We start from the raw sequence: 121999 nt of genomic DNA, 5'->3' as shown, positions 1-121999 counted from the left end.
CCTGAGACCAAGTGCCACGAGAGGCTGCACTTGTGCTTTTGTTCTCTGTAGCATCAGTGCCTAAAATAGGGCACATGGGGGCTGGCATGGGGGCTCAATTAGCTTATCTTCTGCCTGCAAGTGCCAGCATCCCATATGGACACCGGTTCATGTCCTGGCTGCGCCACTTCCATTCCAGCTCCCTGACTGTGGCCTGGGAAGGCGGTGGAGAACGACCAAAAGCCTGAAAGAAGCTCCTGCACCTGACTTTGGATCAGCTCAGCTCTGGCTGTTGAAGCCATTTAGTGAGTAAACCATCAGATGGGAGATCTTTGTCTCTTCTCTCCATGAACCTGCCTTTCCAATGAAAATGAACTTCTTTATTTTCAAAAGAAAATGGCTCATTATTTTAGTAAAGCATCAAAAATGATTTGTTGGGCATGGCGGCGTGGCCTAACAGCTAAAGTCCTTGCCTTGAAAGCACCGGTATCCCAACGGCACCGCTTCCCATCCAACACCCTGCTTGTGGCCTGGGAAAGCAGTTAAGGCCGCCCAAAGCTTTGGGACCCTGCACCCATGTGGGAGACCTAGAAGTTCCTGGCTCTTGGCTTCCGATCAGAGCAGCATTGGCTGTTGCGGTAACTTGGGGAGTGAATCATCAGACGGAAAATCTTCCTCTCTGTCTCTCTACTCTGTATATACGACTTTGCAATAAATATAAATAAATCTTTTAAAAAAATGTTGTGTAAGTATCGCATCACTATCCCTTCTGCATGGAACAGTTTTTTTTAATTAAAAATTTTTTTAAAGATTTATTTATTTTTTATTAAAAAGTCGGATATACAGAGAGGAGGAGAGACAGAGAGGAAGATCTTCCATCCGATGATTCACTCCCCAAGTGAGCGCAATGGCTGGTGCTGTGCCGATCCGAAGCCAGGAGCCAGAAACCTCTTCCAGTTCTCCCAAGCAGGTGCAAGGTCCCACAGCTTTGGGCTATCCTTGACTGCTTCCCCAGGCCACAAGCAGGGAGCTGGATGAGAAGTGGAGCTGCCGGGATTAGAACCGGCCCATATGGGATCCCGGGGCGTTCAAGGTGAGGACTTTAGCCACTAGGCCACCATGCCTGGCCCAGGAATAGTTTGTTGTTGTTGTTGTTGTTTTTGTGTTTTTGAAAGATTTATTTATTGGGCCTGGCGCAGTAACCTAGCAGCTTAAGTCCTCACCTTGCCCATCTGAAGCCAGGGGCTTTTTCCAAGGTCTCTCGCGCAGGTGCAAGGTCCCAAGGGGCTTTGGGCTGTCCTCGACCGCCTTCCCAGGCCACAAGCAGGGAGCTAGATGGGAAGTGGAGCAGCTGGGACATGAACCGGAACTCATTTGGATCCTGGTGCATGCAAGGTGAGGCTTTAGTCACTGAACCATCATGCCAGGCCCAAGGGGCATCTTTGAAAACCAAACTTGCTCCATAGGTAAAAGTTTTTTAGTGTAACATTCTGTGTTAATATCAGTGATGGTTATATAAAGTATCACCTACTTCTTCCTCTTAGAAGGTAATCTGAGGTGGAAAAGCTGGTGGGGGAATGTGGAGGGCTCCCTGCTGGACCACCACTCGCACTGGAAAACACGAGTTGGGAAGGGGCCAGACCAGATCGGGAAGGGCTACAACACCTGTGGGACTCATATGAGCTAGATCAGGGAAAGACCTTTCTGGGCTGACTGTTCCTACTGGTGCAAGCATAAATTAGAGTGGGTGAGGGTTGGTTAGACTTTGCCACAGCATCAGCTGGCAGATGTTGGCACTGGGGGCTAATTCTGTCAAGTTAAACTGCAGAACCACCTGGAGAGTACATGATCCTGGAGTGGGAGTGAGCCCATTAGGGAAATAGTTGGCACTTCCCTCTTGGGTTACCACTCCCACTGGAGAGCATGAAAACCAGGACTGGGGCAGGCATGGCTAGACAGAATGGCACCCACCAGCATGTGTGTGGGTTGGATGGTAGGGTTGGTTGGGTTGAACTAGGCTTCAGTGCCCATTGACATGTATGAGAACTGAATGGGATGTGGGACAGACTGGACCAGTCGGCTGTACATACTGGCAAGCACAGGAACTAGGGCAGGGGGTGGACTGGTGGGTCGCTCCAACTAGGCTGCAGCTCCCACTGGTTTGCGTGAGGGCTGAGTGTGTGGTGGGCAGGATCGGGCAGGACTGCGACACCCATTGGTTCATGTAGAAGACAGAGCTGGAAACAGAACTGACCCAGCAGTTGCAACCACCAACATATGCATAAGCTGATTGGAGTGATGGAGTGTGCCAGGCCCTGTGGCATGCACACACAAGAATCAGGTCTGGATCACCTCAGACGAAGTTTCTTTGGGGATCCCTCCAACTAAACTGCTGATCTTAGAACCCCAACCAAGAAGAGAGGTGCAGGTTCCATGTTCTAACCATGGAGTGCATGTGTCAAAGCTGAGCCTCCTCAGTGGCTCAGACGGAGCAGTGGACAGTATATCCAGGAGCAAACAGAGGATATGACAGTCCATCAGAACCTGCTGAGGACTCCTGGTCCCTGGTTTGGTTCTGTATGGCAACAATGACTAGTTTAAGGACGTGGAATTCAGGATTGAGTCCAGAGTTTGCACAGAAATTAGGACTGCCAATCAGGGTCCCCACACCCCCATCACAGTGTCTGGCTCCTGTCCCTGTCCTGCTTGCGATGCAGCTGCCTGAGATGATGGCCCAAGCCCGGGGGCCCATGTGGCAGCCCTGGCTCTGGCCTGGCCCAGCCCCAATGCTGGACTTTCAGGGAGCGAAGCAGCAGACTGGAGAGCTTTGGATGTATCTCTCCTTATCCCTCTCTGCCTTCCAAATACCAGAATTTAAAGTTACCATATAAAAACTTACAGTCTCACATAAATGACCCATTTGGAGTAGAATAAGGACAATACTTTTTCTTCTAACTCATCAGGTGTCATACTTTTAACCCAAGAAATGTGGTAGGAATGATTACCAATTAAGACAAAAGTACGTCAGAATAACTGACACACACACACTGAATGGTTTCTGCTAGCCTTTATTTGAGAAAATTTACACAAAAGTCCCCAATCCAACTCTTATGTAAGTCATCTGTATAAATCCCACATGCTTCTCTCCATTAAACAAACAGAAAAACGGCTTTATGTCAGGGGCTCATGACAATGGTGTAACAAAGGTCACTTGAACTAACATTCTCACATATGTTCCGCCGAGTGGGGGAAGAAAGAGGGTAACACCTCTGTTTTTGAAACTGATTTGCTCCTGTATTTGCCTTTTACCAAAAGCAAATACTTCTTAGTTTTAAGGTAACATCAAGGCATAATATCATTTTGCTTCTCAACAAAAAAAGACGAATGTCTGAGTTGGTAGCTTTGGCAAGAGTCAAAGGGAGAGGGGAAAAAGCTTATGTTTGGAGCCACACTTGGGAACAAAAACTGCAACAAAATAAACTACTCTCTTCTCCTTTCTTGGGCATTGTGTGAAGACAGAAAGCCAGAGCTAACAGCAGCCTTGGCTGCACCATCCAAGGGGAAAGGCACCCACTGGAACTGAGCGAGGGTCTGGGTAAGCTGCTGCAGCAGAACGGCGTTTCACATTTAAAAGCTGAAGGATGGATATTACTCATAAATGTGTTTATTTTCTCTGCTGGGATTCAAGTTTTGTCCTTTACGACATGTAATAAGACAGACTTTTGCAACACTGGCTGGCCCTGTGGTAAGGAATTGACTGGCAAATTCCCTGAAGCAGTACTTATGCATTCCCTACAGCAGATGGCGATGTTGTGCAAGCTACAGCACGAACCACTTTCATGTCGCAGAAAAGGAACATGCGAAGTAAAACGGAGTAAAAGCAAACAAAAAACATTTCTAGGTTTGTATTACCTGAAACATTACCACAATAAAAAGAGCTTTTCACCAACTCACCCCTTATCTACCTTTATACCTGGTCAACACAATGCTGTTTTCTGGTCATTTCAACTTTCTGCATCTTCGCTGCGAACTGTAAGGTCTATCTAAATCCTTTCATTCCTATCACTTGTCATTAGACAAGGTCTGTAACAGTAAGCGATGTTAAAGAGATTATAGGACGGGCATTTGGCATGGTGGGTAGGTTGCCCCTCGAAGCCTGCATCCCATGATCAGTATCGGGGTGCCTGGTTGAGGTCCTGGCTATTCTAGGACCCATCCAGCTTCCTGCTGGATGCATCATGGGAGGCAGGAGGTGCCGGCTCAAGACATTGGGTTCCTCTCACCCCAGTGGGAGTCCTGCCAAGCCTTGGCTGTGGCGGGCATTTGGGGAGTAAACTGTGAATGGAAGATCTCTCTCCATCTGTCTCTGCTTCTTCACTTTTCAAATACAATCAAAGTAAACAAAAGTTTAAAATGAAAAATGACAATATAGGAAGAATAGCCTACCTAGCTTCCTGGGAGCCACGGGGAAGGTTTCCTGTGGTGTTTTTCATCACTGAGTATGAACATGCTCGTTTGGGTCGCATTTTCTGTGCTTTACACCGCTGTTGGCCTCTGGGCAGCTCGTTCTCCCACACTGACTCTTGGCTTTGTCGTTATAACAATACTCTTCAAGTTCGTACTCTCTTCATGATCTTCCTAAATGTCTATTCCATACCTCATGTCTCAATTCTGGAGAGAGAACCCTTAAGGACAGGCATTAGGAAGTGACTGATCATGCAGGAATTGAGAAGGTTTTTCCATGGCAGAAGTCAGATGAAAAACCGAAGGAACCACGTATCTGACGCAGAGCTTGTGTCCAGGACACCCAAGGGACCCTCAAAGCTCAATGACTAAGAATGTAAGCAGGACATGGACCAAAGACAGAAACGGGTATTTCAACAAAGATCTACAGAAGGCCAACAAGCTCATGACAGGATGTTCAATGTCATCGGCCATGAAGAAAACCCAGGCCAGAACCCCAATAAAGTGTTCTTCACACGAGTCCGTCCAAACGTCTGAAATAAAATTTTAAAAAAGGAAGAATAGACTTATAAACATGTGCTGCTCATACAGCCTAGCCTTTTGGGAATTTACTCCGGACGAATGGACGCATGTGGCAGCCTGCACATCAGTGTCCACAGAAGCCCCAGTAACACAGGCCGAAACCTAAGAACAAACTGATGATCCACCCACACGAGGGAATGCTACTCGGCAAGAAAGGGAACACATCACTGACCCATGTAACAACTGAGATGGGGCTTGTGGAGAATGTTCTGGGTCAAAACTAAAATGTCTAAAAGGACACATTCCACATGATTCCACTTGTCTTCAATAAAATTAGAGATGGAGAACAGATTGGCGTGGCTAGAGGTTGCGTAAGGAAGGGCGGTGGCCGTGGCTGTAAGGGGCAGCACGAGGGCACCACGTGATGGAGCTGTCTGCATCCTGCAGTGCTGCTCACATGAACTGACATATGTGATAAAACTGCCTGGAGCTAGGCACACATACACGAAAGGAGTTCAAGCAGGTGAACACAAATATTTTAATTGTCTAAAATGCAATCTCCTTTCAGAGTTATCTGCAGTTCAAAGCTCATTTTGATGAGGTGTAACATTCATGACCCTTTGGAGCGACATAAATTTATGACAGGATATCAGAGAGAAGCCACGTAACCATTTCAGCTGAGGGCCACAAGAAAGGGAAGGGCGTTTTTGCAAGGAAATTAAAGGGGATAATGAGAATGAAATAGCTTCCTTCCATATAGTCATAAAAATCTTAGTGAAACAACTCGAGTGGGAGGGAGCCCAGGCTGGTGAGCGAGTGGGAGAGGGAAGGAAATGGTTCAAACAGATCCCACGGCGAAACCCAGTACGAATGCTGGCTTAGGCATTATCCAAGTAACCCCTATGTTTTGTCTTAGGTGACTAATAATAGTCCTATTGTTGCAAAATGAGTCCAAATCCTACCAAGTTGAAAAGAAGTCCCTCACTGATTTGTAGGCTGTAGGGGGTAACTCCAATGTGCCTTAGTGGTGCTGTTGGTAGGATGCCCAAGGCCAGGCACGTCCCAGCGATGTTCTGCTGGCTGAGGTACGAGGGGGGAGGAGGCTGCACCTCATTATTCAATCAACTTCTTGGCCTTGAAGAAGCGGCGCAGGTAGAAGACCTGCCAGGTGGCCAGTCCGATGAGGCAGAACATTGAGAAGATGCTGAAGTATAAGACCCGGGTGTTTGTGGATTCTAAAACACAAAAAGGATTTTAAATGTAAGGAGGGGTGTGTCTCCCCAGCTGCCTAAACAATAGCCTAACAGTAGAACTTCAGAGAATCAAAGTTCAGGAGTGGGCACTTCGGTGCTTGCGATGCCTACATCCCAGGTCAGAGTGCCTGGTTTGAGTCCCACTTCTCCACTTCTGCTCCAGCTTCCTGCTCATGCGTGTGCACCCTGGGAGTCAGCAGGTGATGGCCCAAGTTCTGGCACAGACCTGGCTCCTCCGGGCATTTGGGGAACGAGCTAGTAGACAGGTCTCTTTCCATCTGTGCGTTTCTCTGCCTTTCAAACAAAATGAAAATAAAGTACTAAAAACTCTAAAAAATATATATATTTAAAAATAAGTTAGGGGATAGCACTGTGGTGTAGCAAGTTAGGTGGCCACTTGTGATACTGCCATCCATGATCACAGTGCCGGCTTGAGTCCCAGAGGCTCTGCTTCTGATCCAGCTCCCTGCCAATGTGCCTGGGAGGGCAGTGGATAGCAGTCCAAGTGCTGGAGCTACCACCTGACATGGGAGACTCCAGTGGAGCTCGGAGCTCTGGGCTCCTGGCTTCAGGCTCATGTACCTCTAGCAGCAATAACATCAAAACAAACACTTCTCCTGCCACATTCCCCACTTGTGTTAAGATGCCAAAAAGGTACACTGGAACTTCAAGTCTGGGGAGTGCACGTCCTGTGTGGGTCACTGAGCACTGGGCGCTGCTCCGTCTCACCGTTGGTGTCCCGCATCTCCTCCTCTCGCTTCTTCATGTAGGCAAAGTCGTTCACGATGGACTCGGAAAGGTCTTCGAGACGACGCAGCTCCACCTCGAGCGGCTTGAGCTTCTCAACCTTTGCGATCTAGAAAAGAAAGGAATTAGGAACTCAATCCCGGGAACAACTGCTCTCGCAAGAGCTCAGGCTGCACAGGAGCTTTGTGAAAGACTGCACCAGAGGCTGTGCGGGCAGGTGTAGGGGGACTTTCTGATGTTGTCATTGTCACACATTCGCATTTTTGTACATCAGTGAAATTTTTATATTAAAAGGTTGGGCCAAAAAAATTCACCAAATTTAACTTCTCTCATGTCAGTAATACTGACATATTTTAAAATCTGGCTGTCTTCGTTTCCATACAAACTCTTCATATATTTCCATCTAAGCTTTTTAAATTTTAATTTCCATTAAAACATCTTTAGAAGTATTATAGTAGGTTGGGTTCGGCAGCGTGGCCTAGTGGCTAAGGTCCTCGCCTTGATCCCATATGGCTGCTGGTTCTAATCCCGGCAGCTCCACTTCCTCTCTGTCTATCCTCCTCTCAGTATATCTGACTTTGTAATAAAAATAAAATAAATAAAAAAAATAAAGTGGAAAAGTAAGAGTATAATAAAGCCTCTTGATGTAAAAAAAAAAAAAGAAGTATTATAGTAGGTTAGCAAGCAAGACATACTATTTTGCTAAGATTTTTGACTTTCATAAAGCCTCTATCTTGTCTGCCCCTTCATGTCAAAGAAATAAATAGTATTAGTAATGTGTGAGCCTTATCAGAGCAAAGCCTGGCTGCAGAAAAAAAATGACTGAGTCCTGAACAATACACAGAAATGAGAATGTGTATATTCCAGCAGAAAATGTAGTAACTCGAAACACAAAATTAGAGAATTCTGGTTTATTCAGACAAATCATAGAACTTTCAGGGTTTTATTTAAGTTTACAGCAAGGATGAATCCTTCATTTGCTCAAAAAAAATCACACCTAAAATTCTGCAGTTACCTCTGCTTCTTTGAGTTCTGTAACTGCATTGGCATTGTGGCCAACACAATGACCAAAGAGGACTCCGCCGTGGCTCCTGCGCTGAGCAATGAGGAGTGCAAGAAAGAAAGGAACCTTCCTCCTCTCTCATGTTAGGAGTTTATACGCCATGCCAGCAGGGATTTGATGTGCTATTTATTATCAATCTAAGATCATGATCTGCTTTAAAACGGGCTCAACCACCAGGGCTTCCCAAGTCTTGACATTCTTACATGCTACTGTTTTTTGCACCTAAGGGATTCTTTAATAATTCTATTTCTGCATATGCTTCCTGCATATCCTACGTTGTCTACAGAACTCCCCATTTTCTTTTTTTTTAATTGGAAAGTCAGATATACAGAGAGGAGAGACAGAGAGGAAGATCTTCTGTTTGCTGATTCACTCCCCAAGTGGCTGCAATAGCCAGAGCTGAGCTGATCCAAAGCGAGGAGCCAGGAGCTTCTTCTGAGTCTTCCAGGAATAAGGAACTCAGTCCAAGAAACTCAATCTGGGCCATCCTCGACTGCTTTCCCAGGCCACAAGCAGGGAGCTGGATGGGAAGCAGGGCCGCCAGGACACGAACCGGTGCCCATATGGGATCTGGGACATACAATGTGAGGACTTTAGCCACTAGGCTACCACGCCAGCCCCATTTTTCTTTTATTCAATTCACTATTCCTTTTCTTCCTCTCTGCTGAATGTTAACAGCAGCTAACAAGGCAGAACTGAGAAGTATATAGAGAGATTTTCATATTCTCTTTGCTTACCCTTTTTTTTTTTTTTACTAAATGTGTGAAAACAAAAGTTACTATAAAACCAGAGACTATTATTAAAATAGGGATATAAAAATTGAGTTGTGTGTTTCAAGTTCATGAAAATGTGATGGTAAGATCTGCATTTTCTTACATCTGTAAGATGTTGGCCATAGTGATTGATGTGACTAGCAGTTGCCAAACAGTTTATTTGGATGTAAGATTTAATCAGGGGCTGTTGCATTGAGCTGACTTTCCCAGCAAATGCCCAAGCGCCAGGCTTTGCCCGTAACAGACTCTGCATCTGCTGACCGATTTTACACGGAGCTACAGGGTAAAAGGATTCCTCAGGGAAAAGAAATACAGGGGACATCTAGCAAGCAGAACCGTGGTGTGGTCTGTTGAACAGCTTCCGGCCTGCTCGCCACTTCCCCTTTCTGAGCTTCCGGAGTGAGACAGAACACAGCCAATGGCAGCAGACTACCCAGAGACCAGCGGTTTGAGGCTCCGTACAGGGACATGTGCAAAAGGCACTGGGAAATGAAATGGTGACAGTGCCTCTGCCAGTTAGAAGTAATGTTTAAAAATGACCTGGAGGACACTGACTGCCCCCAGGTCCACCCTGGGTGGGCGGGGTCACGCAGCAACAGTCTAGAGGCCTAAACAAACACTCCAGAGGTGACAGAACCAAACTCAGCACTGACAGCGGCCTCAGGAGGTTACAGACTCCACACCTGCTCCCAATCCTTTCCCAGTAGCTTAAAAATTACACATGCAACATGTGACTATAACCTCTTGTTGAAATGTTACACCATTCAGGTAAAAACCCGAGGCCCAGGGGCCAGCACTGTGGCTCAGCAGGCTACACATGGGCATCATGTCCAGAAGAGACCGTGAGTGGGTGCTGGCGAGGGCCCGTTCCGGAGTGGGAGCCACTGCAACCAGATTCGAGCACCAGCTCAGGTCCCAGCTGCTTTGCTACTGCTTCAGCTCCTGCTAATGCACCCAGCAGAGCAGCGCAGGACGGCCCAAGAACTGGGCCCCTGCCACCTGGGGATCGGGGGAGACATGCATGCAGCTCCAGGCTCCTGGCTTTGGCCAAGTGGAAAGTGAAGTAGCTAATTGAAGACTCCTCTCTCTGTCTCAGCTGCCTGGATTAGAACCGGCACCCACATGGGATCCTGGCATGTGCAAGGTGAGGACTTTAGTGGCTAGGCTACTGTGCAGGGCCCTGTGAATGCTATTAACCTAAAGTTTGTCAGATGCGGAAAACTGGGTTTGGAAAGAAATTAATGGCTTGTCCAAGGCCTCAAAGCTTTATGAAACTAGGGCTGGAAACCAGTGCATCCGAGTTTATAGTTCATGCTGTGGACTTGGTAAATATGATGAAGGCAACCGGGTGACAACAAGATTCCTCTAAATTGAAGTGAACGAACTACACTGGGTCTTGAAGAACTAAGCAAGTTATCTGGTTTGTTTGAATAACAAAATAAATTACCTAGAATTTCCATTGCTCTCATTCTGTTGTTGGAAGGCATAGTAAGCTAGGCCTCTGCCTATGGCACCAGCATCCATATGGGTACCAGTTCAAGTCCTGGCTGTTCCACATCCTATCCAGTGCTTGCTTACGACCTGGGAAAGCAGCAGAGGACGGCTCAAGTTCTTGGGCCCCTGCACCCACATGGGAGACCCAGAAACTAATTGCTCCCAGATCGTGGCTTCGGATGGACCCAGTTCTGACCACTGTAGTCACTTGGGGGAGTAAGCCAGCAGATGGAGGATTTTTCTCTCTGTCTCTCCTCTTTGTAACTCTCTCAAATATAAATAATAATAATAATAAATCTTAAAAAATAAGAATCTTTCCACTTAAACACCTCACTGACTATTGCTCTGCTCTTCTAAACACCTGATTTAATGCCCAAACTATTAAAAGAGGCAGATTACACATAGTTCATGAAACCAGCTCAGAATTTGTCTAACTTCTCCTCGCCAACAGCTTTGTGCAGGAGTACCACAGTCTCTCCACTAGGGGGTGCTACACTTTCAGTAATGTTGCAGGCCGCCTTTAAACAAGCAATGTTTGAGCTACTAGGGACTTCATTTTACAATGAGCCTCTTCACAAAAGAAACAAAGACCCTATAAAGTTATTCAGGACTTTGGGTGGCAGATCAAGATTAGCAGCTTCCTACTGAGGGACAGCAAAGTATGTATTCAGCATCAAAACTAGAAGCTACAGACAGAAATTGGCACCTTGGAAAGCAGCAGCAGATGGTCCAACTGGTTGGACAGAAGTGGGAGACCCAGATGGAAGCCCCTAGCTTCCGCCTGGCCCAGCATGAACTACTACTGTGGCCATCTGAGGAGTGAACCAGCGGAAGATCTCTGTCTGTAACTTCGCCTTTCAAATAAATAGATTAAATCTTAAGAACAAACCCAGAAAGCGCAGTTGGAACCTATTGCACTGCAATCCTAGCTCACCACCAGGCCGCCCTTCAATGCCTCCCGTCCCCACAGCTCCACAGGCAGCATCTACACTAACCCCTTTCCTCCCTGAAGCACAGCTCCGAGTCACACCTCGTCACAGTCACAAAGTGCTTGGACAGCTGCCCTCCCGCTGCACACTAGTTCAGCCCCTGAACTCAGGGAAGTTAAAACTAGTTTGTATTGTTTTGAAAACCTGATGAACAGTAAACACGTATTAACATCCTATGTCTTCTTCAAAACAGTCAAATTTCTCACAGGAGGAGTATTCAAAAAGTTCACGGAAAGTCCATGGCTTTCAAATTTTTGGCACCAAAATAAGCCTACCTTCTAATTATATTTTTCTGTGAACTTGCTGAAATCCTCTTACATGTAGCCATACCATGGCAAGGTGTAAACTCTGTGTAAAAAAGCAACCTGCTTCTTGAAAGCCAGTAGTGAGTCCAGCCTCTGGAGAATCAAGACCCAAGTGGGAAGCTTCTCCGGCAAGGCCAAACCCAGGCGGGCCGGTCTGCTGCCTCTGTGCCCGCCCACACAGCCCTACAAACACCGAAGAATGGCACGACCAACCAGACGCAGAGTCAAGGGAAAGACACAGGCCCTCATCTGAGACAAACCCCACTTGCACCTTGCGGGGAGGTGTCTGAATCACACAGGCTCAAAAAGGTCAACTAGGTATGCAAATGAGCACACAGTTAGGTTGACCTGATTTACTCTGCCCTGGCCACAGAGCTCACCAACCACCAGCCAGGTGCTCTGCTGTGTCACTTCGCTCAGTTGGGGTTAAGGAAGGGACTCGGGGTCCTGCACACGGGAGCAGAGTTTGTCTCTCCTGACGGCATTCAGAGAAACAGATCTTCCAGAAAGTGTTTAGTTGTTGCTTCAACCAAGGCAACTTTGGTGTGTGTTGACAGCAAAATGACAGACTGAGAAGCTCCAGGCAAAAACAGGCTTGTACTCCTGCAAGAGGAGACAGGCAGAGGTCAAGAGTCGGGGAACTCCTCAGCCAGCTGCTCCTGTGGCACAGGGATGGCCCTCGTCCCCCTCGCTGTGCAACCAGCTGCACACAAACCAGCCCACCCATTCCCACTGTGGGGTTCTGCAGATGAGCCCCTCTGAAAGGCGAAAGAAGACAGGGTCCGAGGCGCTTCAGATGGAAAGGGGCTTTCTTGGGGTTTCCCTTCTTGGGTTAAGGAAGAGGTCAAGAAGGACCGAAAGGCCCTTTCCCAAGGCCAACACAGTCCAGGAATGGGAAGTATAAGGGCTCTAAAACGTTGCACCACAGTGGCGGCCGAGGCATGCGTCATTCAAATGTCAAGTTTTCAAAGGGAGCAAGCAAGTGACGCTGGATGTTTCAGAAGGCACCACGTGTCCTGTGATTGAACACAAACTCCTCGATGGTAGCTACCATGTTAAAAAAAAAAAAAAAAAGAGCTACAGCAGGCAGAACTCCATATCGTAGAAAAGCAAAGACTACTTGTCTCTGGAATGGCCTGTGGTGGGGAGTGGCAGCCAGCCCGGACAGAGAGTCACTCCTTCTGCCTCTAACCACAGCACTCTTCTTACTGTTTTGTATCTTACAACAGCCTTCAACATCCTTTATACTATTTCAGCATACTGAACACTCCTCTGACTTACAAAGGTCTAAGACATCTTGGGGCAGGCTTCTAGCTCGGTGGTTAGAATGGTGTTTGGGATGCCTACATCCCATATTGGAGTCCAGGGCTCAAGTCCCACCTCTGCTGCTCATCCCTGCTTCTTCCTGCTTCCCCCCCCCCATTATAAAGGCATTTTTTATAGAGAGAGAAAGGAGAGACGGGGAGAGGCAATCTTCCATCTGGAGGTTCACCCCCCCAAATGGCTACCATGGCTAGAGCTGAGCAGATCCAAGGCTGGAAGCCAAGAGCTTTTTCTGGGTCCCCTGCATGGGTGCCGGGTCCCAAGGCTTTTGGGCTGTCCTTGACTGCTTTCCCAGGCCACAAGCAGGGTGTTGGCTGCGAGATGGAGCAGCCAGGGCACGGACCAGAGCCTATATGGGATTCTACACAAGCTGGAGGATTAGCCTATTGAGCCACATAGCTGTCCCCATGTTCTGGCTTTTAGCTTCTGCGCACACTGGGAGGCAGTAGGTGACGGCTCAGACAACTGGGTCCTATCACTATCACCTCCGTAGTTCTGGACTGCTGCCCTTGGCCTGAGCTGCTGCCCTTGGCCTGGCCTGGCCGCTGCAGGCATTTAGGGAGTGAACCAGCAGATGGGTTCCTGTTTCTTCCTTTCTGCCTTTCAAATGGAAAAGAAACAGAAATTTGAAGAGACCCCCAACTCACTTTCTGATCCAATCGACAGACTCTCTTGCTTTATTTCTTTTAATGAATTAAACTACCAGAAAGACAGACACAAGCAACTGGTAGTTCCTACTAGAACTGCCTTTTGTTCATCATGGTATTATTTATGTTTATTGCTTCTAAATAACTCTATCCAGTTTCGTTCAACTGAATGCTTGCACCAGGGGAAAAGCAAAAAGGAAAGACCCAAAGAACCGTAACTGTTGGACTATTTCCTGTTGAGAATTAGCCAGTCATTTCCAACCTTCTTCCATTTTAGGTTACTTCCCTTCCAGAGTCCGCTTCTCCTATTAAACCACTCCTAGAAAATTCTCCTAAATCACCTAACCAACTTTCACTTGTTTAGTTTCTATTCTTCAAAGTCACATACAGGTCTGGTACCCACTTCTTCTCGCCCTGAGGTATGCTGGGTAACAACGTTATCTTTCTGTGGAGATGGAGGCTTGGGTCTGACATGGTTCTTGTGGTTTCTCAGCGATACCCTTCACTGGAGGAGCCAACACGATATGCTGCCCCAGGGTCACTGTGATGCGGCTGCTGGTTCTAACTGTACTCCCACTGCCCCTGCCTGCTGGGAAAGGCTGGCTGTCAGGCCCCCTCCAGGTCAGCTTCAACCTCATCCTCCCGACCTCTGAGTTCCTGCAGCGTCTTCCTCCCGCCAGCCTGCCCTCCTGTTTCAAGGTTTACTTTACCTTTAAGGGACTTCTGACTATATGTCTTCAAGACAGCAGTTGTTCAAGATTAAATTGCCTCGACCCTTTTCCCCCCTTGCCCCAGTAAAGGTCATTTGGCAGTCCCTGGAGAGCGCCTTGGCAATGACCAACCAGTCACCCTCTGTGACCTTGAACATCCCACCATGTACCTGAGGCTCCAGCTTATAAACATTCTAACGCCCCAGATCCGGCGCCTGCCTCGAGAGCTGGCAGCGCGTGCGGGTGTGTTTTATCACACCAATATTTCTAGGGGACAGTTGGCTCAGTCCTTTGGCTGACAGTGCAGCCAGAGTTATTGCTCAGGGCTGTTAATACAACTTTCTGGAGCAGGAAGCCCCTAGCCAGCTGTCACGTGCCTGCCGAGAAAACCGCCTGCGTCTGGGCAGAGCGTGGCCTGGCTGGGTCACGGACAACCCACGGGGCGGTGTGGCACTGCCTCCTCCAGGCCGGCCAGCCGAACGTACCTCTTCGTAATTTTTTGCCTCCACTCCGTGCTTCATGTCTAGGATCACAAGTTGGTCAGGTGTCCGCCCCGTTCCTGAGAAGGAAATCAAAGGATTCATTGTGCGGAATATTTTAAATTCCGGGAAATCACCCACCCACCCTCCTGCTCCCTAACCCCCACCCTCTCAAAGACAGAAACAGCCGTGACCCCGCCCCCTACTCAGCTGCAGAAAATTCCTGGCTCAGGCTAAGATCACAAACATTCCAGACAAAGCCTGGATCTGTGTGGGGCTGGAAAGCTGCGGGAACACGCTGCTGGCAAATGTTGCTAAGCCACTGCCACTGGGGCTCCCAGGGCAGGCGGAGAGGAGAGGAGGGGAGAGAACAGGACAAGAGAGGAGAGGAAGGGGCAGAAAGAAGGGGAGGGGAAACAGATCTAGGGTCTTGGGTCAGAGAGAAACTCCAGTTTAGGCAAAAAAAAATGCCCCTTTTCGCATCTGACAGTACTGATCTGCCAGGTTCCGAGGGGAAGGCCAGGTCGGGCTTGGGTAGCTGAGCACAGGCTGGGCTTGCATTTCCTTAATGTGAGCCTGAGCATGGACAGGAACAGGGCTTCTAGGGAACATTCCACTTGAATCCAAACAGCACTAACCCCCGTTTCAATAGGCAAACAGGACATTATTGGAGCTATTCCCACTAAACCTCTTAAAAATAGTTGTAATGACTCAAGAGGAAAACCTTTTTGAGCCTGAGTATAAGTCTTAGCGGTGCCTCATAGAAAAATGCTTACTTGGGACAGGAGGGCCTACAAACAGTTCTAAGCCCAAGTCATCAAGTAGGGGAAAGCAAAAGGCTCCAAGAGCCCCCGGAAAACGCCATTCCAACCTGCTGGAATCCTGCCTGTGAAGCCAGAAACCCACCCAGGGCAATAAAGATGATCTGGGTAACACTATGGGGTTCTTGAGACACTGTGGGCTGTGGAGGAGAGTAACACCCCATTGGCTGCCTGAGAGGCATGGGGCCTGCTGGCACGGACTAAGCCAATCCCGTAACTACTGACTGATAACGAAGCAAAGTAGTGCAACATTTTTAAGCCAAAATAACTGGTTCTGGGAATCCCAGTTACAGGGACTGGGAACAGATGAGCCGGGACAGGCTTCACTCAGGGAGAGCAACTGCAGGCAAAGGCTCAGATACTGAACCGAGGTCAGGAATGCTTACAGACAGACTAGAAAGATCCATTTGAAAGTCAGTGAAACAAGCCTTTAAAGATAAGATGAAGAACAAACTAAGAGACTTTGCAGATGTTTCTGAGCATGCAACCAGCAACGTCAAACGGAAACAGAACGTGGTGCCTAGTGCAGTAATTCCCAGGGAAGATGCAACTCGCTTGTCTGCTTTTCCTTTCTCATTTAAAAAGTTGTGAAATCCACCTGGCTCAACTCATCGAGAGACCCTTTTCCTGCCAGTCTTCCACTCCTGCCATTTGCCACGACACGCTATTGAGCACTATTCTTGCCTGAGCAAAACGGCCACGCCATAGACCTGCTGTCTGAGGCTGGGTTACGCAGTAAGCAGTCAGCCTAATCCCTTTGCCAACACCATGGTCCTCAAGGTTCTCCTTTGCAGAAAAAAGTCCCTCTGGGAATTTAGCTCTCTGCAACAGCCTGGTAAATAGAGAATCCTTTCTTAAAAAAAAAAAAAAAAAAAAAAAAAAGCCTAATTTTGTTAGAGTAGTTTTAGGAAAACCGAGAGGAAGATGCACAGCTCTACAATCAATCCTTTCCTCCGGATACGCAGGGCCCCATTATCATCATCATCTACCAGAACAGCGCGTTCACTACCAACGGTGGACCTACCCTGACAACTCAGCATCACTCAAAGCCCAAGGTCATGGTAGGGCTGCCTCCTGGGACAGATTTCAAATGCAGTGTTAGCAAGCACATGCAGTACACACATCTTTGACCACACCTTGAAAATCTCTTACAGTTACAATCAGATCACCATGTGAAAATAAACACAAATGAAAGCAGAAATCAAACACTGACTGCAGCAAGCGGTACTTCCAAGGTGGAGGCCATGCACAACCCAGGGAATCACTCTGGCTCACTTACCCTTGCTCTCAAAGCACACTTCAAACATGTCGTAGTCCTCGGTAGTAAAGGCGAACTTCCCCTTGGACGCATCCTCCTTGGAGTACAGAATGTGGCCCGCAGTATCTGTGATCTAGAGTGGAGAACAGGCAACAATCCATCCTCAGGAAGAGCTCTTTCAGACCTGGGGAGCGTGGGCGTTGGAGATGCCTGCACCCCACATCTACAGAGCTTGCTGAAGTTCTGGCACTCTGGCTTCCAATCCAGTTGCTTGCTTTGTGTCAGGGAAGGCAGTAAATAATGGCCCAAGTACCTGAGTTCCTACCATCACGTGGGAGACCAACGTGAAATTTCTAGCTCCTGGCTTCAGCCTGACCAGCCCTGGTTGCTTCTGGGGAGTGAATCAGTGAAAATATGATTCTCTTTTTCTCTTTCTCAATCTCACTCTGCCTTTCAAGTAAATCATTAAACAAACATGAGCCGAGAGACTGTGGCAGTGTAGATTAAATCTCTACCTGCCATGCTGCCATCCTATATGGGTTCTGGGTTGAGTCCCAGTCACTCCACTTCTGATCCAACTCCCTGTTAATGTGCGGAAATGATCCAAGTCCTTGAGTCCCTGGACCCATTGAGACTCAGAAGAAGCTTCAGACTAATGGCTTCAGATCAGCCCATTCCAACCATCTGCCCATTTGCAGGGGGAATCAGCAGATGGATGATCTTTCTCTCCCTCCTCTCTCTCTTTCTGTGACTACCTTATTTTTATTGGAAAGGCAAAGTTACAGAGATTTTTCTCTTTGTCTCTTCTTCTCTGTCTCTCTGTCTTTCATAAGGATTTGTTTTTATTTAAAAGGCAGAGTTAGAGAGAGGAGAGAGAAGAAGAGACAGAGACAAATATCTTCCATCCACTAGTTCACTACCCAAATGGCCACAATGGCTGCAGCTGAGCTGATCTGAAGCCAGGAGCTTCTTCTGGGTCTCCCACATGGGTCCAGGGCCCCAAGGACTTGAGCCATCCTCTGCTGCTTTCCCAGGCCATAATCAGAAGGCTGGATAGGAAATGGAACAGCCAGGACATGACTGGCACCCCTATGGATACTGGTGTATGAAGGTGAAGCATGAGCCAGTTGAGCCACAGTGCTGGCCCTTAAAAACAAACATCTATAAATAAACCAGCAAGCAACCTGGGGAGACAGAGACACACCTATACAAGACAGTGGATAGTCCTCAGCATGATGACTTTTCAGCCATCCCAAAGACATGAATTGTCACAGATGCATCTATTTAAACAATCTAACCATACCACAGACTGTAATCATAAGATGTTTATCACACCAAAAACTGGATCCAGCTAATAGTCCTAACTTCATAAACACAATTTATTGGCAAAAATTCAATGTATGCAGCGTAGACATATTCTATCCTCTACACGCACACAGCACAAAAACAGAAGAATCTTCAAGTAGGAAAATTCCAAAAAACACACTTCTTTAAAAAATGAATCTGACAGTGCAGGGAGGGAAGAACAGAATTCAGGTGTGTGATCGAGAACAGAAGAGAAGGAAGGAAGGTACACAGAAATCTGAGCAAGCTAGTCCCGTACACTGTCCATGGGGCGAGGGCAGGACTTTGGAGAAGAACCTAGAAGTTTCTCCCACAAGGTGCAGCATCCATTGGCTTCCACAAATGGTTATTCCTCTCTTGAAGGTTCTCCATATTTTATTGCTCCCTTCCTAGCAAGTGCAGAGAAGCCCAGCCATGGCACATCCCTGTATATAGCCAAGGAAAAGCCTGATCACCAAGCAGATTAGATCCAGGTTGCTTTCCTAGCTTACACGGACTGGCTCAACTCCGGTCATTATGAATTGGGGGGTGAATCAATGGATGGAAGATCTTCCTCTCTGTATATCTGACTTTCCAATAAAAAAAAAAAAATAGATCTTTAAAGAAACGTAAAAGGAAGTATGGGCTTTTAGAAACGTTTAAATGAAACCGCAGAAGACAGCAGAGTGAGCACCAAGGTTATAGCATGCAACAAAAGCATCGCAGATTTCCTGCACGGACGCATCAGGCCAAGAAGGAGGTCAGCCACCAGCCTAGGACAAGACACCCCATTAAACTGGGCTTACAAGATTTAGCACATGTTGGCCCAGCTGCTTTATTTCCTGGAAGAACAGATTAGCATTTTTTATTTTCTCCTAAGTTGTTAAAAGTGTCCTTCAAATTTTTTTTTTTTTTAATTTAAGGAGAGGAGTCTCCCTGGATCAAAAAGAGACTTAAATGTAGGTGATAAAAACTTTCATTAAAGCACTGACTTAAAAAAAAAAAAGGAGTACCTTGCAAAATGAGTGAAGCCTGTTATTTCTCTGAAAGACTCCACAAGAGTCCACACGTCAATTTATTCTCAGGGCAAAAACTGCTTCCATTGGCCATTTCCATTTGTCACTAAGAACCATTCGTTGTGAGGCTTGTCAGAGACTCCTTCTCCAACACAGCCTCACCACCTCCCAAGAGGCTGAAGGCCCTAGACCTCCCGCCGGGTCGCCTTTCAGCAGCGTGCCATCACCAGCCAGGGCTGCCTGTGACAAGGCGCACACGCCTCTCAGGGCACACACTTCTGTACCCTCCATGACCTTCCGCACACCTAACCTCTGGGAGCTACAGCAGGACGTTTATAACTGGATGTTTGGAAATTCAGGCAGACAATGTGACAACTCAGCTTTGCAGTTGGACTGACTCACATGGACTGTTCTTACAGATTTCAGGGTTTCTCTAAAACCGTCAGGTTTCCTATCTAGTTCATGTCATTCAGCAGTTATTTAGAAACCAATCTATTAGTCTTATGAAAACAAACAAACAAACAAACAAAAGCAATCAAGTTTCCTAACCTCAACATCATTACATAAAGCAGCAGGTAGCTAAAATTAGGGACAAGGAAACTGGGCCAAAGTCAATGACTAACCAGAACCAGCCAAGTCTAAAGGGCTGAAATGATGGTTTTTAATTTCCTTTAATTAAAATGTTCTGATTACAGATCACCTTAAAAGATGATCTTAATTGAGAGGGCTCATTTTTCCTTTGAAAATTCTACTGGAGATCCATCTTGGAAATATGCTAAACATTGTTTCTTTCACCAACTGTAACACCAAGCCAATAATGGAGTCTTTTCTTCCCTTTAGAAACTAAAAATATTTATCACAAATTTCTCTAATCAAACAAAGGTAATAACAAGATGTACAACTAGCCTCCATGACATCAAAGAATAGGAAGTAATAAAGATTTGTTTCTAGATAACACCTTCTGAAGAAAAGCAAACCTAAGTTCACAACTAAAAAAATACAGAAAAAGTGTTAATTGTACACGCAGAGTAGCTAGCTGGTTTTGAGAACATGTGAATGCGCGCACTGAAACTGTTAGATACACGAGAAGCGAAGTCAGCAGGGAATAGGCTTGTTTATAATTGGGTTTTCTTGGCAAGAAACAGGCTCTGGATCAGGTGCTGTTCCTAAAGCCTAGCCCATGCCTTTACCAAACCGTTCAAGAAAACACTCTAATTTACAGGGCACCTGCATGTTGCTTAGGCCAATAAAGCAAGTATAAATAAAACAGAATAGAGATCACCTGGAGCAAAAAGAAAACAGTATCAGGAACCTGAACCGGCCCGTTGTGATGGCTCAACAGGTTAATCCTCCCCTTCAAGTGCCAGGATCCCATATGGATACCTGTTTGTGTCCCAGCTGCTCCACTTTCCATCCAGCTCCCTGCTTATAGTCTGGGAAAGCTGTGGAGAATGGCCCAAAGTTTTGGTACCTGCACCCATGTGGGAGACCCAGAAAAAACTCCAGGCTTCAGATTGACTCAGCTCCAGCCGTTGCGTCCGTTTGGGGAGGGGGGCCAGTGGAAGATTTTTCTGTCTCTATTCTGCATAGATCTGCCTTTCCAATGGAAATAAATAAGTCTCTTAAAAAATAATGACAAAAAGAACCCGATTTAAGCAAATGATATCTGTACAATAAGTTTGGCTCAAAGTTTTCTGGGAATCAAGATGCAACGTCTAAAAGAGAAACAAGTTGGCTCACATATCATTTGTTTTCTGATGAAAGCTTACCAATTTATCTCAGGAACAATTTTCCGGGAACTACACACAAACAATTAATCAGGAATATATTTGTAAAAGGCTTTGACCAATATTAGATTCCTCATTTTCAACATTCTTGCTATAAAGATACACACACAGTTCAAGTACATTCATCCATAAGGCTGAATAACCTGAGGGGCCAGGATGAATGTCTCTGCTTCTCCCTGGCTCTTCAGCATCACCACTATTCTCCCCACGCTAACTCACTTTTGCTGCTCACAGGATTCCTACCTTGCTCTAAAGTTGCAAGAAGCATGGGACCACTCCTGCTACAACAGTTGTGCTTTAAAAAAAAAAAAAAAGGGTGGGGGCAGGGGGGGAATAATTGGATGGTGGTGATGGCAGAGTGGGGTACCAGGGAGATGCTGTGCCATAGCAAGTAAAGCCATTACCTACAGTGCTGGCACGCCATATGGATACAGGTTCGAGTCCTACTGCCCCACTTCTGATCCAGCTCCCTGCTAATGTGTCTGGGAAAGTAGTAGGGGATATAATCCAGGTTCTGGGGACCCTGCACCTACATGGGAGATCTTGAAGAAGCTCCTGGCTTCTGATCAGCTTAGCTCTGGCTGTTGTGGCCATTTAGGGAGTGAATCAGCAGATGGAAGACCTATCTTTCTTTGCTCTGTAAAGTCCGCCTTTCAAATAAAAATAAATAAACCTTCAAAAAAATATTTTAAAAGTTCCAAAGTATACACCATCCATGGATTCATACTGATATAAATGATGGAATGAAGAGGGAGAAGAGACAAATTTCCCTGTACAGTAGACTCAATGGTTGCACAGCCTAACTCAGCCCTTCTTCAGGGTGGACTCCACAAAGTGACTTCCTTCCACAGAATTCAGTGGATAGAGGGTGGGGAGCGGGGAGGGAGAGCAACTTTCCAATGGAGTAACCTAATAGTAACTCACCCAGATGCCCCGGGTTAAAATTATTCTCATTTATTTATTTGAGAGGGAAAGAGATCTTACATCTGCTGGTTCACTCACCAAATACCAGCAATGGGCAGGTCTGGGCTAGACTCAACAGACAGGAAGAAACTCCATCCCTGTCTCTACATGAATAGCAGGTGCCCCAAAGCACTCAAGTTATTTTCCACTACCTGCTTCTCAGCTGGATTGGAAGAGCAGCCAGGATTCAAACTGCAGCCTAAGTAGTAACTTAACCTGCTGTACCAGAATGCTGCCCCAGACCTCGGTCAATATTAACAGTGTCAAATCATGTCAATATGGGATGGTCCTCGTCCCCAAACCTTAACCCTAGTCATCATCGCTGTCTTCTTTATGTAATTTTAAAAATAATTTATTTGTCTTTATTAGGAAGGCAGATTTACAGAGAGAAGGAGAATCAAAAGATGTGCCATCTCAGGTGAATTAACATGGCTTATGGGGGAAGTGACAAGAATACTGGCACAGGACAGACAACTTTCATTTGCTGAGTCAACTCCAAACCCCACCATCCAAGAATACCTACCCTTTGATCCATTTCAAAATCAAAACAGGAGCTAGTATTGTGCTATAGTGGGTGACAGCGGAATCCCATCTGGGTGCTGGTTGAGTCTTGGCTGTTCCACTTCAATCCAGCTCCCTGCTAAGGCACCTGGAAAAGCAGTGGAAAATGGCCCAAATACTTGGACCCCTGCTACCCACATGGGAGACCTGAAAGAAGCTCCCGGCTCCTGTCTTTAGCACAGCCCAGCTCTAGCCACTGTGGCCATCTGGAGGGCGAGCCAGCAGATGGAAATTCTATCTTAATCCCCCTCTCTGTAATTCTGCCTTTCAATAAATAAATTAATTAATTAAAAAAATAAAAACAAAATAAAAATTTTTTAAAAGTAAAAACAACAACAACAACAACAAAAAAAAAATAAAATAAAATAAAAAATAAAAACAAAACAAAGAACCAAAAACAGAACTGGAGTTGTGTCTGGGTTAAACCACTGCCTGTGACAGTGGCATCCCATGAGCTCCACCTGTAATCCAGCTGCCTGCTAGATGTGCTTGGGAAAGTAGCAGCAGGTGGCTCTAGTGTCTGGGCCCCGCCATAAACATGGCAAGCTCCAACAGAGTTCTTGGTTCCTGGCTTTGGCAGGCGCCTGCCCCAGCCTTGCAGCCATTTAGTGAGTAGCAACAGAAGATGGAAGATAACTCTATCCTGTATCAGTTACCCCACCTTTTAAACAAATAAAGGCCACAGTGGCCCAAGCTGGGCTGGTCAAGTCCGGGCTGCTTCACTTCTGGTTCAGCTTCTTGCCTCTGTGCCCGGAGAAGGCAGCAGATGTTGGCCCCACTGTGGGAGGCCCAGATGGAGCTTCTGGCTCATGGCTGTGGAGATCACAAATCAGAGGGTGGAAAAACTGTCTCTTCCTCTCTCTGATATTCTGTTTTTCAAATAAATAAATACATCTTAAGGAAGGAGGGAAAGAAAGAAAAGGCAGTTCAATAGAGACCTATGAGAGAAAGGAAGAGAGGAAGGGAGGGAGGGAGAGAGAGAATGAGCCTTCCACCTACTGGCTCACTCCCCAAATGGCTGCAGCAGAACAATGTAGGTCTCTTATGTGGCCGACAGGAGCATAAGCACTTGTAATATCAGCTGCCGCCTCCTAGGATGCAGGAGCAGGGAATCAGACTAGAAGCAGAGTAGCTGGGACTCGAACCTGGTGCTCTAACACAGGGTACAGGTGTCCCTAGCAGCATATAAAAGCAGAAGGAACAGCTCATTACAAACACAGTTTTAGGAGCTGGCATTGTGTTACAGTGAGTTACGATGCTGCCTGAAATGCCAGCATTACATATGAGCACTGGTTCCAGTCCTGGCTACTCTACTTCCAATCCAGCACCCTGCTAACATGCCTGGGAAAACAGCCAAAGACAGCTAAGGCCTTGGGCCCTGTACCCACATGGGAAATGCAGAGGAGTTCCTGGCTCCTGGCTTTGGCCTGGCCCAGCTCCAACCATTGTAGCCATTTCAGGAGTGAATCAGCAGACATAAGATTTTCTCTTTAAAATAAATTAATCTTTTTAAAAGACTGTAGTTTTAGACCAGAGAAACAGTATCAGAAACATTTAAGAAGCTACTACAAGTTACCACCATGTCTAAAAAAGGGAAGGACCATGAACAACTCTCTAACCTAGAAAGCCTATATATTTTTTAAAGATTTATTTATTTTTGTTGGAAAGTCAGATACACAGAGAGGAGCAGAGACAAAGATCTCCTATCTGCTGGTTCACTCTCCCTAAGTGGCTGCAACGGCTGGAGCTAAGCCCATGGGAAGCCAGAAGCCAAGAGCTTCTTCCTGGTCTCCCACATGGGTGCAGGGTCCCAAGGCTTTGGGCCATCCTCTGCTGCTTTCCCAGGCCACAAGCTGTGAGCTGGAAGGGAAGCAGAGCAGCTGGGATACAAACCAGTGCCCGGACATGCAAGGCGAGGACTTTAGCCACTAGCCCACTGCTCCAGGCCCAAGAAGACCTATTTAATGTTCATAAAACGAATTTACCTTTCAAACAAGAGTAAGCTCCCAGCCAATCAACTGCATTCCCAAAACCAAAGGAGCAATCTAAGTTTCACGCAACACAAAGTCAGAAAGAGCACGAGCTACATCTGAAATTCTTTTAAATATCTAACACAATTTAGAGATAATAAAGCATAGTATGGAACCATTGATTAAGTTGAAATACAATCATTGAGGCTAGAAGGCTTTTGGTAGAAGTGTTGAAACCAGAAATGGAAAATTTCCAGGCACTGGTATCATAATGGATGGACATTCTCTTCCTGCTTCTATCAGCATTTGCTACATTAACTTAACACAAGCAATACGTCATGCCTGACTTGGAGCAGGGTGAGTGGGGGCGGAGAAAGAGTAAAGGGAGGGACATGAGAATGTATGACCAGTGACTGTCCCAACAATACTACTGAGGGGGGTGAAGCCAGATCAAATGTTTTTTTTCATACTGTTCCAAAGTTATTTACGGTAAAATCCTCCAGTGTGACCCTTTTAGACACAAACAAAGCCTTGTTCTTTCTTAACAACTAGTCCCTTGATTTCCCACACGTTATGCTGAAGAATGAGGTCGGGGGCACAGGATAAAGCAGATGACATCAACCTCCCTCAAGTCGGAGGCTTGTTTGGGAGCCCAGATTCTGGTCTGTGGCCAGTTGGCCGAGTTCACAGAGGGCTCCACTGTGCAAGGTGCCAGGCTGCGTAAGCACACAGGGGCCGCAGTGCACACCAACCGCCAGTCAGCAGTTCGCACAAGAAACAGCACAGAGGTCACCGCACCGCACCAGGCCATCCTTTCTAAATCTGTTCCGCTGTCCCAGAAACTAGATTCAGCCTTCAGAAGTCATCACGGAGGCAGGGTGCAGCCGTTTCAGACGCCATACTGCCCCCTTCTCTACCTCAGCTCCCAACAGGAAAGCCTATGGACACTGTGTTCTAAACAACGGAGACTGTGTAAATGAAGCAGCACAGCCTTTTCCAGCTATGGAGAAAGGTTAACTAAAAGCTAGTCAGCTTGTATATTATACAAAAGGAAGCTTCACTTTAATAACTCCTGAATGGTAATGTATCAATTAGCCTTCTGTAGCGAAACATCTAGTTAATGGCCTTGGTTTTTTTTCCTTCTTTTTTTAAGATCCATTTTATTTTCCATTGGAAAGGCAGATTTACAGAGAGGAGAGACAGATCTTCCATCTGCTGGTTCACTCCCTAAATGGCCACAATGACTGGAGCCGAGCCAATATGAAGCCAGGAGCCAGGAGCCTCTTCCTGGTCCCCCCACACCGGCCGGGTTCCAAAGACTTGGGCCATCCTCAACTGCTTTCCCAGGCTCCAGGTAGGGAATTGGATCTGAAGTAGAGTGGTTAGGAGGCAAACCAGTGCCCACATTGCAATGCCGACACTTGCAGAGGGGAAGATTAGTCAACTGAGCCATTGTGCCGACCGCCATGGACTTGCTTCTAACCCACTGGACAGTAAATATAGATTTGACAAGGCCTTACTTTTTCCCAGTGTATTAAAAAAAAAATCAGCTCAAGGAAAGGTCCACAGGGTAGTATATGTGTACACACGCAGGATAGAGACAGACAGGCGGACGTGTAAGCAGAGACACACACACACACGGACAGGTGCCCACAACAGCCTGGGGTGGGCCAGGTCAAAGCTGGGAGGCAGGGGTGCAGCCATCAAGTCGTGTCTCCCATGTGGGTGCCGGGGATCCAAGTACTAGGCTCTCACCTGCTGCCTCCCAGGGTCTAGAACTGGGAACCGAGCCAGGACTCAAACTCTGGCCTTTCCTCTCTGCAGGAAGGTCAAGATTAATTATTACCAGCAGGTTCTGTCTTTCCTTTCTGGTCAAGATGATGAGAACTCACTATTTAGGCAACAACCTGTGTCACCCTACACAAAAATCAACCAGCCTAAAATGTTCAAAATTAACGACCATTCTGAATAAATAGCACTGGATTCTAATAAGCAATTGTTGAATTAGGCTTTTTTTTAAATTTAGTCTTGGGGATGAGTATATATATATATATGTACATATATATATATATATATATATTAAGATTTTATTTTTATTGGAAAGTCAGATATACAGAGAGAACAGAGAAGATCTTCTGTTCTTCTGTCCATTGGTTTGCTCCCCAAGCAGCCGCAATGGCCACAGCTTAGCTGATCCGAAGCCAGGAGCCCGGAGCCTCCTCCAGTGTCCCATGTGGGTGCAGGGTCCAAAGACTTTGGGTTGTTCTCTGCTGCCTTCCCAGGCCACAAGTAGGGAGTTGGACGGGAAACAGGGCTGCTGAAAACAGAACCAGCGTCCATATGGGATCCGAGTGCATGCAAGGTGAGAACTTTAGCCACTAAGCTACCGCACCGGGCCCTGTATATGTATTTTAAGATTTATTTAATTTTATTGGAATACTAGATTTACAGAGAGAAGGAGAGGCAGAGAAAAATGATCTTCCATCCGCTGGTTCATTCCCTCAGTGGCCACAATGGCTGGAGCTGAGCTGATCTGAAGCCAGGAGCCCGGAGCTTCCAGGTCTCCCATGTGGTTGTAGGGTCCCAAGGCTTTGGGCTATCCTCTGCTGCTTTCCCAGACCACAAGCAGGGAGCTAGAAGGCAAGTGGAACAGCTGGGATATGAACTGCCTACAGGGACTCTCAGCGTGTGCAAGGTGAGGACTTTAGCCACTAAGCTACCACATGGGGCCTCTCTTTCTTTTTTTTAATTTGAAAGGCAGCGTTACAGAAAGAGAAGACACTCATAGATACAGACACAGAGAGAGGGATTTTCTGTCTACCGGAAGAGGTGCCCAGAGCTTGTTCCAGGTCTTGCACATGGGTGAGGGCTCCTACACTGCTTCCCTAGGTGCATCAGCAGGGAGCTGAATCAGGAGTAGAGCAGCCGTGACTTGAACTAGCGCCCAACTGAGATTAGGCTTAAGATTTTAAGCCTCTATGATATGATTGTTGTATGTTTTATTATGGTTGTGATATAATGGGAAAACTATATTCACAATGAATCAATATTTCCTACTTTAATTTTGTGCAGCAAAGTCTTTGCAGCTGATAACACACAGCCCAATTTAGTCTTGTTTTGTGAAATGAGTAGAAAAGGGATTGTGGGATACTCAAATGGAAGTCTCAATGAAATGCATCTGAAGCAAAAATCTGCCACAGAATCCCACACACATCAATCCTCTTCTCTTTCTGTCCAGAGATCTCCCCTGACGTCCACTCAAATACTCTTGACCCCATCCATCTCCAATATCTTCTACTGCTTGCCTTTTTCAATATAGTATTTATCACTACATGAAAAAAATTATTTTATCATTTTTTATTGGAGAGGCAGTAGAGCTTCCATCCAGTGGTCCGCCCCTCTAAAACCTGTAACAGTTGATCCTGGTTGAGGCTGAGCCGGAAGCGAGGCAGGGATCTGGAGCGAGAAGGCTAAGCTGGGAATTCAACACACTCTCTGAAGTGGGTCGCAGGGGTCAGGAGTTTTTTTTAACTTTTTTGTTTTGTTAACCTAGTGAACTCAAGATCTTTTTTTCTTTTTAAAGATTTATTTATTTTTATTGGAAAGGCAGATTTACAGAGAGGATATACACAGACAGAAAGATGTTCCATCTGCTGGTTCACTCCCCAAATGACCAAAGCTGAGCTGATCTGAAGCTATGAGCCAGGAACTTCTTCTGGGTCTCTTATGTGGGTGCAGGGTCCCAAGGCTTTGAGACATCCTCCACTGCTTTCTCATGCCACAAGTAGGGAGCTGGATCAAAGTGGAGCAGCCGGCACAAGAACCAGTGGCCATACAGGATGCCAGTCCTTGCAGGCAGAGGATTAGTCAGCTGAGGCATCACACTGGCCTAACCTCAAGGACTTTTCTTCATCTGCCCATCGACTGTCTCATTTCCATATTCACAGCCAGGAGTGGCACATACCAAATATCTAACAAATGCTCCTTGAATGAAAAAAGAATCACAAAATACTCAACAACTCCTCTCATTATAATATTCCATATTTGGTCACTTCAATGACAGAGAGGTTCCCTGACAGGTTACCAAAAGAGCAATTCTGTTTCCGCTCAGTATAGAGAAGAAATGAGAGAACTAAAATCCAAGAAACATAATAGGAAGCCACGTAGGACAAAGACCCCGCAGACTCTCTCAATGAGTCCTAGGGATGCTCTGAGGCCAGGCACTCCATCACACAGACCAGGGCCGGGGAGGAGGGCTAAGTGATTCCTCCAGCACCCCTCATCCTCTGAGCAGTGGAGGCACTAGGATAGGAAGCCCACCGACTCTAGATCCAGGCTGTAGAGACCACCAGACCGCAGAGCCTCTCAAAGAGACGAAGCAGTCAGCTCAGATGTCCAAAAATGGGTATGTGAACCCAAAGGCACCGAGATGCATGGCATAAAGGAGGTCAGAGTGAGCGCCATTCTACACACAGAAAATGCCAGGTTAAACAGGAGGCATTCCAAGGTCAGTGATGATCCAGGTATAAGGACACAGCGCTCAGAACAACTGTTTAAAGTGTTCTCCACGAAGGAAAAGCAATGGGTCAGGGTTCAGGCAGCAGTCCCATGTGCCCGGGATAAGCACAAGCAGTGCCACAATGAAACAGGTGGCCTTGGCTCAAAGAGCTTCCAGCTAGCACAGCAGCTGGGTCAACACAGACCCGTAACAAAAGGACTTGGTGCAGGCACAGCCACTGGACATTAAGAAGACATAACAACAGGCAGAAGACGAAGCAGGTCAATCCAGGGACTGCAGCCAGCCAGGAGATCTTTCTGGGGGATTCAGAGCAGCCACTGGATGCTGTGCCCAGCAGGCCATACGGTGTACTATGGAGGATTTCCCATTCCCCTCCTTCCTGTGCCCACAGCTGAGCTCCAAGGGCGTGTTCAGAGGAGACCCTGCTCTGGCAGCTTGCACTTCAGAAGCTGAAACAGTGCATGGACAGAGTTCCTGAGGCACAGTCTGAGACACGAGGGGTCAGGACAGGAGAAGTAGCATAATGAAAAAGGTTGCAGCTGTACTCAGGGGTTGGATTCAGCTCACAAATGTGCTCCAGCCCTGCATGTAAACTGCATTTTTGTGAAATGACACCCAGCTTGTGGTCTCTAAAAACCATTCCTACAGGGCTCGGCAGCGTGGCCTAGTGGCTAAGGTCCTCGCCTTGATCCCATATGGCCACTGGTTCTAATCCCGGCAGCTCCACTTCCTCTCTATCTCTCCTCCTTTCAGTATATCTGACTTTGTAATAAAAATAAAATAAATCTTTAAAAAAAAAAAAAAAACATTCCTACAAAGAGGGACTGGACTTGCTGTGGTTAAAGACTGAACACAGACAAGAGAGGTCAAGGACACCTTGAAATGACCAGAGCTTATAGAGCCAGTGTCCAAGGGGAAGGAGCTGGTGGCCACTGACTAAAACACAAGGATTCTAAAAACTGAAACCATTTTTAAATACATTTAGTATAACACTGTTAAAAACAAAAACTCTCACTGGATCAATTCCTTATTCTGAAGAGTACCAACTGGAAGGAAGGGATTATACATTTATGTGCTTATGTGAATTGTGAATTTCAGGGTCGTCAAAGGGTCTTTTTTTTTTAAAAAGATTTATTCATTTTATTACAGCCAGATATACACAGAGGAGGAGAGACAGAGAGGAAGATCTTCCGTCCGATGATTCACTCCCCAAGTGAGCCGCAACGGGCCAATGCGCGCCGATCCGATGCCGGGAACCTGGAACCTCTTCCAGGTCTCCCACGTGGGTGCAGGATCCCAATGCATTGGGCTGTCCTTGACTGCTTTCCCAGGCCACAAGCAGGGAGCTGGATGGGAAGTGGAGCTGCCGGGATTAGAACCGGCGCCCGTATGGGATCCCGGGGCTTTCAAGGCGAGGACTTTAGCCACTAGGCCACGCCGCCGGGCCCCATCAAAGGGTCTTAACTGATCAATTCCTTAACAAGAATTTCAATTAGTAAATAAGGTAAAAGAATGACAGAAGGAGAAAACCATCATTACAAAACCTCAATGAAAGAGTAAATACACAGGCTGGTCATCAGTGGATTCCTAAGTGAAAGATTAACAGGAAGCTGGTACCACCTGGGTAGCCAGAAAAATGCCACCACATCCCAATTCCCAGAATGACAACCATCCCATCAGCCACAGGACTGTGGAGATGTGACTGAATCAAGGTCAGATATGGGGGGGTTCAGCACGAGGGTCCTTTAGGAAAAGGGGTGGCAGGAGAGTCCAAGATAAAAACGCTGAAGCAAGGAAAAGGAGAGGAGTGAGAGCGAGGTGGGGGAAGGCAGCGAGTCAGAGCCAGGATACTTGGCCACTTGCGGGCTTTCACAGTGTAGGAAGCAGTCATGAGCCAAGCACCGAAAAACATACTGGCAGGAGTCCTGCCTGCCAGAACTGGGAAGAAACAGGTCGGCTGGTTTAAGCCACCATGTCTGTGGTAAGTGACACTAATACACCCACTGACGGGTGTGTTTGAAGTAAAGGGCACAAAAGGTCTGAGTTTCTGCCAGGATGCCACAACACCACCACGTAGGACCCTTGACACAAAGATTAACCTGAATGTGACCACGTTTTTATAACATATGATTTATAAAAATGATACGGCAATGAAGCATATAAGTCGCATCTAAGACACAGCACTTTTTAAAAGGATAATGGATTTCAAGAACTGTGGTAGCAAGTTCTATCAAGTCTCAACATATTACACCAAATCAGAGTGCCAGCTTCCAATCCAGCTTCCTGTTAAATGCCTGAGAAAGCAGTGGAAAATGGCCCGAGGACTTGTGTCCCTGCCACCCAGGAGGGAGCTCCTGGCTGCTGCTTCTGCTTGATCCAGTTTCAACTGTTGTGGTCATCTGGAGAGCAAACTAGCAGGTTAAAGATCTCTTCTTTCTGTCTCTCCACTTTTCAAATAATAATAAAGTAAATCTTAAACACACATACACAACTCTACACATAAAAAGGAGGAGGGGGAGACTGCTTAAAGAGGCTTGAGAGTTAGATGTAACTTTCTATTAAAAGATTTATTTTCATTGGAAAGGCAGATATACAGAGAGAGAGAGCAGAAACAAAGATCTTTCGTCTGCTGGTTCACTCCTCAGATGGCCACAATGGCAGGAACTGGGCTCTTATCAGAAACCAGCAGCCAAGAGCTTCTTATGGGTGCAGGGTCCCAAGGCTTTGGACCATCCTCCACTGCTTTGCCAACCCACAAGCAGGGAGCCGCATGGGAAGTAGAGCAGCGGGATAGGAACTGGCGCCCACAAAGCATGCTGGCACTTGGAGGTGGAGGATCAGTCAGCTGGGAGCCACTGTGCCAACTCTTAAAACCTAATTTTAAATATGTATTTTTAAGACCAGAGGGAAAATTGGAATATGAATTGGGAATTACATGGTATTAAAGAATTAGTGTTGGTTTTGAGGAATAATTAAGCTATACCATAACACTGTGGCTATACTCATATATATATTTTTAAGAGATTCATGCTAAAGTATGCTATAGTGAAATATGGCATCTGTGGTTTACTTAAAACAGTCCGGCAGGGCATGCAATGTGGTTATGCAGGTTATGGCCTAACCTGAGATGCCTGATTTCCAGTTACTGCGTTGCTGAACTAACACCCCATGAATGGACCTGGAAGGCGGCAGACAACAGCCTAAGTATCTGAGGCCCTGTCACCCACATGGGAGACTTGGCCAGAGTTCCTGGCCCAGGGAATGAATCAACACATGAAAGATCTCTCTTTCTCCTTTGTTCTGCCTTAAAATCAATCAATCAATCAATATTTTAAAAATTAGCTTAAAATGATAAAGGAAGAACAGCTAAGATGAAATAAGTTTGGCAAGAATCTGTAGCCTCGGATCCGGTGTAGTAGCCTAGTAGCTAAAGTCCTTACCTTGCACGTGCCAGGATCCCATATGGGCACCAGTTCTAATCCTGGCTGTCCTGCTTCCCAACCTGTTTCCTGCTTGTGGCCTGGGAAAGCAGTCGAGGACAGCCCAAAGCCTTGGGACCTTGTACCCGTGTGGGAGACCCAGAAGAGGCTCCAGGCTCCTGGTTTCGGATTGATGCAGCTTCGGCTGCAAAGAGCCAATCAGTGGATGGAAGATCTCCTTCTCTGTCTCTCTTCCTCTCTGCATATCTGATTTTCCAAAAATATAGATAAATCTTAAAAAAAAAAAAAGAATATATCAGCTAAATCTGGGTAATAGGGGTAGAGGGAGACTCACTTTACTCACACAGTATTCTCTGTAACAGTAAAAATAAACCCATACCCAAACTAATTTGAAGTGGCTGGTGACATTTAAACTTTCACATAAACAATACGGATTTCTGAAAAATCAGGTGTGGCAAGAGTGACCACAGCAGCAGAGGACAGCCCAAGACCTCGGGACCCTGCACCTATAAGGAAGACCTGGAGAGGCTCCTGGCTCCCAGCTTCGGATTGGCTCAGGTATGGCCATTGTGGCCATTTGGGGAGTGAAACAGAGGATGGAAGATCTGTGCCTCCTCTCTCTGTAAAATCTGCCTTTCAAATAAAAACAGAAACAAAAAAAGAAGCTCCAAGACAAGCTAGAAAATAAGTGGGTTTTAGAGCACTGTTCATGGTAGCTCTATGTAGAATACAAACTGGGAGGTAACAAGATACACAGCTTAAAGAACGATCCTTAGGAGCACTGCAGAGCATTCTGGGAAATTTTTTTTTTCTTAAAAGATTTATTTTATTTTTATTACAAAGTCAGATATACTGAGAGGAGGAGAGATAAGAGAGGAAGTGGAGCTGCCGGGATAAGAACCAGCAGCCATATGGGATCAAGGCGAGGACCTTAGCCACTAGGCCACGCCGCCGAGCCCCATTCTGGGAAATTTAAGCCATCACATGAGCAGCAGAGAACCAGATGGGTTTGTAAGTATAAAAACAGGAACAGGTGTTTCACACAGCAGTTAGGGGGCAAGTGTCCATCACAGAACCTGGGTTGGACACCCTTCTCTAGCTCCTGAGCCCCGCTTTCTGCTCGTGCAGACACTGGCGGGCGGCAGTGAGGGCTGGCTGATAATTAGGATTGGGTTGGTGTGGCTCCTGCCCATACAGGTACCTCTACCTCACCCTACCCCTCACTGAAGGGACTGGGACGGGGAGAGAGGTAAGTCACTACATGGGAACTCTTTGTCTAATAATAAATAAAAATAAGAAAAGAACAAATCAGGGGGCCCAGCGTGATGACTCAATTGGTTAATCTTCCCCTTGTAAGTGCCAGAACCCCAGATGGGTGCAGTTTGCATCCTGGCTGCTCCACTTTCCATCTAGCTTCTTGCTTGCAGTCTGAGAAAGTAGTGGAGGATGACCCAAACCCTTGGGATCCTGTAACTACCTGGGAGACCTAGAAGAAGCTCTTGGCTTCTGATTTTGGATATACTCAGCTCTAGCCGTTGTGGCTCATTGAGGAATGAGCCAGTTGATGGAAGATCTTTCTCCTGTCTCTCCTACTCTCTTTAAATCTGGCTTTTCAATAAAAATAAGTAAATCTTCAAAAAAAAAAATCAGAGATTGCAACCTTGCAGACCAAAGCAAAGTCTCTTCGTTGTTTAAACTGGTTCCAAAAATTACACAAAGATCCAGAACCATGAACCCCAAAACCTTCCATCAACCAGCGTTAAAATTATGACATCATGGCTTTCTCGTGTAGACAGAAGTCTGGTACCAAAGAGAACAGTAAAAGGATGGGTTCCAGTGCAGTCTTCCTAAGATAGTTCACACCTCCCAATACAGTGGAAATAAATGAGATCCCTACTGCTGTGTCCAACACCTTAAACATAAATGGCAGCCCTACCATATCTGAAGTTTTTTAAGAAAAAAAAATCTCAAAAACAGGCCACTGTGTGCTGCTTGTGAATGTGCACAACTACCTAAAACTCAAGAAAATCCTAACATCAATTATGCTGCTGATGAAAACATCAGGCAGGTCACTCGTAACTGCAAAATGGGACCAAATGGCACCATGGAAGTAGCTGTTATGGCTGAGACTTTGCTAAGTCCTAAGTCTGACTAAGTCGGAGACTACTCTGACCAAGATCTCAGCACTTTTCCGTCGACACCTCTAAAAACCCAACTTCATTCCATCTGACACGAGATGATCCCTCGGAACCTCAGTTTTCTCATTTGTAAAATGGGGCCAATAGCACTGACCTACTTCACGGGGTAGAATACGAACAAAAGTGACCACGTGTGTAAGTAGCACAGCCACGGACACAGCAGGTGCTCAATTCATCGCAGGAAGCTTGACTGCCTCCACTTATTCTCCTGCAAACCCTAACCTGGTCTCAGCTCGAGGTATCCTGGGACCAAACACAACCGGAGTCTCACTACAACCCAAACTCCAGGGGCCCTGGCTCAGGGGTCAGCACATCCTCCCAGGCCCTTCTAAGGGTTCCCGGACGCACCCCGCCCACGCCAACGCCGGGTGGGAGGGCAGTGTCCAGCGCGAGTCTTCCGCGCCAGGGGCCGACCCCCTCGGCCTCCGCCCGCCAGACGCCTTCCCTGGTCATCGCCCATGATCCTCCAGCCCCGGGCCGCACCTTGAGGTGGGTGCGCAGGCCGCCAGCGCCCCCAGACTGGTCGGTGATCTCATAGGCGCCCGTCACCAGCAGGTCCTTGTGGATCTCCTCGCGGAGACACTTGCGAGAGTTCACCGGCAGATGGAAGGAGATGGCGAGGACTGAGCTAGGGCCGAGCAGGAATAAAAACAGCAACGCCACCGGGCAGGGGCCACGCTGGGATCGTGGGCCAGACAAACCAGACATGGTGTCGGACACTCGTTCTCGATTCCGGGCCTCCGCAGCGCCGGAACCGGGAGGGCCCATGTGACTCACCTCTGACCTCCCCCGCCTCCGTGGCCGCCAGCGCCATTTTGAAGCCTGGCGATTTTGTTAGTTCAGTGATAACTGAGTCGGCCATGGCAAGTTTGGGCGGCCCTGGAAGTGATTCTCGTTTAACCTCCCGGAAGCTGTACCTCTGAGTAGTAAGGGCGGTGACACCATAGCAACCAAACCCCAATAAGGAATGGCCACAAGGCCCTCCATGGGGCCCGCCTCCTCCGTTACCAAGGCGCGCGGGGCGGAGGCTGAGGCACCTCAAGTCCGCGGGACAGCCGGGAACGTGGAAGGGCTGAGGAGAATGTCCAGTTAGAAATGTGGGCCAGTGCTTGAGAGGACAGTGTGGAGGTGACCCGGTGGCCGGGACAGACGGCCCTGAGCTGCCATTTGGCTGAACTGTTTGGCCTCTAGAACGTGCATTATTTAGCAAGCGTTGACCTTCAACTGTGCTAGATTATGTTCAAAGTAGAGTTGAGAAATGTGTTTCAATGGAGGAAAACATAGCACGGCGGTCCAGATGCTGGGGAAGCGCTCGGCAGACATCGGCTTGACTGCAGCTTCCTGGTAGACTGCAGGTAATTAATTGGGCTGCAGGTCAGAGAGTTAGATGGAGCCGGCTCCTGGCTTTTGCCACCATTTGGAGAGTGAATCCATGGCTGGAACAACTCTGTCTCTCTGCCTTTCGTAGGAAATGTAAATAAATAAAATAAAACAATTACCAGATTTGGGGCCAATCTGAGACCTGAACATCATACAGCTTTACCTGGTGAGTTTCCAAGAAAGACGAGTATTTATGTTTTAAATACACAAATACCTTAAGAACCTGTTTGTTTTAAGCAAATTCACAGGGTATTCATTCATTCATTCATTCAACAAATACTTATTTACCTACCATGTGCCAGACATCATAGTATGCATACATATAAAGATTATTACTTTAACAAATCATCAATGGGATGGTAGTAAAAACATGCAGAGTTGGAGCCAGCACTGTTTCATAGCATGTTAAGTGTGGCAGCACTGGCATCCCATATCAGAGTCCCGGCTGCTCCACTTCCATCCCAGCTCCCTGCTGCTGCATCTGGGAGAGCAGTGGTGGGTGGTCCAAGTGTTTGTGTCCATCATCCATAAAGGAGCTCCTGGCTTCAGCCCTGGCTGTTGTGGTCATCTGGGGAGTGGACCAGTGGATGGAAGACCTCTCTGCCTTTGCCTCTCTCTAATTCTGCATTTCAAATATGTGTATATATGTTTGTGTGTGTGTGTGTGTGTGTGTGTGTGTGTACAGAGAGAGAGAGAGAGCTGGAAAATATGTGAAGTTAAATAAAAACAGCTTTGGGCTTGGCGGCGTGGCCTGGTGGCTAAGGTCCTCGCCTTGATCCCATGTGGCTGCTGGTTCTAATCCCGGCAGCTCCACTTCCTCTCTGTCTCTCCTCCTCTCAGTATATCTGACTTTGTAATAAAAATAAAATAAATCTTTTAAGAAAAAAAATAATAAAAATAAAAACAGCTTGTGTTTAGAACCCCCATCTATGTTGACAATTTGAGCCTCTAAGAAATATCCAGAAGTTGGATTGCTTGCTCTTATAATTTAAATTATATATATATATGTGTATATATATATATATATATATATATATATATATATATCCTGTTTAGATTTTTTTTACAAAAACATGATGCCAGTCTTTTTTTTTAAGATTTATTTTTACTGGAAAGTCAGATCTACAGAGAACAGGAGAGATAGAAAGATCTTGCATCCACTGGTTCACTCCCTAAGTGGTTGTAACAGCTGGAGCTGAGGTGATCCAAAGCCTGGAGCCAGGAACCTCTTCCGAGTTTCCCACGTGGGTGCAGGGTCCCAAGGCTTTGGGCTGTCCTCAACTGCTTTCCCAGACCACAGGCAGGGAGCTGGAAGGGAAGAGCAGCATCTAGGACACAAACTGGCATCTATATGGGATCCCGGCACTTGTGAGGAGAGGATTAGCCAATTGAACAATCTCAGTGGGCCTAAGTCCATTTAGTTCTTTTCCTGAAACTGAAATCTAACAAAATACATAGAAGAATCATTCAATATTTTAACATTTGGCAAAGGTCATCCAATGATTGTTTCACAAGATTGTCCACCTTGCACTATTTTGTTTGTTTTATACCTGGTCTGTTCAAGTTCTTAGTCAATCAGGGACATCCTGATCATTTGCATTGGCCTCTGCCACCCAGGCACTGGGCACGGTTATCCCGTTCCTGGTGGCCGTGCAGGCGTGAGCTCCTGTTGACCGTCCCCAGGTAGCTAGCATATAACGTACCTGTGCTTGTTTTCTTTACATTTCTGTCTTCATTTCCTTGTAGACTATGTGCTTTGATCCAGTGGCTGAAATGCCACTTGGGACACCTCCTCCTGTGGGAGAGGACCTGGGTTGGAGTCTTTGCCTCTCTCCTGCTACTGCTTCCAGCCTTCGTGCTGATGTGCACCCTGGGAGACCCTACGTGATAACTCAAGTGTTGGGGTCTCTGCTCCCATATGATTGAGTTCTTGGCTTTGGCCCTGCCCAGTCCCAGCTTCTATTACCAGCAATTGAGGAGTCAACCAGCCAGTGGGAAACTTTTTGCTGTATATCTCTCTGACTCTACCTTTTAAATTAATCAATTAATTAATGCAAATAGAAAAGTTTATTTGCAAAGGGGCCAGGTGAGCAGGGAAGGAAGAGGGAAGGGGAAAGCACCTCCCAAGAGAAAGCTGGGAGGTGGGGTCCCTCTCAAAAGTAGGAGGGAGAGACACCATATTTTAATTTTTTTAATGTATGTTTAGTGAGCTTCACCAACTTATGTATTTCTATTCTTTTTTGTAAAGATTTATTTGTTTTTATTGCAAAGTCAGATAGACAGAGAGGAGGAGAGACAGAGAGGAAGATCTTTCATCAGTTGATTTACTCCCTAAGCAGCATGCAATGACCAGAACTGCGCCGATCCGAAGTCAGGAGCCAGGAGCCAGGAGCTCCTCCATGTCTCCCACGCGGGTGCAGAGTCCCAAGTCTTTGGGCCGTCCTCAACTGCTTTCCCAGGACACAATCAGGGAGCTGAATGGGAAGCGGGGCCACCAGGATTAGATCTGGCACTAATATGGGATCCTGGCGTGTTCAAGGCAAGGACTTTAGCCACTAGGCTACTGCGCCCAGCCCTAAATTAAATTTTTTAAAAAGTGTTTTCATGCATCTCATGCATCACAGTGATCTCGTTTGATAATTTCACACACCCTGCGAAATAGTCTGGGCAGATCTGCTTATTATGCAGATGAGGAAACTTAGGTTCTGCTGGGTTCTAGAACTTTGGTCTGTTGAAGAAGAAAAGTACCCATGACGCTTGTTTGTTTTCTCAGACAGAAAAGTTTTATTTGCGAAGGGATCAGGTGAGCAGGGAAGGGAGAGGAAAGGGGAAAGCACCTCCAGAAAGGAAGCCAGGAGGTGGGGTGCCTCTCGAAAGAGGAGGGAGAAAGAGACATCCTACACTTGTTAAAAAAAAAAAAAGTGAAGCATCTTTTCTTGATTGGATTGGGACTGTGGAGATGGATATCTAAGCACTGCTACAACCCAGAGAGAGTAGATGGGTGGGGGGGAGATCCAGCTCAACTCCAAACTCATGGAAAAATAGGAATCTACAGCAAGGATCGGGGTAAGGCTCAATAGATAGAAAACTACGAGGAAGAAATACCAGGGATGGGGCTGACATTGTGGCACAGCACAATAAGCTGCTGCTGACATATCAGAGTGTTAGTTCAAGGACCAGCTGTTCTGCTCCCTGCTAATGCACCTGGGAGAGCAATGGAAGGTGATATGAATCCTTGGGCCCTTGCCACCTACATGGAAAACTCAGAAGAAGCTCCTAACTTCTGCCAGGGCCAGTCCTAGCCACTGCACTCATCTAGGATATGAACCAGTAGACAGAAGATGTCTCTCTCTGTGTCCCTCATTTTCTGTCTGTAACTCCATCTTCCAAATGAAGAAATAACTTTAGAAAAGATCCAACAGAAGCAGAGATTCTAGTAAACTGACTTAATAGAATTTGTGAATGGAGTTCACACCCCCAAAAGGCGACAGGGTAGCACTGAGCCAGCTTTTGCTGCTCTCCCAGGCATACTTAGCAGGGAACTGGATTGGAAACAACACATTGGAACTGCATTCTATGATCTAATATTACATGTGACGTTTAATATACTACACCACAATGCCCGTCCTGTTTTTATATTAATTTTAAAAAATGCATTCTGGTTTCCTTGGGCAAACACAGAAAAACAATCTGCCCACAATTCTTCGCTCTCCGCTGGGGAATGGGAGAGCAGGATGGAGTCTTCTGGGAACCAGAATACTGAGTCTGCACCTGCATTAAAAAATAATAATAATAACCATGTTACATCCATGTGGGAGAAAGGCTTCCCTTGGGATTTGGAGAGTGAGGGAACGTGTCCCACGAGTGGAGTAAGCACCTCTGCCTGGCTGGTTCAGTCCTGAAACTGCCCAGCCACTAAGAGAGGACACATCCTCGCAGCAGCCTGTCCCCCAAGTCACAGGTGTCTCTGCTTTTCCTTTTGCCAGAGGGAGCATATTAAAAACACTTCCACTTCAGCAAGTCCTGGATGGTGAAGTTGGCCCTTGTCACAAACTGGCTGGGAGATTCTGGGACCAGGAATCCCTCCACCCTCTCCCAAGGCCCCCTGTAAGATGCAGTCCTGCAGTGTGACATGAGGCCATTCTGAATTTCCTGACCTGATGTTCCCACATACTCATTTGTGTATTTACATGGCTTAGACTTAGAAGTCTTGGTCATGTGTCCTACCTACTCTGACCTGGTGAGTGGGTCCAAGGACCTCCTCAATGGGTCCCATAGATGTTGGATTCTCCCAGGATTTGGTCAGTCATGTCATCCAATCCCAGTATTGCAAATGCAGCCATAGGCAAAACACTCCCAGCTGTGCTGTCCAGCCCCAATCTGCCCCAAGCTCCCTGGCAAACTCACCCACTTCTAAGATTTATTTATTTGAAAGGTGTAGTGTTCGCCGTCCTTCTAGAATCACAATGTCCTTCTACAGTGTGGTGACAGGAAGAGAGGGAGGGATTCTTCAGTTACTGGTTCATGCCCCAAATAGCTGCTTGGCAGACAGGTCTGGAGTAGGCCAAAGCCAGGAACCACAGACTCCATCTGGGTCTCTCACATGTGCGGCAGGGGCCTGAGTAGTTGGGCCATCGTTTGCTGCTTTCCCAGGCACTTTAGCAAAAAGCTGGATTGGAAGTGGAGTAGCTGGGACTTGAACTGGCTCATATGGGATGCTAGCATCCCAGGTTTGGGCTGAATACACTATCACTATGCCACAATTTAGGGCACATCTCCACTTCAATGACTAATGGGTAACTCATACTTAACTCTTGATTTCCCTTTTTCTCCCCACTTCCAGATCTGCTTCTTTCCCATCACAGGAAACAGTCCTGCCTTCCACCCAGTCCCTAACATCTTTGTTCCCTCTTTCTCTTCCCCCTCCCCACACAGAACCAGTTCATCAGCCAGTCCGATCTGTTCCGCATTCCTGAATATGTGCCGATCAGATTACTTCTCTTTTTTAAAAATTTATTTATTTGAACTTATTTGAAAGACAGAAATAGTCCATCTATTATATCATTCTCCAAATGTCCTTAACAGCCAGGGCTAAACTAGACTGAAGCCAGCGGAGCAGACCCCCCACTTTGGGCCTCCCACAGGATGGTAGGGAGCCAGGTTCTGGAGCTGTCATTGCTGCCACCCGGGGCACACCTAAGCTGGATCCTGGAACTTGAAGTAGGGCCAGGCCTGAACCCTGGGGCATCCCAAGTGGTGTCTTCATTGCTGAATCAAGATGCTTGCCCCAGTTTCTACCTCTCTGTAAACTAGGAATGCACAGACCGTGCCCCAGCCAGCCAGGTCAGGTCCTTCATGCAGCCTCCTATTTTTGTATTGCCCAGGAGCCAAGAATGCCTTTTACCGTTTTAGAGAATTGTTTGCAAAGCAGGAGGTAGGGGGGAGGAGGAGAATTTCTGACAGGCTACGTGACCCAGGAAGCCTGAAATATTTACTGCCAGATCCTTCTCAGATAAGCTTGCTTCTCTCATTTAGTCAGCTCTGCTTCCTCTGTTGCCCAAATATAATCAGAGGCCCAGGTGAATTTTTTTTTAATAAAGCACAAATCAGATCTGTTAGAATAAAATTCAGACTCCTGTCCACAGCCCCCAAAAGCCACTGTGGTCTGGACCCTTCCTTCCTTCCTCTCCATTCTCACCGTGCACACCAGCGACTCCCTCCCTCTCCCTCTCCTGTCCTCCTTTACAGCCACCTGGCCTTCCACGCAGTTCTGACCTGCCTCAGGGCCTTTGCACTGACCATCTGCCTTGCTCAGATCTTGTCTTGAAGACTCTGGACTCTGCCATGTGCTCCTGGTCATGCAGGTTCCCATTCCAGTGTTACTTCCCAGAGGGCCCACCCTTCCTAAGCAACCCTGTCCTCAACTTGCCTCTGTCACATCACCTGATTTTATCATACACCTAACACTTGTCCTTATCTGAAAATGTCTTAGATACTTCTTTGCTTGTTGGTTATCACCTTACCTATCTGGAATTTCAGCTTTAGGAGAGCAAAGCTTTGTGGATTTTGTTTTGTTGTTTTATTTTCTTTGGTTTTGCTTTCTCCTCATACAACCCCTGAGACCCGGCAGAATATCCTGGCGTAGCAGATGCTCAACAAATATTTATTGAGTGAATGAATAAAATCCTACAGTGTAACACAAAGTGCCTAGCACAGAATGACTATGGAGCAGTGGCTCAGTTCCTCAACTGAACGAGTATTGTATTTGGCATTTTTTGCTTGGGGAAGTTGAGGTCCAAAGCTGTTAAGTAAGTGACTTGCCTCAAGCCACACAATGACTCAATAGTAGAGCTGGAAATAGAAATGAGACCTTCTAACTGCAGACCAATTTGCAGGTATAAGTATCATTGCATTTGATAAAGCATGGTGTGTATCTTTTAGCTTCTACTATAGTGAATAGTACCTCTCTTATATTCCTAACACAGCACTTGCAGTTGATACATGAATTTATGTTTTAAAGGATTTATTTATTGAGGCAGGCACTGTGATGCAGTGGTTTAAGCAACTACTGGTGATACCTGAATTCCATAAGATTGCTGTTTCGAGTCAGATACTCCATCCCCTAACCAGGTCCCTGCTAATATGCTTGGGAAAGCAATGAAGATGACCAAGGAGCTTGGGTACCTGGACCCACGTGGGAGACATGGAAGAAGTTCCTGGCTCCTGGCTTTGCCCTGGCCCAGTCCTGGCTGCTATAGCCACTGGGGGAATGATAGATGGATGATCTCTCTCTCTTTTGATCTCTCTCTTTTTCTATTTCTCCCTTTCTTTCCATGTGTAACTCTGCCTTTAAAATAAAATAGAAATAGGGCTCGGCAGCATGGCCTAGTGGCTAAGGTCCTCGCCTTGATCCCATATGGCCGCTGGTTCTAATCCCGGCAGCTCCACTTCCTCTCTGTCTCTCCTCCTCTCAGTATATCTGACTTTGTAATAAAAATAAAATAAATCTTTAAAAAAAATAAAATAGAAATAAAAATTTTTAAAGGTGCTGAATCAGAAGTAGATTGAGACATGAACTGCCATCCCTATAGGATGACAGCATTACAGGCAGTAAATTTACATGCTATACCACAGTGCCAATCCATGATACATGTTTTTTTCCCTTAATTCATTAACTTATTTGAAAGGCAAGATCACAGAGAGTGAGAGACAGGGATGGGTAGAAAGAGAGATGTCTCCTAACCTCGGGTTCAAGCCCCAAATGGCTCCAACAGCAAAGTCTAGATCTCCCATGTGAATGTAGGGGCTCAAGTACTTAGGCCATCTTCTGCTTCTTTCCAAGCTGTGTTAGCAGGGAGCTGGATTGTAAGTGGAGCAGCCAAGAAATGAACTTGAACCATGACATAGGATTTGGCATTACAAGAAGTGGCTGAGAGTATTAGGAAATTTGGATTTAGGGACCAGCGTGGTAGCCTAGCAGTAAAGTCCTCTCCTTAAACGTACGAGGTTCCATATGGACGCCACTTCTAATCCCAGAAGCTCCACTTCCCATCCAGCTCCCTGCTTGTAGCCTAGGAAAGCAGTTGAGGACGGCCCAAAGACTTGGGACTCTGTACCTGTGTGGGAGACCTGGAAGAGGCTCCAGGCTCCTGGCTTCAGATTGGCTCAGCCCTGGCTGTTGCGGCCGCTTGAGGAGTGAATAAATGGATGGAAGATCTTCCTTTCTGTCTCTCCTCCTCTCTGTCTATCTGACTTTCCAATACAAATAAATTAATTTAAAAAATAAACCTGGGGGACCGGCGGCGTGGCCTAGTGGCTAAAGTCCTCGCCTTGAAAGCCCCGGGATCCCATATGGGCACCGGTTCTAATCCCGGCAGCTCCACTTCCCATCCAGCTCCCTGCTTGTGGCCTGGGGAAAGCAGTCGAGGACGGCCCAAAGCATTGGGACACTGCACCCGCGAGGGAGACCCGGAAGAGGTTCCTGGTTCCCGGCATCGGATCGGCACAGCACTGGCCCGTTGCGGCTCATTTGGGGAATGAAACATCGGATGGAAGATCTTCCTCTCTGTCTTTCCTACTCTCTGTATATCTGGCTGTAATAAAATGAATAAATCTTAAAAAAAAAAAATAAAATAAATAAATAAACCTGGATTTTACAAATGTAGTAATAAAAAATATGTATTAGGTGAATATACTAATTATTCTGATTTAATTATTACAGTATTATATGCATATATCAACATGTTACACTATGCTCCATAGGCATGTTTAATTATTATGTATCAATAAGAAAATTAGAGGCAGGTGCTGTGGCACACTGGGTGAGCTGTGCCTGGTACACTTGCATCTCATGTTGGAGTGCCTGTTTCCAGTCCTGGGTGCTCTGGAGTTCAGATCCAGCTTCCTTCTGATGTGCCAAGCAAAGCAGGGGATGATGGCCCAAGTAACCTGACTTTCGTGACTTTCTGTAAGACCCAGTGGGAATCCTGGATTCAGGCTCAGCTTGACCCAGCCCTGGCTGCTGCAAGCATTCTGAGAGCCAATAGATGATTCGTTCTCTCTCTCCCTCCTCTCTGTCTCTCTCTCTTGCTCCTCCCCCGCTCCCTCTTTTCATTTCTCTGTCACTCTACCTTTCTTTAAAAAAAAAAAGATTTATTTATTTTTATTGCAAAGTCTGATATGCAGAGAGGAGGAGAGACAGAGAGGAAGATCTTCCAGCTGATGATTCACTCCCAAAGCAGTCGCAATGGCTGGAGCTGTGCCAATCTGAAGCCAGGAGCCAGGAGCCTCTTCCGGGTCTTCCATGCAGTTACAGGGTCCCAAGGCTTTGGGCCCTCTCGACTGCTTTTTCAGGCCACAAGCAGGGAGCTGTATGAGAAGTGGAGCTGCCTGGATTAGAACCAGCGCCCATATGGGATCCTGGAAGCACATTCAAGGTGAGGACTTTAGCTGCTAGGCCATCACACTGGGCCCGTCACTGTAGCTTTCAATTACAGGACCATTTGTTGTCATGCCATCCGTTGGGATGTTCACATCCCATTATCAGGATGCTAACTTCATTTCTGATTCTAACTTCCTATTATTGTGCATCGCCTGGGAAGCAGCTGGTGATGGCTGAAGTGACTGGGTTCCTACCTCCCACATGAGAACCTGGGTTGAGTTCCTGATTCCTGGCTTTTACCTCCTCCAGTCCTAGCCATTGTGGGCATGTGAGGAGTGGACCAGTAGCTGGGAGTAGAGTAGAGTCTCTGCTTATCTCTCAAGTGGGTAAACAGTAGATAAATATAAATGGGACTGGTGGTGTGGCACAGTGCATTAAGCTATCAACTACAATACCAGCAACCCATACTGTTGTACTGGCTTTTCTGCTTTTGATCCAATCCCTGCTGCTGTGCCTGGGAAAGCAGAGGGAGATAATCAAAGCACTTGAGCCCCTGCCACCCACATGGGAGACCCAGACTCCTGGCTTTGGCCTGGCCCAGCCCTGATAATTGAGGTCATTTGGGGGAATGAACTAGCAGATATCAATCTTTTTGTCTCTTCTGCTTTCTGTCACTCTACCTTTCAAATTAATAAAAATCTATAAGAACTAGGAAGAGTTTTAGAGATGATACAAGCAAAACATACAAAGTGTGTCCCTTTTTCTTTTGTTTAAAGATTTACTTAGGGCCCAACATAGTAACCTAATGGCTAAAGTCCTTGCATTGCAAGCACCAGGATCCCATATGGGTGCTAGTTCTAATCCCGGCTGCTCCACTTCTCATCCAGCTCCTTGCCTGTGGCCTGAGAAAGCAGTCGAAGACAGCCCAAAGCCTTGGGACCCTACACCTACAAAGGAGACCCAGAAGAAGTTTCTGGCTTCTGGCTTTGGATCGACTCAGCTCCAGCCATTCCAGCCACTTGGGTAGTGGGCCAGTGAATGGAAGATCTTTCCCTCTGTGTCTCCTTCTCTCTGTATATCTGACTTTCCAGTAAAAAATAAAGAAAACTTTTTTAAAAATGAAAGCAGTAACGCTATTAATAAAAAAAAGGTTTATTTAAACAAAATTTGTGTTGGTTGAAAATGCAGACTTACAGAGAGAAGGAAATACAGAAAGATCCTCCATCTGCTGGTTCACTGCTCAAGTGACCACATCGGCCAAAGCTGAGTTAATCTGGTGCCAGGAGCCTGGAACTTCTTCCAGGTCTCCCACATGGGTACAGGGTCCCAAGGCTTTGGGCCATTCTTTCTGCTTTTCCAGGCCACAAACAAGGTGCTGGATGAGAAGTGGAGCTGCTGTGATATGAACTGTGCCCATATAGGTGAGTGCAAGGTGAAGATTCAGCCACTGGGCCATTGTGCCAGCGTTCCCAAACAACTTTCATAAAACCATTGCATAGCCATCACCACCACCATGTGTTTTGGGAGGAAACTATAGTTGAAAAGGACAGGCCTAGGAGGAGGTAGACATTTTCTGGGCATTTATAAACACTGTTTATTCATGGAGAGCCTTGGTTCCCAATCAAGTGCAGGGAGATGGTATTCTGGAGGCCAGAAAGGCAGAGTCCCAAGGCGAGAATGAGATGAGATAAATTCACTAGACAAGTGGAGAGGAGAAACCAAGGGACAAATGGAAGAGGAGTTGGAAAGATGGGATCCCAGGAAAGAAGGAAATGGAGCTGGAGAGGAGAGATGGGAATCAAGTCTGTAGCCAGTTAACACTGCAAAGAATATGGGGAGGGAAGCATCAAGAAACAAAGTAGAAGGGAAGTTGCTTAGGATTTTGTGGAGCAGTCCCAGAGTTATGGTCCCCAATGGAGGAATAATGGAGAGGACAAAGGCCTCTACCCTAAACATGAGCCGCACTCTGTAACTGGGCATTGTCATACCCGAAGCTGGCACATGAGCATATCCGCAGAGGGCTTGGGATTACAAGAAAGTGCTGTGAGGGGCCTGCACTGTGGCACAATGGGTTGCCACCAACTACAATCCCATATCTGCGCTACTCCAGCTCCCTGCGAATGCACCTGTGAAAGCATTGGGTGATAATCTGAGTACTTGAGCCTCTGCTACCCACGTGAGAGATACAGATAGAGTTCCTGGCGCCCATTCGCTAGTTTGCTCCCCCAAATGCCTGCAATAACAGGGTTAGGTCAGGACCAAAGATAGAAGCTGTGAATTCAGCCCAGATCTCCCATGTGGTGGTCAGTAAGAATTCAGTTACTTACGCCATCACCATCATCTCATAAGAATGGCATTAGCAGGAAGCCGGAGGCAGGCACCAGAGCTGAGCACAAACTCAGGTACTGTGGTATAGGAAGTAGGTGTCTGAAATGCCAGTGCCAAGCTAAACATCCCCCCCTGCCACCCGCCACTGTGGGACTGTTTTTTTTTTTTTAACCCCCCTGTGATCCAGTATGTATCCAGGACTGAAGAACAATGCACCAGCCTAACCCTGTCCCATTCTCTAACCTTTCACTGCCTTCCAAGTGTCATACTCTTGATGAGGCTTTCTTAGTTTGATTTCCATCCCACTTCTGCTGAAGATCTGCCATGCTTACACTCAGGAAAGATGAAACTTGTCCTCCTCCAAATACAGTCCCTGATTTAGCACCTTGAGGACATGGTTCAGTCCTATCCCAGCCATGGCCATGTGCTGCTCATTCAAGTGTTAGCAAAGAGGGAACAATGGGAGACCAAGGCCTTCAGAGGAGGAGGAAACTCTCCACAGGCACATGGGGAAACCGTTTCTTCTCCCTTGTGGAATACCACTATGGCACGTGGACAAAGGAAATATTAATAACCTTCCTAAAGACACACTTCTCTAACATTTGGTGTTTCACAGACCACAGCCAGTGCTGTCACTTCTACAGATGGCCAACTTCTGCATTTTGGATGACAGCTTCTGAAGATAGCTCCTCTTATATCCTTAAAGCAGAAGGTACAGCTATGAGGAAGGAAATTATCTGAGCACTAAGCCAGAGGTCAAAAGCTTCTACCCACATGGTGGTTAGGAACAAGAAAACTAACCACCAGCCAAAGCCATCAGAGGCAACAACTCTTGGAGTTAAACCAGATAATACTGCAGCATTATCTCAGCTGGGGCTTGAATGGCACTGAGTGAGGCAGGCCCTGGACAGGAGTCCTGGCCTGGCCCTGCCACCTGCGTTTTGGAAGGCCTTGGGCTGATATTTTTTGGCAAGGGGTTGACTTCCTTCTATGGAAAACGTGAGGCTAGAAATTGAGGACAGAACCTTCCCTTGACTTCTTACAAGTCTGCCTTCCCACAGCAGCAGTGCACAGGCAAGTTCACACACAGATGGACAATAAAGCTCTGTCACCAACAGTTGTTCTTCATCATCTTCCTCCAGGTGTCTGCAAGCTGTGACTTCCACAGTTCAGAGTGTAGCTGCAAAGACCTCCCCCAGGGCGGCTTAGATGAAGAGAATGAAAGCATCTGGCTTACTACCCCAAGGTTCCCATAACGAAGAGCCACTTGCCAGGTATACTCTGTCACAGTTCTGGGGACCAGGAGCCTGAAATCAGGAGAGACAGCTCAGTGCAGGTGGGGTGAGAGGGGGGAATAATTTCTGTCTTCAGCTTCTGATGGCCCCAGACATCCTTGACTTGTGGTTGCGTCACTGGGATCTCTATGTCCAGTCTTCTCATTGCTGCTTTTGTCTCCACATCCTTTATAGCTCCATGGAATCTGGAATCCACCCAGATCATCCAGGATGGTCTCAACTTGGAATTTGGGCCCAACGTTTAGTGGCTAAATCCTTGCTTTATAACCACCAGGATCCCATTTGGGTGACTGGTTTGTGTCCCAGCTGCTCTACTTCCCACCCAGCTTCCTGCCTGAGGCCTGGGAAAGCAGTAGAGGATAGCACAGTCTTGGGACCCTGCACCCATGTGGAAGTCCTAGAAGAAGCTCTTGACTCCTGGCTTTGGATCGGCTCACTTCCGGTTGTTGTGGCCACTTGGAGAGTGAACCAGTGGACGGAAGATCTTTCTCTCTGTCTCTCCTCTCTAAAAAAAATCTGCCTCTCCAATAGAAATAAATTTTTAAGAAACAAAAACAACAACAACAACAAAACAAAAACAGCCTCTAGGAATTTGAATTCAACTTACGTTTCTGGGAAGACACAATTCAACATAATATAGCCTCCAAACGGAGAAGGATGGGGAGTACAATATTGTCCCCTTGTTTAAGGCCCAGGGCAGGTGCTTCCTGGTCTAGAAGACCTTTCCCTACACACTACACTGGTATCATCTCCACCAGGCTGTCTAGTCTCTCCTGTTCTGTCTGTGTCTTCTCCCCTTACCTCTAGAATCACCCAAGCTATTAACAATGCCAATCTCTGCCCTTGCTGTGCCAGCCTCCACCATAACTGCTGCCACTGAGTCAGGTTTTCTGGGGACAGGACTCAGAAGAGTGCATTTTCAGTCATTTCCCTGGGCGATTGTGATGCACTTGTAGTGTGAGCACCTAGATGTATGCTGTGATTATCTGGGCTCTCTGTCTTTAGCTGTCTTACATTTAAGTGTATGGTTTTGAAGACAGAATGCCTGAGTTCTGTTCCCAACCCAATGCAAGGTGTGGCTTCAGGCTGTTACTTGGACATCCTGAGTTGCCACTGCTTTGCCTGGGAATCACTCACACACTGCACTGGAATGTGTGAGATTAAATACAGCGAGAACAGTACTTGCTGCAGGGTATGCACGCAGTGGATTAGCAGAGCAGGTGGGCTATGTGAGAGTATTTCAAAAAATTTGTGGAAAGTAAATTTGGAGAAAAACTCAGGGGCAGGCATTCAGCTCAGCAGTTAAATATCACACATTGTAGTGCCTCAATTAAATTCCCAGTTCCAGGTTCCTATTAATGCAAACCCTGGAAGGCAGCAGTGATGGCTTATGTAAAATGGGTCATGACTACCCACAGGGGAAACCTGGATTGAGTTTCCAGCTCCCAGTTTCTGGTGCTTTTTCTTTCTGTCTCTGTCAGTCTGTACCCCTGTGCCTCTGTCCTCTCAAATTATAATAAAAGATTGGGGCTGGCATGGTTGTAGTAGGCTAATCCTCTGCCTATGGCACCAGCAACCCATATGGGCACTGGTTCAAGTTCCGGCTGCTCCATTTTTGATCCAGCGACCTGATAATGGCCTGGGAAAGCAGTGGGAGGATGGCCCCAGGCCTTGGGCCCTTGCACCCATGTGGTAGAGCTAGAAGAAGCTCTTGGCTGCTAGCTTCGGATCAGTCTAGCTCTGGTTGTTGTAGCCATTTGGGGAGTGAACCAGCAGGTGGAAGATATCTCTGTCTCCGTGTCTCTCCTTCTCTCTCTCCGTAACTCTTTTAGGTAAAATAAGTAAATCTTTTTTTAAAAGAAATATTATTCATAATACACATTTTCCATAATTTTTGTGGAGACCTATTCTCCTGGATCTTTCCTTTCCAGGAACATGTCCTAGCCTTTGCGTCCAGTATTACCAACACTGATTGGATCTTTTTCTCTTCCATGTTTCCATGCTAAGCTCAGTCCATGCTCTCTCTCATTTCCTCTTTGCCGCCATGGCTTTAGGTATCTAGTGGCATCTCTCATTTTATGCATGTGGAAGCTGAGTATCCAACAGGTAAAATAACTTGTCCAAAGTCCTACACAGCCAGGGAATGACAAGCAGGATGTGGAGTTCACCAGTGCCGTGGTGTGCCCTGCCTCCAATGCCACTCTGCCCATCCTTATCACCTTGGAACCATTCCTGAAATCTTCACAGACCCAGCCAGCTCTCTGAACCAATCCCTAAACCTTGTCTTTTAGCTTTTTTGTATTCCATCTTTTCAGATTCCTTCCAACTGTGTTCCTTGATTGTTGGCTTGGTCTGAGTGCTCTGAAAATGTGCTTTCCTCAGAGGAGTTGAACTAGACTGTGTTTTCTGCCGCCTTCTGGTGATGCCTTTACCTCCTACACCTGTCCTGAAGGTCTGTCCAACCCAGTTCTCCCAGTCAGCATCTCCGCAGGCCCTAGTGACCTCTGTGTCAGTTGAAAATTTCTCCCCACTCACCCTTCCTCCTTGCCTATCCTTGTAGCTCCTTCTGGCGATGGAAAACGTGTAGGCCTGGAGCCAACTCTTGGGATGCCACCACCACTATCCCAGACCTGGCCTCTCTTAATCCTTTTCTCAAGCCCTGGCCAAAGCAGGATGGTGTCTCATGCTGCCTCACTCCTCATTACTGGCCCAAGGCATGGTGTGTACCATCAGGCACACAGGTCTTATCACTGTGCAAACACTTCCTCTTTTCCCAGTACCTGTTCTCACCCAATTGGTAATCAGAGTAAACATCCTCTGACAATTTAGTGAGCAAACATTTACTATGCAGCTACCTTCAGGAAGGTTCTGTGCTAAGGATTGTTGGGAATCCAAACCTACTCTGTGTCTCCAGGAGTCTCAAGGTGGAGGTGAAGCACACAACTGAATGCTGCCAGATGCCAGCATGTGCCTTGTGGCTGGCCATACATGTGTTCTAACCTCAGGTAATTCTTCACTCGCTGTCTTACTTGGAGCAAATTACTCACCCTTTCTGAGTTTGAGCCTCTATGACTATGCCGTGAGATTAATGCTGTCTAGGTTTGTTTTAGAAACTGCAAGAGCCAAGGGTAGAAGTGGAAATGTTACAGATGGAGCAGGAGTTGATTCCCCAGACATGCAGAGGTTTAAACCCCAAAGTCTTCTGTTTACTGTTAGTGGATTAATGCTACTGGCTAATGGACTAGGATGGAAGCTTGATACAATTATGATGTCCAAAGGTGAGGCTTTTGGGAAAGGATCAGATTGGATGAAGTTACCAGGGTGGAGCCCCAGGGAAGCTAGATGAGGGTAGAAGCAGAGCATACTCCCTGTCTCTCTTTGCTTCCTGTGCCTTCTTGCTTGCCAACTGATGCTTTCTCCACCATCTTCCTGCCCCCATCAAACGCCTGAAGCTATAGCACTACCTGACCATGGAGTAGGAGACTCCAAACTGGGAGCCAAGATGAGCCTTCTTCCCTCCTGAGCTGCTTCTGTCAGAGATGCTGGATGTGGTGACAAAAGGTTGAGTGAGGCACAGGCCCAGTTTTCCGGAGGAAATACCACAGGGTCAGCCAATCAGTAAACAAGGATGCATGAAAAACCAATGTTTTTGATGGAGAATGCTAACAAAGTAGGAAAGATAGGTACTTGGTTTAACTGGGACGAGTGGGCAGTGATGGTGGCTAGTCGGACTCTGTCGATCTCTCAATAACAACATTATGGGATAAGCAGGTTTCCCACATGGGCATAATTCATAAAGGGGAGATGGGTATGGACCTGGAGTGTTTAGGACGTTTTTTCCTGTGGAGAAGTCAGCATATGAAGTCATAGCAATCTGGAAAAGCAGTGGTTGACTTCTCAAGGCAAGTGACCCAGATGGACAACTTCTCAACCTACAAGTCTGATTTTACAGCTATTTTGTGATCTGACCTGGGTTTGCAGGAAGCACAAGAAAGAAGGGGAAAGAAGGGCTAGAAGGAGCTGGACAATGGTAGAAGGCATTGGGACAAGTGCAGGGGGAGATGGTTATGGTTGGGGCAGGAATTAGAGCCAGTACAAGTCACTCTCTCCTGGCCTCACATGTAGTGGCATGGACAAAGAGGTGATGCCGATTATCCTTCCATTGACTAAAGATTCCAGAGAAGGACACCAAGAAGGAACAGAGTGCTGTGATGGCAAGTGTGATTCTGTCTGGTAGGAGGCCCACCTTGATGTTCATCAGGCCCTCAGCACTGAGCTGCTGTGACCTTGGTCAGCTTACATGACCTCTGTGAGCCTTAGTTTCCTAATCTCTAAATGAGAACAAGACACCTGTCTTATAGAAGAGGAATGTAAATTATGTGTAACAGAGCCTGTGGAAGGTAGGTGAGCGGACTCCCTGTCCCCTTCTTGAGCTTCTAGGAATGTTCCAGAAATACAAGGATGACTATGTTTAGTGCCTGGCTCCCTCCTTCACCAACTCATGGTTAAATTGGAATGAGACTGTTTATGTTCAAATCCCTAAAGCTTGGAAAGTCCATGGTCATGTGGAGGATAAAGGCGTCATCACTTACCTCCAACACCTTGGTTGGTTGCTGTCCCTGCACTCTCTGAGCGGCATATACCAGTGTCCCTGGGTATTAAAACCCGCTAGATGGGCCCTACTACAAGGGAGGAACAGAGCCTGGCAACTCCTCCCTTCCCTATCCAGGGTTCTTGCACTCCCCTTTACTGGGATTCACCTGCAGTAATGGTGGATGTGGAGATGGAGGTGGAGGGAAAGGTTACATGTGTATGTACAGGATGGATGTTCAGGGGAGTTACCTGGATGCCATTTCAGGCCGCTGGGGAAAGGACCCTGTACTAATGGAATGGCTACACTGGCTGAATGTCTGAGGCAGCAGTAATAGGATTCACCTAGACACTATGACTTTCCTCTCTAGATACACCAGAGTGTTTTGTAAAAAGCACCAGGAGCCTGGCGCTGGCTGCACCAAATGGACTAAAGCAGCACCATATGTGTCTGGTGCAATGTGTACATTGTGATCACGTGTACTTGCTTCCGTCTGGGCCCTTGGTATGCTGGCACTGCAGGTGGCAGCTTGCCCTTTACATCACAGTGCCAACCCTGAAGTGATACTCTTCAACCTAGGTTGGTCCCATGCCTTCTCTGCTTTCACATCTTCAGCCCAATTTGTCACAATAGGCAACAAGATGCTGCCACCTCTTTATCCCTCACTCTCCACCACTTGTGGTATACCTTGAAGGCTCTGTTCTTCTCATCCCATGGCTTCTGCGAGAATTGTACCCTCTCCTGATGGAATGCAAGAGGCCTCCTTCTCAGAGGACCTTGCTCTCACCTGCTGATCTGTGCTAGCCACTGCCCCACCCATGCCTCTCCTTCTCACCTCTCCAGAATACTCCCTTCTGTAAAGGAAGTTCCAAGAGAATTGGAAACTGGCCTCACAGGTTTGTCACTAAGCCTGGCACAGTAAGTGTCCATTGATCAAATGAGTGAATAGACACAGAGCATGCTCATAGGTCAATGCAATGTGTTTATGTTCACAGATGTCCACCTAAGCCTATATACCATATGATTAGAAGGCTGGAGTGGAAATGGACATGCGGTGCTGGGAAGAGGTGAAAAGAAGGGAAAGAAACATTCACTGGACATTTAGCAGTGCCAGTCACTATTCTAAAGCTTTAGGTGTATCTGACCCTTGCAACAACCTATCGGACATTGTTACACAATTGCAAGGATCTAACCACCAAGGACCAGCAGATTCAGTACCTTGGGGATGGAGGTCAGCATTGTCATCCTTACTCTACAGGTAAAGAAACTAACTCTTAGAAAGATGTAGCTTGCCTGAAATTAACTACTAATAAGTACCATAGCAGGATGGAAACCCAAGGGTTGGCACTGTGACGCAGCTGTTGAGCTGTAACTTGCGACGCCAGATTCTGTATCAGAGTGTGGATTTAAGTTCTGGTTGCTCTACTTCCTATACAGCTCCCTATTAATGCACCTGGGAAGGCAGCAGAAGATGACCCCAGAGCTTGAGCCCCTGCCACCCACGTGGGAGACCTGGGTGAAGTTCTGGGTGTTTGACTTCAGCTTGGCCCACACAGGCTGTTGCAGTTATTTGGGAGTGAACTAACAAATTATTTTTACTGTGTGTGTGTGTGTGTGTGTGTGTATCTGTCTCTGTCTCTCTCTGTCTGTGACTCCTGTCACTCTTTCAAATAAATAAATCTTACCCCCATGCACACACACATACACGAAGAATGAAAAACAAAAACTCCAGAGATCATGAGCTCCAAGATAGTCTTGTTGATTGCATCATTCTTTTAAAAAATATGTTAGGGGCCAGGCGTGGTGGCCTTGTGGCTGGGCTCCTTGCTTTGAATGTGCCCCGGGATCCCATGTGGGTGCCGGTTCTGATCCCGGCAGCTCTGCTTCCCATCCGGCTCCCTGCTTGTGGCTTGGGAGGGCAGTCGAGGACGGCCCAAGGCCTTGGGTTCCTGCACCCATGTGGGGGACCCGGAAGAAGTTCCTGGCTCTTGGCTTCAGACTGGCGCAGCACCGACTGTTGTACTCACTTGGGGAGTGAATCATCGGACGGAGGATCTTCCTCTCTGTTTCTCCTCCTCTCTGTATCTGACTTTGTGATAAAAGTAAAATAAATCTTTAAAAAATATATATGTTAGATTTGTTTTTATTTGTAAGTTGGAATTGCAGCGACAGGGAGGGAGACACACACACACACACACACACAGATCTTTATTTTTTTTTTAAAGATTTATTCATTTTATTACAGCCAGATATACACAGAGGAGGAGAGACAGAGAGGAAGATCTTCCGTCCGATGATTCACTCCCCAAGTGAGCCGCAACGGGCCGATGCGCGCCGATCCGAAGCCGGGAACCTGGAAACCTCTTCCGGGTCTCCCACGCGGGTGCAGGGTCCCAGTGCATTGGGCCGTCCTCGACTGCTTTCCCAGGCCACAAGCAGGGAGCTGGATGGGAAGTGGAGCTGCCGGGATTAGAACCAGCGCCCATATGGGATCCCGGGGCTTTCAAGGAGAGGACTTTAGCCGCTAGGCCACGCCGCTGGGCCCGAGAGAGAGAGAGATCTTCCATCCACTGTTTCAATCCCCAAAATGGCTACTCTGGCCAGAGCTGGACCAGCCTGAAGCCAGGAGCCAGGAACTTCTTCCAGGCCTCATGTGTGCAAGGGCCCAAGGACCTGGGTTGTTCTCTGCTGCTTTTCCAGGTCATTAACAGGGAGCTGGATCAGAAATGGGACATGAATGGGCACCCATATGGGATGGTGCCCCACAGGGGGAGAATTTGCCTGATACGCCACCATGCCAACTGCAGATTGCATCATTCTTGAAGGAGAAATTTCATTAATCATTAATCATTACCCCTCTGCACTATCATGGAGTTAAAAAAATAAAACTGGCAAATAGAGCCCCAGATAGCAGTGGCTTACTAATAAAATAACACTGGCAGATAAGAGAAGGAAGTGAATTCACTAATAGTTTCCCCACTGGATCAATACAGAATCGACCCTGTTTCTTAATTTTTAAATCTGTTAAGAATCTGTATTATTTTCCTTTTAAAAAAATAAGTACAGGGCCCAGCGGCGCCATGGCCTAGTGGCTAAAGTCCTCACCTTGAACGCCCTGGGATCCCATAATGGGTGCCGGTTCTAATCCCGGCAGCTCCACTTCCTTTCCAGCTCCCTGCTTGTGGCCTGGGAAAGCAGTCAAGGACGGCCCAAATCCTTGGGACCCAGCACCCATGTGGGAGACCTGGAAGAAGTTACTGGTTCCCAACTTCGGTTTGGTGCAGCACTGGCCCGTTGTGCTCACTTGGGGAGTGAAACATCGGATGGAAGATCTTCCTCTCTGTCTCTCCTCCTCTCTGTATATCTGACTTTGTAATAAAATAAATAAAAATCTTTAAAAAAATATGTACAGTACACACACATGTGTACAGTCAACTTGATTTAAGTAACCAGAAAATAACACTAATAAGCAAGATTTCCTGAGCCATCAGGATGTCCTAAGAGTAAAAATAACTTTTTTGACCACTAGATTACACAACCCAGAGGGGTTGAGCTTTACTGAGAGCCATTGAGTTCTCTATATTAAACTTCCAAATCTGTTTCCAGCCAAAAAGTAAAATACTTCCCCCCCTTTTTTTAGGGCCCAGCGCAGTATCCTAGTGGCTAAAGTCCTTGCCTTGCATGTGCCAGGATCCCATACAGGTGCTGGTACATGTCCCAGCTGCTTCCCTTCCAGCTCCCTGCTTGTGGCTTGGGAAAGCAGTAGAGGATGGCCCAAAGCCTCGGAACCCTGCACCCACATGGGAGACCTGGAAGAAGCTCCTAGCTTTGGTTTTGGATTGGCTCAGTTCTGACCATTGCTGTTACTGGGGAGTGAGCCAGCAGATGGAAGATCTTTCTCTATGTCTCTTCTCTGTGTAACTCTTTCTTTCCAATAAAAACAAGTAATTTTTTTTTTTTTTATTGGAAAGGCAGAGTTACAGAGAGAGGGCTAGCAAAATGGCTTCAATGGTGAGGGTTGATACACCAGGAACTCCATGAGTGTGGGAGCCTTACTACTTGCACCTTCCTCTGCTGCTTTCCCAGGTGCATTAGCAGGCAACTGGATTGGAAATGGAGCAGTTGGGACTTCAGTTTTGCCCAAATGGGATTTTGTAGTCACCGCATCAGCTTTAACTGCTACACTACAATGCCAACCTCTAGAATATGTTTTCAAAGAATACCACTAAGGACTGGTGGTTTGGCATAGCTAAGCTTCCATCTGCGACATCAGCATCCTATGTAGGCTCTGATTCTAATTCCATCTGCTCCATTTCCTATGCAGCTCCTGGCTTATGGCCTGGGAAAGCAGTGGAAGATGGCCTGAGTCCTTGGGACCCTGTATCCACGTGAGAGACATGGAAGAAGCTCCTGTCTCCTGTATTGGGATCAGCCCAGCTCTGACTGTTGTGGTCCTTTGGAGAGTGAACCAGCAGATGGAAGATCTCTCTGTATCTCTACCTTTAGAAAAAAAATCTTTAAAACATACCTCTAGAACTTAGTTTATAAAGATATTATCTGTAATCTTAGACTCTAGCAACCATTTCTTTTTTCTCTTAAATATTTATCTATTCATTTGAAAGGCAGAATTACTGAGAGGGGTCGGACATATCTTCTATCTGCTGGTTCATTCCAAGTACTCACAATGGTCAGAGCTGTGCCAATCCAAAGTCAGGAGCCAGGAGCTTCTTTGGAATCTGCCACATGGGTGCAAGCACTATCTTCACTGATTTCCCATGCACATTAGCAGAGAGTTGGATTAGAAATGGAGCAGCCAGGACTCAAGATGGCACCCAAATGGGATGTATGTGCTGCAAGGCTGTGTCTTAATCCACATGCCACAGCGCCAGCCCAGCCCCACTCCTTTTATTTTTAAAGAAATTTTTATTTATTTGAAAGAGTTCAGAAAAAAAGAGAGGAAAAACAGAAAGAGAGAGAATCTTCTACTTGTTGATACACTTCACACATGGTCACCACAATCAGGGCTGGGCTAGGCTGAAGCCAGGAGCCTGGAACTTCCTGAGTCTTCCAGGTGGCAGGACCCAAGCACTTGGACAAGCTTCTGTTGCTGTTCCATTATGGATCTGAAGTGCAGCAGCCAGAACTTCAACAGGCGCTCAAAAGCACTTATATAGGATGCTGGCATATCACACAGCAACTTTACGCACTGTGCCACAATTCCAGCCTTTGCAGAAACTACATCTAAATGGCTAACTAAGAAATACCTGGGCCTGGCGCAATGGCCTAGTGGCTAAAGTCCTCACCTAGAACATGCAGGGATCCCATATGGGCTCCGGTTCTAATCCCGGCAGCTCCACTTCCCATCCAGCTCCCTGCTTGTGGCCTGGGAAGGCAGTCAAGGATGGTCCAAAGCCCTGGGAGCCTGCACCCATGTGGGAGACCTGGAGGAAGTTCCTGGCTCCTGGCTTTGGATCGGCACAGCACCAGCCGTTGCACTCACTTGGGGAGTGAATCATCGGATGGAAGATCTTCCTTTCTGTCTCTCTTCTGTGTATATCTGACTTTGTAATAAAGATAAATAAATATTTTTTTAAAAAAAAAAGAGAAATACCTTCCTAAAAAGAAAAAAAGAAGAAGAAAGAGAGAAAGGAAGGAAGGAAGAAAGGAAGGAAGGAAGGAAGGAAGGAAGGAAGGAAGGAAGGAAGGAAGGAAGAAAGAAAGAAAGAAAGAAAAAGAAGGACCAGAAGAGTTAATCATCCATCTGCAAGTGTCAGCATCTCACATGGGTATTGGTTAAAGTCTGGCAGCTCCACTTTTGATCCAGCTTTCTGTTAATGTGCCTGGGAAATCAGTAGAGGATAGACCAAATGCTCAGGCTGCTGCACCAATGTGGAAGACCTAAAGGAAGCTCCTGACTTTGGATCAGCTCAGAGAGAAGATGAGCTTCGAAGTTATTAGAGGAAAATCATTGGGGAAGGAAGGGACCAGGCTGGGAGGAAGCAACTAGACATGAGGCAAAAGAGCTTACAAGGGGGAAAAAAAAAAGACTCTGCAAACTCAGCTGATCATTACAACCATCTGGAAGATGGGTATAATCTGCTGAAATGGCCAATCCCACATGTCCATCTCCAGCCAGAACCAGAATCCTTTCTGGGCGGTGACGGGGAATGTGTCATTTCAAACCACATACCTATTTTCCATGGAAATGATTATTCTGCATTCAGTTGGACATTGGTCTGTAGACAGGCTCTTGAAAGCTATTGACCCTTTTTTTTCTAAATGTCCTTTAGTGGAGTTGCAGTCGAACATGACCGAGGCTCAGCCATTTGTACTCATTACATTCAGCGTCCCCTATCTGCAGAATCTCTTCTGAGATCTTCAGAATGAAAACAAGGACAGAGAGGTGTGGTGGCTCCTAGCTGTGCCCTTATTTTATTAGTGTGTCTAGAGCTTGTGGCTTTTGACCGAGACTCTTGGGAACTGACTTTATCAGCTTTTCCTCCAATCCTGCATTCTCACCCCCCTTTTCGCTCCAGTTAAGTCTCCAGAACACACACACCCAAGCCTGGTGTTTCTGTCCTTGTGCTGTGAAGACATGCTGTCCCAGGAGCCAGGCGTGGCACGATGCCATCCCAGGAGCCGGGCGTGGTATGCTGTGTCTCTTGCTCACCCCACCCTTGGGTCCTGTTCTGAGGCTCATCAGTCTTGGCATGTGATAATTCACAGGTTCTGAGTGGTTGCTGCACGACATTACAGAATAGTACTGACTTTTCAGTAAGAGCTGGATCTTAAACAAAACAAGACAAAACCTCCAGTGTCTGGGAGTGGGACCTGCTCAGATGAGTGGACTGGACCTATGGTCCCACATTGGTCTGCGCTCCTGACAGTGAGGGACCACACTGGAAGGAGTGAGTAGGACAGGATTTCCTAGACTTTACTTGTTTGAATATCTTTCTCATGATTTTTGCCAAATGTACATATCATCCATCTGTTATTTAGTTCATGTTTTTCAATACATTAATACCATGTTTTACTAGAATAATGACTATCATCACTCCAGTCTGACCCTAAACAATCCCATTTTATGAAGTCATTGATTCATGAAATGAAGTTTGGTAGGCTAACTATACATACATTTATTTGTTTATTTGGTTAAGTTTTATTGTGTTTACATGAAAGACAGAGTGACAGTGAGGGGATGGGGGCGGGAATGAAGGAGAGAGAAAGAAACCCATCTTCCTTCTGCCTGCTCACTTCACAAATGCCTGGAATGCCAGGCTGAAGTCAGGAGCTGGCAGTTCAGTCTGGGTCTCCAGCCTGAGCTGGACCCCAGCCCTTGAGCTGTCACCTGTTGTCTCCCAGGGTGTGCATTGGCATGAAGCTGGCTTGAAAGCAGAGCATCTGGAACTGGATCTGACACTTCACTAGGTCCAGGGCATCCCAAATGAGGACTTCACAATCCGTACCACAATGCACGCTCTTAAGTTGATCTACCCTCCTGAAACTGTGAAGGTTTGCTCACAGACAAGCTCTAGTCCTCCCCTCTTTTATAGGGTCTATGTGTGTCACTCTCTGGAAATAGCCTATGGAAGCTAATAGGTGGGGACTCCAGCCCTCTCCACTTGCCATAGTTTAGGTACCAGACACAGGCATGTTTTCTGAGAGTCTGTTTATCAAAACTAGCCTTTCACATCCTCCTGCTACAGAAGTCAAGAGACATAGCGGGAAACTGAAGCAACCCACAGGGCTGACGTTGTAGTCCAGTGGTCAAGCTGTGGCCTGCAATTCATGTATCCCATGTGAGCGCCAGTTTGAGACCCAGCTGTTTCACTTCAAGTAAATAAAAGAGAATCTTCTATCTGCTGGTTCATTCCCCAAAAGGTCACAACAAGTAGGGCTGAACCCAGTTTAAACTGGGAGCCAGGAGTTCCTTTCAGGTCTTCCACGTGGGTAGTAGCCCAAGCACCTGCCCAATCTTCTGATCACCAGGAAGCTAGATCAGAAGTGGAGCAGCTTGGGCTCAAATGGGCACCTATATGGGATGCTGGTGCCACAGGCAGCATATTTACCCACCACACAATGCCAGCCCCCCAAATATTTTTTCCCCAAAAATTTACCCAGGATATTTGAATAAATACATGAATAATTCTATAGTTATTGGAAGATCTGGGAATGGAGTACTTTCTGGACTGAGAGCCCAAGCACAGGGGAACTTCAATTCCTCCCTGGTTAAGGGGGCTTCTCATAGGATGGCTCAGGGTCAGAATTCACCCCAAGGCTGTCATCTGGGGTCAGGGAGCATCGCCACCCCTTCTGTCACCAGACCCTCTGGTGCCTCTGGATGTTGCATGGAGGCCTGCTGCTGCAGTTCCCCATCTCTTCCTGACACTGCCCCCTAGTCCCCTCACCCCAAAGAGCAGGGACAGTGCCCTGGTAAGGGGGTGGATGGGCTTGTCCTGACTCCCTTCTACAGCTTAAATCTCTCAGCCATGAAGCCAATTTGATAGAAACTGCTTGCATCATCTGGAGTCCTCACAGCAGGGGAGTCTGAGAAACAGAATGTACAGCTCTTCTAAGCCTTTGCAGTAGAAGCAGGCCCCGTAATGAGTGGGAATGGATAATGGAAGCCAACGAGCCAGGCAGCACACTGCCCACCCATGCCATTTCTGCTGCTGTGAACCAAGAAATCACTACACCAAGTTGAGCACAATCAACTTAGGTTCTTATGTAACCAAGCAGTTGCTCTTGTGTGAACCGAAAGAGAGAGAGAGAGAGAGAGAGTGTGTGTGTGTGTGTGTGTGTAGGTGTGCATGAGTGTAAAATCACATGTTGGGTAAATGAAAGATATATGCTTGCATACATACAAGCTAGGTCCATGAAAGTGGGCAGCACAAATGGACACAGCAAGGTCTCTAAGGCTGCTTGTGGAAGCCATAGCCCTTAAGACTCTCTTATACTTAACACCCTCTTGTTGGATGGCCCTCCACTCCAGCCAAAAAGCTCAAGAAAAAAAACAAAAAGCAGCCACCCTCTGCACCCCATCACATTTCCTGTTAACAAAATGCACAAGTTTGGGTCCCTTTCCTTCCCACAAATCTGAGTTTTCATTTTCGTTCAAGGCCCTACTGTGCTCTCTGCTTACTTCCTATACTGGCCTTGCTGTCTTCTTCCTAGAGTAAAGCGCTTCCCCTCAACTGGGACCTGGTCCCCACCCTCCTCATCCCTGCTTTGAGGTGGTGCCCTTATCCTGTGTCACCCTTGGGCTTGGTACTTCTGTCCATGGCATGCAAAATTGCAAGAGGAAAACATCTCCCAATGTGCTCCCCCATCCCAAGACAAAGGCTTGGCAGGGGGGTGGTTTTAATTTCAGGATTCAATCTGGTACATCCTTACAAGCAGTGACACCAGAGCTTTAGGCCAGGAATCAGTTGTGCAAAAGAAGGACTGGAAAATGTAAAGATTCCGCTTAAGCACAGGGGAGGAGTAGGCAACTGGCGCAGCAGTTAAGGTACTGCTTGGAATTCTTTTTTTTTTTTTTTTTAAAGATTTATTCATTTTATTACAGCCAGATATACACAGAGGAGGAGAGACAGAGAGGAAGATCTTCCGTCCGATGATTCACTCCCCAAGTGAGCCGCAACAGGCCGATGTGCGCCGATCCGATGCCGGGAACCTGGAAACCTCTTCCGGGTCTCCCACGCGGGTGCAGGATCCCAATGCATTGGGCTGTCCTCGCCTGCTTTCCCAGGCCACAAGCAGGGAGCTGGATGGGAAGTGGAGCTGCCGGGATTAGAGCCGACGCCCATATGGGATCCCGGGGCTTTCAAGGCGAGGACTTTAGCTGCTAGGCCATTGCGCCTGGCCCTGCTTGGAATTCTTGAAATCTACACTGGAGTACCTGGTTCCAGCCCCAGCTTGGATCCTGATTCCAGCTACCTGATAATGTGCAAGGCATCCTGTATTTGGTTTAAGGACAATCTCTAATACACCTGACCCCTGACATTGCCCACATCTCCAACATTTATCATGGTGCCCAGTGCATAGTTGATGCTCAGTAATATGTAGTGATAAAGGTGATGAATGCAGAGAGAAGACAGCCTACTGATCCTTTCCCTCATATACTCCTGACATTGGCCTTGGCTGCCATGATGATATTGAATGATGTGCAATTCCCAGAGGATAGCACAGCCCTCCCTGCCTCTGAGTCCCTCCATCCATAACTTAATTTTCTTCACCCTCTCTCTCTGTACCTCCCCCTTGGAACAGTTTAGTCTTTGTGTTCTTCAGGATTTGGGTTAAATGTGGTATCTTGGAGAAACTTTTTGGGGTCCCCAAGTTCTTGACTCTCTGGCAATACCAATCATTAGCAATAGTAGTTTTATGTCATGACTGTAACTATTATTCCTGACCAGCTGGTATGTTCCTGTGGTGGCAAAGACGAGTCTCTCACTTTTGACACTCCAGTACCTTTCATACAGTAGATTATCAACAAATATTCCAAATATCATAGCTGTGTATCTTGTTAAGGTACAGACACTAATACTTGCATCTGGGTGGAACCATTCTGAATTTCTAGCACAATCCAGTCATTAGCTTTCCACTACTATAGTGAAGTACCTGAGCCAGACTACTTCATAAAGAAAGGAGGTCTATTTGGGCTCAGGTTGCTGTGGGGACAGGGTCCAAAGAGCATGGCAGAGGCTCTAGGGAGTCCCTTAGGACTGCATCCCATCACAGCAGGAAGGTATGTATGTAGTCTCTGTAGTCTCTTTCCATGTCCCTACAAAGTCACCAAAATTGAGGACTGGGGCTCCACCCTAGTGATCTATCTCATGGCTTTCTGAAGCCACCCTACTCTAAACACTTTAGGTGGATTGAGTTTCCACTCTGCTAACTGCAGATCTTGAGGATTAAGCTCCTGCATAAGCTCAGTGAGATGGGGGATAACTATTTCAGCCAGAGCAAAGCAGCTGATCCACAGACAACACTGACTAGTGAGGTAGGTAAGGCGGGGCTGGTGGGAGGTCGGGTAGGGGTAGGAGAAGTGGGGGTACTTCTACCATTACCTCACTGTGGCAAAATGTTTGCATTTAAGAGAGCCTAGACAAGATTGGGAAAGCAAATAATGGCCACAGGACAAAATTTCCCTTGTCATTTCTAAACCCGCTGACTCACAGAGATGAAGCCAATAACCTTGGCCTTATTAACAACTGAGCTAACTGCTGCAAAAGAATAAATAACAACATTTGGCTAATTTGCATTTCAAAACGGCTTCCTTCCTTTGCTCACACTCTAGTGGAGGTGCTAATGAACCATGAAATGTCTCCAACATTGGCAGCAAAAAGGAAAAGAAGCAGAATTGACTGTAGAACAGCAATCTTCAGACATCATGAGCTTTTAAATGCAGCATGGCATCCTGGATCAGATCTGGGCACACAGACACACAAAGACATTAGCAGAGAAACTGGTGAAAGCAGGATAAAAGAGGAAGCTTCACTCATTGTCGTGTGCCAGTATTGGTCATTTAGTCTTAGACACATGCACCATGGCAATATAGGATGTTGACATTATGTTGGCATTAGAGAAAACTGGGCAGAGGGAGTCTGGGAACTCACTGTATTATCTATGCAACTTTACTACATATTGAACTCAGATCTGGAATGTGGAATGCAGATGCTAAAGGCTCGGTACATTTGCTGTGGTCTAGGTTTGGGCTGAATATTTATCTCCTAGGTTCTTGATTTCTTAAAAAGCATTGTAAGCACAGGCATCAGCACAGCTTAAGCATTCAGAGGATGAGTAATACAGACATATGTAGGCCATGTATTAGGAGAGTGGGCCAAGAAGAGAAGAGTAAGAGAGAGATTGCTACCTCTGTCCTTGGAGTCCATCCATAGGAATCAAGAGAACAAGTGGGTCTGGGAAAGGCCAAGAGTCAGAGCAGTGAAGCAGGCAGCATGAGAGCTAGCCTCCCTCCCAGTGTGGGCTTTAAGGGGGCTTGGGAGAGGAGTAGTTATGTAATAACTCAACACCGCCCATTGTAGGTTCCAGGTAGTGATAGGTGAGCATCATTTGACTCAGGTGGGCAGAAAGGAGGTGTAGCTTCAAAACCTGAGACCCTGAATTAGCTGCCTAGGGCCATAGCACATTTATTAAATTTCAACATGAGTTTTGGTAGAGACATTCAAATCATAGTCCATGGGAATTCCTGGATTCTATACTCAGAATGGCTTTGTGTAACAACCTTGTCCTAAGCACTTGGTCCTGTTGTTAAATTTGGCCTTGCCCATTTTCTGTTACTAGGAACTCTGAATCTGGTGAGTCTGTGAACTTGAACTTATCCCTTATTGTCAACACATTACAGATGTGGGTAAATTGCAGTCTGAATGGTTCTCTATTGAATGGAAAAATAAAGAAGATATTTCAGTATTTGAAGCAAATTCCCCCCTGAAACGCAAGAATTGTTCAGGGCCATTTCTTAAGTACAACACATCCCTTTGAAGATTTATTTATTTTTACTAGAAAGTCAGATTTACAGAGAGAGGAGAAACAGAGAGAAAGATCTTTCATCTGCTGCTTCACTCTCCAAGTGGCTGCAGCGGCCAGAACTGAGCTAATCTGAAGTGAGGAACCAGGAGCTTCTTTCAGGTTTCCCATGCTGGTACAGGTTCCCAAAGCTTTGGACCATCCTCTGCTGCTTTCCCAGGCCACAAGCCAGGATCTGGATGAGAAATGGAGCAGCAGGGACACAAACCAGTGTCCATATGGGATCCCAGAAATGCAAGGCAAGGACTTTAGCAAATAGGTTACCACTCTGGGCCCAACACATTCCTTTTACCGAACTTCTCCTTTAGACCTTGCTCCGGGTTTCTCTCTGTTGCGTGGAGGGTTCTGACCAGTTCTATAATCCTGGAGGAGAGTGTATAATTTCCCATCACACCTACGGAAAGCAGTGCAGCTCAGCCAGACAAAGCAGCATGTCTGGGGGCCTCTGCCTGGACCGGGTGCCTCAAACATCCAGCCAAATTCAGATCCCTTTGCCCACTGCATGACATCGTCCCTGGAGCAGACTGCATTGCACATGCTTACTTGTATTTGTCTGGGGGAGTAGGAATGAGGATGTGAGTGGAAGCAAGATGTGTCTTTGTCCCAAGAGCCTTTGCCTGTCTCTCCCATGTAGCACATGTTTGCTGTTGGGCTGCAATGCCATGAAGTGAGACAGCAGCAGGTGCACGCCAGGAGCTGCTCCCATCTGCTTGGACTTACCAGCCTCCAGAAGCCTGAGCCAAATATGTCGTTTTTCTCGGCGAATGACCCAGTGTCAGGGACTCTGATGCAGTCTCACCATCAAGGCACTAAGACATCTTCAGGACAGAGACTTCACACTTGGCTGTTAGGTGAGTGAACAAGACACTCCCACTGGGTTAACCGTGAAATGCAGGGAATTCGCTTGTGACAGTGGCCAGCGTAACTCTGAATGGTCAATTGCTAGAGGCTAGAACCAGGCTGAATTGCAGATGTCATAAGTAGGAAGAGGTACTGGCAAAACTTCAAGCAACATCTTGAGAGAGAGAGGTGGAGAGTCAGAGAATGAAATTCCTTGGCCAAGTCATCAAGGGATGACTTCCAGAGTGGAAACAGGAGAGGAGGTAGAAGAGTCAGCCACTGGGTGTGCCCTGTAAGAAGTAGGCATGGGAGATCAGCTCAGGGGAGGATCCAGAGTGAGCAAACCAAGTGGGGGTGTCTGTGGCTTGGTGGTCTGTGGCGTCATGGAACACTGGTGGATCTTCCTGCTTTAGAGGGGCCAAGGTAGAGTGGGGGGTGAGGAGGCAGGAAGCACAGATAGCTTGTGGGATGGCTACCTGGTGTTAGGCCAGAAGGATGAGTCGAATCCACAAACAGGAAATCGGTCCTGATGTCAGAACCTCCTGGGCTCAGGAAGACATTGGGATGCAGGGCAAGAAATGAGTTGAGGAAAGTGGGTCAGAACTAATGACTGATGTCTTTTGGGAGCCTCTTGTGCCATGGAGTCTGGGGGATGGGCCTGGTTGAAAGTGAAGAGGAAAGCGGGGAGCTGGGGGAGGACACAGGCCCCATGCAGTGAGAGCAGCAGCAGCCCGGCTCTTGCTCCTCATCACTGTGCAGATATGCGGTGCCAGTGCCTTTGGATCTCCCCAGATTTCAAGCAAAGCAGGAAATTCAGATTTTGATGTGCGACCTCCTGAGTTTCAAATGCTGGCAACTAATTTAGAAACACCCTGGAGGCCAAAGCAAACACATTTACAGGCTGACCTGGTCCATGATCTGCCAGCTGTTGACCTCCTGCTTCAAGGAAATGGGCAGAACCCCGAGCATGTAAAATATCAAAACAAAGCTCATGAACATTGCCCACAGTCTCTCCTGATTTCCAGTACCCATAAATTACTCCCAGAAAAAGTTTTGCAACACCTACTAACAAAGAAACGATAGATTTAACCTTCAGTGGACTCTGGAGGCTGCCAGGGCTGTACCTGGAAACCCCCCAAATCCATTGCAGTCTCCTCAAAACTGTCTCCGGCTTTGCTGATGGAAGCTCATTTTCTTGAATCTTTCCATCAAGTGTGTTAGTTTTTGAAAATTTTTCTTTACCCCTTCACTATTCTGAAAGACCATCAACAATCTTGACAGCTGGGTTTCCCGTAAAAGCAATTTATTGGGTGAAAGCAATTTAGAGAACACGTACTGGAGCCAAAGAAGAGTTTTCTCAACTACATTTTATGATAGGAAGTGCTCCCAAGCCAAATACCTCAAAAGTGATCAAAGATTGGATCTAACTGGTTCCATTTATTAACCTTGGCCTGCGTCTGAGTCAGGGTCATGGTCAGAGGATGTAATGCTGGAATCTGTTCCCAAGGTGGCTTCGGACACCACTGGCTTCCGACCTGTTCGTTTTGGGTGCCCCGACTTAGCGTCCCTTACCTAAGGCTTTGCCTCTCCTCATCCTCCTGGTGGCCCAGGATTGAGTTGTTCTTGGGGGTTGGGACTTGGGGTACTAAAGCTGATTCTTGAGCAAATTAGGAGAGCTGACCACCTTGCATTTTGGGGCCTTTTCTCTTTGGTAGGAGGCTTTGACATCCCTTGACTGTCCCTTCAAAAATAACAAAGCACAAAACAAAACAAAAAGCAAAAAGTTCTCTACCTCGGGGCAGGCATTGCAGCACAGTGGATTAAGCCACAGCTCTGGAGCCCCATGTAGAATGGCAATTCCAGTCCCTGCTACTCTGTATTTCTGCTCCAGCTTCGTGCTAATGTGGTCTGTGCACGTGGGTCCCTGCTACCTAGGTGGGCAATCTGAAAGGAGTTCCTGGGTCCTGATTTCAGCCTGGCCTAGCCCTGGCTGTTGCAAGCATTTGGGTAGTGAAACAGAAGATGGAAGGTCTCTCATTCTCTTTTTCTCTGCTTTCCCCTCCTCTGTCACTTTGCCTTTCAAATAAATTGAGCAAAATTGCAGTCCCTCCTGACCTGCACTGGTGCTGGGCTCTCCTGGTTGTCTTCTCTAGCTCTCCAATTGTTCTTACTTGTCTTTGCTACTCTCCTCCTCCTCCTCCTTCTCCCCTTCCCAAAGGTCCAGCCTTTGGGGTACTAATTTCCACCCTGGTCTCAGCGCACTCACTTTGATGGGGAAGACATCCCCATTTTGTTCTCAAGTTCATCTTTTCGTCTGAGTTCCCACCAGCTTCATGAATGTTTTTCATTGGGCAGTCCTGCTCAGCTCAGGCCCCGAGTCATGGTCTTCCACACCAACCCAACTCTTGCTGCCACTTGGCATCCTCTTCTTTTGAAGGACAGCAACATCATCTTTTAAAGATTTTGGTTTTAAAATCCTAGGCAAGTTTCCAGTGACTCTGCATACACCACATGCACATCATAGCAACTACCAAACAGCTGGCACATTGGATGGGAGCAGTAAATGCCCTAGAACCAACTTGGATCTTTGGGAAGAAGGTGGAGGAGGAGGCCAAGGATCAGGGGTGAAGCAGGTGTTGTGGTACAATACTTGGGACACCTGTAGCCCCTATCAGAGCACCTAGGTTTGAATCCCAGCTCCACTTCCAGTTTCAGCTTCTTCTTGACATGCACCCTAGAAGGCAGCAGGTCATAACTCAAGTAGTGGGGCATCTGACAACTCGAGGAAGACCTAGATTGGCTTCAGCCTGGGCCAGGCCTAGCTGTTGTGGGCATTTGGGAAGGCAAACCAGTGGATGGAAAAATCTCTCTCTGCATCCCTCTCTGCCTTTCAAATAAATAAAACTAATTAACTTTTAAAAATATCCCAAGGTTTGCAGAACAAAATTCTGGCAAGTGATATGAGTACAGGCAGAGTTCATTATAATCTTAACAGATGCAGCTTCAACCATAGACATGTGACAGACTACCTGCTAGCTAACCCTACCTGAATGTTCCTGAATTCTTGGTTCTCTTGGTGTTGTCTGACTCTCAAGTGTGGTCAAAGCTGTTTCCAGCACTCCACACTATTGTAAGCCTTAACCTGAAAAACATGGGATTCCACTCTTTGGCTTAATTTTGCTGGATTCTTGTCAGGGGAATCTGCCTCTAGGCACTTACCGCTCAGAATCAGAGTAAAACAAGTACCCAGAATCTAGATTTTCTCTTTCCCACCTCTACCCTTTCCAATAGTCTTGTCTTTTTGAACTTAAAAAATCATGAGGCCAGTACTGCAGTGCAGCAAATTAAAACAGCTGCTGATGTTGATAGTATACTGGAATGCCAGTTCAAGTCCTGGCTACTCCACGTTCAATCCAACTCCTTGCTAAAAATCTCAGGGAAGGCAATGAAAGGTGGCTCAAATGCTTGGGCCCCTGGCTTCCTTGTGGGAGACTCAGGTTGAGTTCCTGACTCCTGGCTTCAACCTGACACAGTTCTGTCTATTTGGGGCAGTTGGGGAGTGCACCAGCAGGTGAATAGTCTTTCTGTCTCTTCTTTCTTGGTCTTTCTTCCTTTTAAATCAATATGTAATTTTTTAAAGGTACTAGTCTTTAAAAGGGCTAGTCTTTTTTTTTTTTGACCTTTGTTCTTTATAACAAAAATTTTCTTCAAATTCCAACCAAGCAAGACAACATGAGAATTTACATTCTTTAAATTGAAGGACAACATTGTGAAAGTGATTCACAGTTCAAGCTACATTTTTATTTCTAGAAAATAATTCTGAGCTTACTTTTTTTTTTTTATATATATTTATTATTTAACTTCAGTAATTACATTGTATTATGTGACACAATTACATAGATACTTGGGTTCTCCCCACCCCTCCCCAAACCCTCCCACTTTTTTTTTTTTTTTTAAAGATTTATTCATTTTATTACAGCCAGATATACACAGAGGAGGAGAGACAGAGAGGAAGATCTTCCATCCTATGTTTCACTCCCCAAGTGAGCCGCAACGGGCCGATGCGTGCCGATCCGATGCCGGGAACCTGGAACCTCTTCCGGGTCTCCAACGTGGGTGCAGGGTCCCAATGCATTGGGCCGTCCTCAACTGCTTTCCCAGGCCACAAGCAGGGAGCTGGATGGGAAGTGGAGCTGCCGGGATTAGAACCGGCGCCCATATGGGATCCCGGGGCTTTCAAGGCGAGGACTTTAGCTGCTAGACCACGCCGCCGGGCCCCTGAGCTTACTTTTAAAAGCGTTTTCATCTGCCACAGTTTTTAACAAACTAATTTGAAAAATAAGTAAGAAATACAGAATAGCTTTACTAAGAGATGGTGCCTCTTTGTTCATGATAGCACATAGCTGATAAATCAAAACTTGGAAATCAAGGGCTGGGATGGTCTCAGGAATTTTCAATTCTATTTCAAAGTGGATCAGAAAGAGAGAGAGGTGGAGCAAGCGAGAGGGAGAGAGAAGGGCAGAGGGAGAGAGAGAGGGGAAAGGGGGAAAGGAAAGCAGAGGAGTAGGGAGAGACAGGGGCAGAGGGAGAGGACAGGTGTAGGGGGAGGTCTGGTTGGCAGAGGCATAAGTAGTTGTGGCATCTCCTGCCGCTAAAAGGGCTAGTCTTAATGTTTTTCAAAAATAGGGCTAATACTGTGTTTTTGACCATCAACTTGGAAATGTTATTCTTGTTCTTTAGGAAAAACCTTCTCCCAGGTTTGTGGGTTAGTGTCTTCCTTTGAGAGAGCGCCAAAATCCCTTTAGTTTGGATCTGTAAAGCCGAGGGGCATACACCTTATACCAGGCCTTCTCAAACTGGGCACTATCAGTATTTGGGGCTGGAGGGTTCTTTGGTGGCTGTGAAGTTGGGGACTGTGTGTTATCCTGTGCAGTGCAGAATTTTCTGCAGCACCAGATCTCTACCCATCAGACCTCAATAAGCACACATACACCCCACCCCTCTGATTGTAACACCCAATAGCTCCATCGACATTGCTAACTAGATGCCTGGGGACGAGTGGCCCATGGTTGACGTATACTGCACTTGTTCTTTTACTGAGAAATGCACACGGGTCCAGGTAAGTACAATGCACCTGTTCTCAGGGTCCCACTGGACTTTGCCCTGGAGTATCTCTGGGCAGTGCCCAAGGTTACTGCAGTCAAGGAGGTTCTCATGGGACCCATTATCTTGTCTCCCTTGGAAGGTCACCCTGCACCTGGGGGTGGAGGGGATGGCATGGATGGGGTGCTGGAGAGGGCTGCTGTACTAGGTGCCAAGCAGCCCTTGTAGGGGTGGCCTGAGTCAGCAGAGCTGTGCTGAGCCATGGGGATTTCTACGGGGAAGTGTGTGGACAGAATTCCCCCTGGATGGTGGTCTAGACAGGGTTCACCCTTCCCTCTGCTCACCAGGAGCTTCTGCTTCCCCTTTAGGAAGAGGAAACAGCCTGCCTGTCTATTTTGGGGACGAGGATCTGTCCTTTGAATAAGCCCCAGGACATGAGTGTGCGGCCTTTGCAGGAAATGCACAGTGCCTTAGCAGCCTTTCTCCCACCGCAGCATGCAGCTGGGAGGGAGAGGGGTTGGGAAAGCAAGGGGCAGGGATCAGGCAGGTGTGCCCTGAAGGAAGACACGCACGTGATTAGGTTTAGGGAAGAAGCAGCAGAAGTGATTTAAAAGTAGATTAGAAATCATGTTCTTTCCCCTATCTTAAAACCAACCTGCTTGTTGAAAATCTAAGACAATTCAGAAAAGCTACAAAATAGAGTGAAGCCATACTCCCATGTGACTGTGGAGGGCTGTAGGTAAGCGCCTCTCACAGTCAAATCTGTCAAGAACTGGACTCTGAGATCATACTGGACACTCTATCACACCGTCTTGTTTTGTTTGTTTCTACCAAATTATTCTTCCTGGGGCAGGTGTTTGACACAGCAGCTGAAATGCTGCCTGGGATGCCTCCATCTCAGTATGGAGTGCCTGGACTTGAGTCTGGACCCCAGCTTCCTGCTAACCCAAACCCTGGGAGGAAGAAGGTGATGATGGCTCAAATTGCTGGGCTCCTGCCACCCACAGGGGAGACCCAGGTGGATTCTGGGCTCCTGGACTTTGCCTGGCTCAGCCCTAGCTGAGCAGGGAAGTATGCCTGCCAATGGAAGAGCTCTCTCTCCCTCTCTCTGAATTTCTCTTTCAAATAAAAATAAATAAAAGCAAAAAATATTTTTTCAACCACTGTTTCATGTTAATGATTATATATGTTCTCTATCATTTTTAAGGGTGTAAAAGCTTTTGGATAGTATGAATATGCCAATGTTACTTTTTTAACAAAAAAAGATTTATTTATTTTTATTGGAAAGGCAGATTTACAGAGTAAAGGAGATACTGAGATAAAGATCTTCTGTCTGTTGGTTCACTCCCCAGTGGCCATAACAGCTGCCAGAGCTGATTTGATCCGAAGCCAGGAGCCAGGAGATTCCTCCTGGTCTCCTAAGCAGGTGCAGGGTCCCAAGGCTTTGGGCCATCCTCGACTGCTTTCCCAGGCCACAAGCAGGGAGCTGGATGGGAAGTGGGGCAGCTGGGACATGAACTGCACCCATATGGTGTCCCGGCACATACAAGGTGGGGATTTAACTACTGAGCCATCGCACTGGGCCCCAATGTTAAGTTTTGTTTTTTTTTTTGTTTGTTTTTTAAGATTTATTTTATTTTTATTACAAAGTCAGATATACTGAGAGGAGGAGAGATAGAGAGGAAGTGGAGCTGCCGGGATTAGAACCAGCGGCCATATGGGATCAAGGCGAGGACCTTAGCCACCAGGCCACATGCCGAGCCCAACCCAATGTTAAGTTTTTAAAGGTTTATTTGTTTATTTGGAAGGCAGAGTTACAGAGAGGGGGAGAGATATCTTCCATCAACAGGTTCCCAAATGACCAGTCAGAGATGATCCAAAGCTAGGACCCAGGAGCTTCTTCCAGGTCTCCCATCTGGAAGTGGTTGGTGCAGGGTGCAGGGTGCAGGGGCCCAAGCACTTTGATTATCCTTTGCCACTTTGCTAGGCACACTAGCAGGAAAGCTATATAGAAAGCAGGTTTGCCAGGACGCAAACCAGTAGCAATAGGGGATGCTTGCATCTCACTGGCTATGCTGTGCTGCTGGTCCCCCGCCATAATTATTTTCACAAAATTCTGCATCTAACCACTTCAGTAATTCACATTTTTTTGTTGTTATGAATGTTGCCTGCCACACACACACGTATGTTTGTGCTTTTGCTAACTGCATTCTTGAAATCTTCTCATTCATTTTCTTTCTCATTTGGTCCACCTTTCCTACTCGCTTCTCCTGCACTCCACCCACACGAATGTTGACCATGTGGTGTGGCGTTTTCGGTGTTCTGTCGATGCTTGGTAATGCCAGGTGGTGCTTTCTCACTCGGTCCTCTGTGAGTCATGGGACGCTGCTCAGCCCTCTCAGGGACTTGGCATTCCCTCTTGAGAAACTCTATTTATAGCCACAGGTTCTTTCCCAGGTATGAGCACCCAGGGTGCTGGGAAAGCTGCAGCTTTTCTCTTTCCATAGCTTCCCCGTCTTCTCAGAGGCCTTGGGAAGAAGGCACCCTCTCCTCAGACTCTGGTTTCCCTGAATATTAAGTGGGAATTATCGGGACAGGCATGGTGACATGGCAGGTGATGCTGCCACCTGTACTGTCGGCATCCCATACTGAAGTGCCTTTATGAGTTTTGGCTACTCTGCTCCCCCAGGTGCTTGCAACAGCTAGGGCTTGGCCAGGTCAAGGCCAGGAGGGATTCTGTCTGTGGAACAGCCGCTCCCTAAGGGCCTGGCCTTACCAGATCTGGCAGAGGACAGAGGAGTAGCACCCAGCATCTCCCATTTTTCCAGACCCTCTCCTTTTTGGGCTTTTCTGGGAAAAGTCTAAGTCCCTTTGATTTTAGGTCTCACCTTAGCCTTGGGACAGCAATGTCCTTGCTGTGTCAGCGCTTCCTAGTCAAGGTACCTGAAGTATAGTAGCGACCTCAGAAGTGAGTGAGTGAATCAGGCTCACCCTGGAGACTATGACCTTCCCAGGACTGGGAGGCCAGTACGCCCACTCTCTGGGACATATCCCCAGCAGACTGTACCTAATGGGTGGAGATGTGTGTTCCAGGGTGGGGCAGCAGATGAGAACACTCAGGCATTCACCGGGTGTTGGCTTTGTGCCCTCCTTGGATTTCCCCAGGAAACCTTGGAAAAGAACCCCTTGAGATGGGAGATGGCACCCTCTTGGCCATACAGATGCAGAGCCTGGCCAGTGCCAAAGCCCCTGAATGAAACTGTCATGAGACTGTCATGTGTGGCCACCACGCCGTTCATTCGCTGGTCCTGCCTACTGGCCACCTCCCTTAGTCTGTGAGTGACACCTTGCTCCTCTCCTTGACCCTCACCTTGGCCGCCACAGTTAAGCCATCAGCCAGACCTGTCTACTTGCTGCCTCCAGCCCAACTCCAGTTCTCTCAGTCTGGGCCAAATCATCATCCCTCTCTCCCCAACTATTGCAGTTGCTTCTTCAGAAAACAACAACCCAAGTTCAGTTTATCTACTTAAATTTATTTGGAAGGCAGAGAGACAGATGGAGAGATCTTCCAGATGCCTGCCATTGCCAAGGTCAGGCCAGGCCAAGTCCAGAACTCCATGCAGGTCTCCTATATGGATGGCAGAGATCCAGGTACTTGAGCCATCATCCCTTGCTGCCTCCCAGGGTTCAAATGAGCAGAAAGCTGGATCAGAAGCACAGTGAAGACTCCAACCCGGGCACTGTGAGAGGGGATGCAGGTGTCCCATGTGGGAACTTGAACTTCTGTGCCAAATGCCTGGTCCTGCAGTTGCCACTGAATTGGTCTCCTTGCTGCCTTACAGTTTATTTTCCATCCTTCCAAAATAACCTTTGTAATGGCTTATATTCCTGCCTTCCTGCTTAAACGAGTTCCCAACAAGCCTAGTGAATCCAAACTGCTTGCCTGGCCTTCAGCAGCGCTACAGGATGTGGTTCTGACTTGCTTCTCAACCTCATGCCCACCACTTCCTCCACCCGCTCCTGTCCAGCCACACCACCCTCAAAGAACCAAGTAGACACCACCCTGGGACCCTGCAGCAAAGCAGTCCCACTCAGTTTCCCGGGGCTGGTACCTCCTTGTGTTTCCGGGCACCGGCGAAAGGTTACCTGCCCAGGGAGGCGTTCCCTCACCCTCCGTGCCAAATAGCCAATGAATCATCGGCGGTCACCATCCTGTTTGAATGATCTGCCTTCCACTCACCACTACGGGGTGCTTTTCATTCACTCTGTGGCAAGAACCTGACATGTCGTGGCTGCTCAGTTTGTTGAGCAAATTTTTGAGTGAATGACATCTGTGTCCAATGAGTTAATCCTATTACTGTTAATCATGTGCTGGGGACCAGATGCTAAACAAAGAGTCGTGTGAGAAATGGAAATGGATAAGATGCACTCTCAAGAAAGAGTTGATTTGGGCCCAGCGGCGTGGCCTAGCGGCTAAAAGTCCTCGCCTTGAACGCACTGGGATCCCATATGGGCGCTGGTTCTAATCCCGGCAGCTCCACTTCCCATCCAGCTCCCTGCTTGTGGCCTGGGAAAGCAGGCGAGGACGGCCCAATGCATTGGGACCCTGCACCCGCGTGGGAGACCTGGAAGATGTTCTTGGTTCCCGGCATCGGATCGGCGTGCACCGGCCCTTTGCGGCTCACTTGGGGAGTGAATCATCGGACGGAAGATCTTCCTCTCTGTCTCTCCTCCTCTCTGTATATCTGACTTTGTAATAAAAATAAATCTTTACTAAAAAAAAAAAAAAAAGAAAAAAAAAAAAAAAGAAATAGTTGATTTATGGACCCGGTGTGATAGCGTAATGGTTAAGGTCCTCGCCTTGAACATGCAGGGATCCCATATGGGCACTGGTTCTAATCCCAGCAGTTCCACTTCCCACCCAGCTCCCTGCTTGTGGCCTGGGAAAGCAGACAAGGATGACCCAAAGCCTTGGAACCCTGCACCCACGTGGGAGACCCTGCACCCACGTGGGAGACCCGGAAGAAGTTCCTGACTCCTGGGTTTGGATCGGCGCAGCACCGGCCATTGCGGCCACTTTGGGAGTGAATCATCAGACGGAAGATGGTCCTCTCTGTCTCTTCTGCTCTCTGTACATCTGCCTTTCCAATAAAAAAAAAAGAAAGAGTTGATTTATGACGTCTGAGATGCACTCTAAGGGTAGAAAGTGGTGGAACAGGTGAAGTGAGGCTGGGCAAACATGGACAATGAGGCAGTGGGATGGAAAAGGGGTTTTGTTGGATTATTTTTTGATGTTCTTTAAATGTATTTATTTATTTAAAAGGCAAGATGACAGAGAGAGATGGGGGAATAGAAAGAGATCTTCCATTCACTGGTTCACTCCCCCAATGGCCATAGGAGCTGGCATTGGATCAGTCTGAAGCCAGGAGCCTGGAACTCCACCAGGGTCTCCCATGTGGGTGGCAAGACCATCTTCTGCCTTTTGAGCTGCATCACCATGGAATCTGGACTAGAAATGGGGAAGCAGCCAGGGTATTGAACCAGCGCTCCAATATGGGAGGCCAATGCTACAGGTAGTAGCTCAACCTATATCTTTTTAAAAAATCGGTAATACAAGATTTTTTAAAATTAAAAGTGCATGTCACCCTTCTAATAGGGAGAAGTAAATTCTAATAATTACTTTGTTGTGGATTGCTAAGTGTGCTCTAAGTGGGAGAACCTGTTTGCAAACATTTACTTAGTATTATTTAATCTGTGCCCAAGCAATGGGCTAATTGCCATGGTAGAAGCATAATGAGCTACACACAGACTCAGCAGACAGTCTGGTTTAGCTGATAGTCGCAGGGGGAGAAGGGTGCCAAGAGACTGAGCCAGAGAGTCAGGAAAGTAAAGGGAGAGAGAGGTGAGCAGGGACAGCCAGCATGAGGGCTCAGCAGTGTGGAAAAGCAGGGGTGTTCCTGAAACCCAGCATCCCAGGACAGACACAGCAAGGAGGAAAGTGGGAAGAGAGACGGCTGCATCAGAGCAAGGGGCTGGTCAAATACTCGAGAATTCTGCTCCATTACTGGGGGAGGATGAGATTTCTGTTTTTCTTTTTACATTTTAAAAATTTATTTCCGTCTTAGAAGCACAGAGACAGAAAGCAAGAAATCTTTCATCTGCAGGTTCGCTCCCCGAATGCCCACAACAGGCAGGGCTTGACCAAGCCCAAGCTGGGAGCCTTGAACTCCACCTTGGGAGTCTGGGATACAAGAACCACTACCTGTGCATCAGCAGGAAGTCGGACCTGAAGCTGAACCCAGGTGCTTCCGTGTGGGATGAGGTATCCCAGTGGCAGCTTGACCAAAGGAAGGTGGTTCAAAGCAGCTGGGCTGTGAAGCAGGCCTGGAAGTTGGTCGTTGGGGGTGCAACTGCAATAGGCCATGGCAGCCCCCAAAGACCTTCCTGCAGAAGGCAACAGAGTGAACTCTGCTCCGGAGGGAGAGAGTGCACTGTGCTCAGGAAGCAGTGGGTGTGGCCTGGGAGGAGTCCACAGTGTCTGCAGGGGCGGAGAGGGCAATAAGCCTTGATAGGAAGGTCTGAGACAAGCGCCAGATCTGGCGTGCTGTGGAGTGTGGACTTTAGTCTGTAGACAGTGGGGAGCCACGGAAGATCTTTTCAGTCATGGGAGAGCTAGGATGAATGTGATAGAGAAAGCAGGCAGCAGCATATTTATTTATGTCAGGGGTGGTGTGCCTCTGATCTTTTAGAGTTTGTTCATCTGACTATTCATTTGAGAAAGAGACAGAGAGTTCATGTCTGTTAGTTCACTCCCCAAATGCCCTCAAAGGCTAGGGTTGGACCAGGCTGAAGCTGAGGCAAGAAGGCAATCCAGGTCTCCCATTGAGGTGGCAGGGACTCAGCCATGGGAGCCATCACCTGCTGCCTCCCAGGGTGTGCATGAGCAGCAAGCTGCAATCAAGAGAGAGCTGGGACTTCAACCAGATACTGTGATGTGGGATCCAGGCAACCCAAGCAGCATCTTGACTGCTGCACCCAACACCTAACCCTGGGGGTCTAATTCTGACACCCAGTGGCTCTGTGAGGACATAACATGTGTCATGTGTTGGACTGAAAGCTAGCAAGGCAAGGAACAAGATAGGTCTGCCCCATTCAGTGGAGCTCACAGACAAGTAAATGATGACAGGGCTGTGTGAGGCGGTTGGGAACTGACCTGAGCTTTTACCCAAAGGGGTCCCTGAAATGGGAGAGGGGAGCATGGGGACCAGGACAGGTTCCAGGATGCAAGGGACAAGGGTGGGGAGCAGGTGTGGGGAGTGGCCTCAAAGCCGGGCCAACCTACGTGGAAAAGCATGAGGCTCTGACCAAAAATGGTTCAACTGAGGCCACAGAGAGGGCAAGGAGAAGAGCTGCAGACTCACTGATGGCTCTGCCCAGCAGACACAGTCCTTGCACGGTGCCCAGTGAGCAACCCTAACTCCTTCCCTTTGTTCAGTTGCCTGGGAGGAGGGATGGGGGCCAGGGGAGCTTCCTACCTCGCTACCTTGCCACCTCCGTGTTCTCTTTTCACTCCCCTAGCTGACAACTCTAAGCTTCATAAACAGTTTTTTTGCCTTAGACGGTCTCTGTTGAGATAGCTGGTGTGACTTCTGTTTTCTTCCTGACAGACAGCAGTTGAAGAATTTTAAGTACAAGGATGGAAAGTAATTTCCTTTCTAGAAAGTTCTCTCTGGGAGCAATTCTGGAGAGTGAGGGTTGGAAGCTGGGGTTGGGGGGCGTTGTCCATTTAGGCAGTGGTGCAGGATTCCAGAGAGGTACCTATAGCCTGAATATGGGGTGGACACATTCAGAGGAAACAGAGAGGTCCCGCCTACAGACACGTAGGAAACAGAATTAACAGAAGATGGAGACTCACAAAGCGCTTTGTTTCTGAATTTACGTGATGCACTATTTCCTAGGACACAAAATATTGGAAGAGTTAGGTAGGGTGGAGGAATTGAGTGCTTTTGTGAGTAGAGGGCAATAAAATAAGATGGGAAGGTCAGAAGACAAATGCCAGGCCTGGTATGCCAAGGAGTTTGAACTTTAGTCCATAGACAACCAGGAGCCACTGAAGATTTTTCACTCATTGCAGAGATATGATCAGAGCTGACCTAAGGAAGGATGCCAGTGTGGGAAAACCAGGCAAGAAAATGTTGCTTGCAAGAGACAATGTTGGATCCAATTAAAAAAAAAGTTTACCTATTTATTTATTTGAAAGTCAAGTTTGCAGAGAGAGTTCTTCTATCTGCCGTTCACTCCCCAGAGAGTAAATGGCCAAGATTAGGTCAGATCAAAGCCAGGAGCCAAGAGCTTCATCCAGGTCTCCCACATGGGTAACAGGAACCCAGGCCCTTGAACCATCTTCAGTTGCCTTCCCAGGCCACTGGCAAAGAGCTGAATCAGAAGTGGAATGGCTAGGGACGTGAACTGGCATTTCAGGCAGCAGCTTTGCCCACTATACCACAAGGCTCACCCCAACGCAGGTCCAGTTTTAACAGTCAACGATTCCCTGAGGGAAGAGTGCTGGGCATCGCAGCATGGTTACCACTTGAGATGGCTGCATTTCACATCAGAGTGGCTGATTCAAGTCCCAGCTCTTCTGTTCTCAGTGCCAGCTTCCTGCTAACATGCGCCCTGATGATGGCTACCTCCGGGATGGCTACCTTGCAGATCATGGCTCCAGCACTTGGGTCCCTGTTACCCTAGATAGAATTTGGACTTCAGGATCTAGTCTGTCCCAGCCTTGGCTATTGTGGGTATTTGGGAAGTGAACCAATAGATAAGGAATCTGTTGTCTATCTGCTTTTCTGTTTTTCTCTCTGCCTTCCAGATAAAAAAATAAGTAACTTTAAGTTCATTGAGCCCATTCTATGTGATTGTTGGATCCGAAAGGTTGCAGAAGCACTAGGTAGAAATGTTCTGGAGGTAGTTGTGGGCAAGAAGGGAGGTCTAAGCCAGATCAATGGATCTGGAAATCAGCAGGGGAGGGTTGTGGGTGAAGTCATTCAATAAGCATGTGCAATGTGGAGCCTCCTGGGACCCCAGCACTTAGGAGGCGGGCCAAGGAAGAGACACTCACAGTTAAGCATGAAAGTGGTTAGAAGGAAACCAGGCAGGGAGTTCAAACAATGGGCTGTGGTCTGAGCACTCTTAGGAGGTAGGCTGACCATGGGAAGTGTGTGATGGACATGTGGACACACAAGCATGTTCAAGCAATCTCTTCCTCTGTGTTTGGAATATTCAGCAAAAAGTCTCTCACATCAACCCTGATGCCGCCTGGCCCAACCCTTCCCTACCTCTAAGTGCGTCAGGGGAAGCCAGCTGGCAGGAAGGAGCCAGGTGGAGCTGAGAGTAGCCAGTCTTAGAGTCAATAATCAGCGATAAGGCCAGATGTGTGGCAATCCGACATAATCAAGAGCTGGCGTCAGCCCCAGTCACCACGGTCCATCGTCTTCAGCAGGGAGACAAGGAAAGGGTGGAGGGATGTCCTGGCCACCTGGGGGTGGAGTGGGAGTGGACACACACTTGAGGGACAGACCAGCCATAGTACTGAGCTCCCTGCATGTTAGGCTGCACCCTCTCAACCTGAATGCCCCTTTCAGAGATAAGAAAGTCAAGACTCAAAAAGGCTGAATAATCTGCCCAAGGCAGTCATCTGGTGACCTAGGATTTCTAGCCACAAGGCCAAGTGTGGGCTGGCCTGGATGGCCCCTGGGTGGCTGGTTATTCTCCTTATAACCTGTAACTCCATATTCTCTTCTGTTTGAGCATGGGCACAGATCTTTCCCGTTGAAGCTTGACCTGAGCGATGGCTCAGGGCCCAACAAGCGGCTCGAGGTAGATATTCTGCGGGGGTGGGAGACTCAAGGCTGGCTCTGCTTGCAAACCAGACTTCCTGTTTCATCACTCATACCTATTGTCACACCCCTGGTTGGGGTTCTTGCCAAATGCCTTCCTTTGCCACTCCCTGCCTTCAGGTGAGATGGCTAGGGAGCCCATCTACTTAGTCCGCAGAATACCCAGGGGCACTTGGAACCTGATGAGCTACTAGCAACTCTGGGGGTAGACCAATTCCCACCCCATTTTTGAGGTTCTAAAATATCTCCTTTGAGCCTCTGAGGGATTAACTAATAGGATAGGGACAGGGTGCTGTTGGCTTTCTGTGTGCTAAACCTAGAGCTGTGCATCTGTCCGGTGTGATTCCAGAACATCCCCCATGAGGTGGGTATGAGTCTCATGTGCCTTGAATGTGCAGGGAATGGGTTTTGAGAAAAGTTCCTACTGGTAGTAAGCACCAGATGTGTCCTCATCGATGACACAGTAAGGTCATTGCCATGGCTCTTGTTTCTTCTTGTTCCTACCTCTAAGAAAGCTGGGCTGAAATTCCTTGATCCACAAGAATCCTCCTAAGGCTAAAGGAAAGTCAATCAGTGCAAAATAGAATGGTGGCCAATGAACTGTGTGCCTTGGGTGTATTCCAAATCCCAGGCAGGATTTTTTACCCAATAAACCTTTTTATACTGAGTTTAATGAAAAGCCCTGTTATGAAGATTTTGTCAGTGGCACCAGTAAAAGAAGAGTGTGTATGTGAATGAGTGTGTGTGTGTGTGTGTGTGCTTGTGCATGCACAGGTCTGTGCACACACATGTACATGAGGAAGGGGTAGGAATCAGACAAATCAACCTCACTGACCTAGCTCCTGCTCCAGAGGTCATCTGCAGTTTCAACAGCTGCACACCTGAAAAGAAGCCAGACTGCAGACATTGGTCAGTGTCACTGTCTTGGAGAGGCTACCACAACCCAGATGAATGGAAGTCACTCACACAAGTACAAGACAGTTGGCTAAAGGCTCAGCGCATGCGCCCAGGGAGGCTCTCTAGAGGCTCAGAGAGAGATGATGTTTTGCCAAGAGCTGAGCCCAGGCTATGTAATCATAGACCTGGGGCTGCCCACAACTGAAGAAGGCTCTGTGTTATTGTATGCCATTTCCAAGATGTTGTCATGGAAGATCTGATCTTCCCAGAATATACAAGGAAAATGTTATAGCCTAAAGCCAGAGAGCAGATCTGAAACAACATCTTGTTTTTAGGGGGCTATTACGGAACACATGACATGAATAATGGATGCTATTTATACACACACACAAAATGTCATGGAGAACTGAACCAGCCACAAACCTAAGAGGTTAGAAAGATGACCTCAGGGGTATGCACTTTGGCATAGTGCATTAGGCTGCCACTTAGGATACAGTCACTCCACGTGGACATGTCCAATTGAGTCCTGACGATTCCATTATTGACCTGGCTCCCTGCTAGTGCATCTGGGTGGCAGCAGAGGATGGTTAAAGTAGAGAAGGCAGAGGTGGGTGTGGCTGTGGGGAAGACAAGGGTGAAAAGCACATAATGGGAGGATAGAGGCCGGGAACAGAGGGTGTTAGTGAAGGAATGGCACAGACCAACCTGCTGAGTGGCAATGGGGTTGTCCCAAGGGGCCACTTTCCAGTGGGGCTGAGGCTCCTAGCATGAAGGCAACAGTCCCAAAAACGAAAAACACAAAGTCTCAAAACCACATTATCTCTTCCTTAAAAATATTTTTGATTATTTTGATTTACTTGAAAGTCAGAGAGGGACAGAGCTTTCATCCACTGGCTCACTCTCCAGTGCCTGCCAACAGCTGTACCTGAACCAGGCTGAAGCCAGAGCCCTGAACTCAGTCCTGAACTCAGGAATCAAGTTCTTGAGCCATCGTCTGCCCTCTCCCAGCATGTGTATCAGCCAGAAGTTGGAATCAGAATCAGAGCTGGGCCTTGAACCCAGGCCCTCGGAATGAGATATGGGCATCCCAAGTGGCATCTGACCCGCTGAACCCATCAGTCGCCCTGCCCTGCCGTGTTTTTTCAGCTGGGTCTTAGCTTCAACTCTTTAGTGACTACACAAGGCAGGCTAAAATCAGAGGGCAGGGATTTCATTGTTCTGTCTCTCCATCTACATGGGCAGTTTCCTGGGTTCCTGGAATCACCCACTGAGCATCCCAGCTCTGTTGGGTAAAACCAGATGTGTACCCACAATCTCCCTGCACCCCTTATGCCTGGAATTGGAAGAGGAGCAGATCCTGGTTTCTGAGTTAGCTTCTGGATGCTCATCTTGTGTGTGCGGAGAAGCCAAACTGGGCAACTTGAAGATGACTGGGGAGACCCAGAGGCACCGGTCAATTTGTGCAAAAATCCAGAGTGAACAGACAGGTGGAAGGGGTGGGAAGAGCCATCTTAGAATGTCTACAAGTCTTAGGGGCCTCGTGCAGCTCCAGGGTTTGATTCAGGGAAGAAAACAGCAAAGGTTGACAGAAAGTAGCTGTGCCGATAGAGTAAAACCTTCTCAATAGGAAAATGAGGGCCACTTTATTTACTTTTTAACTAAGATTTAATTATATTAGAGAGGTAGATTTACAGAGAGGAGATAAAGCAAGAATGATCTTTTATCTTCTGGTTTACTCCCCAAATGGCCACAGTAGCCAGAGCTGAGCTGATCTGAAGCCAGGAGCCAGGAGCTTTTTTCGGATCTCCCATGTGGGTGCAGGGTCCCAAGGACTTGGGCCATCCTTTACTGCTTTCCCAGACCATAAGCAGGGAGCAGGATGGGAAGTGGAGCAACCAAGACATGAACCCGTGTCCACATGGAATGCTGACACTTGTAGGTTGAGGATTAACCAACTGAGCCATTGCACCATACCCCAAGGGTTACTTTAAACATCCATTCAGGGGTGGACATTTGGTACAGTGGTTGAGATGGCACAGGGACAACCTCATCCTTTATCCAAGTGGCTGGGTTCAGGTTCTGGCACCACTTTGAACAGTTTCCTGTTGAGATGCACCCTGGGAGGCAGCAGGTAAGGGCTGAAATTGGATTCCTGCCACCCTACTGGAGAGCCAGGCTGAGCTCCTGGCTCCTGGCTTCAGCTTGATCCAGTCCAGTCCTGGCTGGTGTGTGGGCATTGAGGGACTGAACCAGTGAGTGGAAAATCTCTCCCTCCCACTCCTTCCCTCTCTCCCTCTGCCTTTCAAATATATAAACATTGAAAAAAAATTAAGTCTTTTAACTCAAGGACAAAATTGCCCTCACACAAACATGTAACAGCACAGTCTCAGAGGTTATGGTAATGGTATGATGGCTGTTTCCCCCAAAACCACACCAGGCTGTGTCACTCAGTCTGGTCTCTGGGTCCTGAGGTCAGTCATGCTTCCTTCTTTAGCATTTATATCTGGTTGGTAACCAGTGCTCAAAACAACAAACTTTATTTTTTAACTAAAAGAATATATTTTGAGGGCTGGCATCATGACATAACAGCTTAAGCCTCCATTTGCAGCATTGGTATCCCATATGAGTGCCAGTTGGAGATCTGGATGTTCTGCTTCCCAATACAGATCCCTATTAATGGCCTAGGAAAGCAGCAGAGGATGGCCCAACTCCTTGGGTCCCTGCACCCACGTGGGAGACCCGGAAGAAGCTCTGGGATTCTGGCTTCCGATTGACCAGCTCTGGCCACTGCAGCCATTTGGGGAGTGAATCAGTGGATGGAAGATCTCTCTCTCTCTTTCTGTCTCAAATCAAACAATATATTAAGTGGTAATGAGAGAGAGAGAGTTATCTTTCTTCTGCTTGCTATTCTTCAACTGTCTGCAACAACCAGAACTGGGCTTGGCCAAAGCTAGAAGCTAAGGACTCCATCCCAGTCTCCCCTGTTTGAGTGTCACCTGCTGCTTCCTGGGGTGTGCATCAGCAGGAGAGCTAGAATCAGGAACAGACCAAGACCTTGAACTCAGTACTGAAAATGAGGGACTTGGCACAAGGATAAATTCCTGCCCTGATATGCCATGAATTTTTTTTTTCTGGAAAAATGAGATTTCTGGGTTGCTTTCCCTCACACAGGAAAACAGCAAGTCACCTGGTGCTCAGTGGGACAGCATTCCTGCCATCACACCTGTGAGCTGTGTTCCCTGCTCCCAGGTGAGGTCAAAGCCCCCAGGCCTTCACCCTAGTCAGCTCTGTGTCTCCTCCTGACTTCTTGGCACAGCCTTGGCATCTCCAGATTGTGTGTGCTTGACTGGACTGAAATAAACACAGAAAAATTTGGGCTGTGTTGGTTGTTTATTCAGTTGCTTTGCAGCGTGAAGTTTTAAAGGCACCGACCTTGACCTGGGCTGTGCCTGACCAGGGAAAAGCAATATGGAGGGCAGTGAAAAGCAACCCTGATTTGCGTGGAAAGTGACTTTCTCCCCAGTAGCCTAGAGCATCTTTCTCAAAGCCCCAGGCAGGCCAGCTCCTGGCCTCTGAGCTTCCCAGGCTTGAAATAGTCTCAAGGCACGGCTCCACATGGCACACATGTACAGCCGTGTTCACACACACACACACACACACGCACACACTCTGTCTGGTGACAGATTGGGTCTGAAAAATCTGGCAGGCTGTGTGGCCGATGGCAGAGTGTTGAGCCTGTTCTCGCTGTCTCCCTGGAGTCCCTGTGCAGACGCAGGTGCGCGTCAGTGCCTGCTCTAATTTTATCCCTGGTTGATGGAGGAGACTAAGTGAGCAGCAGGGAACTGCTATTTTGAGTCCCTTCGTGGCTGTGGGTTATATAAAGCTTACTGCCGTGACCTGCATTGCTTTGAGGCTGTGCCTCACTCTCTTGCGTGCTCTGTCACAATATGTCATCAGCTTAGACACTCACACACACCCCCGGTTTCTTGGGGAATGAGGAGGGAGGTGTGCATTGGAGGGTGTGTAGGTGTGTGTGTATGTGCGTGTGTGTGTGTGTGAGAGAGAGAGAGAGTATGTTCCTACCAGCTCACTGAGGGAGGAGGCCTGCATCCGTGACAGGGAGGGGACATGGGACGTGAAGGAGGTTTGTTCTGGAAGGAAATGGAAAGATCTTTTTGATGGAGAAGTGGCAGCGTGAAAGCATGTGTTTTGGGCTTTAGGACACAGTGTGCCTGTGAGCCAATGTTGTGAGTCTGCTGTTGGCATGGCGATAAGAAGAACTTCTATTTCAGCAACTCTTTTCATTTTGAAAGAACCCAAGAGGTTGATGAATTATACACAAACTGCTCTGCGTTTGAATGGCAGAGATTTTTCATCCGGAATTGGGAGCAGCAGCTAGATGAGCAAACCTGGTAGCCTGATTTAAGGGATGAATTGATGGCCTAGGATGGTGTTGCCTCCATTATTGGGAACAAATCTCCCCTGGACGTTTTTTCTTTACAGAACAAAAAAAAGCCCTCCTCTATGGCTGCTATTGTAACTATGGCGTAAAGACATATGCTTTTTGCTTGACTCAGTCATGTATGACATCTTATTGTCTTATTTTTAGGGGATATTATGGTGTCTGAATGTTTTTAGAGACCTTAATAAATGAGTCTACAGCAGAATCCTGACATAACACAGCTTTTGAGTCTGTGAACTTGAAAGGATCAGGAGTCTCAAACTGTGAACTATTCACCTTGGCACCATGGGAACCAGAGGCCACTGTCTGGAGCGGGTATGTGTCCTGACCCCCCAGCAACAGCAGGGGGAAGGAGCTGCCCCAAGTTCCATCTACACTCTCCCAGGGCACATTCTAGAGAACACAACAGAGCTGTCAGATCAGGTCTTCCCTGTGGGAATGAAGGGTTGGTCTGTGTGCATCTTGGCTCTTGGAACTTGCCCCAAACGTGAGGTCTGAGGTCAGAGCTCATGTTGCTGATTTGGTGTTCACGTCCGTGGCAGCTGCCCTAGCAGCTTCCCAGAACCAGGAACCTCAGTCTTTATATATATATATATCTCAGAGGAATGTGGCAGCTGGGTACATAGGGCTGAGGAGAAACAGCACCTTGGAGAATTCAGGAAAGGGAGCCACGGAGGCCCCAGGAAATGGAAAAGAACCAGAACGGGGCCCAGCGGCGTGGCCTAGCGGCTAAAATCCTCGCCTTGAACGCCCCGGGATCCCATATGGGCGCCGGTTCTAGTCCCGGCAGCTCCACTTCCCATCCAGCTCCCTGCTTGTGGCCTGGGAAGGCAGTCGAGGACGGCCCAAGGCTTTGGGACCCTGCACCCGCGTGGGAGACCTGGAGGAGTTCCTGGTTCCCGGCATCGGATCGGCGCGCATCGGCCCGTTGCGGCTCACTTGGGGAGTGAAACATTGGATGGAGGGTCTTCCTCTCTGTCTCTTCTCCTCTCTGTATGTCCGGCTTTCCAATAATAATAAATCTTTTTTTTTTTTTTTTTTTGTATCTTAGGAGGTTTATTCCAACAGAGCAGGAACAGGGTAGGGGTGGTGAAGATCAGGAAAGAAAGAAGAAGGGGAGAGCAAAGAAGAGCGGGCAAAGGAGACAGAAGAGAGAGAGAGGAAAGAGAGAGAAGAGGAGATAAGAGAGAGAGAGGGGAGAGACCAGAGAGCGAGCTGCACCTGGGGGGCTAAAAAAAAAAAAGAACCAGAATGAAAGCCAAAGTTTGCAGGGCCGGCCAGCTCGGGAAGCAAGGCACGCGGAAGATGCCTGGTGGATCACAGCATGCTCTTTATTACTGACGGACTAAAGTGAGATCTGTGTGCCTGCCCTTTCCCCCATCCCTGGTTGGGCACAAGGGCTCACTCCTCTGGCTCCTGGGGGATCTGCCTCCCATCTGCTGACCTCCCCTCCTGCTCTGCCCTGCCCTCTGCGTGTTCTTTTGAGAATATCAAGTCTGGTTGTCCCCATGTGTAACCATCCTTGAGCTGCTTTAGAGCTTGGTTTTTACACCAACCTTCTGGGTGCTTCTCTCTCTCTGTTCTACTCTCTACTTTGGTCTCTTAGTGCTCTGTGTGCTGAGCTCTCTTATCCTGCAGGTGCTGGTGTGGACTGTTCCATCTGCCTGCAGTTTTCTTCCCATTGTCTCTCCCCCAACTCCTGCAGAAAGCCCCAACTGCCTGACTTTGGGAGCCTAGGCTTTTACAGGACAGGAACTGTGTAGTTCCTCACCTGCTTTCCTGCTCAGGCTACCAGTAAATGTTGGTTAACTGACTGATGTGATAGGAGCCACATCTTAGAACTAAAGATTCACTCAATGTCCAGAGAGCTGCAGGCACCTGGCCCAGTGATTCAGACTTTGCCCACAACCATGTCACAGAGCCTGAGTGGAATTCTCGTTCCGTTTTGTATTTCATCTTAGTACTAAAACCTCCTGGGAAGTAGCAAGTAATGACACATGAAGTTGGTCCCTGCCGTTCATGTAGGAGACCTGGATTAAGTCTCTGGCCCAACCCTAGCTGTTGCAGGCATTTGGGGACTGAACCAGTGGTTGGTTGGAAGACCTCTGTCTTTGTTAGTTAAATAAAACAAATAAGGAACAAGGTAAAGAAGAGTATGATGAGGAAAATGTTTGGTATGGCAGGTAAAATGTTTCTTGGGATGCCCACATCTAAATGTGGGTTTAAGTCCTGGTTCTGTGCCTGATTTCAGTTCCCCTCGAATGCCTGACCTGGGAGGCAGCAAGTCATGGTTCAAGTACTTGTGTCTGTGCTATCCATATAGAGACCTGGGTTAAGTTCTGGGTTCCTGGCTTTGGCCTGACTTGGACCTGTGTGTTGTAGGCATTTGGGGAGTGTACCAGTGGATGAAAGCCCTCTCTCTCTGCCTTTCAAATAAAATGACAATAAATGAATTAATTTAGTGGGCAAAGATAGCATGAGGGAATGATAGGGCTTGTGGGCAATATCAGCAAAGCTGAAGACTGCCAGGTCCCGGGAAACCTGACCTTGACTGAAAGCAATGGGTGGGCCTGTACTCGTCTTTCCTCACAGCTTATGAGAGAGGGGCACAGAACAGAGCTGGCCTGCCTGCCCCCTTGCTGCACCACACAGAGAAAGCAGGGGGCTGGGGAGAGAGACAGAGATGGGGGAGGGAATCTTCCACCAGGTTCACTCCCTACATGGCTTTAACAGCTAGGTCTTGGCCAGGCTGAAGCCAGGAGCTTCTTCCAGCTCTCCCACTTGGGTGCAGAAGTCTAAGTACTTGGTGCATCCTCTGCTGCTTTTTCTGTGCTTTTAGCAGAGAGCTGGATCAGTAGTGGAGCAGGGGCTGATGCTAAAGTCCTCTAGTGGCTAAAGTCCTCTAGTGGCTAAAGTCCCTAGTGACTAAAGTCCTCGCCTTGCATTCGCCAGGATCCATATAGGCCGTGGTTCCAGTTCTACATCCCTTCCAGCTCCCTGCTTGTGACCTGGGAAGGTAGTAGAGGATGACCCAAAGTCTTGGGGCTCTGCACCTGTGTGGAAGACTCAGAAGAAGCTCCTGGCTTTGGATTGGCTCAATTCCAGTCATTGTGGCCACTTGGGAAATGAACTAGCAGATGAAAGATCTTCCTCTCTTTGTAAAATCTGACTTTTTAATAAAAAAAAAAATCTTAAAAAAAAAAAGTGGTACAGCCAGGACTCGACCCAGTTAGGCAGGAGTGCTGAGAGGGTAGAGCAGTGGATGTGACCTGTCACTTGGCTGCCTCCAGGTGACAGCCACTGCACCTTTCCCATCGTGGGGAGGGTAGGCTAAGAGGGGAGGGCCTGCTTTCAGGGGCCTCCCCATGACCTCCTGCTGGTCCCACAAACAACTACTCAGCCAGGTGTGATGTTGTCAGCACTGCTGGAACCTCAAGCCCCTGCTCCCTGGGCTGCTGTCAGCTCAGCCCAGGTCACACCTTCGTGAGACTGGCTTCAGGGACCTGGGCCCACAAGAAGACTAGTACACCATAACTGATCGAATTAAATCAGGCCACTGTGGGGCAGAAATCTGGCTCAGCAGCAACAATGGTGTGTTTGAGGAAACAGAGAGGCTCTAATACATAGGTCAGGTTCAAGTGCACTGAGACAGGTTGCTTAATTCAATCCTTGATGATGTAGTCTTCACATAGGAAATAACTTTTTAAAAAGAAGGTTAATCATCATTTAATTAAACCTTAAGAAAAAAAAAGAGAGAGAGAGAGAAAGAGAAACAAATATCTTCCCTCTGCTGTTTCATGCTCCCAATAGCTGCAACAACCAGGGTTGGACAGGTTAAAGCCTGGAGCCAGGAATTCAACCTGCGGGTGGCAGAAATCCAAGCACTTTAGCCATCATCTGCTGCTTCCTAGGGTGCTCACTAGCAGGAAGTTGTAATGGGAAGCGGAGCTGGGATGCAAACCTACGCTACAGGCAGCCCAAGTGGCACTTTAAGCCCTGCATCAAATTCTCACCCCAAATGTATGAGTTTTACTATACAAACTTTTACTTACTGGCTTAATTAAATCAGGACTTGGGCTGACGCTGTGGCGTATCTGGCCTTGCAGTGCCAGCATCCCATATGGGTACCAGTTCAAGTCCTAGTGGCTCCACTTCTGACCCAGCTCCTTGCTAATAGGCCTGGGAAAGCAACAAAGGATGGCCCAACACCTTGGGCCACATGGGAGACCCTGAAGAAGCTGCTAGCTCTTGACTTTGGACTGGTTCAGCTTCAGCTGTTGCAGCCATTTGGGGAGTGAATCAGTGATGGACAATCTTGGTCTTTCCTTTTCTCTGTAAGTCTTTCACATAAAATAGATAAATCTTAAACAGAGAACTTACCTTCTCCGTGCTCACGGCATTGTTGCCCCCACAGTTTCATTTAATGCAAAGGCAGATCTGTGTGACGCATGCTTGAATGCTGGCCCGAGGCTTCTGTCTCCGGTTCTCAGCCGCCCAGTGATAACAGGATAATAAGGATGTTAATCCGGGAATAAATGGGCTCTGGGGAACTTGGAGCGTAACTGGCATTTTCCTGGGGGACTCTCCAGCATCTTGCCTTTTTAGGCTTCTGAATCCCGAGACACACTCAGTTCCTGCGGAAGAAGGGACGGGAGGGCTCCCGGAGGGAGGAGGACCGAGGGACGCAGGAGAGGCGGCTGTTGGCGTGGTCACAGGCGGAGAACAGCTGCAGCCCCTTGAATGGGATGGCGCTAGGCTACTGAGGGGAAAGGCAGAGAAGATGCCAGGGCCACGGGGAGGCGGAGAGGGGACTTGGGTCACACAATGGGTGGGTATTAAAGGGATTATATGTAGTAAGCCGTTTTACCATCACCAGGAAAGGCTTGGGATGGAACTGCCAGAAAACTACTAATGAGTTGGAATGCCAGCCAGGGATGAGAACAAGTTAAGACAATATGTTCTGGGCCCAACACGGCTGAGGTTTCCAAAGCAGTAGCACATTTGACTTTGGATGGGGGAGAGCCTGGAGAGGATCCCTGAGTTGTCATTTATTTTGTCTTTTGTTAATTCATGTCCCAGGGCTCTCCGTAGTAAGGCAACCGGCCAGTGTTAACTGAGAGCGAACCTGGTGCCAATCGCTCCACAAACTACTTCACATCCACCCACTCAGGTGATCCTCACAACTCTGTAAGATAGCTACTCAGCACTCCCATACTACAGATGGGCAGGTGAAGTCACAGAAAGGTTAAGTTGCATTCTTGTGTCTACGCAGCAAGGGAATGTTAGAATGGGGGTGGGGACAAGGAATTAGCTCAGTGTAAACACTGCTGTATCCGTGTTTACCAGCCCTGCTTCCAACAACAGCTTCCTGCTAACGCATACCCTAGGAAGCCACAGATGATGGGTGAATGGCTTGGATCCCTGCCACCCACTGTGGGAGACCCAGGTTGTGTGTAGGGTTCTTGACTTCAGCCAGACTGCTTTGGGCATTTCAGCAGATAAACCAGCAGACGCAAGATCTTTATCTGTCTCTCTTTGTCTCTGCCTTTCAAAGAAGAATGAAAATAAATTATATATATATATAGAAAGAGAGAGAGATACACACACACAAACATACATACACACACATACAAAATATATTATATATTAATGTTAAGGCTATAATTTGAAACTAAGCAGTTTAATTCCAGATCCTAAGCTCAAGAACAGTATCGTATGTTGCTTTGGGGTGTGTCATGCACTCCCCAAAACAGCATACGGCCTATTGCAGTATGCAAGGTTGTTCTACGTTAACGCCTCACGGTGGCAGGAACTATGAGGAAATCCTGAATGAACGTCAGCAAGACATCACTATTAATAAATACTTGTGAATCCAGGTCAGTGGTGTCGCTTTGAGGGCTTAGCAGCAACTCCACCGAGAACTTGGAGTGAGTCTTCTTTCTAGATGCCATGTCCCGAGGACTCAACAAACAAGCCTTTCATGTGTCCATCCAATCAGTTTGTTCACTGAGCACCAACCACATCAGGCACATTGTACTCACTTCTGGGCTAAGGCATCGTTCCAAAACTCAAGGAATCTGCAGGATGTAAGTATTTATATCTCAACCAATGACCAACGGGCTAAAAGACCAACACTCTCCAATGACCGATATCTACCTGCCATGCCTTTGTTCTTGTCTCAGAGACAAGGGCTGTTGTGCTGCACTGGAACACTGGAAGCTGCTGGTCACTCACCAGCTAAATGAGCTGCTGCCCCTGAAAGTCAGCGGTGTCTAGGACTGTCTTCTCAAGGAAACCACAGGAGAAAACCCTGGGACCAGAAACTAACCAGCTGGGAGGGATGGGAGATAAGAAGGCAGAATGCACTCACCATAGCAGGAAGAAAAAAACATAAAGGTTTAAAAAAAAAAAAAAAGACTTATTTCTTTGTTTGAAAGGCAGATTTTACAGAGTGAGAAGGACAGAGAGAAATCTTTCGTTTGCTAGTTCGTTCCTCAAATGGCCACAATGGCCAGAGCTGTGGGTTCAGGGACCCAAGGGCTTGAGTAATCCTCCATTGCTTTCCCAGGCCATAAGCAGGGAACTGGGTCAGAAGTGAAACAGTTACCCACCACTGGCACTCATACAGGATGTCAACATCACAAGTATCCGCTTGGGCCCAGCACAGTGGCCTAGTGGCTTAAGTCACACTTTGAACACGCAGGGATCCCATATGGGCGCCAGTTCTAATCCCGGCAGCTCAACTTCCCATCCAGCTCCCTGCTTGTGGCCTGGGAAAGCAGTTGAGGACGGCCCAAAGCCTTGGAACCCTGCACCCTCGCGGGAGACCTGGAAGAAGTTCCTGGCTCCTGGCTTCAGATTGGCGCAGCACCGGCTGTTGCGGTCACTTGGGGAGTAAATCATCAGACGGAAGATCTTCCTTTCTGTCTCTCCTCTTCTCTGTATATCCAACTTTGCAATAAAAATAAATAAATCCTTCAAAAACAAACAAACAAAAAAAGCAAGTATCAGCTTGTCCCACAGCAGCAGAAGCCTCAGATCCCAACCAATGCTCTAAAGTGTCTATCAGGAAAGGTTAGTCAATGGAGGTGGGCATCCTGATGCAGTCGGCTAAGCACCACCTGGGACACCTGCATTCCGGATTAGAGGGTCTGGTTCAAGCACCAGCTACTCCGCTTCAGATCCTGCTAATCAAGTTGGGAGGCAGTAGATGATGGCTCAAGTGCTTGGGTCCTTGCACCCACATGTTAAGACCCAGAAGAAGTGCCAGACTCCTGGCTTTGACTTGGCCCAACTTAGTCGTTTTGACCTTTTGGGAAATAAAGAAGCAGATGAAGGATCTCTCTCTCTCTCTCTCTCTCTCTCTCTCTCTTTCAAATAAATAAAATAAGATTAAAAACAAATCAAATAACTGAAGCATTTTGTTTGCCTCACCACATCACCTATGATGTACATAAAAAGTGAATCCCTTCTGCCTGCTCCTGGAGAAAAGTGATTCCAAGTAGGAGAGTGAGAAAAGTTCAGGGACAGAGACGGGAATTGTGGCATATGTTTAAAGCTGCCACCTGTGACATTAAAACTCCATACAGGCACCTGTTCATGTCCTGGCTGCTCCACTTCTGCCCCAGCTCCCTGCTAATGGCCTGGGGAAAACAGCAGAAGATAACCCAAGTGGTTGGGTCCCTGCACTCACATGGGAGACCAAGAAGAAGCTCCTGGCTCCTGGCTTTGGCTTGGCCTAGTCCTAGCCCAACTCTGACTGCTATGGCCATCTGAGAAATGAATCAACAAATAAAAGCTTCTCTCTCTCTTTGACTTTGTCTCTCTAACTTTTCCAAATAAATAAATAAACCTTTTTTAAAAAAAGATTTATTCATTATTATTGGAAAGTCAGATATACAGAGAGAAGGAGAGACAGAGAAGAAGATCTTCCGTCCGATGATTCACTCCCCAAGTGACCGCAACGGCCGGTGCTGCGCCGATCCAAAGCCAGGAACCAGGAACCTCCTCCGGGTCTCCCACGCGGGTGCAGGGTCCCAAGGCTTTGGGCCGTCCTCAACTGCTTTCCCAGGCCACAAGCAGGGAGCTGGATGGGAAGTGGAGCAGCCGGGATTAGAACCGGTACCCATATGGGATCCCGGGGCGTTCAAGGAGAGGACTTTAGCTGCTAGGCCATGCCGCCGGGCCCTAAATAAATAAAACTTACACAAAACAAAACCAGAAAGTTTTGGGGGTTTTTCTCCACGGAACAGATCCTGGAGCTAAGAGGTCCACAGATGATCAGCATCAGGTATGGTTGCATCTGGGAGCTCCAGCACCCCATCTCTGAACTTCTAAGCAGGGCTCTCCCCCAGTGCAGGCTATAACCCCAGGCTGGCAAGGTGGCTGTCAGCAGCTATAGGTCTATGCAAGTGGTCTTCAGAAAATGTGTTATGAAAAAGCTATGGATAGACTTAAACATCTTTTGTACCACAGTGAATTTTTCTCTTAATTTTATTTTTGCATAAACTTCTCAAACCTTTTGAGTTTAAGTTTGTAGGGAACCAGTATGAGCTTCTCTTTTGCTGTGCCTGCAAAGATCTCACTGGGTTTCACAGGGGTCATGTTCCCACATCTGGACCAATCACTCAAGTAGAGAGATTGAGCAGTACTCTGACCAGGCTCTCTGTGCACACCCACCTTCAGAATGAGAGGTAGAGTCCACTCCACTTAATGCACAGGGATTGAGGGGAGAGAAGGGTGACTCACTGGATGAATACAGGAGCCCAGCTGCCAGAAACAGCATGAACAGGCAGTGCAGCAAGGGGCCCAACACATCACCGAAGGAAACTGCAGCTCCATAACTGATTGGCTTGTCCAGTGCTTCCTTGGAGCTAACCCTCACAGAAAGATGGCGCAGAGGAATAGCCAATTATTTTAAAGATTTATTTATTTTTATTTGAAAGGCAAATGTTAAAGAGAGAAGAGAAATACAAAGTCTTCCATCTGCTGGTTCACTCCCCAAATGACCACAATGGCCACAGCAATGCTGATCTGAAGCCAGGAGCCAGGAGGTTTTCCCAGTTCTCCCATATGGGTACAGGATTCCAAGCACTTGAGCCGCCATTTGCTGTTCTCCTAGGCCATGAGCAGGGGGCTAAACTGGAAGTGGAGCATCTGGGACACAAATTGGTACCCATTGGAATGCCAGAGCCACAGGGTAGGAGATTAGCTGGCTGAGCTACCATGCCAGCCCCAGAAATTACCTTGTACTCAGACTAAGACAGGAAGTGAGCAATTCTCTCTATCTGGGAAAGACAGGACCAGTGATTTGGAATCAGGAAACTCACACGGAAGAAATAGGTCAAAGTGAAGCGCTGAATCCACAGGAGAAGTCTAGACCAGAAATGCCAAGAACCCTGGGAGTGGCAGCTCAGGGACTGCCTTTCCCCTGAAAGACAGACAGACACCTGGGATCTCCATCCTCCCCACCACAGGATGGGAACCAGCAGTAAAATGCCCAAGTGTAGTAAGCTGCTGCATTAAGCACTTCGGGAAGGCAGCTGCAAAGCCATGCTGAACATGGGTGCAACCTCTCTGCTGTTCTTTCACTTTTTTCTTCTTTTTATCTGGAAGCTAAATGTTCAGATAGATACCTCCCACCTGTGCCAATTCACTCCCTCAGGTACCCACAACAACTGGAGTGGGGCCAGGCTGAATTTGACTGTTCTATGCAGGTGGCAAAGGGATCTTAAGGCCTTGAGCCATGATGATCTGGGGCCTCTTAGGGGGTTGGATTAGCAGGTAGAGTCAGGATTCGAAACCAGGTACTCTGATCAGAGATGGGAATCTCCCAAACAGCTCAACGGCCACTCAACCTCTTTATGTTTTAGGTGTTAGCAACACAAGGTGGGTCAAAACAAACCTTAGCAGGTCAGAAACTGCTTATAGACCCCCTCCCTGCCTCTTAGCTTGTGGCATTGAAATAGGACCGGCTTGACAAAGAGCACATGGAAACCCCTGCTCCATTTGCGTGGTATGAAATCTGCATGCTCATCTGTGCCCAAATCAACAAGTCCCCCATGACAACCCATGCCCAAGAGCATGGCCCTTTCATCTGTACTGACTCTGAAAAACACTGTGTGGGCCAGGCAGGGTGAGAACTGTACTCTTGTTTCCTGGCGGGGGCGTGGCTATCTTCATGACCTGGGTGTAATACTAACCGTTGGAGGGTTTTACATTGGGTTTCCTGTTTCCTTTTCTTAATAAAGAAAGGAAAAGTGGGCCCCCGCAGCAGTCATACCTGAGTTCCATGGGAAGACACCACGGGGGTTCCGACTTGGCCACAAGCACAAACAAAACGGAACCCCATACCTGGCCAATAGATCCGCGGCCCCACAGCTGCTTTGGGTTGTTTTGATCAGCCCCTGCCACAGTTTTCCACCCCAGACTCATTAGACTGGTGGTCATACCCTCTATTTTGGGGTTGTTGGAACCACTTCCACAATAGACTGAGACAGTGACCATGACAGAAGCCACCCTGTATCAAGGAAGGTGACAAAGTGGCTCATGTGTCCCTAACTCTAGCATAAATGCTCTGGAAATTCTTCCTGTTCTACCAACGAGGAAACTGAGACTTGAAGAACTTAGGAGAATTTTGTCCCAAGTCATCTATCAGTGATGGAACTGGGGTTCCATCCATTCTTTCCCTCATTCCATGATTGTTGGTCACCCATTTCCTGGGCAAGGCACTACAGAGAAAAGTGTTCTGCCTGCTGCATTGAAGTCGTATCTGGAATACTTAGCTTGAGATTTCTTTCCTTTGTTCATACTTGAAGTGGATACTGTGTGTAGTTTCAGGCTGAGTGCTCTGGGGGATGATGGGGAATACAAAGTGGTAGAAGAAATTCACTTACCTTGGGGCTGGACTGGTGGCTCAAGTGGCTAATCCTCTGTCTGCAAGCACCCACATCTCACATGGGCACCAGTTCATGTCCCAACTGTTCTACTTCCTATTCAGTGTCCTGCCTACATCCTGGGAGAGGAGCAAAGGATGGCCAACTCCTTGGGACCCTGTACCCATGCAGGAGATTTGGAAAAGAATCCTGGCTCCTGCTTCAATTCAGCTTAGCTCCAGCTGTTGCAACCATGTGGGGAGTGAACCAGCGGATGGAAGATCTTTCTCTCTGTGTCTCTTCCTTTGTAACTCTCCGTTTCCAATAAAAATAAATAAACCTGAAGAAGAAGAAGAAGAAATCTAATATGGGGGGCATGTAATTTAGCTGGAGCGATGGTGTCCAGGCACTAGAATCTTGTAATAATAAAAAGAGAGATGGAAACCGCATGAACATGAGTAGAGGCAATGCAGGCTACAGCAGGCTGGAGTGATCAGGCGGCAGGACAGAGGCCTTGGAGTAGTGACAAAGTGGAGCTGACATCCTGGTGAGGTGGCCAGCAGCAGAAAAGCTCAGCACGGCACCAGAGGGAGTGAAGAAGGAAAGAACATGGATATGCAACTTGGCCTGGCACACCAACTCTCCAGAGCCGTCACTATGCAGCCTGAGCGGGGTACCTACCACAGAGTACCTCTCCACCCAGGTGGCCCTGGAGCCATTTTGTTTTTTTAACTTACATTAAGTCTCAATTTCCTAATTCAAAAAGTGGAATAATGAAGCAAGTGGTGCAGGCAAAATAGCACGTGGCACGGGTCCAGCTCACGCAGCGGCAGCCTTTGTGGTTGCCAATATCATGGTCTCTGTGGGGCTCCCCCTACAGCTGTTCCACCTGAGGAGTGGAGAGAGACATGAGGCCACACGGCAGCCATAACGTAAGAACCCAAAGGCGGCCTGGAAACTGCGGGACTGTGAACCCAGAGGCCTTGTGTTATCAGCCCCAGAATCAGATAACATCGGCAAACCACAAATGTGCTGCTCAAGTTTGCAAAGTTCTATAGCGGTGGGTGGGGCTCCCCGCGGCTTGCGCTGGGGTGATGGGAGTCTAGCCACGTCTTTCTTTCTCATCAGATCTCACAAGGAAATGGGCTCCCCTATTCAGATTTGAGATAAGGTCCCCTTTCCCTTGGGTGCTCCCAAGCTCAGCGAAGTCACTTGTGAGGGTGTTCACTTTCTATCCCAGGCTTGTATCGTCATCAGCTTATTATATTTAGTGGGGGCACGGATGAACCCTTAAGTTCGATGCTAAATGGAAGTGAAAATTATGAAGACATGCACTAGGGTCATACTGAGATGACAATCTAAGAAAAGGAGGTGAGACACTCCAGGGGGAGCCAGCCAGAGGAGGATGGGCTTCTGAAAGGTTGTTGATTTTGTCCTCAGTAATCACCAACTATGCTGAGGCTCAATAATTATTTTGGGCTCCATGACTTTCAACCTAACCTCTGGCGCTCAACTGAGAGATCTATCCTGAGGTGCTGACATGATTTCTCAACAGCTGTTGCAAATTAAAAGCTTTGGCTGTCTTCCATGTGGGTCCATTACAATTTTCAAAAAAATTGACTTCAAGGAATTTCCCAAAGACTCCTTCACCTCATTTCTGCTTTTAATATTTTTTTATTCTTTTGTGTTGCACATTTGAAAGGTGGCGGGGGTGAGGGTGGGCATGGAGAGAGATCTCCCATCTGTTGGTTTACTTTCCAAATGCCCACAAGAGCCAAGATTGAGCCAGAGTGAAGCCAGGAACCAGAAACTCAAGCCAGTCTCTTAAGCTTGTGGCAGGAATTCAACTCTTTGACGTCATCACTTGCTACCTGGAAGCTAAGATTGGAAGCAGAACTGGGTCCCAAACCAGGCACTCTGATAAGGGATGTCCCCAGCAATGTCTTAACCACTGTGCCAAATGACCATCCCAGAATCCTCATTCTACAAGTGCCTACTTCCAGATCTGTTTGAAAGGGACCATTACAAGAATTAAAGATAGAAGGAGGAATATGACCTTGAGGTCACAGCGTTCAATAGCCATCTCAGTAGACCAAACAGAGAGAGAAACAAAAATGTAATTCACAATGCCCAAAAGTTATGGAGCACGTGCTATACATAGAAGCAAACTTCCAAAGGTTTGTAAGCGGGTTAAACTCCTGCCTACAACACCTGCATCCCATATTAGAGTGCTGGTTTGAATCCTGGCTGCTCTGCTTCCCATTAGCTTCCTGCTAATATACCTGGAAAAGCAGCAAAGGACGGTCTGAGTACTTGGGTCCCTGCCACCCACGAAGGAGGCCCACATGGGGTTCCCAGCTCTCGTCTTCGGTCTCGTGCAGTGCTGACTATTGCAGCCATTTTGGGAGTGAACTAGCAGACGGAAAATCTCTTTCTCTGTCCCTACCTCTGCTTCTTGCACTCTTTCAAATAAATATAATTTTTTTCTAGATTTATTTATTTTTATTGCAAAGTCAGATAAACAGAGAGGAGGAGAGACAGAGAGGAAGATCTTCTGTCCGATGACTCACTCCCCAGGTGATTACAACAGCTGGCACTGCACTGATCTGAAGCCAGGAGCCAGGAACTTTTTCTGGGTCTCCCATGCAGGTGCAGGGTCCCAAGGCTTTGGGCCATCCTCAACTGCTTTCCCAGGCCACAAACAGGGAGCTGGATGGGAAGTGGAGCCGCCAGGATTAGAACCGGCGCCCATATGGGATCCCGGGGCGTTCAAGGAGAGGACTTTAGCCGCTAGGCCACTGTGCCGGGCCCAAGGCAAAAGATTTTGAAATAAAAAAAAAAAAAAGATGTTGAAATTTACACATATGTCATAGTCTAAAAACAGTTCATGCAAAGTGTATTATGGGGCCCAGCGGCGTGGCCTAGTTGCTAAAGTCCTCACGTTGAACGCTCAGGGATCCCATGTGGGTGCCAGTTCTAATCCCGGCAGCTCCACTTCCCATCCAGCTCCCTGCTTGTGGCCTGGGAAAGCAGTCGAGGACGGCCCAGATCCTCAACTGATTTATGTTTATATCTGAATTTGCAATAAATAAATAAATAAATATTTTTTTAAGGAAAAAAATGTGTTATGAAAAATTGCCTGTGTATTTCAAAATCTTTGGGCACCACATTAACTTATCCTTAAACTTCATCTTCCCACAAACTTTCTGAAGTACCCTTGTATATTATCCTATTGTCTTGCCATGCTTTAAGAAAGGTACTGCTGTTCTCCTCCTATTACAGATAGAGACACTGAGGCACAGGTAGATGAAATAACCTGGAAGAGAAACAGTGATAGAGCCAGAATTTGGACCCGGGCAACCTGACTCTGGACTGGTGCTGCTAAATATTACCAAGGTACATGTGTTTTAGTGGGAGGAGGCAGAGGGAGAGTTAATGTAAGGGGACCAGAAATAGAAAGGTGTCTTGGGAGCACTGGCTTGGGTCTAGCATGACATCACCCAGTCATAGGATAGTGCCCGAGCCCAGATATGTGGGCCATATCAAGGCAAATGCTCAGATGTAGGAAGGCCACAGTTTTGTGTGCACTCTCTGTCCAGCCTTTTCTCTCCTGGGGAGAGCAGCCACGGTGCAGCCCAATTTGAGGCTCTCAGTATGAGCCTTGTTAGCCTAAGGGGGTCACAGGAACCATCTCTGGCTCGTAAGGTCCCAGTGTGGCCACGGAAAGCCTGAGTGACAGACTCACATGACACTTCTGGAGGCAAGAGTCCATCGTTCTGAGGATGCCCAGTCGATGGACTTGGGGACCTTGAGTACCAAATAGGTATAGAATTCTTTCCAAGGGATGGCATGATGATACAGCAAGCTAATCCTCCACCAGTGGCTCTGGCATCCCATATGAGCATTGGTTCTAGTCCCAGCTGTTCCACATAGCAGATCCCTCCTAACGATTTGAGAAAGCAGTGGGGAGTTGCTCAAATGCTTGGGCCCCTGCACCTACATGGGAGACAAGCTCTGGTCATTGTAACCAGTTGGGAAGTGAACCAACAGATGGACGATCTCTCTGTGTGTCTCTCTCTGTAACTCTAACTTTCAAGTAAAATTTTAAAAATCCTCTTAAAAAAAAAAGCATCTCAAGACTTCTTTCTTCTCCCATGTCTCCCCTGACTCTGGGGAAAGCCCCTGTTTTGCCCTAGACAGTCATGTGGAGCCTGGGATATGTGCCATTCCTGGGTTTGAATCTTGCTGCTGCCCGTGCTGGGGTAGGGGAGTTGACTTGATGCATCCATTTCTTCCTCTGTCAGAGGGGATAATAACAGAACCCACCTCATCAAATTGTTGTAAGGATTAAATAATTGTATCCACATCAGCCACATACAGCACATCAGGCACCTTATAAACGTGGGCGACAGTAATTATCCACACCTTACCTCCACTTAAGAAGTGATTCTAACTGTCTTAAGCACCATGCATTGTCACATCCGGTAGGGAGTGGCCACTGGAACAAAGCCTGTGCCCTTGCCAAGCCCCACAGCCATGAGCTCAGGCCTCTGTTGAAAAGGAAGTGGTTGCATCACCCAGCTGTCTGAGCTGGGGCCACTTTCTTTTGGGGAAGGGTTTTCTGTGGTTCTGCTTGCTTTCGCCCTCCAGTCCAGCATGGCTCTGTCACTCTGTCAGCTTCCTCCCCACACCACTGTGGTCTTTCACGATGGACCCAGCATCTCCTGGATCTAGGCCTCACTTGCCCATGGACAAGTGAGAAGCCCTTGGACATGATGCACTCCTGAAAGCCCATTTGTTGTTGACCTGGCAGGAAGACCATGGCAGACGATTGATTAGCCGAGTGACCTTCGGCAGTTTCCTCAGTCTCTGGTGTTTGCCTCCACTGTTGATCTATAAGAAAGGATGATAATAATAGTATTTACCTCTTCACCTCTTGGATTGTTTCGAGGATTTAAAGAGCTTTTATTGAAACTTCCAAACAGTGCATGGCTCTCAGTGAATAAGCGCTAGCCATGATTTCCCATAGGCTAGAGATGTTTGCACTGGACGAAAGCTCAATAAAAGGGCCAACAGAGAGTTCTACAGCAAGTCAATCTGACCTTAACATCTCTCTGAATGCTACGACTGTGTGGGAGAACTAGCCCTACTTTGTGCACTGCAAGAAGGTTCATATTTCAATTTGGGGGATACCAGATACCCAGAGTACAGCACCATTATTACTAAGCTGGACTGCTGATAGGCAGAAAAAAAATTCTCATTGCTTCTCTGAACTATTAAAATAGTACCTTGCTGCCTTGTTCAAAGTCCTGTAATATGCAGAATTTGTATTGGGTTTTGTGTTTTGATGTGGAGAATGGCTTGGGTGGTTTTTGTTTTTTGTTTTCTTATGTGCTATTGGTGCAGATGATGGTTTCTTCTACACTCTGTGCTTCCTCATCTGTTTGGAACTGAACAGAGGAAGCCTTTGGTTTTAGAAGCAGGATTTAAGGGGTTCCTTGGCAGTAGAGACTCAAGAGAACTTAGCCCGAAGGGACTTGACCAACTGGTCTCGGACCTTGGGGTCACCGTAGTCTGGCAAGACTGCCCTTTGACCTGAATCTGGGTGACGTTGGTCATGCAGGTATAGGTGAAATGCCAGCCACACCTGGCTGGTCCATAAAAAGGAAATACTTCCCACACCTTGCTTTTGTACACCGCAGGCTCCAGGTGAAGGCATCCCCAGTGCCAGCGCTGGCTTTAATGCCTGGGTGTGGCTGCAGGAACCACCCAGTACAAACCGGAGTGAACCTGCTGCCCTTACCCCTCCCCGCTGCCAAGTCAAACAGAACACAGGGAACACAAATAGAATGATCACAATAAACCGGTTGTTGTAGCCAGACGCAGGAGAACCCACTCCCTGGCACCACCACCACCCCCTCCACAGGTCCAGACACGACCACGCCGGCCTGCTCCCAGGACTGCGGAAGGTGTGGCCCGTGGGGCATTCCTGCCCGGCTAGAAACCCTCTGGCTTGTCTGTACTCATCACCACCCCCACATGTACCTCAGCAGGAGTTGCCTGGGCCAGGAGCAAGGAGGGTCTCCCCTCCCTCCAAGCCCTTGCCACCGGGAAGTGCCCTTCCCACCCACTCGACTTGACTAATGCTGCTTGCCTCGGCCACCTCTAAGGAGGGAACTCTTCAAACACAGTAAACTCCCCTAGGCATCTGAGGGTTGGAGGAATTCGTGCTGTACGTGCTTGCCGGAAGGGTCACATATGGGGGGAGGGGGAAAGAGGGAGCAGAAGAAGGAGGGACCAAGCCTGAGTGACAGCTTCAGACTGATTTGGTTAGAGCTCTCCAGGCAGCCAGAGCACAAAGATAGTACCTAGACTTGCCTGCCCAGGGCAGGTCAGCAGCTCCCAGAACCTGCCCAAGTCGTTTGTGCTCTATGTGTGTGTGTGTGTGTGTGTGTGTACACACGTGTGTATGTGTGTGCTTTGGGGTCTGTCTCTCTTTGCCCCCTAGGATCTGAGGCCAATAAGGAAGTAGTTTAGTCCCAGGAGGTAAGGTTCCACCGCCAGTCTGTCTTTGTGATGTCAGCACCTTTTCCTGAAGTTCTTGCAGGTCCCACCCAAGATCTCTGTGGAAAGGAGAGGTTGTGACTGACCCCAGCAGAGATGTCCTGTGTGTCCCACTGTCTTCTGCGGCTATAGGAAACACAGAAATTCTAAAACTACACACCTGGGCCTGGCGTAATGGCTCAATGGCTAAATTCTTGCCTTCTGGGCCCGGCGGCATGGCCTAGCAGCTAAAGTCCTCACCTTGAATGCGCCGGGATCTCATATGGGCTCCGGTTCTATTCCCAGCTGCTCCACTTCCCATCCAGCTCCCTGCTTGTGTCCTGGGAAAGCAGTTGAGGATGGCCCAAATCCCTTGGGACCCTGCACCCACGTGGGAGACCTGGAAGAGGTTCCTGGTTCCTGGCTTTGGATCGGCGCGCACCGGCGTGTTGCGGCTCACTTGGGGAGTGAAACATTGGATGGAAGATCTTCCTCTCTGTCTCTCCTCCTCTCTGTATGTCTGACTTTGTAATAAAATAAATAAATCTTTCAAAAAAAAAAATTCTTGCCTTCCAAGTGCCAGGATCCATATGGGTGCTGGTTTGTGCCCCAGCAGCTCCACTTCCCATCCTTGTGGCCTGGGAAAGCAGTAGAGGATGGCCCAAAGCCTTGGGACCCTGTGCGCATGTAGGAGACCTGGAGGAGGCTCCTGGCTCCTGGCTTTGGTCTGGGACAGCTCTGGTTGTAGTGGTCACTCAGAGAGTGAGCCAGCAGATGGAAGATCTTTTTCTCTATTTCTCCTTCTCTCTATGGGTCTGCCTTTCCAAGAAAAAAAATAAAATAAATTTAAAAAATAATAATAAAAAAATAGAACTACACACCTGGGGTTGGAAGCCTGGCTTCATGCTGGGACTTGGGACAGGTGACTCAGTCAATTTCGCCATCAAAATGGGCCCAAGAAGACCTAGTTGGCAGGCCTGTGCACAGCCTAAAACGAGGTGACAGTCCTGGGAGGCCTCTGGACACTCCTGACACATGAAAAGTGCTACATAAATCTTGCCCATGATTTCCTTCTCCCACCCACTCTGTGCATGGTTCACTGGGTCCTTGATCACCCTGAAGAACAGAAAAAAGAGAGCACGGGAAGTGATAGAATCTACAGTCAACAGGCCGGTGTTCATGGCCAGATGGCTTACTTCTGTGCCTGGGGTAGTGCTTTCTATCTGAAACAAAACACAAACCACCTCGTCCCTCTGCCAAAACCTGATTTAATCTTCCCCACCCACAAGTCAGGCTGTCCCAGAACCTGAACTTGAGGCTCTTCTCTTCGCCTTTTGCTTGATGCTCTGGGTAGAGCTGGAGAGGTGGAGGTGGCAATGCACACTCTCCAACAGATACAGCCAGACCAGTGATGGACAGAAACGGAAGCGATTGTCACTGCCTCCCTGAAAACGTCAAAATCAGTATCCTGCCACCTTGTCCTAAGTCCGTTACTAAGCACAATTTATGTTGGTAGAGGGCATGAATCGCAGCCATGAAGAGGAGAGGATTGCAACTATGGTCTTTTTATGTCTTCTTCTTTTTTAAAATTTAAGTTTATTTCTTCTTATTCGAAAGGCAGATTTTTACAGAGAGGAGAGACAAAGAGAGAAAGATCTTCCATTCATTGATTCACTACCCAAGTGGCTGGAGCTGAGCTAATCTGCAGCCAGGAGCTAGAAGCTGGGAGTTTCTACTGGTCTCCTACGTGGGTGCAGGGTTTCAAGGATTTGGGCTATTCTCTGCTGCTTTCCCAGGCCATAAATAGAGAGCTAGATGGGAAGTGGAGCAGTTGGAACCCATATGGGATGCTGATACCTGCAGGTGGAGAATTAGCCAATTGAGTCATTGTGCTGGTCCCTTCATTCTTCTCTTTTCCTTTCTTTCCTTTTCTTTTCATACAGATGATGGTTTTGTCCCACGTTCTGTACCCTTCCTCCTGTGCTTGGAATTAGTCAGCAGTTGTAAAGGGCCAGTGTCTTCTATTCAATGGGGAGCAGACATGGTGGGAATGAGTGGCTGGGCCAAGGGTTTGGGTAGGAGCTTGGGGAGTGGCCACTGGGTGGGAAGCGAGTTAAGGGGGAGCTATTTGGGGGAAGTGAGTAATGGGTGGCTCAGAGGATGGAGCAAGCCAGTGTTGAAAGGGAATGGCTGTGCTCTGTGGGCAGGTGGGAAAATGGGAGCCCAGAGAACGCCGCTGTGCAATAACAGGGAAGGGACCTTGAGGTAGTGGTTTGTCAGAGATGAAGAACGGGACAGGCTGTGTGTTGGTGGAGGAAGGGCGGGATCTTAGGCCAAGCACTTCCACCAACTCCCTCTTGATGCCTCTACTGCTGGAAACAGCCTCAGTTCACTGGCTTGTCTTTGAACTCCAACAGGTAATACAGCGAACAGCCTGCAGGATGTGCGGAAAATAGAGTCCTGGCCTCTGGATGTGCCCTAGCGCTGGAAGTTGCGGAGCTGTGGAGGCTGTTGGTCTTTACCGTTCACTGATCTGGGCTTGCGCTGGCCATGTGTTGCCACAGTCTTGCTGTCACTGTTGCGTAGTGTGGAGCAGGAGGCTGGCCCACTGGAGAGATTTCTCACACTGGCATGTGGAGTCCAGACGGGATTAGGCAACCCCCAGCTCCAGGGAGAAGTCTGTTTTCTGTTGAGAGATCTGTTCCTAAAAGCGGTTATCAAGCCCTCCCTCAAGTCTCCGACAAAACTCCAAGGACTGAAGATGGGGACTTGGGGTGCACCTAAGATAGAAAAGGCAAATTTAAACTCTGATTCTCCTCGCTGGTAGGGTTTATTCCAACGGTGAGAAAGTTTTCTACGCTGGGTTTTGCTCCTGTCTCGTGAGCCAGGCACTTTGGTCGGTGGTTGTCCTGTGGGCCACTGTCTGGGGCAGACGCGGTTAGGAGGTCATCCTGACAATTATGGCTCAACTGAGGTGGAGGGAGCGGTCTAGGTTTGGCCCTCGGTCTGGAGTCCCAGGCAGCAGCACACAGCGATCTTGGCTCAGGACGCGAGGCTGAGGCGTGCCGGGACAGCCTTGGGGGTGTCCTTGGCTTTCCAGGGGCCGGGGAACCCTCTCTGGCCCGGGGGCGGGAAGACGCCGTGGCAGACTCGGTTCTGGCTCCACTGCCGCCTCAGCACTTTCTAATTGCAGTTCCAAACAACAACAGCCCGCCGCGGCCGTCATGGCAACAGGCCCCGCCTCCCCGGCCTCCCAGCCGGCACGCAGCACGTGACGGTGACGCCCGCGTCGCTCCCCCGCCCCTGGCGACGACGGGAGGGCGGAGAGGCTGGGTGGGGAGGAATGACGTGCGCTCTGTCGTCTCCATGGATATAATGCATAGACGTCAACGTCGCCACTGTTTGGAGTGTAACGTTCTCCGGTCTCCATGGGAACGTCAGGCGGCCAAACACCAGGCCCCAGCAACAGACCTCCGATTGGCCCGAGGCCTCCACGAGGCGGTGCTCCGTCTCCCGCGCCCGTGTTGCTGTTATGGTTGTTGTCTCCCGCTTGTTTATTTCTCTAGCAGATCTGGGAGGCGGAGGTCTGGGTCCGTCGCCAAGAAAGGGATCCAGGAGCAAACGTGCTCGACGTGCAGCCTGCACTTTACCGAGGACAGGCCAGCGGTGACCGCGTCCCTGGTGGGATTCAGGACCCCCACGCCCCCACGTCTGTCACAGCCCCCAGCCCTCATCATGTCTGAGCAAGGCCGTTTGTCCTCTCAGCCACTTCCCAGAAGCCGTGTGGCCTTCGCAGGGACGCTTGTTTGGCCTTCTCAGAGCAGCTCCCAGGGGGCCTTCTCAGAGCTGGGGCCCCCATCCCCACCCCAAGGCACTATTTGGCAGCATTTCCCCATCTGGTCCTAATTCTGTTGAATGACATCATTGATCTGCATTCCCACCCAGAGATGTCCAGTATTTTTTTTTTTTTTTTTTTGGAGTGGCCTAAGTGTATTTCAAAGAATCCCCAAGGACCTGGGTGGATACTTCTATTTATGGATTTATGGAATCTTACTCTTTTTCTTTGCCCATTTTGCTTCACCGCTGTGGATGGGGGAGGGTGGAAGAGGTGGCATATTCTATCACCTAAAAAAAAAAAAAAAAAAAAAACAGAAATAAATTGAGGTCAGAGATGGTGGGCCACATAATAAGTTCCTGGATTTGTTGACCATCGGTGGGAATGTGCGGGATGCAGTTGAACATTCCAAATAGTATCCTCAAGAAACACTTTTCACTTAGCCTGGGCTCCCCGCAGTGAAACCAAGTTAACATCTGGCAAAGAGATAGCGATCTTGCCTCAGGGTTTTAATCAAGTCCTGCATAAAAGAATGTCTTAAAATCTTTAGTTACAGTGTCAAATATAACAGTAAATCTTCACTAGCTCATGCGCATACAAGTCTGAAGTGCTTCATAAAAGGTTTCGATGACCCGATAACATGTTTTCAAAAGCCGAGAGAAAAAGAGAGAGAGAGAGAGAGAAAAGGGGGGAGGGAATGAGACAAACCTCAAGTTAAAAAAAAATACCTTCATAGATTGGGGTTGATAAGGAAGGTACCTTGCTACTCTAGTCTCAGCCCACTAACTCCTTTCTTTCTTTATCTGGTCCAATGAATATCCTGCCGATTCCCCCTGCCCCCTTCCGTCCTTGGCCGGCCTCACAGCCTATAATTTCCTTCAGAGATGTGAGTGAAATTAAATGAAATTGGGAGCCTGCTTAATGCAAATAGAGCCAAAGGGCACGGCTCTTTATCATAATGAACTTCATTCTGATTAAGTCAGGAACTGCAAGTGCTTACTATTTACCCAGTAAATATATTAAATTGCCAGGCAAGTCTCCTGCCCGACACTGCCAGGGAATATTTGAAAGTCTGATATAAGATCATTTTTTAGACCATCCAACGTCCCTTTCTAATTCTATCATCTCTCTTTACGTTTCCAGGAATCTAGAGTGTCTTGGTTCCTGAGAGCCGGTCTGTTTGAGTGACAGCAAAAGGAAGAGAGATGAGCAATATTTACCTTGTATGCTGAGGCTGACCCAGAGAGCGGGAGAGGTGGCTGCATGACTGCCGGCATTCTCAGCACGGACGAGAAAGGGGGAAGGTGGAAGATGAGAGTCTCGAAGTGCCTGGATCTGACTCCAGTTCTTGAACCAGATTTTGTGATCATATTCAGGAGTATCACTTATAACCTCCAACCTGCCATCCTTTCATTTTGTTAGATACCTACAGGACAGTGGGTATGGTGTGTGGTCCAGGAAATTGTTTAATCCAGGAAATATAAAATAGATCATGATTTTCATAGTACTGTAAGAAGCTGTTTGATTCAGATGTGTTTGTACATAATGGTATGCATATGTATATGTGCACAGACATATACTTCCCATCTTGTGTTTTGGCCAGGTTGCCCTGTTTAGCTGACCAAATTCAACGTAAAGACCATGATATCCTTCTTTGCTGCTGACTTCCTCAAGCCACGAGACAATCTCCCCAGCTGACTTCCCCTTTTATACAATGTGATTTGGAGATCTCAGTAATCTTACACATTTGGTGTGGCCCTCAAGGAGTGTCACGATTTGTGTTGACGAGTTGGCCCTGTGCAAACACCAAATGCCATATGGGGGCTTCCCCCCAGTACCTCTGCATCTTAGTGCTGAGTGGAACCTCTGTCACCATGTGTCCATAGCAGACTGGCCATGCTGCAGGCCCCGCTGCAGAGGAATGCCAAAGTACAGGTATACACACTCCACCTCTTCCTACTGGAGGTCAGCGCCTCAAGACTGGCTTTCTTTCGATGTAAACACAGATATTGCTATCTTTTAGGTTCCAAGACTGCTGTGATGGTCAGACTTGGTCAGTACTAGGGTCAAGTACTGCTTCCAGCAGTTCTTAACTTTTCAAGTCCAAATTCTGGGCTGACACAGTGGCTTAACAGGCTAAATCCTTTGCCTTGCAGGGCTGGCATCCCATATGAGCACCAGTTTGTATACTGGCCGCTCCACTTCCAATCCAGCTCCCTGCATATGGCCTGGGAAAGCCATGGAGGATGGCTCAAGTCATGGACCTCTGTACTCATGTGGGAAACCCAGAAGAAACTCCCAGCTCCTGGCTTTGGACTGGCTCAGCTTCAACTGTTATGGCCATCTGGGGAATGAACCAACAGATGGAAGATCTCTGTCTCTCCCCTTCACTCTGTGAATCTGTCTTTTAAATAAAATAAATTTTAAAAAATCTGAATTCTTGGGTGGACATTTGGCCTAGAAATTCAGGTGCTGTTCTTACATGCCCATCCCACACTGGAGGGTTGGGACTCAATCCCCTAATTGGGTTCCTGGTTCCAGCTTCCTGTTAATGTAGACTGCAGGAAGCAGCGGTGGTGGCTCAAACAGTGGAGCCCTGCCAGCACACCACAGACCTGGACTGAGTTGCTAGACCAGCTCCACCCTGATTCTTATGGGAATTTGTCAAGTGAACTAGCTGATAGGATCTCTCTCTCTCTCTTACTCTCCCTGCCTCTAAAAGATATGAAAATTAGAATAGGAATTCTCTTTTGGGCAGCCAGCTCCTCAAGTTTCATGTACATCATGAAACATGTTTTACCAGACATGTTTTCCCCAGCAGGTGAAATGGTACATGCGTGACTTCTGGGCTGCTGTGAAAGTCTGAGAAATGCAATTCTGATGAACCTAAAGGCGATGATGGATGTGAATCAAAGCCAGTCCTCACTTGGTGCTGTTGCTGACTGAGGATGCTCAGCGCCCACCTGCAAACCTGTAGCTCCACTCAAATGGGGGAGGGGAGGCTTCTCTCTCCATCCTCATCCTAAATTTCCAAACACATCACCGTACGATAATCCAGAGGCTTCTGTGCCAAGGGGACAAAGCTTTTTTTTTTTTTATTGGTGAATTGATGTTAGTGGCCAAAATTTAATTTGCCATTGACTATCACCAACATTTCAAAATCGAGTGGGAGATCATTTTAGCACTCAGAAAAGCCAGAAGGACATTATTGAAAGGACAGTTCTTTTAAATCAAATAGATAAAATGGTATGATAGGTCCCTGCTTTGTCTTCACTTTTCCCATTTTTAAAAAAAGATTTATTTATTTATATTGGAAAGGCAGCTTTACAGAGAGAAGGAGAGACAAAGAGAAAGATCTTCCATTTGTGGGTTCACTCCCCAAGCGATTGCAATGTCAAGAGCTAAGCCGATACGAAGACAGGAGCCAGGAGATTCTCTCAGGTCTTCCATGCAGGTGCAGGGTCCCAAAGCTTTGGGCCGTCCTCTGCTGCTTTCCCAGGCCACAGGCAGGGAGCTGGAAGGGAAGTGCAGCTGGGACCCGAACCGGCGCCCATATGGGATCCTGGTGCATGCAAGGTGAGGATTTAGCCACTAGGCTATTGCGCCAGGCCCTTTCTCATTTTTCTAAGACTGTTCAGTGTCTTCTAAATTCATGGGTGGTGCTCACAGTACCAAACAGTAGATCAAGAAATCAAGGAGAAGTAACGACTTCACTTAAAATGACTTAATTTTTCTGATCACACGGGCTGCTTCTCACACTATTCATCTTTGGGTTTCTTCCGTGTAGAACGGCAAGGTGTTCTCCCCAGGAGGGCTTCCTGGTGTCGGGAACATACCAGTGCAAGCAATTCTCTGGGCATGACTCCCACTCTGGGGCATAGCAGTTTGTTTTCAGTTGGTGGAGTCCTTGATTGGCCCATGCTCCATCTACCTGAACACTTCTGGTTTTGCCTGGAGAGGCAGCATTACTGACTGCCCCAAGCTTGGTTCAGCCAGATCAGATGGGCCTGAGTGGTAGAGACTGGCATGGTTCCCAGAGGAAGGAGAACAAGCCTGCCTTCCAACTGGTGTCCCAGGCAGGTGCAGGAGACACTGGCAGAGCCAGTTTAGCTAGCGTCTTGAGCAAGATTTGGCCCCTGTTTTTTCTGCTTTTTCCTGCTTGCAGTTTCTCTGGGCAGAAGTGGAAGTATTTTACACATTCTTTGGCATCACTTGAACCCAGTGTAACCAGCATCACAAGAGTACATTTATTTCGAACGCCCAAGGTATTGAAAAACCAAAGCTATTTTATTGAATTCCAAGCAATACAGGTATAACTAAGTCCCATAAAACTGAGTGTCTGTCTCATCAGTCTCTCCCTGGTAGGTACCTAGGGAAATAGAGTTAACTTATTCAGGTCACCAGAGCACATCTAGTGCACTGGGTGGAATAGTTAGCACAATTATCCCCCATGGATGAGAAAATGATCAAGGCATTATTTTCAAAAATTTTACTAAACCTGTTATACCAAAATGCCCCCAGAATACATACACCTATATCATTGAATTGCGGTGAATATTAAATAACATAGTATCTGCAAAGCATTTAGCATAATTCCTGACCAAACACTCAGTAAACATCAGCTATTTTTGTTCCATTCTATTCAAGTGTTTTCTGAGCAGCTAGTATGTGCCAGATAGTGTGGACGGGGCTAGAAAGTCAATGAAGCGTGAAATAGGCAAGGTAAGGTGTCTGCCCTCCTGAAGTGAGGAGGTATTAAATTAATTCAGCTCGTAGTAGCAGGTTTTTGATAGGCGCTGGGTGGGGGGAGGGGCACATCAGGGAACAAATCGAAGCTCCCAACCTTTGTGGAGCTTATCTGTTAGATGTTAGCCCAAATGCTTTCTCAATAAACACATGTTATGAAAACTGGCGGTCAGAGCTGAGAAGGAAAAATCTGGGGTGGACTGAGGTCTCCTAAGAGGCTCCTAATGCAGCCTTGGTGCTGGGGGAGGGGGCGCTCTTCCATGTGGGTGTGACCCCTAATGGTTGAGATCTGGACAAGCAGTAGGCTGAATTGAGAAGTGGGAGGTGGGGCACTAACCCCTGCACCATGCTAGGGGCTCACCTTTAATTCTATGTCATGGTGCCTCTTCACACATGTCCTAGAGCCCGGGACTGCCAGATAGGAGGGGGTCCCTACGACAGGAATTGCAATTGGATTGGATTTAGTCTTTGGATCCAGGACACATGGATCCTCCCCCTTCCCAGGAGTCCCTGACAGCTGACAGTCGCTGCCTCGGCTTCTGCTGGATTCCATTGTCTGCGGCAATTAGTACCAAGGATGACCTCTTTAGAAACTGACTTCAGTTTCTTGCACTTGCTGTAATGGAAGTCACCCTAGTGCCCCCAGGAATGTGTCAGCATACATTTGCTTCCGGATTTGAATAATCACACACAGGCAGAATAATCAGCCACTAAGGGTTGAGCTCTGTGTGGCCCCCAACACACATCATCCTGTAGCCTGCTTTTCCCTTTGCTGTGGAATTTTCTCTCCTGTGAGCTTTAATGCTCTTCTGATGTTATTCCTATTTGCTAGTTTTCACAGCCTGGTTCAAATTCCAGCTATGAAATAGTTCACATAGTTCAGTGTAGACATAATATTTACAGGAACTGAAGATGAGTGGTTTCTGATGGTGGCTCATGGAACAGCCCAGTGCAGCCAACAAGAGCAAACAATTCAAGAAAATGAACACTTCTGAGAGTTCAGTCCCCCATACACTTCCCATACATCCTTGAAAGTTACTTGAATCCTCTGTAAAGCTCAGCAGAATCGGAGGTGCAGGGCCCCAGGCTGGTGAGAAAGCCTGGTTTGTTCAATGTTCTGTTGTTTTACAGCACACATTCTAAGCTAAACTCTGTTTATTGTCAATAGCTCCCTAACAAAGGGCAAAATGGAATGCGCCTGTTTTCAAATTCCTGTGGAAGGGAAAAAATGGGGGGCCCTGGAAGAACTCAGAGCCTGGTTTGGGGCGGTTTTCTGGGCTGTTTTTCAGTGCTTTTGTTCAAGACTCCCTAAGCTATGGAGAGAAATCTTCCTAAAGAACAGTGCTAAGTGGGCAGCCAGATCTACGAGGGCTGTGGTGGCGTGAGAATCAGATACAACTGTCTGTATCCTGTTTCAAGTGTAGGGTCAGCTAGGAAGGAAACAGAACTGGGAGTGGCTGGGAAATTTCCAAAATTGGCAGCACCAAACTAAAAGCCTGGTGCTGTGGCTCAATGGCTAAATCCTCACCTTGCTAATGCTGCAATCTCATATGGGTGCTGGGCATATCCTGGATGCTCCACTTCCAAATAGCTTCCTGTTTATGGCCTGAGAAAGCAGTAGGATGGTCCAAAGCCTTGGGACCTCACATCCTCAGGGGAGAACTGGAAGAGGCTCCAGGTTCCTGGCTTTGGATCAGCTCAGCTCCGGCTGTTGTTTCCATTTGAGAAGTGAAACAGTTGATTGAAAGGCCTTTCTGTTTCTTTTTCTCCTTCTCTTCATAAATCTGACTTGCCTTTCCAGTAAATAAATAAATAAATCTTATAAAAGTTGATGTTCAATATCTGGAACAGGAAGAGATGATTTTTTTGGTAAGTCAGATGGAAGTGTTTGAGGTGCCCAAGGTCAACTTGGGCTCAGAGGTATGAGGGGGATTAGCACTTGAGCTTGTCAATACTTCACCTGGGAGTTACCTCTGTCTAGCACACTCTTCTGTACTTCCATGGCTAGCTCCTTCTCATCAGTCACACTTCTCAAGGAAAATGGCACTGCCTTCCACCCAATCCAAAGAAGCAACATGGTGCTCACACAGTCTATCCTTCCATTAACCATTCTTGTTTGTGAAACGTTGTTTATTCTTTTTTTTTTGAAAGACAGAGAAAGAGCACTTTCATCCACTGGTTCACTCAAATGTCTGCAACAACCAGGGCTGGGCCTGGCTGAAGCCAGGAGCCTAGAACTCAGTTCAGATCTCTCACATAAGTAGTTAGGACACAAGTACTTGAGGTATCATTGCCTGCTGCCTCCCAGGGTGCACATTAACAGGATACTGGAAATGGGAGCAGAGTCAGATCCCAGAGATATGAGCTGGGGGTTTCCCAGGCAAAGCCCTAACTGCTATGCCAACATGCCAACCACTGTCCCATCAGAGCCTTTAATTTTAATCACCTAGCCAGTCCTTAACTTTGTTTTCTTGTTAACTCATTACAGATTAAGCTTCACATTAGCAGGAAGCTTTTCTGTTTCTTACAGATTCCAGTAACAGGCACATAGTAGACGTTAAATAAAAAAAAAAGTTGAACGAAGGATACGTGACTGCACAGCCTCAGTTAAGAAAGAATTCACTTTGTGGAGGCCCTGCCCCCATACCTGTCAGTAAGTGTGTTTTTTTTTTTTTTTTTTCTGGCTCCTACAAGGTAATACTATTTTGAAGAATGTGAAACCACTTTCTTCCCTGGAGGGAGTTCTGAAATTACTGGGAAAACAGAAAGCAGGATAGAGATGTCTGATAAGAATACAACTAAATTCATCTCAACTCGATGTGTGCTATAAACGCCTCAGGGCTGCACTTATCTCAACCTACAATCTCTAACCACTTCATCTGAGACCTTGCAGTTTTCTGTAGTCCTCTCTAGTCACTTTACCACAGGGGCCAGAATGGGGTAGAACCGGTGACTATTCACTGTGCCTCGCCTGACCTGGTGGCCAGTGAAGAGAGCGCCAGTAGACACCAAGGTATTCTCCATTTCTCCTGCTGTTTCACAATCCTTGACTTCTCTCTTCTCCAAATCCCAAGCTCAGATGCATGGAACCTGATGAGATCTCTAGTTCAAATACACCGGACTCGCAGGTTGGAGGAAATAGACCCCAGCAGAGTGTGAGAGATTTTCACTCACAGACACACACTGGATAGGTAACCCATGGTTTATTCTAAGCTATCTGATGAATGGGAGAAAGGAATGGAATGGCTCAACAGGAATGAGCCCAAAGGAGAGTGCCGCCGGCCCGTCTCACCTGTCTGCGCTAGCCAATGGGAAGCAGGCAGGCATTCTATTGACAGCTGCTGTGGCCACTCCAGATGAAGCAGATGTATGTGGCCCCAGCATCCAGGCCTCAGGTCATCATGGGGTATGGGATACCACAGTCCCCAAGGACTGTGCCATCCAGACAACTGGTAAATCCTGACCTGACCCCAGCCATGTGATCTGCCACAGCTGGATGGTCCCAGAAACCAGGTAAGCATTGGCTGGGACAGCAGGGGGGAACCTTCAAAATAGCAAAGTTGCATCTGTGGTCCTGCCTATTGTCCAGGGACCTGGCAATCAGCAGTCTTCTCTTTCTCTCTGGGGAAGGAGAAGGAAAGCGTTGATGAGGACTTTGGCTCCCTTCACTTGAGAAGGATACAGGTAAGAAGTCTCCGGTTAAGGCCCATTGCCTAGAAAAGGGAATCCATTCTGCTGTCCCACGTGTAAGCACAGTAGTAGATAACTCATTTAATTAATGTTCATTAATCCCACATTTATTAAGTGCCTGCTAGTGTCAGGAAGGAAGGCACCAAGGACAGATTGAAAAAGGGCAGATCAAGGGGCTGCTGTCAGGACGCGAGGATCCAGCTGCCATTTGGGATGTGATGTCTCTTATGAGCACCAGCACTAGGCTACTTTGTCTTTGATGCAGCTTCTTACTAATGTTTGTGGAAGGCAGTGGGAGCATGGCCTGAACTTTTGGGTCCCTGCCACTTACGTAGGAAACCAGGATGGAGTTCCTGGCTCCTACCTTTGGCCTTGGCTCAGCCATGGCTGTTGTAGCCATTGGGGGAATGAATCAACAGATGGAAGAGATCTCTACATCTTCTTCTCTCTCCTTCCCCTCTCTCATTTGCTCTGCCTGCCACATAATCTTAAAAAGAAGAGAAGATGAGCCTGACACAGTAGCCTAGCGGCTAAAGTCCTCACCTTGAACGCACTGGGATCCTGTATGGGCGCTGGTTCTAATCCTGGCAGCCCCACTTCCCATCCAGATCCCTGCTTGTGGCCTGCAGTTGAGGACGACCCAAAGCCTTGGGACCCTGCACCTGCATGGGAGAACTGGAAAAGGCTCCTGGCTCCTCACTTCAGATCAGCTGAGTTCCTGCTGATGCAACTGCTAGTGGAATGAACCATAAAATGGAAATCTTCCTCTCTGTTTTTCCTCCTCTCTGCATATCTGATTTTCCTCCTCTCTGCATATCTGATTTTCCAATAAAAATAAAATAAATCCTTAAAAAAGAAGAAGAAAGACATATAAGGTCTCTGCTTTTGTGTCACCCTTGGCAGAATGAAGAAAGACAGATGATGAAAAGGCATATAAATAAACAGAGTATCACAGCGATGTGTACTTCAGAGAAAAGAAAAAGAGGTGAGATGACAGAAAGTGACTGGAGGGCAGGAGGGGGAGGGACACGCTGGACAGTGTAGGGAGTGGACAGCACAGGCTTCCTGGAAAAGTTGATACTTGAACAGGTGCAGACCGTGGGGAAGAGGGTGGGAAACAGAGCCAATGGCAGAGCCAGTTTGGCACCCTGAAAAAAGAAACATGACAATCTAATGGCAACAGGTTGAGGGTAAGCGTATCAGGATGGCTCAGAAGGCCAGGCTGGGACTGGCTCCAACACACCGGAGCCATTCTGCCAACAGATTTGAGGGTGGTAGGGACTAGGTCTGCAGAGAATCATGGCTTAATTCACAGCCCCCTAAGGCAGGAAGGAGGCCCTTTGGGCAGTGCACAATTCCCTTTTGTGCTGCTGATGACCTCACAGGCAGGGCTGGACCACAGTCTGAGTGTGGAATTCTTCAGTAGAGTCATTTGGGGAATTTGACCAGTGATTTTGAACTCCTCGACACTCCCAGTAAAACACCAGCAGGGACACTCAGCCCAGAACTGCAGCTGGAAGTTTTCCTGTAGAGTGCAGGAATGACAACGAAGACCAGGAGTTGTCACAGTAACAATGAGACGGGGATCTGTAGTAGAGTCCTAGTGCAGTGTCACTCCAAATTCCCAGTGAGATTCTTCTGGTTTGCAAACAGGGAATCTTTTTTTTTTTTTTTTTGACATGACAATGATTTGTGGCTCTTGAAACATCTGTCTCATTCAATAAGGCAGGGGATAAAGTGATGTAATCGGCGTTAAAGATATCTTAACACCTTGGCCTACGTCATGTACCAACCCATCTTAGCCACCCCCAGCCCTGCCCAAGCTGACTGTGAGAGTTGCTCATTGGCGGAAACCCTGCAGTTGAGGTTTCTCACTCCAGGCACGTGTTGTTATCCCATAGGCTTAGTGACGTAGGTGGGGGTTCCTATGGAATCCCGGCAATTAAGGCCACCAGAGAGCCATGGAGGTCGGCTCAGGACATCAGAGGAGCTTGGCGGACAGCCTGGTGGAGACTCACTGTGCTGCCGCTGGGGCGTTGTGTTTGCGTCTATAGCGAGTTCAGCACGATTCAGGGACAGCCGTGCATCCCACACTGCCCATGGCTGTGAAATGGGAGGTGAGCTGGGGCTGGCGCGGGCTGTGTTCCTCAGCTCCAGATGGACTGTGTTCCAGGGACCACACAGAGCTTTGTGGGAATGCTCACATTAGCAGCAGGACGGGGATCCCATTGAATCATCAGCTCCTGTCAAAAAGCCAAGAGTTGTTCAGAATGAAAACAGAGTTCTTCCCCAAGAGGCTAAAGCCCCAGCACTAATTAGCCGCTCTGTGTGTGTGCGTGCACACATGCACACGGGGATATTCATCCGTGCCTCCATTGTTCTAAATAGGGGTCTGAGCCATGGGGTGAGTAACCTTGACCTCTAAGACCCTTCCTTCCCTGGGCTCACATGTGTGTGAGACCCCCCAGGAACTACAGAATACTTCTCCTTCTTGCTGAGGCCAGACATTTGCAATGAATAAATGAAAGGGTGGCACTAACTGGGTCTTTGGCATGCTCACAATGTGGTGTTTATGTACAGGCACTAGCTGTTTTTCTCACAGGCGCTAAAATAAGGGTAGATCTGATCTTCCATCATGAGCCGTAGGCATGTTACCCATAGGCTGTACCAGCTGAAAGTAGGCCAAACGTCTTGCTATTTTCCTTTCCCCAATTTTTGCCTATTCACAGCCATGAATAAAAGACCCAGTCTATCAGTCCTCTGAAAACACATTATCTCTCTGCTTTCTAAGTGTCCATAGAAGACAATCCTCTGGGTCTGGCACCATGGCACAGTGGACTGAGCTTCTGCCTACCCCTGGCCCCCCCCATATAAGCACTGGTTTGTGTCCCAGCTGCTCCACTTTTGATCCAGTTCCCTGCTTATGGCCTTGGAAAGCAGTGGAGGATGGCTCAAGTCCTTGGGCTCATGAACACACATGGGAGACTTGGAAGGAGCTCCTGGCTCCTGGTTTCAGATTCGCTCAGTTCTGGCTATTGTGGCCATTTTGGGAGTGAACCAGTAGATGGAAATGCTGTCTGTCACCCTTCTCTGTCTCTTCTCTGTCATTCTGCCTTTCCAATAAAAATAAATAAATCTTTTAGAAAAAAATATTTTTATTGGAAAGTCAGAGTTACAGAGAGAAGCAGAGACAGAAAGATCTTCCATCTGTTGGTTCACTCCTCAAGTGACCACAATGGCTGGAACTGAGCCAATCCAAAGCCAGGAGCCAGGAACTTCCCTCAGGGTCTCTCTTGCAGGTACAAAGTCCCAAGACTTTGGGTCATCCTCTACTGCTTTTCCAGGCCACAAGCAGGGAGCTGGATGGGAAGCGGGGCACAAACCAGTACCCATATGGGATCCCAGTGCATGCAAAGACTTTAGCCACTAGGCTACCATGCCAGCCCCATAAAAATAAATCTAAAAAAAAAAAAGATAATAATTTACATTTATTTTGCTCAGATGAGGGCATTTATTCATCTATTCAGCAGATATGTATTAAACACATATTATGTGCCAGGTCCAGTGCTAGACACCATATCAGGACCTCGACCCCACATTGCCACACAAGTCTAAGAGCCAACTTCCCCAAGTTCCTGCAGGAGTTGATTTTGCTATACACATCTTCCTGACTTCTGGTCTCGTGCTCCTACCACAACCCTTCACCACTAGACCACACTTCCCCGAATAAATGACTGCTTCTGCAGGCTGGGGATAGGCCATGTGCGGCAGCATTTACGTAGGCGGCCCACACAGCAGGCTTTCACTGAGTGTGGCAATAGTGCAAGGTTGGACAGCTGCACTGACTTCACAAGCTAGTGAGCAACGTGATGCAGGTCAAGTATCGTCACTCAGGTGCCACAGGGGCAGCGCACAGCAGAAGCTGTCTGTGATCGGGAGGAAAAGCTGCCGAGTCAAAGTGGATCTGTTTCCTAGCTGGGTTTAACATCAGCTGGGGGTTCTGCTCTTCACTCAAGGTGCCCTGGAGAGGAGACTCTGAGGGCACAGCTGGATCACATACTCTGTAAGCTTGCTGTTAGGTGCCTAGGCATGGCCAGGACCTGGGGTGTCTGGCCTGCACGAAAGTGCCACCATGCAGCTGTGTCACAGTCACCCTGACCATCACAAACAGCCACTGTAATTTTTCACATTGGTTCCGAAATGTCTTTGTTTTTGATTCGCTTGTGTAAGCTCTGCTTTTGAAAATGTGGTGGTGCCGTCTTGAGATGGATGCCCTGCGTAGCCTGGGAGGCTGGATCCCTTGGCAATAGCTCAGGTCACAGGCTGGTGGACTTGGGAGAAGTTCTAGGGCTTGATAGATTTTTTTTAGGGGAAGGGGGTTTGATCTTATAGATGTGCGCTGGTCCTTGGCAAACTTTACGGTTTCAATACTCACAGAACCCATGCCTCAACTCCAATCTGTCCTCTGTGGTACCCTGTTCTATCCTCCTTCAAGTCTCTACCTGCCACTGGGCAACCCTCTGTCCAGTGGTCGCTCTTTCTCACCAGGCTGACTCACTCGGAGGCAGAAGAGGTGCACCCTGTCCATCACAGTCAGCACCAGCTCCCAGTCCAGGGCTGGGGGCCACAGGAGGCTCTCAATAGTTTTTTTTTGTTTTTTTGTTTTTTTACTAAATAAATCAAAGAATAAACACATGATTTTCTCAGAGCATGACCTGTATAGGTCTCCAACTTCTTGGCTTAGCAGGAAAGAGGTTAAGCAACATGGAGGGGCAGGGATCCTCCAAAGACTTCCTTGCTGTTTTTATGGACGAAGGTAGATGATTGGATGTGTCTTGGATATAAAAATCCAGACACATCTTTTAGGAGTTGGCCCCAGCTGCTGCAGACTTGAAGGAGAATAAATCAAACACCTGGAATTTGCTCTTAAGTGGCTCTGAGATCCAGTGGTGAACCGCCCAGGAATTCAAAGCTTGACCTACTTTGTCAAAAGCCAATAACACAAGGAGATGGATTTGCCTTCATAATTTCCCTCTCTCCCTCTGCCTGTCTCAGTCAAGGACAGAAAAACACTTGAAAGCTGTTGGACCCAAGATTGAAGGCTGTCGCCCTGCTTCGGGATGCCGAGCAGCTCCAAAAACTCCCTGTTTATGTTTCATGCATTTTTGCCTTTTCCTCCTCCTTTTTTGAGTGAAGGGGGGAAAAAGGCGCCCAAATTCCCACCAACACACACCAATGATACACAATGATGAAACTCTGTTTTCACCTCTGCCAGTGACAGAGAATGCAAAAATAGCAAGTGGCCCAGTTCCACGAATCCCCGCCCTCGCTGCTAGCGCGCCGGACTCGGATCTCTAAGAACGGAGGGCCACGCACAGCCCCGCGGCAGCCGCGTTCCGCCCGGGAAGGCGGATGATGTCAGGTGGCCAAGCAGCGGCCGCAGCCGGCCGGTTGGCCGGCCGGCCGGGGCCCGGGGAGGCTTCGG

At 47.7% G+C, this 121999-nt stretch overlaps 1 protein-coding gene and 1 long non-coding RNA gene across 2 annotated transcripts; one reads left to right on the top strand and one right to left on the bottom strand.

Moving 5' to 3' along the window:
- Positions 1–5489: 5489 nt before the first annotated feature.
- TMED10 (transmembrane p24 trafficking protein 10) lies at positions 5490–35376 on the bottom strand. The gene is made up of 5 exons (XM_004584389.3): positions 35088–35376; positions 16849–16960; positions 14755–14828; positions 6948–7074; positions 5490–6200 (listed from the first exon to the last, which is right to left on the bottom strand). Exons 1-5 carry the CDS (start codon positions 35370–35372, stop codon positions 6079–6081), a joined length of 720 nt encoding a protein of 239 aa, XP_004584446.2. The 5' UTR covers positions 35373–35376; the 3' UTR covers positions 5490–6078.
- Positions 35377–35393: 17 nt separating this feature from the next.
- Positions 35394–109328, top strand: LOC131478022 (uncharacterized). Its single transcript, XR_009244248.1, has 3 exons — positions 35394–36150; positions 48336–48467; positions 109222–109328. It is a non-coding gene; the product is annotated as an uncharacterized LOC131478022 (long non-coding RNA).
- The last annotated feature ends 12671 nt before the right edge of the window (positions 109329–121999 follow it).

Source organism: Ochotona princeps, chromosome 26 (genome assembly GCF_030435755.1).
Source record: "Ochotona princeps isolate mOchPri1 chromosome 26, mOchPri1.hap1, whole genome shotgun sequence".
Lineage (NCBI taxonomy): Eukaryota > Metazoa > Chordata > Mammalia > Lagomorpha > Ochotonidae > Ochotona > Ochotona princeps.
This window is presented reverse-complemented; position numbering and strand designations above follow the sequence as displayed.

Bases quoted from the DNA above. Each gene is read 5' to 3' on its own strand.
- TMED10 (XM_004584389.3), bottom strand. From the start codon at position 35,372: ATGGGCCCTCCCGGTTCCGGCGCTGCGGAGGCCCGGAATCGAGAACGA. The intron at 14,829-16,848 runs GTAAGTGAGCCA...TTTCCTTCTCAG, and splicing joins AGTGTGCTTTGAGAGCAAGG to GAACGGGGCGGACACCTGAC. The intron at 7,075-14,754 runs GTACGTTCGGCT...TTTCTTTTCTAG, and splicing joins AGGCAAAAAATTACGAAGAG to ATCGCAAAGGTTGAGAAGCT.